Here is a 144,179-nt window from a genome sequence, read left to right as displayed (position 1 = left end):
TTTACAGTTTTATGTTTTATACTTAAGTCCACTGACTCATTCTGAGTAAATTTATGCATAAAGTATGACACTAAGTTTGAGTTATTTGGGGGTTTTTTCCACCTTATATACATCCAGCTATTCCACCACCATTTGTTGAAAACACTTTCTTCCATTGATTTCCTTTTGTTTACTCCTGTGTCAAAACTGGCATATTTTATTAGTCTATTTCTAGATTCTCTGTTTTGTTCCATTGAAATTTTCTATCTTGGGAGGAAAGTTTGTACTTTCCTACCTTTGAAAAAATCTGTGATTCATAAATAATTAATAACAAATTTATAAACAATTTTAAGAGTAAAAGTTATCAAATCAACTGAGGACAGATTAACCCTTTTAAAACCATTCCAGGACTGGGGTTGTGGCTCAGTGGCAGAGCACTCACCTAGTACATGCAGGCCCTGGGTTCGATCCTCAGCACTCCATAAAAATACAATAAATAAAATACAGGTATTGTGTCCAACAACAACAACAATAAAATTTTTAAAAAACCATTCCATAAAAAAAAATTATAAGTAAATAACATTCCATGACGCACTCAATACAAGACCTTAGTTTTTCTAATTATTTCTAAAGAAATGTCCCTATATTTGCCTATCAGATTTTCCTAGATTTGAGGCAGAAACAAGTAACATCCACAGCCATCTCTACAAATAAAACTGTTGAAATTTTGGATTTATGAAAATACTACTTCATTTTTATTTTCACAATCACTCAGATTCTAGCAATTAATATTTTTCTTGAAGGTCATAAATAAATAACATATTCTTTTTTAATGTTTTACATGCTAACTGTAAATAAGAAACTAGACCAAAAATCTTGGGGTTCAAAATGTGTATTTGGGGATAGAATTAAGTTGGATTGGTTTTAGCCAATTAATAATAGTTACTGACAGAAATTGAGCAAAGACAATCTTAACACCTATCTATCTATCTATCTATCTATCTATCTATCTATATAAACACATACATACATATTTTTTGTCAATGGACCTTTATTTTATTTATTTATATATGGTGCTGCATATCAAACCCAGTGCCTCACACATGCTAGGCAAGCACTCTACCACTGAGCCATAATGCTAGTCCATTAATGCCTATTTTTTTTTTTTTGAAGATTTTAAAAATATATTATGACCAAGCCAACAGGACATTTGTCATTGTTGATTTCATAAGCATAATAGTTATATAAATGTTATATCTTTAACATAACAATTATGTCAAAGACAGTGTTAAAATACAAAAGAAAAAAAATGTTTATTGCCTGTTGATTCATTGATTATTTTAAAGCACCAACTAATGTTTGCAAAAACTGTTCCTGAGTTTCAGTTCATGAATGGATCAGTGATGACCATCATCCCATTTATTTCACTTTGTTACTGACTGACAAATACCTGATTCAGTCCAATGAGGAATCCTGGGAAACTTGAGGATGCAGAAATATAACTTTCTCCAAAGTCACTTAATAATATATCAAATAATATATGAAAACATTGAAAATGTAATCATGTTTCCTATTATTTTTCCTTTGTTTAGCTCTTTTACAATATCCTTAGTGCCAAACTGGTTGCACATACCTGTCAAAACTGATACAAATCAGTAGTTCTTCATCTAAGAGAGAGCTTAGGCATATGGTAAACTCTCAGTACATATGAGTTTTTATTAATATTATATTATTAACATCCCTGGCATCAAAAAAATCAATAAATCTTTACAGAGCATACCCTGTGTGTTGGATCCTGTGTCATCTTTTATTCAATGACTATAAAACAGACTGAGATGGGACATGAAAAGGCAAGCACAGTATCCATGATTATTATGTCTCCTGTTAATAGGAATTGATATGAGAAACTCTTAACACTATGGAGGCTATAATTAAATTGGAACAAGGAAAAATAATACAATTTAACTTAGGCTTTGATATCATTGCCACACAAGGTTGGTCACACAACTCCAGTGCTGCATACGAGCAATCATAAACACTAAGGCAAAGAGTACTTTCTGTCCACCCATTCTTAGCATGCACAAGAAAATATGGATTATTTTTTTTCTTGATAGTAAGCTTCCATCATAAAAGTTAGAATTTTTCCCAAACAGAGTACCAACACAAAATTCTCATCTTGAGGTTTTCTACCAAATCCCTTAACAAAAGAATTTTGTTGGTCTTCAACTCAGGAATATAGCCTTGTACCATTGTCCTGTGAAGGTATGGGGTCTCAATAAGCAGTTCTTTTTTATTATACAGAAATTTAATAGTTTTCCAAAGACCATATCTTGACAAACACATTGATCTCTTGGCAAGAATTTTACTGTATTGGCAAGAAATATCTTAGAACTATTTCATAAAGTATTTTATGATTTTGACACTCTGATTAATTGTGAATATATAAATTTATTATATTCTATAATTGAAAGACTTCCTGTTATTATTATAGGGGTTGCTGAAAAAGATTGAGCTATTTTGATGTAACTGAAAAAGAATGAATCATGGAATTGTGTAAGTTTTCCAACCAAAGCAGAAGCAATGCTTCTGTAAGCTGAAATCAAGAATGAAAAATAGTGCAATTTTTCTGATGGATAATATTTTAAAGTAATAAGGATTGGCTTTGAATACCACTTCCTTCTAATAAACTTAAAATTAAAATATGAATTCACAATAATTTTCTGGCTGATAACATACAACAAAGATAATTCAGGCATTGCCAAATGCCACCTATTAATATGAAAGGAAATAATACAGACTGAAATGAACTGAAAGATTGTAGTAATAAATTTCAGCATTTTCAATTAAAATCACCTTTGAGGAATGCAGAAACTTAACTCTAGTTTCAATCAAGATCCTAAGTTTATATCTAGCTTCATGAGGATCCTAAAAATGCAAAACCCTAAATATATGCCAAATATTTTTTAACATCTTAAGTGAGACAGGGAAATTGAGAATTGTTGGGTATTTGAGATGAAGAGGAAAATTCAGTCAGATATTTGGAACAGCTTAATGTAAATTTGGAACCTGGGAAAAATGAACGATAGCTTAAGAAAGGAAAAAAGAGAATAATATAGACACAAGAAGATACAAGGGAAGAAAGTACTTCAGAGAGCAAGAAGCATGTGTCTTTCTTCTAAATCTTTCATAGCTTAATGCAAAACTTATCACAAAGTTAGTACTCAGTAAACATTTATGGATGTATTAGTTGATTAAATGTGTTTCCAAGAGATGTGAGACCTACTTGACTAGTTTTATTTATTTTTAGAAAAACTTAGAAGTAAACAAATAAAACATCAGCAAACAAACTATAGAAAGGTAGGAAGAAGAAAGCATGAACCAGGTATCCCTTCTTACCAAGCATAAATTTTTGCTGATGTTTTATTTGTCTCGTCTTTATGGATGACCACAATTGAAAAAAAAAAATTATGCAAACATAATTGAGGATTATCACCTTAAAAAGCCAGCTGATTTTCACATTGGTACCCCAGGTTGGCAGTATCCTCATGTAGTTATCATGTATAGGGATTTTCTTGCCGCAGTCTGGCTGGGCACACAATCACGAGCCACCACACAGCTTGTAGATTCAAACAGCAACTCTTTATTCCCGAACTCACACCAGCCGTCTACAAACACGTTCTGGGGAAATCCACGTTCTCTGCCCAAATCCACCTCCACTGGGCTTCTATCTCCAAAATATACTGTCTGAATCCCGTGAGAACTCAAGGGGAACTCAGGCAGCAGGATACGCCCTATTCCCAGCAGGAATAATCTTAAACCTTAAACCTGGAACCTAAACCAGGAACGCCCTAATCCGCCTTGGTCCTTGAACAAGGTCACCTACATTCAATGTCACTGCAACATGGGGTACGCTGGCAAGGAAATTGTCATACCTACTTGGCTAATGGCTCCCAGCATTTTCTTCTAAGGTAGGAAGGTTGAAAAATGTCAATGCATTTAAAGTTGAGAACCAAATCACATTAACCCATGTCAAAAGAGACACATGTATAGCACAAATAATAATTCTTATTTTTATGATATGTATAAATCTGAATTTCAGATACTAATTTTTTTTTAAATTTTTTATTGTTGGTTGTTCAAAACATTACAAATTTCTTGACATATCATATTCCACACTTTGATTCAAGTGGGTTATGAACTCCCACCTTCACCCCATACACAGATTGCAGAATCACATCAGTTACACATCCATTGATTTACATATTGCCATACTAGTGTCTGTTGTGCTCCGCTGCCTTTCCCATCCTCCACCCTCCCCCCTCAGATACTAATTTTTTTATCAGCAAATTAATTATGGTAGTCAGTTTTCTGTCACTCTAATGAAATACTTGAGATAATGAACCTATAAAAGACAAAGTGTGTTTTGGCTCACAGTTTTGGAGGTTCCGTGCATAATCAGTTGACCTCATTGCTTTGGGTCTAGAGTAAGGCAACATATTACGGTGAGAGAACATGATAGAGCAAAAATCCTCACCTCAATATCCTGGAAGCAAAGAGGAAATGAAAGGGACAGGGGCCAGGGTCCCACAATCCTCTTTAAGGGCACACCCCAGTGACCCGAGGACCTCGAAATTGTGAAATTGAAAAACTGCCTTTTTCAATTTCACAGCACCATCCAGGGGACAAAGCCTATAATATGTCAAATTTGGGGGCACATTGAACACCCAAACTATGACATCAAAATGTAAATGAAGTAGAATTTAAATTTGCATACTGCAAAGTATGTGTAAGTTAGGAATGGCTAGGAAACATTAATGCACATTAGGTTCCTCTCATGTTGGCTTATTACAAAGAAACTTTGAATCATAAGACTTGTAACATTTATTCTACCTTTTGATGGATTTTTGAGCCATTCTGGATTGAATTTGGAGGAAAGTTTAATCAGTGTCAGAAGATTTACATGCATAAAGAAGCTATTTGGTATTATTAAATGTGATGCACCTTCATTCCCTCCTCCTGGATATCCAACAAAATGAAAATAAAGCCATATCTTTCACCATGTACAAAACTCAATTCAAAGTGGGTCAAGGACCTAGTAATTAGACCAGAGATCCTGTGCTTAATAGAGGTGAAAGCAGGCCCAAATCTTCATCATCTTGGATTAGGCCCCGACTTCCTTAAGAAGACTCTTAAGGCTCAAGAAATAAAATCAAGAATTAATAAATTGGATGGACTCAAACTAAAAAGCTTCTTTTCAGCAAAAGAAACAATCAATGAGCTGAACAGCCAGCCTGCATTTTGGAAGCAAATTTTTGCCACACACATTTCAGATAAAGCACTAATCTCTAGGATGTATAAAGAACTTAAAAATTTTAACACCAAAAAACAAACAATCCAATCAAAAAATGAGCTAAGGAGCTGAACAGACACTTTTCATAAGAAGACATACAACTGATCAACAAATACATACAAATGTTCAACATCTCTAGTAATTAGATAACTGCAAATCAAAAATACTCTAAGATTTCATTCAATGCCAGTCAGAATGGCAGCTATCAAGAATACAGACAACAAAAAATAATGACGAGGATGTGGGGAAAAGGCACACTCATACATTGCTGGTGGGACTGCAAATTGGTGCAACCACTCTGGAGAGCAGTATGGAGATTCCTTAGAATACTTGGAATGAAACAGCCATTTGACCCACTCCTCAGTCTATACCCAAAGTACTTAAAATTAGCATACTACAAGGCAGACCTGCGACCAACGGGCAGAACAGGCCCAGCGGCCCGCCAGCGTGGTAGACACGTCACCCCAATTGGAGGAAGGGCAGAGACGCTGCCCGCGCCTGCAAGGTAAGCAGAACTGCGACTGACTAGCAGAACAGGCCCAGCGATCTATATACTGTGGGGTCGGGCTCCAAATTCCTCAATAGGACACCCATAGCACAAGAGTTAATAACTAGAATCAACAAATGGGACTTACTCAAACTAAAAAGTTTTTTCTCAGCAAAAGAAACAATAAGAGAGGTAAATAGGGAGCCTACATCCTGGGAACAAATCTTTACTCCTCACACTTCAGATAGAGCCCTAATATCCAGAGTATACAAAGAACTCAAAAAATTAAACAATAAGAAAACAAATAACCCAATCAACAAATGGGCCAAGGACCTGAACAGACACTTCTCAGAGGAGGACATACAATCAATCAACAAGTACATGAAAAAATGCTCACCATCTCTAGCAGTCAGAGAAATGCAAATCAAAACCACCCTAAGATACCATCTCACTCCAGTAAGATTGGCAGCCATTATGAAGTCAAACAACAACAAGTGCTGGCGAGGATGTGGGGAAAAGGGTATACTTGTGCATTGCTGGTGGGACTGCAAATTGGTGAGGCCAATTTGGAAAGCAGTATGGAGATTCCTTGGAAAGCTGGGAATGGAACCACCATTTGACCCAGCTATTCCCCTTCTCGGTCTATTCCCTAAAGACCTAAAAAGAGCACACTACAGGGACACTGCTACATCGATGTTCATAGCAGAACAATTCACAATAGCAAGACTGTGGAACCAACCTAGATGCCCTTCAATAGACGAATGGATAAAAAAAAAAAATGTGGCATTTATACACAATGGAGTATTACTCTGCATTAAAAAATGACAAAATCATAGAATTTACAGGGAAATGGATGGCATTAGAGCACATTATGCTAAGTGAAGCTAGTCAATCCCTAAAAAACAAATGCCAAATGTCTTCTTTGATCTAAGGATAGTAACTAAGAACAGAGTAGGGACGAAGAGCATGAGAAGAAGATTAACATTAAACAGGGATGAGAGGTGGGAGGGAAAGGGAAGAGAAGGGAAATTGCATGGAAATGGAAGGAGACCCTCAGGGTTATACAAAATTACATACAAGAGGAAGTGAGGGGAAAGGGAAAAAAAAAATGGGGGGGAGAAATGAATTACAGTAGATGGGGTAGAGGGAGAAGAGGGGAGGGGAGGGAAGGGGAGGGGGATAGTAGAGGATAGGAAAGGCAGCAGAATACAACAGACACTAGTATGGCAATATGTAAATCAGTGGATGTGTAACTGATGTGATTCTGCAATCTGTATACGGGTTAAAAATGGGAGTTCATAACCCACTTGAATCAAAATGTGAAATATGATATATCAAGAACTATGTAATGTTTTGAACAACCAACAATAAAAATTTAAAAAAAAATAGCATATTACAGTAATGCAGCCACATCAGTGTTTATAGCAACTTAATTCACAATAGCTAAACTGTGGAACCAACCTAGATGGCCTCAATAGATGAATGGATAAAGAAGCTGTGATATATATACACAATGGAATATTACTCAGCATTAAAAAAAATAAATTATACCATTTGCAGATAAATGGATGGAGTTGGTGAATATCATGCTAAGAGAAGTAAACCTATCCCCAAAACCCAAAGGCCAAATGTCTGTCTGATAAGTGGATACAGATACATAATGGGGGGCGGGGGGATGGGAAAATGGAGGAACTTTGATGGGGTAAAGATTTGTGCTTATTAAAATGAGCTATTCTAGTTGCAGAAATGTCAGTTAGCGAAACCTGTTGAAAGAGAGAAAACTGGAATAATTTGAAAGTGGTTGGATAAATGTCTGCCTTTCACACCCCTGACCCCCAGAATGGAATGGCCAATGCCAAATTTTAGAAGCTAAATTAAATTTTCTTAAATGAGAAACTGGCAATTATAAATTACTTGCTCTTTCAGGTTACTCCTTCTAGACGCTTACATTGAGCAATACCTTGCCTAAATAAAGATCTACAATCCATTGATCATACCAACTTTTGCTACCACTGGCCTATTTCATGCCTTAAATTCTGTCCTTCCTTGGTTTAAATAGGCTATAATTATAACCATGAATTGCATGCTCAGGTATTCTATTCCTTCATAATAGTATAAATGAAAAAAAAAAAAACCTACCTAATTAGCTCTGTACCTGCCCTGAGTCTATACCTGGGCAGCTCTCTTTTTTGGATAGTGATTGCTGTTCTATTCTCCCACCTTCTTGTCAATAATGTTGTTAAAATGATTATTTAAAGCACAAAACAGGTTAAGATTTTCTTCTCAAATTTCTTCAAACTCTTCCCATCTCACTCAGAGCCAAACCAAATGGGCTCGTGGATTTTATTTCTTCTGCTATAATCTTCATTCACCCAGCCCTGGGCACATCCTTGCTGTTGCTTGAACACATTAAGCACATATCCAATGTGGTACTTTTCCCACTGCCTGGACCATTTTCTTCCAGGTTACTATTTCCCTGTCTTCTTCAGGATTGATGTACCTGTCTACATGAAAACCTCCTAAAACCATATGGCATGCTGTTTTGAATTTCTTGGATAATAATAAGTAAATCTATATTAATAGTGCTCATGTTGCTGAAGCACAGTCATGGAAAGTTGCAGATATTTGGGAGTTCATTAGAGTGAGAATAAGGGAAATATCACTGATGCAAAATGTGAAAAATATGCCCTTAATGAATTAGGACAGTAATTGAAACCCTTTCAATGAATTTTTTGCTATTAAAGGAAATTAAATAATACAACTGAAGATCATGAACTGTAACATAACAGTGTTTTAAGGTACATATAGAATGTATATACATACATACATATGACATTGATTCATAACATATTTGTGTTTATAAAAAGATAGGAAAATGTCAATTGAAATTTTCTGCAAATATAAACATTTTTTCAATCACACTTCAGCTGTTTCTTCACAAAATCCTCACTCTTCTAGGGAGACAAGAGAGAGAGAGCACTTTGGATTTGGAGCAAATCTGATCTCATTCTGGAGTCTACCTGAGCAGCCTGTTTCAGATTTCACTCTTGAAAATAACACATTATTCTGTCTCTATTTTTAAAGGAGTCCTTGAACTTGCTACCCTAGATTAATGCTTTACAAAACTAAAGCATTGGTTATATAGGGTTTTTTTTTTTTTTTCAATATAAACCTGAAAACTAAATGGTCTTCATTCTCAAACTTGTCTATGCAATTGAACTGCTATTTTTGTTTTTAAGATTCAGCAGGGTCTTTAGTAGCATAAACTACACCTCTCTAACTATAAATATCAAACCTATTTTGTCATCTAAGGTCAAGTATTTAACTCTGTGATTCTTGTTATTTTTTTACGATGTTTAGTCATTATTTCTTACTGTTCATTAAATGTCCAGAGACAGCAAAAATATTAAAATATTACATATATGGTAAATTTGTTGCATGTATTTGGTCTTACTATCATTATTTCTGTGGCACTCAAGCATTCTATCCTACTAATGATCCAAAAGACTAGATTTAAGAGGTATATGGCATATTCTGAAATTTTGTAATCATATTGACATTACTCCCTTATGCCTGAGGTGAGTGAACAAAATCTGTAAATATATATCAGCTCCATTGTCCTTTAGTATGTTAGACTATGGTACTAGAAAAAAAATAAACATAAAACATTGTTAATGCATTCTAAAGAGATTAGGGTAAAGCAAAAACAAACTAAAAAGTCCCAAATGTAGTGTTGAAAAAATGCATAAATATTACCTTGGAAAATACAATAAGGATATATTACTGTAGATATCAGTACAATGGTGAGTTTTATTGGAATCTTTTTTGTGGTTCCATATGCAAGCAGGATAGGCATTCCTACCCAAAAGAATATGTGTGAAAGAGGAGGAGAAGCAGTCTTAAGGGAATCAGTAAGTGGAATTCCAATCTCCAACTTGTTTTGTAAATTTCTCTATGCCAGTTGGTTTTTTTTGCATTATCATTTCCTCATTTATAAAAACAGGACCAATACTGTGTGCATGCACTGATATGTAGAAATGAATTCCACTATTATGTATAACTATAATGTACCAAAAATTAATTTTAAAATTAATTAATGAGTTAATTAAATAGGGTCAATATTTCTTTACTTGTATAACAGGGCTGTTGTAAGTCTCCAAATAATTATGTTTGCAAAATTTACTTGAGAAAAATAGAAAATGCTGTAAAATGCTTACCAGTATTAGGAATTGGATACAGGGGCTTTTGTTGTGTGTAGATTGGGGAAATTATCTCAGTAAATATTAATCTTCAAATCTTGTAGAGCAAAGTTCATTTGTAATACAAATGTCAGGAAAGAGTCATCTTCTTTATCCACATATTTTTTCACCCAAATCTCATTTTTGTTAAAAAAAAAAGAAAAGAAAAGAAAGAAAGAAAAAGAAAAAAAAAAACTACCAAAGATGGAATTGATACCCCATATTGCTGAAAATATATCAGCTTCATGGAGGGTCTAGATCTGTTACAAGTGACTATGTCACCTTATGTTTTGACTCAGAGTACTTTCTATGGAAGAAAAAGACATCAGATATCTGTGTAAAAATGTGCTTATCTCAGAGATCAAGAACTAAGATAAAATAATTACATCCCTTAACCTGAAACATCTAACAAATAAACCTAGTTTTAGATCTTTACAAAGCATTGTTTCAACACTACATTTGGGGCTTTTTAGTTTGTATTTGCTTTACCCTAATCTCTTCAGAATGCATTAACAATGTTTTATGTTTGATTTTTTTTTTCTAGTACCATAGTCTAATATACTAAAGGACAATGGAGCTGATATATGTTTACAGATTTTGTCCACTCACCTCAGTTGGTAAAATACTTTTAGAAGTTTCGACAATAACATGCCTTTGTCTATTGATTTCTTTCTCTCCCATTTGGCAAATATTGATTTTTTTGTGCATTTACAACATGACTTCATTATCTTTAATTCCTTCTCTATAAATCAACATTGCTGACAATGGAAGTTGAAATATCCAGAACTTAAAGAAATGCCTTTGATTGAATAGTTGTTCTAGAGCCAAAGATGAGAATACAAAGAAACAGAATGGGATTTGTCATGAAATTCATACAGGTTATCTTTGTTTTGAAGACTAGAAATTGAAAAATTGTACATTAAGACTAACATGAGATCTTGGAGAAATGTTTATTTTACCAATAGTCATCAAGTGTTTGACTTGATCTTTTACTGGAGTTTCCAGTCATTGCCTGGAAAATATCCCTTGCCTTCTTAAGAAAATTGGCAGAGAAATTGGCAATCCTAAACCAGGAAACAATGCTTTGTAGTACTAATACTACAACTACTCTAAGCATTCTGTCTGGATACAGAGTGGACATCTGGGCTGGGCGCAGTGGCACATGCTGTAATCTTAGCATCTTGGGAGACTGAGGCAGGAGGACTGTGAGTTCAAAGCCAGTCTCAGCAATTTAGTAAGGCCCCAAACAACTCAGCAAGACTCTGTCTCTAAATAAAATACAAAAAAGGGCTGGAAATGTGGATCAGTGGTTAAGTGCCCCTGGGTTCAGTGCCTGGTGCAAATTAAAAAAAGAAAGAAGGAAAGAAAAAATAGAGTTGATACCTCATGTAAAAATAATGCAAACACTGAATGTTTTCACTTATATGTAGAAGTTGAAAAAGTTGATATGATAGAGGTAGATATTAGCATAGGGTTTACTAGAGCCTGGGAATGGTGGGAGATGGAAGGTGGGATAGAGAAAAAATAGTTAATGAATATAGTGGTGCAACAAGATAGGAAGACTAACTTCGAATGTTTATAGCACAGGGGGTGACTACCGTTGAAATTTAATTTTATATTTCAAAATATCTAGTAGAGAGGAATTATATGTCTTTTTTCTTTCTTTCTTTAAATTTAGAGACAGTGTCTCACTGAATTGCTTAGTGCCTCGCTAAATTGTTGAGACTGGCTTTGAACTCACAAACTTCCTGCCTCAGTACCTCCTGAGCCACTGGGATTATAGCCACATTATAGGCTGGGATTATAGGCATCTAGTAGATAAGAATTTGAATGTTCACATCCTACAAAAATAATAATATTTGAAATGATAGGTTATATGAATTCCTTTGATCTCACCATTATACATCACAGAAATGTATTAAAATATCATGTTGTACCCCATAAATAAGTAAAGTTATTATAAGTCAGTTAAAAATGAGAAATAATAAAAACAAATATATACTAAAAAATTCATAAGAAAAGTAGATGTTTTATTTTTATTAAACACAGGGGATCAAACATAGGGCCTCACACAGGAAAGGCACATGCTGTACCACTGTGTCAGAGCCTCAGACCAAGAAAATAGATTTTAAGTGTTCTCACCACAAAAAGTTGATATGTATGTGAGTAATGCACATGTTAAGTAATGTGTTAGCCATGCTACAGTGTATGCATATAGCAAAACATCACATATATTTTTAATTTTGTCAATTAAAAATATGAATAAAAAGTGGCTCATAATTAATGTTTAATCTCTGATTGTTTATGTCTTATGCACCCTTCTGTGTCAATAATGTGGCTCTGTTATTTTTTTAGGAAATATTTTTTAATGTAGTCTATCAAGGTCATGTAAACATAAGTATATTGTGTATAGCATAGAGTGTTATATTCTGTCTTCTTCCACTAATAGTTCAGTACCTAAATAATGGTGAAGCACATCTGACTTTCAGTAGTAATTAGATAATTATATGCCATAATTCTTAAAACCCTCTGCTGGAAGATACAAAATGATGAGAGTAGCAGAAGAGCAATAGTTGATTTAAAGAAAAACAACAACAAAAAATTATTTAGTGAGAACTGCTATTTTGCTGTGTCTTGCTGAATTTCCTTCCTGGGGCACAGCAACATGCCCCTTTCTAACCCAATAGTTCTTAACTTGGAGGCAATTTTAGTCCTCATAGGACATTTAGCAAAGTTTGCAAAGATTTTTACTGTTACAACTGAGAGTGTGCTCCTGGCATTTCGTAGGTAGAGACTGGGGATACCATTACCTACTGCAATACACTGGACAGTCCCTAACAACAAAGAATTTTTCCGACAAAATGTCAGTAATGCCAAGATTAGGATGGGCCAAGCTCATCTGTGACTACTTAGAGAGTTTGTAATATAGTACATGTGGCTTAAAAACACAGAGAAATGGTATCAGATTTATGCCTTAAAGAGCTAAAGTGACAGAGAAAAGTGGACAGGGAACGGGTATCTATTTGTTGTTGTTACTATTCAGGACTCTAAAGTTCATTGAGCAAGAGATATATAACTTTTTTACTGGTCCCCAAGTATGAACTATAGAAAAGAAGTATGAAGGGGTCCTTCTGAGTTTCCAGTAGAGATATCAAAGGAGCAAGAAGCTCTTAGATAAAAGAAAATAGAGATTGAAGATGCATCATCTGATGTCCAGGGCCTAAGAAGGTAGTTTCCAAAGTATCATCTATAATGATGATGTCTTCCACTGGTCAAGGTATCATCCAAGTATCTGTGAAAACTCTCTGGAAGAAAGTCCTATCAGCAGCTGGTGAGAAGTCAGAAAGAAGAGTCCTCTCTTCTCTCTTCCTTTCCCTCTACAGAACTCGAGTCTAAACCAAGCTCCGGCTACTGATGGACATTCTCATTATTGGATTGATACTATTCTCTCACAATATGTAAGTAGGCTGGGATTGTACTATGCACTCTAATATATGTAATCCGTTCCTTTTCACTATGAATGGATTTTTAAAATGGCTTCCAAATCCTTGCTATGGTAAAAAAAAAATGGTGTAATGAACATCACAGGATTTTTTTCCTTTTATTTTATCTTCTCTCTTCTCCTTTCCCCCTACTTCATTTATCTCCTATTTCCTTCTTTGTTTTAGAAATTTAAAATGAACCAAAACAAGAAAAACATCAATACAAACAGGAAAGTCATTAAGGGTGTGATACTATTATATTTAATAATTTATAAAGTGTTTAAAAAAAAAAGTCTTTACTTCATACCAGAAATCATGGAAATCCAACCTTTGCCTGTCTTGTTTGATTCCTTGATATGGGAAATGATTAAAGATAGGCTATCTTAAGACTGATACCTTATTTGCTTACTGAGTAATAATAGTAGAAACAAATAATCAGAGATAAAATTTATTAAGCTATTTTGTGCTAGATTAAATAGCATTAACTCCCCATTTTTCTTTAATGTTGAAAATAATTCCAGAAGGGTGATACTTTGAACTTTATTTTACAGAGGAAATAATTGAAGATCAAAGAATTTAATGGACTGGCTTGCCCAAGGTCTGCTCGCATATTATGGTGTCAGAAAGCCAAGCCAGATGCATCTTACTCCATACTGACTCCCTACATTTAGTTACTGTACTTCCTTTAATGGGTTTTAAGAGACTCAATTCAATACAAATTCAATACCCTAGGAATAATTATACTTACATATAGCTTCCCCACATAATAATCATGACAATTCTATTAAATAGGTTAAAGATATTATTCTCACTTTATAGATAGAAAATCAAGGAAATAGAATTTAAATAATTTATTAAAGGTTACAAAGCCAATGAATAGTAAAAAAAAAAAAAAAAATTGTATTGGACCTGGACAATGTGGTTTAATGTTTTTAACTGTCATGTCTACTGCCTCTTTATAGAGGAGAGTTTAAAATTTAGGCATATTGACTTGTTCAGTTCATTGCCCGTCTTATATTTATAGAGTTATTTTCTTACATAAACTTTAAAGAGGAATCTAGCTACTTCAGCTAAATATATTCCATTTGCATATGACATCACCTCATAACTATAATGATAAACCCAACTATAGTTGAACTCACAGATGGCTCAAACAGGTGAAGATGAGCTTGGGGGAGAAGAAAAACTAGAGCTGATTACATCCTAAGGATCAATCATTCTATTTTTCTGCAGACTCAGTGATTAATTAAAAAAGAATAATAAGAATAAGAAAAGTAATTAGAGTTAACAGCTGGATAAGCAGAATTATTTTCAACCAGGTGGTCAACAAAATTAAAATCTTGAGAAGTAAATGAATAATGAAAAAATCTTTTGACATTATACAAAGAACTTTTTTTTTTTAAAGCAACTAACGGAATCCTTATTACAAAATATCAGTTTAATTTTAGGGGAAATTTAATAAATAATCTGGAAAATTCTTCAGTGAGAAGATGTTTTGGGGAGATGGCAGTCCAAATATAAGTCAAATGACTTTTATTATTTTTAATCTAAAATTCCTCTTCTGAGTGAAAGATAGGTCCGTGTGTTAGAAGACCAGGTCTGAAAAGTGTGTTTTAACAGTCTGTCCAAGAGAAAAAGAATGGACCATGTGAATATTGTGCTTCCACAATGAAGAGTGACTATCGATAGGAAAACAAGTATCTGTATAGAAAGTTTACTGTTCAAGATTCTTGTACACAGAGGTAAAACATGCAATTATTGAATTTTTCTTATTTCGGAAGAGGTTTGGTGAAAGCAATTAAGTGGGCTGACTTTTTTGCCCATCCCTAAGATCCAAAAACTGTGAGCTAGAAGAATTCAGTGAGTAGAAAGACTTTTTTCCTTAGAGAAGAGACACAATGGAAATTGCACGTAAAGGATGTTAGAAACTGGAAGCCGTCGAATCTATCACAACCTGTAGAAGGTTGCTTGGAAGACTTTAAGAGCCTCACCCTGTACTCTGCAATATAGAGACATGGGCTGGACAAGGAATTAAAAATGCCCTTTGAAGACTCTAACAATCAGGATTAAAAAAAAAAAGTAGATTATCTTGAATGGTAAACTTCTACAGAAATCAAACCATGAGAAAAGATGGATCTCAATCTAAACAATTCAAAATATATCAAACTTTTTAAACTGAAATTTCATCATAAATCATGTATTTGGAAGTTAAAAATCATGATTTCAATGATGAAAACTTCAAAGTGTTATCATCAATGAGCTACACAAAAAGTCTAGAAAACTTTTTCTGAAAGAAGCAGAACAATTTTAAGTGGTACATTATTAGGCTGGGAACAGTGGTACAAGCCTGTAATCCCAATGGCTCAAGAGGCTGAGGCAAGAGGACAGCAAGTTCAACACCAGCCTCAGTAACTTAGCAAGGCCCTAAACAATCTAGCGAGCCCCTGTCTCAAAATAAAAAAAATAAAAATGGCTGGGAATGTGGCTCAGTATTGAGTATCCCTGGGTCCAATCCCTGGTACCAAAAATAAAATAAAGTGTGCTGCATTGAACTTTAAAAAAACATTTGAGCAGAGTTGCCAATGAACTTAAGAAAACTTTCATAAGCCAGAATTTGAACACAACCAAACAAAATAAATGCAGCAACATAAATAAGCCACAAAATTGCCATTTCCTCTACAGATACATTAAAAGAAGATGATAAATACAGTTGTTCAATTATTTAAACAAATAAAAATGGGTTATGAAATTATTTTAAAGTCCTATAAAAAGTTGAAAATAAAAAATAAGTTCAACTAGAAATTTAAAAAGTCATATATCAGAATAAATATGCTTAAAGAGAACATGATTCAATTGAAAGATAAATTTGAAGAAATGTCTTCAGAAAGGTAAAGAAATGGCAAACAAGAAGCTGAAACACTATAATGACTGAATATCTCTAAACACAACTTGGTCTATGAAAAGAAAGTTCTGGAGATTCATATAGTACAATGGAGAGAGGCAATATAAAAACATTTTGTATGAGAACAAACCAATCCTTAAAAGCAAGACATTCAATAAATTTCATTTATATACATTAAAAAAAGAATCCTTAACACATCAAAATAAAAATATAAAACATCAAATAAAACTGGGTTTAGTAGAATTAACAAGCCAATAACTAAAATTTATAAAGAAATTTGGTCCATGCTATCATTAAGAATAAGTCATGAAAATCTGTTTTCTTTTAAGATACCACAGATTTATCAAAACCAAGATAATATATACTATATGATAATAGTGCTAAATTAGAAAAACAGAAAAAAAGATGAAGTCCAAAAATAGATCCAGAGATATTAAGACTGATGTTTTCCTGTGTATCAATGGTAATCATGACATTTTTAAGTAATTTTTTTCTTGGGACTTTTCCTTATTCCTATGTGTTTTAGTTAGCATTTCTTCCCTGTGACCAAAATACTTAACAAGAACAATTTAGAAGAGGAAAAGTGAATTTGAGTTCGTGATTTCAGGATTCAGTTTATGGTCACGTGGCTCATTAGCTTTGGGCCCAAGATGAGGCAGAAACTGACTGCAGTAAACTGGATGCCAGAGGAAAGCAGCTCAAGACCTGGCAAGCCGGAGGCAGAGAGCTCCCCTCACCAGAGACCCAATATGTACCTCAAAGGCATGCTCCTGCAAGCAACTTCCTCAGCCATACCCTACATGCCTACAGTTATCACCCAGTTAATCCATGAGTGGATTAATCCACTGATCAGGTCAAAATTCTGATAATCTCATCATTTTAACTCTGAGCCTTCTTTCATTGTTTCACACATGAGTTGTGAAGGGACACCTCATACTTAAACCATAACACTATGGAATTAAAATGAAACTGAATTTCTAAGTAACATCATGCAAAAAAAAAAAAAAAAAAAAAAGATCAAAGTCACTGCTATCAAAAGTCAAACCATCATTGCAACTGGGAATGTCCAGAGAGAAAGAGCATTCATATACATTGTTTGGGGAATGTGAAATACTTATTTTGAGGAGTGGGGGATATTGGGGATTGAACTCAGGAGCACTTGGCCACTGAGCCACATTCCCTGCTCTATTTTGTGTTTTATTGAGATACAAGTTCTCACCGAGTTGCTTAGCACCTCCCGGAGGCTGGCTTTGAACTCAACAATGCTTCTATCTCAGCCTCCTGAGCTGCTGGGATTATAGGCATGTGTGCCAGGTGTGAAATACTTATTTTTAATGGAAATATTCTGACAGTGTCTATTTTTAAAATGTATATATCCTTCAACTCAGTCTCATTCCTGAGACTCTGCTCCACCCAATAAAACCATCTAATTCATTACCTAAGAATATTTGCAAATGTTGATTCTTGAAACAGTTTTGTAGTGAAAGAAGTGAAAATCAACAGTGGAATTTTAGAATAACTTGTATTTTCATAAAATCTCATCTAGCCATTATGAAGACATAGTTAAAACTATTCTAGTTGATTCAGAGGGATTCCTAATATATTTGTTAAATGAGAAACTCCAAAACACATTGAAGTATAAAAACTTGTGACCTTGATTCTGTAAAAGTAAATAAATAATCTAAAAATGTATGTTTGAAGTTTTAAATAATTAAATTCAGAAAGACACTACGAAAATTCTTAATATTTACCATTAAAAATGAATAGTGTGTAATTTTTTTAAATAAAGGAATATACAGAGATAGATGAAAAGCGTGAAAAATCATCTTAAAAATTGTGCTCACCTGTGTAATTATTGCCATTAATGGAAAGGGGTATATGTGCATATATCTACACATAGAAGGTGTTTTGCCAGATACCACCAAAATATGTTCATTTGATTTTCAGTGCCTAATTTCAGGCGATTTCCCTTAAACTATTTTATAACGTTGTTTTAGCCAAATTTTTCACTACTATGACTTACAGAACAATTATAGAGGAGGAAAAGTTTATTTGAGGGGCTCACAGTTTCAGAAATCTTAATTCATATATAGCAAGCTTCATTCCTCAGGGCTCCAGGGGAGGTAGGACATCATGGCAGAAGAGTGTGGTGGAGGGAAGAAGCTCACATGGTGACCAGAAAGCAGAGAGACTCTACTCACCAGATATAAAATGTGTACCCCAAAGTCAAGCCCCCAATTCCCACCTCCTCCAGCTATACCCTACCACTTCATTTACCACTCTGTTAATCCCTATCAGGGGATTAATTCATTGATTAGGTTAAGACTCTCACAACCCAATCATTTATCCTCTGAACATTCTTGCATTGTCTCTCCAGTAAACTCTTGGAGGACACCTCACATCTAAACCATAACAAATATTTTATTTCTTTATGAAAGTAAAGATGGTAAGGTAATTATAAAAAAGTAATTTTAATATTAGTTGGGGAGTAAGATTTATATTTTTAAAAGATTTATATGATACCAGAAAGATCAGAAGTATAAGTTTGAAATATCTAAGTGCACGCATTAAAGATGACTTGGCCCCAGATTCTAGTCTTGCCGAGCCATTAGCAAATCAAAGAGAAAACCATCTATGAATTAAATTTCCAGTGGGAGATTGCAAAATGAAGCTTTTTGCATTTAAAAGGTTTACATAGTATGATAGTGAATTGGTTTTATCTGAAGAAATTTCCAAAGGTAACTGGTACTGGTTTAAAATAATAAGAAAACTGGGAAGCAGGTTAGGTTGGAGACAATTTAGTGGACAACTAAACCTAGATTATGTTTCTGAAGGTTAGACAAGTTCTATTTCATATTTTGAAAAATTATGTATCACAATTAAGCCTTTTAAATATAAGAATTCAACTTATAAAATGGATTATAATCAAATTATTTTGCCTAATATTCTAAGGGCCTAATTTAATTTCAAGCCATGCTCTTGCAGGAATAATGCTTAGGAACATTCTACATTTCAAAGCACTCTTACATCTAACCTTCTTCCCATTCCAACTGGAAAAATCCCCACTGTACTGTAAATCAATTTTTATTCAAGAAGCTTGATAAGTCTATCAGCATATTAAGCAAATATTACTGTGAATTTCTCAAAGGAAAATTATATGCTGTCTGTTCTTCATTGGGACAATTTTTCATGATTGATTTAAAAATGCATTGTCCCTTTATTATATGGTGATTTAATTTTCTTGATTTCCATTTTACATCAGCCAATTTAGTTTTGTGAATATCATATAAGTAATATCTTTTCCAAAGAGGTAGTTATCATAGTTTGTTTTGGGAATTATCTACTCTGTTGTGCTTTGAGTTAATATTAAAAAAAAAAAAAAGCTGTCTTTCCCCAGTGTATACCTAAAGAATGATATCAGCTTTGCTGACAGTGTTTCATGGTAAGCATAGCTGTTGTCACTAAGAAATTTTCCTCTTTGGTACTCAGTTCTTTGTATCATTCTTGAAGATAAGTTGATAATGTTGGTGCTTGTGTTCATTTTGTGCTACTATTATGAAACACCTGAGGTAATTATTATAAAGAAATGGTTTACTTTGGCTCATGGGTTTGATATTTTCAGTTCAAGATTATGCAGACTCATTACTTTGGGCCTCTTATGGGGATGCCAAATGGCCATGGCAGGAAGTGTGTTGTGTAGCAAATTGCTCACCTCACAGTCAGGAAAGACAAGAAAGGGGAGAAGGTCAGAGTCCCATAATTCCTTTCAGATTTACACCCCCAGTGAATTAAGGACCTCCCACTTCCTTCTACAGGTTCTACTACCTCCCACTATCACCACCCTGCGGACCACCCCTGTTTACACAGGGGCCTCTGAGGATACTTATCCAAACTATAGCAGTTTTCTAAATTTATTTTTCCAATTAGATTGAAAAAAAAATTACCCTTTCACATTGGAATCCTGGTCTACTCTCCTTCACTTTTATTATTTTGTAATCATGGACAGAAAAAAGAAAATTTTTTTCCTTTGGAGAGAACTCTTCCATTATTTTGATACAATTTTACTGTTTTGATTTTCATTTTTGCTCCAAAAATGGTTAAAGAGGTGTTCTAGCAGCTGTGGCAATTTAGCTCAAATGGATCATTTAGATTGGCAAACATATGTACCATAAGCTATAAAGGCAGCAGCTTGTGAACCCATTAAATGGTGAAATTCTGCTTCAATATTTATTTGCTAAAGCTTCCGAGGCAGTAATTCTTTAAACTGAACATTGAAGGATGAATGAAAACTTTCAGGGTTAGGGGAGGAGGCACAGAATCATGCATTATAGCTAAAAAGAAAACACCATATCATAAAGACAATAATTATTCAGGTAGATACTTTGGGGGACATAACGTAGGCTTTGTTGACTATCTCTAAGCAAGAATGGAAGGAAAATTTGGGTGGTTCCATGTTTTTATTGTCTATGCCAATCTACGACCTCGGTTATATTGGGGAATACTTTTCAATTGCCCTGGAAAAGCGGCTTCTTAATGATTTGACTCTTTGAAATACTGATGGGTGAAAGGGTTCCAGTGTTGTTTGACTAGAAGAAAGGGCCACTTCTAATCCCAAATAGAATTTCACAAAGAAAGAGAAGTCTGTGCCTCTGAAGGATGCTAGCTGGGCCTCACTTTGGGTCCCAAGTTAGAAACTCTCTCTTACCTCCAATACCTTGGCATAGTGGAAATGTTGGAGGCCAGTGACTGAATTGTCAGTGGAAGAATTCCAAACTTGGGAACCCAAGCACTATGCAGCAATGAGAACTGTACAAGCTTGTGCACAACATAGAAGAACACACCCTCCTATGTGCAAAACAACACAGGATGCAGTCTCAAGAAATCATGGGCCCAACTTCCTTCATACCTTCTCTCTTTCTCACTTTAAAATTATCACTGGCATCTGAGAACTAGGTAAGTAAACCTTGAGGATTCATATACTACACTAAAGGAAAAGGGAGCAGCAGTTGAGACTAAAGAGGGAAATCTTTAATAAATTCATGGAATGTCTCAGTAATTAAGTTTTTATTTTTTAAGCCTTTATTTTATTTATTTTTATGTGGTGCTGAGGATCAAACCCAGCACCTTGCCCCAATAATTAAGTTTTTAAATGGAAAATAAAATACTATATGTGTTCCATTCTGATGAAGAATGCTTTATATTCTGTACATATATGCAAAACATATTTGGAAAAAGTTTTGTACAAGCAAGATTAAAAAAATAAAATCCAAAAATTACTTAAATTTTAGGTCACAATTATTTAAGAAATTGATTGATATATATTACAACTTTTCCTATAATGCCAGATGACTTCAATTTTATAGTATCTTATTAAAGTAAAAATTTTGAAACACCACACTTTCTTTAGCATGGCTATGTATACTATCAATAGTTGTCAAATAGATCCAACTTCCTGATGAAGCACTGGTGTGAAATCCAGGTTTAGTTCAGGTTACAAATTACAACACTGCATCTTACAGATTTATTTTTATAATGCTCTGAATATTATAGAGTTTCTACTAATGCCCTATCAAACATCAGAAGGTACTGGGGTAAGTGTGATTGGCCTTTTAATCAAATGAAGAGTAGAATTATTGGAGTATAATTTTAAAATATAGAACATAGGTTCTAGTATATAAATAAGATCACAGATCCATTTTTTAAAGTAAAAAATTAAAAAAGTTTCAGAGATAATGGCAAATAAGGGGCATCATGCTCCCATTTTCTCCTTGTGAGCAAACAACCACCACTAATTAATTAATTGACTGCATTGCCTTTTCTGCTGAGCCTCAGATTTATTTGTATAAGTCATCACTGACTTATACACACTCTCCCAATTTGTATTGAAGGTATAGATAAAAATAGCTCCCTATCTCTAGGTTAGTTAGATGAAAGAATTTGCATATGGGTTATTTAACAATAGTTTCTTGTCATAAACATATTATGTATTTTTGCAGCAATATTACAGAATTAAATCTTAAAAACTATAAAAATAAAGGTTATCAAAACATTTCAATGTTAAAACTGTTGATAGCATTACCTAAACATTCATAATTTAATTTTTTTGTGTATATAAAATGTGTTGAATAAAATTGAGAGAATACTGTTTTACCCATCCTTGTGTTTCTTTTTTTTTTTTCATTAAAAAAATAAAAAGCAGCTTTCTAAGTATCTCTCATCAAGTATTCTTCAAAATCATCATCTGCAATGGGTCCATACTTTCCATTGTATAGATAGGATATAGTTGGATTCCATTTCTCTCCTTCTCTCAGTTTTTTTATGATGCTGTCATTTGTCCCCTTTAATAACAATGAAAAATTCCTTCTGAATAAACCTAAGCTTTATTATAGCGAGATTTGGTGGTGATGCTGAGATAAAACACTATTATACTTTTATAAATTTGCTCTGACAAAGATTTGGACAGATATTTCAGAATTTGGTACAGAATGTGATAATAAAGACCCAGAGATAAAATAAACAGCAGACAAGTCCAGGCTGATGGCAGCATGAGGTGAACAGCTTTGACCCGTGACAACTAGAACCAGGAGCCACAGAACCGGCTGCCCTTTCCTAGGAAGGTCAGTGTGCAAACACAGCTCTGCGTCACCTCTGCCTCATTTGTCAGTGTGGAGTACCAGGCACAGAGGATGAGATCTATGTCAAGGCATTAATCTGTGACAATAACACTTCAGAAATATTTATTCCTTTTCATCATGAAAAATGGCCTTCTGTAGTATTTTGGTAGAATTCTTTTCTTTTCCTCTTTCACTCTATCTCTGTTTTTTTTCTCTCTCTCCCCATCATTCCCTGCAATTGTTTATGTACAGGAAAAAGGAAGAAAACACTGACTTGCTTTGGACTAGACCCTAGAGAAGGTACAATATGATTTTTAAAAGAGAGTATAAAGATCAAAAAAGAACACAGTGATGACTTTTCTGAGTGTAAGAATGGGAACTGTTTTAGAGATGATGTTAGGAAGACTGAACAGACTTCCCAAGAGTTGCCTAAAATACAATTTTAATTTGTAGGATAAATATTTCAAATAGATTGTGGAATTACTGATATACCAATTATTTGGGGGTGTTAAATTTACTTGCTTCTTTCATATATTTTGGTAGAAATAGAAGCTCTTTCCCATAAATTGTCTGGTGTCCTTCCAAATGCACAAGTATGTAAGAAGGAATTGTCCGTAGCTGAGAGACTCTAGAGAGACCTGTTTCCTTGAATAAAGAATTTTGTTTTCATCTTCCTTTGATCAGGATAATTGCTCATGATTTGGACATAATGTTGGCAAATTCCTTATGCAGTTATGAAACTAATACTAACCAGAAAAAAAAAATCTAAACAGGCTAAGAACTTATAATCCCTAGATATCCTAAGCAAAACGATGCTTTCCTTGGCTCACTGCCCTAGTTCTGGTTTGACTATTCAGCCTCCTAGACACAGTCCTCAACATCTACAAAATGCTAAATACTACCATTCATAATTCAGTTTTACTATAAAAGCATAACAAATTAAACACACATTTATCTGGCCTAAATTTCATGTTGTTGTCAAAAGAAGAATTTCAAATCAAAAATATATACTGTAAAAATATAAAAATATCACTAAGCTTAACATTTAATCAAAGTGTTAGAATGGTTTCAAAATGGGAGTAAGAACTCTGGATGGTTCCCAAGACTCTTCATTAAAAAATGGGAAGAAAAGGCTAGAAATTCTTTTTATCTTATTTTGTAAGTAATCCCTTCTGTGTTATATAGCAGGGCAAGCTTTATGATAATTACAATGCAAATAAAGTATACAATAGTGTAGTATACTATACAGTAAATACATAAATTAATATATCAAAATATACTTGTATATTTGATATATAAATTTATATAGTATATTTAGAAATAGTGTAAATATGCTATACAATAGTATATTTCTGTAAATAAAAATATGTACATCATTTAAAAAGTACAAGAAGATGTTAGGGTGTAGTTGAGTGGTATATGTGCTTAGTGTGTATGAGGTTCTGCATTTGACCCCCAGCACCTCAAGAGAAGACAAAGATGGAAGAGAAAATAATGGAAGCCTGTGCATAAAAAGCAAAACTTGGACATTCCTGATCTAAACTTGTATTAGTAATTATATTGTTGAAAATTTTACTATGTCTCAAGACAACATAGTCCATGTTTAAATAATCTTTTGGAAATTTCCTAGTATTTTTGTTGAAAAAAAAAATGACCCCCAGTAATGCTTCTGAATTGTTTTTTATTTTTACTACTTTACATGAAATAAAACAAACTATCCCTACTTTAATATCAGAGCCTATTACTGATATGCAACTATCAGATTTAATTCACTTCATTTAAATACCTAATGCCGCAGAGATACTAAGGATATAAGCTCCACCGAGGGAAACTATGGTGTATTTGTGAAGGCATGCAATTACAAGGGTTATTTTATTGAAGTTGGGTAAGATCAAGAAGGAGGAAGGCCAAAACAATTAATGCCCTAAGAAACACTAACCTGATCTTTTTTTTTTAGATTCTTTTTGTTTTTTATTGTTGGCTGTTCAAAACATTACATAATTCTTGATATATCATATTTCACAATTTGATTCAAGTGGGTTATGAGCTCCCATTTTTACCCCATATACAGATTGCAGAATCACATCAGTTACACATCCATTGATTTACATATTGCCATACTAGTGTCTGTTGTGTTCTGCTGCCTTTCCTATCCTCTACTATCCCCCCTCCCCTCCCCTCCCCTCCCCTCTTCTCTCTCTGCCCCCTCTACTGACATTCATTTGTCCCCCTTGTATTATTTTTCCCTTTCCCCTCACTTCCTCTTGTATGTACTTTTGTATAACTCTGAGGGTCTCCTTCCATTTCCATGCAATTTCCCTTCTCTCTCCCTTTCCCTCCCACCTTTCATCCCTGACTAACCTGATCTTTGAAGAGGACAGTACATTCCAGAAAATGAAGGCATTTACAAAATAAGTGTTCCAAGTAGGACCAGGGCAGAAAGGACAACCTTCAGGGGTAAATGCAAAAGAAGGTCCAAAAGCCAAAGAGAACAGAGCATGTTTTGAGAAGTACCAGCAATCGTTAAACCTCATGCAGAGCAGGTGATTAATGTTAATATCTGAATTCAAATTAAATCAAATGGGTCCCTGAATGTCATGGAAAATGTTAGAATTTTACATGAAGGACAATATATAAACAAACATTAAAGGACTTTAAACCAGGAGATGATATGGATCATACTGTTTTCTTTATTTTTATTTTTCTTTCTTTTTTTTCTTCCCTCCTGCACTGGGGATGAAACTCAGGGCCTCATGCCTGTTAGAGAGGTGCTGTGCACCAAAGCGTCACCCCAGCCCCATACATAGTGTTTTAAAGTTCTCTCTAGTTGCATAGTGAAAACAAAAAATGATTGGATGATTTTAGACCAAAAGGAAGTGAAAAAAAATCTATGATACAATATTTCCCTAGGCTAAATAGTGGTTGTACCACAAGGGCTGTCAATTTCATTTCCAGATTTTTTCTTGTTCTTACCTCTTAAGATTTGTAGTCTCCAGGAACATTTAAGGTAAGGAAATGGTAGTCCAGTGATGAAGATCAAGATATAGAAATGTTTACTTTACAGGTATTCCAAAGACACATTGGAATGCCTTGGAGAAATGAAACCAACAGAAAGGAGCCCAGAAACGTACAGGGTGAAGTATGAGTGAGTCTATAAAGGAAATTGATCTATTAGATGGACTAATCTTTTGCAAGGGAACCGCATTTCCAAAAGATATAAGATATGTTAGTAAAATGTAATCATCTCAAAATGTCTACCACCTAGTGTATGCAGCAATGCGAGACTTAACAGAAGGAGGAAGTGGTGGCCTATACTGACCCTTCTTCTGATTCTGTTGTATTCTAGTGGTTCAAGATAGCTATACGTTAAAAACAGAAGCAATTACAAATAGTGAGTAAGGCCAGAATCCTCTTAAAGAAGTCTTCTCTGCTCTAGGTCAAAAAACTTCAAATCCTATAACTCTTCTTTACAGCAACTGGTTTCAAATCCCTTCAAAACTTGCTTTTCTCAAAACATACTCCACTCCAGTTTGCCTGTAACTACAGAACAGTCAATAAAACTTAATTTTTTATCCATATCGACTGGTTGCAAAGGAATTTAAAATGACTAAAATAGGAAATATCAACATATATTGATGAGGAAAATAAGATAATATTAAAAGGGAACAGATAAAAAGAAACTTAATAGTAAAATTAAGTATATAAAAAAGCATGCTGTAAATTCTTATATAATTGCCAGAACCAGGCTACAGATTTGACTATACTATTTCTATAATAACATGGGTCTGTGCCTGAAGACCTACATGCATATGAGGTTCTGATTTAGAAAAAGAGAATAATGAGAAAGCCATAGTCGCCAGTGTTTTGTGACTGTGTTTGAGAATGGAATGGGAGTGTTTAAAGGCTTTAATGCCATGGCCTTTAGTGATGAATCTATCTTTTGTGATTTCTGTTCACAGTAGTTTTGCTGAAAAGCAGTCCAAGCAATTGATATATTAAGGTTGTCAAAGATCACAGCAATCACTCCAAAATCCATTTCCCAGAACCTAAACCTGTGAAGTTTATGGAGATTCAAGGGCCCCCTAGCTCTTCAATGTTCCTCTCTGCAAGTAATCATACTAAACTTTAATCTAAAATGACACTCCTAACCCCTCACCCAGGCCAAGTCCATCATTCTAAATTAAACCACTTCTGATCCTGTCTATGGAATAGCTGACCTCACAGGTGCTCCAGTTTGGAGTCCACATTCCTGGCTGACTTTATCACAGCTAGCTAGACTGCTAACATAAGAAGGCATCTCAGACAGCTCAAATCATTCAATAAGCCTGTGCTGGAGTCATAATACACTAAAGAAAGCAAATAAAACAAGTTGATCTTTAAAACAAAGAATATTGGTACATAGGTACACACCTGTAATCTCAGCAACTCGGGAGGCTGAGGCAGGAGGATCTCAAGTGTGAGACCAGCCTGGTCAACTTAGTAAGACCCTATCTCAATACAAAAATAAATAAATAAATAAAAATAAGAAAAGGTTGATAGTATAGCTCAGTGGTAGAGCAACTGGGTTCAATCCACATTACCATAAATAAATAAATAAATAGCATTATATTGGGACACAAGCATCAGTGTAAGCCACTAGAAAACATAAAAACAATTTTTAAAGAATTTGCAGCATGAATCTGTCTTTCTTTAGTAATTCCCTTACCTGTTTCTACACTATTTGCCCATGTCTTACGTATCCCCATCAGCTCAATCTTTTCTTCTTTTATTATTCATAGAAGGAAGTATGTGTAGTCACTAATGTCTATATTTAATTCTAGTTAATTATTATAAAACTCCTCTCTGGATAATGGTAAATTCAGATGATGATAATTTCAGATGCATATTTGAAAGAGATTGCTCATAACTGAGAGATATTAGGGAATAACAGACTATATCAAATTTTAATACTGATAGTGAGATTCACTGAGAGTCACTCTGTTGGATAGTTTCTTATTTTCCAAATCTAATGCTTTTAAACTTCGCAGCAGCTCTATGATGAAAGTCTTACCATGGTTCTCTTATAACCTATGAGAAAAACATAGTATGGGCAGGTGAAGTAATGTTTCCCTTCTAAGTACTTTCCTCCTAATAATTCCCCAGCCCTTCCACCTAGGGTTGTAAATCAGTCTAGCTTCAAAAACAGCACTTTTTTTTTTTTTTACCTCTATGCTATACAGAGCCTATATAAGAAGCATAAAAGAAAAACTATGTATGAAAAGCAAGATTAGAAAATAATAATTTTTCAACTATAAATATTTTTCAGGTAATTTAATTATTTATTTTTATTTGTCATTTTTAGTTATATATGACAGTAGAATGTATTTTGGCAAATTATACATACATGGAGTATAACTTATTCTAGTTAGGATCCTGTTCTTGTGGTTGTACACAATGCAGAGTTACCCTGGTCATGTATTTAAATACAAGGCTAGGAAAGTTATGTCTGGGTAATTCTACTGTCCTTCCCACTCCCTTCCACCCTCCCTTCTTTTCATTCCCCTTTGTCTAATTCAGTGGATTTCTATTCTTCCCCTTCCCTACCTCCCTTGCTTTTGGTTAGCATACACATTTCAGAGAGAACATTTGGCCTTTGTTTTTTTAGGGATTGGCTTATTTCCCTTGACATGATATACTCCAGTTTCATCCATTTACAGCAAATGCATTACTTCATTATTCTTTATGGCTAAGTAATATTCCATTGTGCATATATACCACATTTTTTTTTAATTCATTCATCTGTTGCAGGATATCTAGGTTGTTTCCATAGCTTGGCTATTGTGAGTGGAGCTGCTATTAACATTGATACGGCTGCATCACTATGGTATGCTGATTTGAAGTCCTTTGCATATAGACTGAGGAGTGGGATAAATCATCTAACAAAGTGGTGCTTAAAATATATATATTTTATATATATAAATTATATATATAATTTATATATATATATATAAATATGCACATTTTTAAAATAAGCTGATATAAAGAAATGTGTTCATTACAGATTAATTAAAATAAACAGATGTCTAAAGCAAATAAACTAAAAATAGCAAGCAATTTCAACAATCAGAGAAATTAACTGGTAAAATTTTGGTAGATTTCTTCCAATCATTTAACACTTCTACATGTAAGTACAGTGAACTTTCTGTACCCACAGTTTTCACATTTGTGGATTCAACCAATCATGGACTGAAAATGTTTTTAAATTGCATCCATACTCAACATGAACAGAATTTTTCCTGGTAATTATTTCCTAAGCAATATAGTGGAGCAACTATTTAATAGCATTTGAATTGTAATAGGCATTTTAAATAATAGGGAAAAGATTTAAATTATGCAGAGGTAGGTTGTGTGTAGGTTATATGCAAATAGTGTGCCATTTTACATAAGAATTTGAGCATCCATAGATTTCAGTATCCACAGGGGGGACTGGAACCCATTCCCCATGGATATGGAGGAATTTTTCTATTTATTTTACTTCTGTCAATTCAGACATTCTGATATTATTTTCACCTTATGATTGATATTTTGTCATTATACATTGGCCAAAATTTCTCAAAATTCATATCTTACTGTAAGATCTGCTCAAATGAGTAAGGAATGCTTTCTTGGCAGAGTGTTATAATTGACAGTGACCTATAGTCTTCTCTTTCTGTAGTCATTGCCTTATGAGAGACATTTCCCAAGCTTTTTCTTCCCCAAATGGTCAAGTTTTAGAAATGGATGTTGCATCTCCGTTCTTTAAATCCCACTTCATTCCAAAGCACAGTGACTTTTAGGGTCTAGGCCCTCAACTGGTGTGGGTTGAATTAAAACTAAAACAGTACAATGATGACTGAGGAAAAGTGGAACTTCAATGCTTTAAATAACATTTGACCAAACCGTAATTGAAGGTTTGAAAGTGCTTTGCTCTCAAACTGTATTTAGAATCAATTACAGTAGTGCTGGGAATGTAGCTTGATGGTATAGTACATGGCTGGCATGCCTATAGGGCTTGGGTTCCATCTCTAGCACTGCAAAAAAAAAAAAAAAAAAAAAAATCAAGTAGGATGGTACCATTTTTGCAAAGTCCTAGGCTGAGTCAGTGGAGCCTAGTTGAGAATATTAACATCATCTGCCTGTCTAGTGCATTTTTTAGTATGTGTGTCTGCTGATATTTACAGAGTATTCTTGGGTGAACTCCTTAAGCTTATAATAATAAAATCCATTTTTATTGCTTTTATGCCTCACTGAATGATATATATTTGAATTATTTTAAACTGTTTAATAACTTAATGGGAATATGGGATTTGGGATCTATTTTGTGTATCCCTAGATCCTAGAAGAGTTTTCCCCTGGTTGTTTTTGGAATCTGTGGAATACTATACCTTCTGCCTCATGTTACCTCAGAGAGTATTTCTCACTATTGTATGTATGTATGTATGTATTTATTTTTAACTTGCCCATTAAAAAGTAAATTCCCCAAGAGTTAGGTGCATTCTTTGTGAGGGCTGGGCATGTCTGAATTGGCATGCACACTGTCCTGGAATAATACCTGATCCAATTCATCATTGCTATGGAATCCCCTCTCTTTGCCAAAATTGATCCCAGGAAAGAAGGAGCTAAGCTAATGTAGTATTTTCCCCTTATGTCCTCAGATAGTTTATCTCAGGAACTACTTTTAAAACATTGAGAAACATAAATGCAGCAAATTTCTTCAATATAGACCCAGAAAACTCACTTGGGCATTTATAGTATTTTTTAAAAAGTAATTCTTAGAAAACTAATCTAATGTAGATTTATATTAAACAGGAAAAATTGTAGGAACTATAATATATTCTTCAAATTATTTACTATTTTATTGCTAACCATGAATCTCATAATGTTCATTTTGAGAGAAAAAGTTTGATAATAAATATAGTATTTAATTTAACTTAGTAATTTAATAGTGAAGATAATTTCTAATTCTGTTACTCTGCAAAACATTTTAAAGCACATTTTGGCATAAACGTCTCATATATTTTCAAGTGCCATTTAAAATATGTTGTAAACTGTCAGAAATTTCACCTTAATCTAATAAAAGAGCTACAAATACTTAGACCCCATAGTTTGAGATGAAGTATTTTAAAAACGATCTTCCTAGATACTGCATATTTAACTAGTAAAATGTCATTTTATTTTTTGACTTGGAAAATTTTTTATTCTCTATATAACACAAGAATTATAACTCATAAATAATAAAACTGGTGTGCTGTATTTTGTGATGTCATGAATTAACTTTCAGATTTACAAACAACAATTAGAGAAACCACAGAAACTTCAATACATTTGTTTCCAGTATTCTGTTCATTTTAAAGATCAAACTTTAAATGATTATTAAACACTTTAAAAAGTATTATCATGAAAATCCAAGGGAGATCAATAGAGTAGAGGAAACGGACCAGGGGGAAGGGAAAAGTGAAGAATATTGGCCAAGTTTTATTGCTATATTGTGTGAATGTACAAATATGTAACAACAAATCTCATCATAATTTATAACCATAAAACACTAATAAAAATATGGGAAAAATAAAAAATAAAGACCATAATAATAATAAATCAAAAATAAAATTATTATCAACATTTCTCCCTCCCCAATTGGAATAGTTAATATAAAGCAATGAAATACTACCCACTATTCAACCTGTACTCCTAAATCACACATCTGCAAATCTACCCAAAAGTTTCCTGTGATCCCCTCAGCCCCAGTATTCCTGAGTGAATGAATGTTATTTATGAAGAAAAAGACAAAAAGCCTTTTAAATTTTACCTCCTGATCTAGAGCTGGTGATGAGAGAGAAATATAGAGGTTCCACAACCCTTAAAAAGCTATAAACCATTGTGCCCGCTTTAGCATTTATCAATTTTTAACCACTGCTACAAGGCTTCCAGCAATCAATTATTCCCTGGCTCAGTGAGGGAATCAAAGCCATACCAGATAAACCAGAAATCAATTTTACTGCCTTGTGGCTGATTTCTAAATATGTTTCTTCTCACCACATTTAAAATAAACAAGGCTAGAATTTGACTGATGCTGAGACAATTATTTTTACACCACATATAAAAAAGGTAAACATTTTTAAATGGGAACAAAGGATGGTTTTAAATTCATTCACCCTACTTCTGTTTTCTTTTTTCTAAGTGAATGGGGAAGATTTTTTTTTCCTGTTTCTCCTTCACATGAAACTAGCTTAAAATTGATGGGAACACTTATTTCAGTAAACCACCATCATTCTCCACTGAGCTGCTGCCAAATACTACACCAAGGGATGGCTAGGTGGTAAGCACCACCATTTAGCATCTTCCCTTCTGCCATGACCACCAGGACCAGGCATGCGTCTTCTCAGACTGATAGAGCAACTCAAATACATTCATCCTAAATCTCTCCTTATTTTGTTCTTATATTTTTATCCCAATTTTAATTTTTTTTCTCACTTTCCTTTCTTGGCTTTTTTTATCTCCAATTTATAATGTTCTCACTCATTTCAATCACCAGAATACTTTTTTAAAAAATTTTCAGAACATCTTCAGCCAGGCCAAAGAAGTAAAGGACTTAAGTCAGGTATGGGAAGGGGATGAGGCTGAGAAGCTAAATTTTAAAAAGAAGAAAGAGGGGGAGAGAGAGAGAGAAGAGGGGGAAAGAAAAGGGAGAGAGGAGGGAGAGAAGAAAGAAGGAAAGCAGGTAAGAAGGAAGGTAGAGAGGAAGGAAGGGAAGAGGATTGCTTATTTCATACTTTAATGATTACTTTTGAAAGTATATGAATATAGCCTTATGCATTTTGAACATAGCTCTGTCAAATAGCAATTGTAAGTTTGGGGCTCTACATTAACCAAAGAAAGTGTATGAAATTATGATTTCTATATAGATGATTAATTTATTTTTCAAAAGAATGGTTTATTTAAAAAGTTAATAGTTGAAAACATTCGGCCTTTCTTTTTGGGGGAACTGGCTTATTTCACTTAGCATGATATTCTCCAGCTCCATTCATTTACCTGCTAAGGCAATAATTTGATTCTTCTTTAAGGTGAGATAAGTGAATGCTGATCCACAATGAAGAGGTGGGATGTAGGGGGAAGAATGGAGGAACTTTGGATTGGGCAAAGGGGAGTGAGGGGAGAGGAGCTGGTGTGGGAGTGGGAAGGATGGTGGAATTAGAAGACATTATTATCATAGAAACATGTATGATTGCACGACTGGTGTGACTCTGCATCATGTACAGCCAGAGGAATGAGAAGTTGTGCTTCATTTGTGTACAGCATGTCAAAATGCATTCTACTGTCATGTAAAACTAATTAGAACAAGTTTTAAAAATGTTATTAGTTGAATGTGAATGTTTGCTGATTTTAAAAATCATTGATGGTGTTGGGGAATTTCAGGAAGGAAATGTCACAGATGGTGACAAGGGAATCTAGCTGTGTTGGTAAAGGTATGAGGCAGCCTCACTAAGAAGAGGGTAAAGGGACAAGGTACTGATCTAAGTTACCTTGGAAATAAATGGGCTCATTAAAATCAAAGACAAAAGAAACACATATAAGCAAGGTACTCTGATAAATAAAGTGGTTTCCCACTGGAGTATAGGTTATTAGTTCTGATACCATTATATATGCACACTGGAATTGAACAATAAAACAAATGAATGGTAGAAGATGGGATCCAAGTTCCCACTCTATTAAAGCAAGAGGAGACAGATAAGCAAGGCAGGACAGAATGGTTATGAGGCAATGGATGAGATTAGGAGACACTAGTATAAACTTATGAACTTAAATGGTTAATACACAAATATTTATAAATGTATATATACATGTTATTCACACATATATTCGTTTGATTTTTCAACTAATAGAAACTAAGCAATAGCTGATTAGCAAATAAGCATACTTAGTACCATTTTTAATATTTTTTTTAATACAAGGAGTCAGAGCACCTTGAAGAAATATCTGATTCTAGGACGAGGACAGGAAATATACAAAATGAGGATGGAGCATCTTCTGGAATCAGAAGGTAAGAAAGTGCTCAAAAAAGAAGAAAACTACATTGATGGAATCTGTCAAAGGAGTATAGCAACCAAAGGGAGAGGCCTTAAGGCAAAATTTGGAACAACTTGAAGAACAAGAAAATGAATACTATTGAGATATAACTCACATAAAAACCTTCATGATCACGATATGACAGAGTGATTTCCCTATGGCTCTGATGGGCTCAGTAGGTAGTGACTTCTTTAATTTCTTAGAACTTAAATCAATATAATTATCAATGATAATTTTGGATACATATTTACTACTTAAATCAGAAGTCTCTGCCAGGCTATAAGTAATTTTTTAATGTCTATTATTTCATAAATTGCCTATTTTTATAGATATAATAACATTTAAGTATAACTTTATACATAAAAATGAAGAGATTTTGACATTAATGTCATCACTCAGTGATGACAATAAAATATGCTGAAGGTTTTTATCAAGTAATAGGTTAGCATACAGATTCAATTTATACTATAAAAACTCATAATTTTATATCTTAAAAAGAAATACAAGAAGTTTTTGAGTTACCAGTGGGGGAAAAAACTACATAATGCAACACTGGAAATCCAAAAACCCTTGATATCCAATTATTTCTTCAATTTATTATATAACCTTTCTAAATTCATATTTTAGAGAGCATAATTGTCAATGTGGCCTAAACTTTGAAGTGCAATGATGAAAATCCATCCAATCTTCATATTATTTATTTTTCACTAAAAAAGGCTAAGGTATATGTGGTATTTTAAAAAAGAGAACTGAAAATGAACAATTGGCAATAAGAAATTGCTAGAAATTATAACAAGATGTATTGAAACAGAACTTTCATATAAACCATTTCAATCTTTATAAATACTAGTTACCTTTGAAAGACACATCCATTGGTCAGCATTACATTGTCATTCAGATGCTACCCAATGAGAAAATCTGAGTCACGTTGGAATATATATATATATATATATGGAGATATATTTCTAGTTTGACAATAAATAACTTTAGAGCTTAAAACCAAATAGAAATCTAATAACTAAGGAATATAATACCTGAAAATCAAATACATTAGAAAGGATAAATAAAAACATAAAATGAACAAGGGAAAACTAGATTTGTGAGATGATTACCCTAATATAAAAACTAAGGAAAACAAACTAGAAGAAAAGATAAAGAGCAAATATCCTTTATGTATATCAAAGCCAATGATATACAAATAAGACAGTATGCTAAGATGAACTGAGATTCATCTCAATAATAAATGTTGGTATAACACTCAAAGTCAATATAATTTGAAATGTTCAAAGAATGAAAAAATAAAAAGCTCTCAGTATAGGTACAAAAATAAATGACCTCTATAACATCTGACCCTGTAAAAATCTTGGTAAATTAGAAACACAGGGCATTTCCAAAAGTCATAAAGAGAAACTAAGAAAAATGTAAGGCTTGCATCAGACTTAGTGGTAAATTAGTACTTTTTCCCCAAGGGCAGGGATATAGTTAGAACATCTATTCTCACCAATTCATAACATTGTAATTCTAGCTAGTATATTAAGGCAAGAAACAAAGAGCCCTGAAAATAGAAAGAGATTAGAAATAAAATTATGTTAATTCACGTTTATAATGATTTTATATGAAAAATTCTATAATTTGTTTAAATAAGCTATAAGAACAAGTAAGTGGGTTTAGCTATATTTAGGTCAGTATAAACAATCCACTCTAATTTATATACTAACCCAAAATAATCAAAGTTAAAATTCTTAAAATAATATTATATCAGTAGCATCTTTAAATATAAACTACCTAGAGATTAAAATGCAAAAACATGGTCATAAAAAGATAAAAAATATTTTAGTGAAAATTTTAAGATCTAAATAATGTGTCACAACTACTCATGGATCAGAAGACCCAGTGTTGTTAAAATGGCATTGATCTAGATAATGACCTAAGTGTAAATATAAACAAAGAGCACAAAACACATCCATAGGAATGTCTCGAACAAAACTACAATTGTTGGTGGCAATGTTTGTTAGTCAATACTCTCAACTTCTATTGGCAACACTGAAAAATATTTCACAGAAATCAGGCATAACTTCTAGCCCATCATTTCCACTCAAATGTATTTACCCAATACAATGCATGTCTTAAAAAAGACATATGATAAAATATTCATAACAGCATCATTTACAAGCCCCCAAATGGAATAACATACTTGTACATCAATAAACACTTGTCAAAAGGATAAACAAATGTTTTTTTTTAGAGAGAGAGAGAGAATTTTATATATATATATTTTAGTTTTCGTCAGACACAACATCTTTGTTTTTGTATGTGGTGCTGAGGACCGAACCCGGGCCGCAAGCATGCCAGGCGAGCGCGCTACTGCTTGAGCCACATGCCCAGCCCCAACAAATGGTTAAAACTTATAAAATAGAAAAGTATTACAGCAAAAAAATGAATGAACTATGGCATAAAATATGAATATTGCAAATATTTTTTGAATAGTCAAAGTCAGATACAATAATACATTTTGTAAACTTCTATTAATGCAAAAACTTATAAGAAGTAAAAGCAAATCTATGATGTTCAAAGTAAGCAAAATAATTACTTTTGTTTTAGAACATTGATTAGAAAGGTAAATGAAAGCACTTTTGTGTTTCTAATAGCACACAATTTTTTTTTTATTTGGGTGCTGGATATGTATATTCCTTACCTAAACCTTATTGGGTTATGTCATATTTATTAGGCTATATTCTTATGTTCTGTGCACTTTGTGAAAATATAATTCAACATTTTAATGGATAAGAAACCTGTCTGGAAGCAGTCGCTGCTGGCTAAGTTTGTGACAATTTGAACATTAAAATACTTAATTAGAGAATATAACAAATTGGGTAATGATAATGAAGCAATTGAGTGATACTAAAAGAAGTAGGGTGCTGTTCTTCATTATTAGATAATGCTGACTAAAAGTATAAAAGGAAGAGGAGAATTAGAAAGTTGCCATTTCATAACCAAACTGATTACAGATATAGACCAGATTTTCTGCACTGGATGTGAAAAAAAAGATGAGACAAATTTTGTTGTGAACAAGATATTCAAATAGTCTCAAATTGTATTCCACAGATTACTTACTAATTATAAAACAGAAAATGTAACTTTATAATTGAGTATTCTGGCAGATGCCATCTACGCCAAGGGATCAATACTGGGAAAAATAACTGACATTATGTGCCTTCTCATACAAGTAATTTCAAAACTATCATCTACTTTGAGATAAAATTATTTAGCAAGTATCTAATAATGAGGAAATGTATGGTTTATAAGATTCTAAAAAATAAGTGAATCTGACCCTTCAAATATATCATTGTTATGACTTTTGAAAGAAAAAGAAGAAAAGGTAGGAAAAAGGGGTAGGGGAGAAAGAGAGAGAAATCAGTGCAATGATGAACTTTGGGTTCCCCCCAAATCTGTCCACCTCAAATTACATAAAATGAGCAGTGTTGAGTAGTAATGTCACAACACAAGCTTTTTCCAAACCTACTGCCTGCATCTCACCTACTCAGAAGCCCTGTTTTCAGGTCCATTTTACTCAAAAATAGTGTAGGAACAAGTAGTATAAATTGAAGATAACATCCATAACAATATATTGGAACAGAGTATACAAAGGAATTGGAAATGATTACACAAATTAAGAGAATCAGCCATTACCTCATTTATAATAAATAGAAATACAAAAATTTAGGATAAAGAATCAAAAGTACAGCTAAAAGTTTTTACTAGAAGTTCATAATTTAAATGAATTCTCTCCATTTCAATGATTGGGGAAAATAGATTGTTTTAAATCGTAAATAAATCTCTATATATTCTTTAATAATTATAAGACAATAATCACATCACCTAATGCTTCATGACCATAAATAAATATTTGATCCTTAAACAAGACATGTTATAACAAGAACTTTGAACAAAATTCTATTGTTGTGAGTGCTGGATTTCTTTTCATCTACTTTTCACATATGAGAGAGGTAATCGATGGTCTGATGTTTCCTTGTGCATTGAAATCATAGTGTGAAGTGAATTGCATCCTTTTCTCGTTAGCATTTATATTGAGCCAGTCTCAGCCTGATCATTTGTATGCAATCATTTGCATGTTTTTCTTGTTCTTTCTTCCATCCCTGAAAGGTCAGCAAATATTACTGTCCTGCCTTGACAGTGGAGGTCAGCATAGGAAACTGAGACTAGGGAAGGCTTGCAAATCATTGGCAAAAGCTATTAGGGTCAGCACCTCCAACACAAGGAGCACAATTTGCATGTCCCCTGACTATATCTTTTGATACAGCCTCTTAATCCTTAGCCACCTCCCCTTTGACTATACTGAATATTCACTTAGTGCCAATATGTCCAACTTTTCTGAGTGACAGGAGTTGCTCAGTACATGGCACACAGACTTTCAGTTATCATATGGATTAAGGAATAAGTGAATAAATCAACCTGTACAGAATGGGATGAGTTATTTTCAAACGGACACTGAATCTATGGGAGGAGGAATATGAAAATTAATGAATATAAGCACTAAAGGTTCATGGAAGTAGACCTTTTTTTTTTTTTTTTTTTTTCTTTTAGATACCAGGGATTGAACTCAGGGGCACTTGACCACTGAGCTACGTTGCAGCCCTTTTGAGTTGCTTAGCACCTCGCCATTGCTGAGGTTGGCTTTGAACTCGCGATCCTCTTGCCTCAGCCTTCCAAGCTGCTGGGATAACAGGAGTGCACCACCATGCCTGGCTTGAAGTAGACATTTTTGTATGTATTTTTACCATCCATTTTATCTGTAGTTCCAGCATAATGTCTGGCACCTTTTACATCTCTGTAAGTACTTATCAAAAAAATAGTTGCTGTAAGATGGATATAGTGGCACATGCCTGTAATACCAGTGGTCAGGAGGCTGAGGCAAGAGGATTGCAAGTTCAAGGCCAGCTTCTACAATTTATCATGGCCCTAAGCAATTTAGCAAGACCCTGTCTCAAAATTATTTTTAAAAAATGTTATAAAAGTGAAAAAGGGCTGGGATGAGGTACAATGTAAAGTACCCCTGGGTTCAATCCCTGGTACAAAAAAAAAAAAATTGCTGTAAGCAAATATAGCAAAACAATATTGTTAGCCAAGCGCTGCTTAAATTCAGAACACAAATGTCATTAGACCTTCAGTTTGGAAACACTTGTAGAGCTTGGTCTTAAAGCAGGGGGAGAACATTCCTAAGTTTATATTATTAGTCTTGTAATACATATTGGATTAGTCTTCTATTTTTGCCCTTGCCTCAAGGCTATCTTCAAAACAGAATCTTTAAAAATATAAAGATTCTTTAAAAATATAAATTCTTTAAATATATATAAATTCTTTAAAAATATAAATCTGATTTATATTCTTTAAAAATATAATTCTTTAAAAATATATTCTTTAAAAATATAAATCTGATTGTGCTACTCTGCTAAAATCTGTTCTCATTTCACGTAGAATTTTAGGCTGAATTTCTCATGGTGATCTTCAAGTCCTCCATCTTCTCTCTATGGCAATTCTCCAGCCTCCTTTGTCAGTTAACATGCTTTGTTTGCTCAGTTGTTCACCCCTCCATGGGTCTTTTTTGAAGATGGCGGGCAAATGCCTGCATGGGTGCCCTTGAAATTGCCGGTGCCTGCCCCTGATGTCTGCAAAATTCCCTTCTCATTTCCTTCTCATTAAGCTACTTGTCACTGTCTCAGAGAGATCTTCCCTAGTTACTGTGTATAAAAATCAGAAATATCTTTCCTAGGCCAGTCCTCATTCTTTTCATCTTGCTTGTTTTTCTCCACAGCAATGGTTATCACTCATAAAAATTGTACTCCATTTAGTTCTTCTTTCTCTCTCTCCCGTGCTATGATGCCAGTTCCATCAAGGAAGACATTTGTCATTTTCTGTTTTAATGTTATATATTTAATATATCATATATTCCTGGGATATATTATAGGCTCAATAAACATGAAAATTAAATAGTAGAGATATACAAAAAAATAAAAACCAAAGCAGTCATGAAGGAGAGGTATATAGCATCATCCCAATATTTAGAATTACCAGATCATAAAATAAATAGGTAAAATAAACACAGTCAGCATGAAGAAAACAAACATACTGTGAAATCTTACAAAATGAGATAGGACTCATTTATAAATAAACACAGTGTCCAAATCATTTCCTCTGTATATGGCACTGGTTGGTTGACAAGGAAGAATCAACCCCTATCTTAAAAACCCTCCTCCTATCAAGGCACATACTATCTCTGATACTTAAAAAGATATTGGAAACTATGTTATTCTCTAAGCAGTAAGAAATAGAGAATGAAGCAGAAAAGATAAAACAAGAAACCATAGAAGTATTTGAGAAACCTTTGGAAATAGTGTCAGGGAAAGAAAATGAATGTGGTTATGTTAAATTTTAATATTTAAATTTTTACAGATTATACTACTTATCATTTCCTTTAAGATTTCCAAAAGTATAAGTAGGAATGCAACAATACATATTATTTTTAAATGAATCTTTGTAAATGAAATTCATGAACTGCCTTTCATGTATCACTACTGATTTATAACACCTTTAAAAAATCTGTCAAAAGGAGTTTCTGAATCTTCACTGTTAGCATTTGTAAATGGTTTCCATGAATTCATACTATTGCACTTCTCTGAAATTCTTTTAATTAAACGTGTGGTAGGAGATGCTATGGTACATGAGAAAAACGACATGGATACGGAGTTCAATAAAATTTAACTCATTCTGCAGCAGATTCCCTTTCCAAAATAACATTCACTAAACCACTGAACTTATCATAAAACTTTTCATAACAGCTTTTCAAGATGATTATTTCCCATAATGATACCAGGTTGCATTCATAATGGATGTAACATACTTGGACATTTGAAAATGTTAAGACATACAGGGCAAATCTTATTTCTATAGGTTTGCTCCATGCATCATAGCATCTAGCACCCCTGGCCTCCACTCACTAATTTGGCAAGCAAAAATATCAACATGGTACAATTTATCCCATCGTTGTGAATCACTTTTAGAGAATGAACTGGAAGACATGATATTTAAGGAAGTTATTAGTCCATTGCAATAATCCAGACAATAAAAATGGATCACTGTATTTAGACCGTAGTCATTAGAAGAAGAGGAGGGCATGGAAGGAATTCTAGGCCTCGGGATATTTACCATATACTTGTTTTGCAATGTAAAGGCTTTTGGTACCAACCTGATAGGATGTAAGATTCTTTGAGGACAAAGATATTATTGCAGAGGTCCTTGTCCTACCATGGTACCTATCTGCACAATGCCCTTCATGAGTCATGGGCTAAGTGATTTCCTCTGTCCTTTTATTATCTTATTTTCCAACCTAAATTTGCTGTTCTTTGCCTCGTTTGTTGATTATTTCCTTATGCCCAATAATCTGTCCTCTTCCCTTATGGTTCTAGTGCATCTTTTCTCTCCCTCAAATCAGCACTCAAATAGCACACACCTAGGTGTTTTCTCTGTTCTCATCTTCCTTAATCTGCACAGAATCTGACACTTTGACGTTTTTAATTGCTTCGTTTTTCTAAATTCTCCTCCCACCCCACCCAATATTTACTGTGACACTTCAACATGATACTACTCAGATTATTGAGATTTAAAAGATCTGGCTTTATTTCCTCTTTTTCATATCTACCAAAGTCATGTGTCATCCATGACAAAAAAGTAGAAGACATTCAGACTGTCTCTTCTCATCACTTCTGCAAATGCCCTCTCATTCCATTTCTCCTTCCCTCCTTTTCTATTCCAGGAATTTGTCTTCTTTGCCCTCCTTCCTTCCCTTCCCTCCCTGTCACTTGCCCTGTTTTTCTTCTGTTTTCTCTCTGTACTAAATTATTACCCTCATGTCCTTCCATCATCAGTTCTGTAGAGTTAAACAACCTAACACCTATCAAAGTATCTTAGCCCTAGTCCTACCCGGTATTTATATCTCCTTAATCATTGTCATATACAAGCCTAACAAAGGTTGAATGGATGTTGTCCCCCATAAACTTCCTTATGACCTACAGCCAATTCTTTTTAGCAGCAACAGTATTGCTCCATAATGGTTGAAGTGATCCCAAAATAAAGCAAGAGTCCTTCCTTTCCTCTGATGCAAATTGCACCTAAGAATTCTTGAATAATTCTGTGTTGGAAAGTTCCTTAATAAATTTCAGTGTATGGAGGCATAATAATTTTGAAATAAGCATTTTACTTCATCTGTGTTCCCATATTTTTTAATTTGGCCTGACCACCTCATTTTGTTAATGCTATGGTTTAAATATGCCTCATCCCCAACGGAACCCATGTTGGGGCTTAATTCCTCAGTGTGGTAGTGTTGGAAGTGGGGGTCTAATGGGAGATATTTATGTCATGGGAATGGAACCACAAGAATGGATAAATGCTTTTAAAACAGGAATGGGTTAACTATCATGGGTGTTTGACCCTCCGTCCTTTCTTCCTCTCTTTGCCCTTTCAGTTTCTTTCATGAGTTGAAGTTGCATAAGTCCCTTATCAAAAGTTGAGCAGATATTAGTGCCAGGTTTTTAGATTTTCTAACTTTCAGAACTGTAAGTCAAAATAACCCTCTTTTCTTTATAAATTACTTGGCCTCGGGTGCTCTGTTAACACAATAGAAAGTAGACTAAAACACTCAGTATATTATAATAAATTCTGAACTAATTTGCCCATTTCCAGAAATGCTTATTTCAAAATTATTTTGCCTCCAGACACTGAAATTGATTAAGGAACTTTCCAACACAGAATTATTCAAGGACTCTGCAAACAAATGAAAGGGGCATTCTTACTGTGATGCTTTAGTCATTTTTAAAAAGAAAAACATGTTATCAAATTCTGTGAAGTATTACCACATTTCCTTCATAATTCATTCTGTTTTAGAGCAGATAACTTGTTTACAGTATAGCCCACTGATGAGCATGGTCCAAACATATTCCTGGAATCTAGTCAATTATGGAGCTCTTGCTACAAATGGAGGCCAATTAAGAAGAGATAGAATGACAGAAGTAGGGAATTGTTTTATCTTTGTTGATGTTATTATTATTGTTTTTGTTGTTACTATTATTATTTTGCTTTCTCTTATATTAATTTTTCCAGACTTTTAATTATTCTTGATGAATCATGAGACAAAGAATTAAGCTTGTTTTAACTAGGCTTGGCTCTTCTTCTTGCGGGAGACCCTCTCTAAAATATTCCTCAGTACTTTGTCATTGAGCCTACATATCTATCTAATACTTATAAAATGGAAATCAATTTATTATTTTATTTGCTCTTTAGCATAACTATCAAAGGGTAAGATATTAAAATGGGAACCAAACAAAAAATATTTTATTAATCTTATATCTTAAGAAAAGTTGTACAAATAGATAATAGAAAAAGTAAGAGATTGGTTAATCTGTTTCTTTACTCGTGAAACAAATATAATGTCAGTAAAATAGAACATATTCTATTATCAATTTCCCACATTGAAATTAAAGTTACAAAACTAACATCTTCCTTTCCTAACACAAAAGTTAATTAACACAGAAATTAATTGCTCCAAATTTTTCTTAAGCTGCAGACTTCTTTCCATTATTCAAGTTATAAAAGTTTTCTGTCTTTCTTACACACCTAGAGCTTGGGTAATCCTTTATTGGAACAGAAATAATTCCTTCAGCATCTCCAAAGTTGTTTTGCATTTGTTGTATTATCTCATTCATGTACTATATTTGTCAAATTTCAAAAATGTCAAAATGCTGTATATAAAATCAAGTAAAAACAAAAAACTCCCAAATTATTCACTTATGATCACTATTCCAAGCCGAAAGAATATACTAGCATATAATATATATCAGAATCGAGATTCACTATTACCATTGCTTGGCAAAGAGAACAGCAGCAATGCATTGTTATTTTTGCAACACCTCTTATCTGGGATAATGTTATATCTAACAGACTAATTCAGGAGCTCTTGGACAAGAACTGGATTCAATATCTCTTATAAACTCCTAGGCTATGTCAGTGCTGCTGGCTTATGGAACACTCCTTAAGTAACAAAGCTCTATTGGAAGGCAGTGAAGTGGGGAAGAAGGCAAGGGATTGAAAGTAGGAAGGAATTTCAGTACTTTGTCATTGATCCTACATATCTATCTAATATTTAGGAAAAGAAAGTAAGAAATAATGAAAATGGGAAAAATCTTGGCCTCAGTTTCACCAGAATACTAGGTAATCTGTTCCAGCTGATTCATAATATTCAAGTATAAAATCAGTAAGAGAAATATTTCATTTAAAGATGAATAGTACTCTTGTATTTCTACTTGTTTTATAGACAGTAACCCTCCCCTTGCTTCCTTTACTAAAGAAAGTCATTTGTTATCCCATAGTCTTTTAATTTTCAGTGATGGTCTCTCCAATTTCTGTGTGAGTCTTAATATTCTCTCCTTTCTCCTTTGAGAAATATCCTGCATATTTAAATTTTCAATTATTCCTACTTTGACATCAGCATTTTTAGCACCACAATATTGAAGGGGAAATTGCACACAAAGAACAGTAACCTACTGGTGAGAAATACAAACTCAAGTCCTATTCTGCTATGATCTGAACTAGTATCCAAAAATCAAAATTCAGATTTCTGGTTAAATTGGTATCATTATGTGAGTAAGTATTGTCCACAACCACTTCTAACCTCAAACTCAAAATTCAAAGTCTTATATCTTGCTAGCATCAAGTATGCAGTTATATGAAAATCCTGGTTCCAAACTTTTTATGTGAGTACAGAAGAAATACTATAAACAGACTCTCAGAGGGGTTACTGCTCATATCACCCTGGAAGAGGATTCTAGAGAACGTGTAATCATGTTGTACAAGACCTTTTGTGACTGTGCACACAAGCAAAAGTTGCCTAATCAGTCTCCTAAAATCAGAAAATGATAAAAGAAAATTATCAAGACCAGTGAGGATTGTATAGAAGAGAAATAGAGAAGGAGAAGATTTCTGGATTAAAACTTTTTCCTCCCAAACTCTGGGTAATTTCACTAAAAGAAAACAGAAAGGATACCAACCAAAAGAGACTGAAGGATATTAATTTAGGCCCATGGAATCAGAATGGTTATGTCAATTCTCAGAATATTTGTTTACATTATCACATTACCATGTAAGTTAGAGATTATGGATAAATTCTGTGGTTTGTCAAAAGTAACCTGCTGCGGTGCAATTTTTTTGTGTTCGTATGGAAAGCATTTTTTTCCACATGATGTGGCATCACAATCAGGGAAGGAGCTGTTAACATAATAAATGAACATACACTGTGCCTGCTTCCCTCACTGTCATTGTAGTGACAATGGCCCACAGTTGTTCTGCTCATTGGATTGTCCAGCATTGTAGCATGAAGCAGGCAGACACAGTGGCCAAATATGACATCTGTATTTTGTTTGCAGTGAAGCCAATTTCATTTTAAGAAAGGCAATCGATGGTGAGGAATGAGACAAATAGAATTTGGTGGGGTGAGCAGAGGAGACATGTAATTTAGAACTAAATTCATGAAAAGCTAGAAACTTCTGGGGGTCATTCTTTTGAAATGGGGTCCAGTACATGAACAATGCTTCCAAGTGAATCAATAGTTTCAAGGTAACAATAGAGTAGAATGAATAGAGTAGGCTACAAAATATGTATAATTATGAGCCAATGGGTTCATTTATCATTTAATAAGTTCTTGTAACTAGTACTAACAATGTGCATTCTTTAACAGGTCATGAGATGAATCACAGTTGTTCAACACATTTTAATTTCATAATAAGTTTCTACAAGACAGAAAGAGAGTTGTTTGATAGGTATGCCATATTTGTATATCTGAGCAATTGAGATTGCAAGTAATTAAGATCAAATTTTCTGTTAATTCTAGAAGAATGATTATTCAACAATTATATAAGAAAATAATTTTCAGACTGAAATTGACATCAGGGTAAATGATTCTACAAGGTCATTTTAGAGATGAGAAAACTAAAAGCACACATATAAAGTAGTTTGAATGAAGTCATATATTTTTAAGTTAACATATTATGGCCTTGATTTCTAAACACTTTATTCAAAGTATTTCATTGTTCTTTTTTATTCACCAAACTAAAATAACATCAAAATCTGGTTCACATCTCATAGACTCCCGTGAGTCACAGTTTCTTTGTAAATCCTTCCCATTCACACAAACAAACTGACCATTAAGATGGCAGCCTGGAAATGAATCACTACTCACATTCAGGCTCTTCAGAATATGTGAGAGATTTGTACACACAGAATCATAAAGCCAGAATCAACCTTATGAATCTGATAAAAGAATAATCCATATAGAAAATTGTTCTGGAACATATGCCTCTCTGAAGTATTCTTCTTATCACCCTCCAATGGCTCTTAGACAAAACTGATATGAACTGGAACTCTGACCACCATTACATAAGACTGAGCTACCTGGGAAGCTAATGCCTTCTTTTCTCTCCCCTCTAAAGAATCTTAACTTGCATTTCCAGAGACAATGTTGCATCTAGACATGTCTGAAAGATGATTAAGCAAAAGAGAACAACTGGATTACCCAGATGGACAAAATAATCAATTTAAGATGAACTGAACACTCTTTGAAAAATGTATTTGTGAGTGTTAGGAGAGCTTTCCTGAGCAAGCATCAGAGTGGAATTGAATCCTTGAATAGTTCTGTCTTCCTTCACATGGATGCTCCCTTATTTATAAGCAGTGTTGATTTATTTTATGTGTAGTATTTATGTGTGTGTGTGTGTGTGTGTGTGTATTTCATATCTAATGCATGGCACAAAAAATTACATTGTCAGCATTGATCATCCAGCAGGACCCAGCTAGGTACAGACATTATTATCAGGCTAGACATCCTGAGGGCTTGAAAGTTACCTCCCACAAGCTAAACAGGGGCCTAACTTTTTTTTGTTTTTGTTTTTGACAAAAGTCAGTCTTTCTCGGTTCAACAAGGCCATATATTCAGAAAGAACAGGTTCTGCTTACCCTTATTTCTCTGGCTTTGTTTACACTACTTCTCTTTCCTAGAATCACTGACAACCTTACTTATACTTCAACCAAAAAGAAAAACTCATTTCTCTCTGTCCAAGATGTTTTTATATTTACTTGTTTGTTTTTCCGCATATGACATTTTCTTCCAATACCATACCTCCACAAAGGTTGAAATGATGATCAGCATGACCAAAACACCAATATTCAGTTTATAACAAATAACTTAGCATTAAGGGGAAATTTATTTTTAAAGGTTCATAAAAACAAACTGAATAATACTAAGTTTTTAACCAGAGGGAGCTGATGAACAAAAATATATTTGTAATATAGCAGAAACACATTTGAACATTTTAAAATACAAAATCAACAATGTTCTGAAATAGGTTTGGGTTGGAAGAGGTGCCTTTGGGGGCTTTTGCAGTTACTCTTTGCAAGAGAAAAACATGGGATAGAATGTCTCCCTGACCATTTCACATTCCAAACTTTGTGCTCTAATACTCTGGATAACAGCTCACTACTCAACTAACTTCAGATTATTCGACAAAAGTACATAAAGAGTAGGTACTTACTACTTGTAAGAAGTCACATGTTAAGAATAAAGGGTCCTAAATGTCCATGGAATTTCATGTAACTAATAGAAAAAGTCAAAACGTCCACAGGTTGTTATAAATTCAGAAGTTAAGCCGCAGGTATCTGAGAACATGTGACTTGATACTAGTGGTTTACAGGTCCCCATCAGGGAAAGTGGGACTTTTTTTTTTTTTTTTTTTTTTTTTGAGAACTTGTTGATCAAGAACTTTGGTTTTAATAAATGAACCAAACCTAAATCCTTCTCCAGCCAAGCCCCAGTATGCAGTTGCCTGAGTTTTTCTCATATGTTCTTTGCTTCCCTTCAAAAAATCCTGATAAAAATTACACCCTCAAGGAGATAAACCTCTAGAAACGATTGCTTATAGTGGCAGAAAAGCATACTGCTGCTTTCCCACTGACAGAAGCAGCATTAACTTAGGTCACAGTGGATTGGAAATAAACAAAACACACAGGTGTACAGAGAATCAAAGACAGACTGCACAAAATAGGGAAATTTCTTCTCTTCCTGTTTTCAGGGAAAAAAAAGGTCAGAGTGGTCACTTGAGACTGGGAGCTTTTGTGATTTTTCTGACTGATTAAACCTAAAGTGGTGTGTCACCGGGCCAAGGAGCTTAAGGGCAAATGAGAAATTCACTGTGCATTGTTACAGAACAGAGCTAAATCCCATCTCCAGGAGAGTGGTTTGGGAACTTGCTAATAGAAGAAGCTTGGTCCGCTGCAAATATCTCCTAAAACATAGAATAAACTCTTTTTTAAAAATGACAAAAGACTGGGTGGTTTTCAATTATTTTTCTATATATAAATGATATTTAGGTAAGAGAGCAAAAAATTAGGGAGACAAAATAAAATGAGAAGCAATTGTACTAAGAATCTTAGGGCTTCCCATGATCCCATAAAGGAATTGATTCTTCAAGGTAGCACCTGGTAGGGATGAGTGTTAACATATAAGGCAAACAATATTGAAAGAAAGAGAGAGAGAGAAGAATAAGGAAAGAGAGGGAAGGGAGAAGCAAGAAAGAGAGGAAAACAGAAAGGAAGGGGGGAATAAGGAAGGAAACTTCTCTTCTTTTCTGGTATCACCTGTTTTCATTCCTGTTGAAATTTAGATTCTAGGTAAATGGAATCATTTGTAGCTTAATAAGCTTCTCATGAGCTTTCTTCCTCTTGGCTCTTTGTCCAAGATTCTATCTCTGCCTAGGACATTCTTTTCTTCACTCTTTCCCCTGGATAGCTCATATTCCTCCTTCCAGTACGCAATTAGTTGTCTCTTGTCCTGAAGAAATCCTTCCTGGTGCGCCAAAGATTGGCTTATAGATCATGAAATGCAGTAACCAAAGACAAACCTTTAACATAGCACTCATTTTCACATATTTTATTTGTTTACTTTTGTGTTGTTACTCAGCTGACTGTGTAGGGGTGTTATCATGTGTTTATGAGGAGCTAACACAGTGCCTGGTGATCAATAATGACTTTGTTGATAATCTCCCTAATCGTACTCATCCTTCTCATGATCATAATCATCATGATGTAAGGAGGAATGACAAATTATGACAGGATCAGAGTAAATGCATTGCTAATAACAGAATAACTGGATGTATCTATGTATACCTTTGAAGATGGATCAGTAAAATTAGGTTTGTTCAAACATAAGTAAACTGTACATTAATTAAAGTATAAAAATATATAGCTGCAGGCATGATCCACATTATTTTTCAAATACAACGAGGCATGCTAATTGACAAAACAAGGTAGGCATTATATCTCCTTTAACTGAAGCAGCTCAATAAATCAATCAAACGTCCTCAGCTCCTTTTCCCAGTCCAGACCTTCCTTCTACTAGATGCACTTCCTCCCCAGCTCTGGAACTCCTATATCCCACTCATCAATGTGGTTTCAAGTTCAGCTCCTTGACCCTTAATCCTTCTCTCCTTCCTTACCATGGGCCTACCAAGATAGAACTGCCAGCCCATACTAAGTACACAGGATATAAACACATTTAAAAATAGAAGCTTTAATTACAATTTATCACAGAAGAGCATTCCACATGTCACATGCCCCACAATTATAAAAAGAAGCCCTTTAAAAAAATGGCATTCTTGGGAAGCAGAGTGCTCTTGCTTAAGAAGGTATCATGCATTTCATCTCATCCACATGTCAGGCACTGAGCTGTATGCTTAGAAAAACTCAGTCATTCTCAGGATTACTTGGTTAAAAGGACACTGTAAGTCCCTTTATGGTTTAGGTACAGGTTGCTGGGGGGAAAAATGCTAGTGTTTACATGGATACTGGTGGTATAGTGTTATTTATTCTCTCAACCATGAGTAATGCTAGAAGGTCAGCAAGGATATCAGCTCTCCTCATTCTTTCCTGAAGGGAAAAAAAGAATTTCTTAAGATATAACTAAATTTATCAGAGTAGATAGGCAGGTCTTCAGTGATGGACTTTTGAGAGGGATGGATGTTCTGCCATAAGGTGGAAAACAAATATGTCTCTGTTTTGAAACCCAGCCATGTTATGCTGAACAAATTTCAAAACAGCATGTTTCTGTTCTTTGAATTGTATGTAGTTGTCATTGTCAGTTATGTGTATGCACACACAGTGCATGTAAAATAGTGACATCACTGAGCACTGAAGAGCCATTTTTTTAAACCTGAAATCACCCGAAAATATAGTTCAGTGACTCTTTTTTCATGTGATTCACTAGCTAATCTATTACGTGAAAGTCTGTTTCCTGATATTAGATGTCATATTCCAATATTTCAACTGGTCTTCAATGGAATAAGAATGTGTAAAGTGTAATTAAAGCTTTAACTCATGCTGTTGTAGTCCTTTCTTAATGCCCCGAAGTTAACCGTGTCATCTCCAAGATAAAACCACTATTAGGGGCCTAACCAAAAATTAAATGGATAGAATGTCAAAAATATCCTTAGAGGCCCTAAGCAACTTAGCGAGACCCTGCCTCAAAATAAAAATAAAATAAAAAGGGGTTTGGGGATATGACTCAGTGGTTAAGTGGCACCTGGGTTCAATCCCTGGTACCAAAATTTAAAAAGAAATAAATAAAAAGAAATAAAAAGCTTAGAGTTGAATCTGGATTTTGATTTGTGAAACTCATTGCTAATTAACGGCTATACCCCTTATAGCGACTAGAGTCTCCTAAAAATAGACAATTTTCATATCAGTCTTAAAATTTCCTTTTGACAAAACCTTTAACCTCAACTGTTAAGTCTGATATTTCCATTAAGTTACAAAAGTTTGTATCTCCAAGTTTTGCCTAACCTTATAGTCCGAGATCAGTTCCATTTTACTTATATACTTTCATAGTCTTCTCCCTACACTGACTATTAGTACTAAGGAGTTTAAGAGCTGCCAATTGGTGATTTTTCATCATTACTATGGTTAAATTTCTCAGTCAAATTGATACTGATTTGTTTTTTTCTACTTCCAAATGGGCCATTTAGAATTAAATGCTGCATAAACCCCTGCACTTGAGAGTACACTTTTGGAGGAACTAAATCATAGAAATGAGACACCCTGCTCAGTTAATCAGTGCAACACATCCGGGTCTCCCTGGAGATGAAGCCAGCAAATGTCCATCAGCCACAGTGTACTGAGTTCCATTTGATTCCAGACCACCATGTATCTTTATCTGAGATATGTGCTCTTTGTAAATGGAATTTTTTTTATCCTCATGCAGTTCAGCTTTCATGGCTCACCTATTTCAAGTCTCCTTGAGTGCTTGTTGTATACTTTCTCATAGAGATAGCAGTAGTGAAATGGCTTCCAATTTTTATATGCTTCAGTGATTTTACCCACCTTCAACTGCAGTTTGCCTTTACTTAAAAGGCTGTATCAACTGTCTTCTCCCAACCTAACCATCTAATTCCCATCTAACCTATCTAATATTCCAGGCCAATCTCCAATCTCTTCTCATTCTCTTACAACCTCACCCACAACCATCTCACTTTAATCTGGAATTCCAAATGGTGTTTGTAGCTTCCTTGCATTTAAAACTGAATTCACTGCATTGTAATTTCTACTTATAGTACAGAATCTTCTGTTAACAAATTTTAATAAGAGCCAATTAATTTATAAATAGGAGTTAGCGGAAATAAATGTTGAACTAAAGTATTTCCTGCCTTAGTGTTTTCATTCCCATAACCATTTCAATACAATTCAACTAATATTGAATAAATGTATATCACATTAATTGTACCTCCTTAGGCATTTTGAGGATACAGAATTAGACACTATATGTGAATCCAACTTTTATCCCTTCTCTACTGACAAGGGAAGAAAAAACTTTACATAAGTCAAAAAAGTGTTACAGGATGTATATAGTAGGATTATAAGTAAATGACTTATATATATATATATATATATATATATATATATATATATATATATATATATATTAATCCCACAAGAAAGATTTTAATTCTAACTAGAGAAAAGTTTTTGGGGAAAAGATACTATTTATATAGACTAGCTTGAGAGGATGAGTAAAATATTTACAGAAATGCACAGGGTAAAGGTCTTCTAAATCAGATGGAAACTCTTGAACAAAGATGTTGCTGCTCTATTTCCAGAAAAATGAGTGGGAATTGCTATCTTCAGTGGTCATTGCTGTCAAGTGGTTATAAAAGCTTCCTAACCTTTGTCAAACGTATCACTCATCACCAATGGCAATGATGCAGAAACTGACTTCTGCTCCTCAGAATTAGCAAGACCATGATCTGCAGTCTTGGGAAGCAAAAAGAATAAGTCAAAAGCAAAAAACTTTCTGAAGAATAAAACATATATTTCTTATTTTGAAATAATATTTTTAAGAAAGATGCCTAAATACTAACACAGGAAAAGCTTTAAATGGAGACATTCCTAAAACATTTTTAAGCATAGAAATCATTAATAGTTAATAAATGACGTGACACATACATACATGTGCTTATTAAGTATTCTGTAAAGCAATGGATAATTTTTCGTTCTGAATATTTCAAGTTTTAATTCTATTTTTTTCAAGTTTTAATTCTAGATGTCTATTAATCTTTATTGATATTAGAAAACTGAAGTAATGAAAATGTAGCAACATTGTAGTATTGGATCTAAAAGTTGACCCATAATCATTGAATATCCCTGTTATTTATACATGAACAATGCTTTGCATCCACTGAAACATCTAATTGGGTTTCAACACAAAACACACATATTCATATACTTTTGATAGTATTTGATAGCATTAACAGTGGTAATTATTTTACAAAGTATAAAACTACTTTTAATTTTAATATTTAAATAAGTATATATAACGCTCTCTCAAACTGCTTTTTATCTGCTTTTACTAAAATTAACAGTGTATTTTCAAATAGAATCCTTTCAAATCATATGTGGAAATATTCTGAATCACTTGGGTCAATGATATTTTAAAAAATGTGAGTAAATTGGCCTGGACTCTAAGATATAATATCTGCATTTCAGTCCGATAGAATGCAGGGGTAAATGAGTTTGCCTAACAAGGCAACAACAACAATAATTAAAGCAGCAGGATTTATTGAACATTTTCTATGTGACATGCACTGTTCAAATGCACGCAGGCTCTGTAGTTATTACCATTTTAGAGATGGAAATCAAGGCACATTTCTCTTGATTAAATTCTCCAGGATCCCACAGCTGGTAAGAGCAGAGTAAAAAATTATCCATAGATGGTCTGGATTTAGAGACTAAACTATTTACCATGATGTTACAGTAGGATAGGAAGAAAAATTTCATGCAGCAAAGTAATGAGGTTGCGTGAGAAAATTTGATAAAATAATGCAGGAAAAATATAGAGCGTTCTTTTTAATACTGGGAAAATATTTAGCTAGATCTGAAGTTAAACCTATCTTGTGCTATGGTAGGACAATCAACTGCACACCACAGACTTATGCTTGAGTGAAAAGACAAGAGCAGCTCTGTCAATCACATTATTTAAAATTTAAATGATATGCATGAACCTGAAGCCTAAGTCTATACATTGTCACATGCCAACACTCTCCTCAAAATTTTCTGGACCTACTTCATAGGTCAAGTTCTAATATAAAATCAAGCAGAAAACATTCCCAGGATGGCATTTTAAAAAATAAATCTACAAGCAAATGTTTGTAGAGAACTTAGAATTATTTCTGGTTCCATATCAATAAGGATATTTCCTCCATGATATTTACAAAGTAGTAGTAGTAATAGTAGTAACAAAATGTTGGTTCCCATAAAATATAGAATGTACTCTATTGTTGATAAAGTCAGATGGAAACTGTGACATAGATTAACTGAACACCAGAAGGGATCCAAGTAATACAGACTCAATGTTAAAATGATTACTTTTTTCCACAACCCACCTCAATAAATGTGTTTTTATAACTTTACTCATTCAGGCACATATGTATTCTCTATATATTTGCCCAAATGATAAAATTATACCAGATGTTGGAAAGGCAGCTATCTGAAATAATTTTAAATAATTATGAATGATCTAGAAAATTTGTTTTTACATGAATCACTGAGGATTGATTTATAAAAACATATGTATACACATTCATATCTGAAGGCTTACTTATCAGTTATATAAAAGGTGTGTGAAAATAGTTTATAAATGTTATAAATATCAACATATTTAATGTTCACCACAAATATTAATTACATATTATATTTATACTTAATGGATAAGTAACTGGAGACTGAGAAAGATCCTTTATCATAGCCAAAGTCATACAATTACTAGAGAGTAGAGCCAGGATTTAACTACATCATAAATTAATTTGACTTACTTCATCTATTAATCTGGGATGCCAGACTAATATTCAATCTCCAAAATGCTATTCCTTGGGCACAAGGTGTACAGTTAAAAGAATATGGTTTGTTCTCATTTTTTCTAAACATTCTGATATCATAAGAATCATGAAGTGGCTCTCTTAAATTCCTAATTTTATTTTTGGAAGTAGTTTACTAATAAATGGGTTCATTTGAATGTCATCAAGTACATTCTTACACCAGCTTCGCTTCCACAATCTTAATATTTTTCTGTGCTATACATTCAGTTATTTCTCAACCTGAGCTAAGTTGAGTTGTTGTTTAACCACTATTACATAGAATATAATAAGCCAAAACTCAAGAGGAAATTAAACATCATGTGTTAAATGAATGTTTCTGTTAACTGCACAGTAAAATGAAGACTTAGAGTAATAATATAATGTGTGGACTTCCTTTAGTAAGGTTAACATGCAGAACTAAATTTCTAAAAAAAGGTCACTAGTATGTTATTATAACTTCAAAGTGTAAAATAGGAAAAGCTGGAGTTTAAATGTGGCTATTGAATTGACTTTGAAGGAAACCCCTGCATAGAATTGGGCATATTTGATTTTAATGTAGAATAATGTAAGATGAAGTGCCTTATAAATAGTGCCTAAAATCAAAATTTCATTTATTATGTTTAAAATGATACCTGCTGTACATTATACAAAATTATTGTACTTAACTTTAAATAACACCTTTCTTAGTGGCGTGGAAACTGAACAAGTGTATTGAAAATTTCTTCTTCAAAGGTCATTTTGTAAGTTGGTCTAAGAAGTCAATTTTTAGTCAATAGAAAAGAAACCCCCAAAATGAGCTCAATCAATTAAATCCACAGGAAATAATTGGGGCATTTCACATTTATCCATATTTAGCCTGCTCTGCCTTTTAATATCAGACTCTATTGTTCAGCACATTTGGAGAAACTTGTCTACTAGGAATTCTGTATAAAAGGAAAATATGCAAAATGCCCATCGAATTGTTCCCTAATTAGCTTTTCTTTTCTTAAAAGTACTGTTATTTATCCAACAACCTAAGGGGAAAAAAAAAAAAGCTAAGATTCAAGTGGAGTAATTGTGCAAATATAAATGTACCTATTCCTCTATTAAATGGTTTCTTTGCTAACTATTTTTTAAATGCAGTAGAAGGCTGAAACTTAGAGTTCTAATACACACCTCAACTTCAGGATTAAATGTAACAAATAAGAAAGAAGAAAAACAAAGATATGCCCAAATAATCTCATTCTGAATTTATTTATATTTTGAATTACAAATTTTCTTCAAAGACTTCTGAATTCCTGGGAGTTCTCATTCAAAGGTGAATTACCTATTCCAAATATACACAAATAGAATATGATGGGGCTACTAATGTAACAGTTCTTGAAAGAAAATCAACTAATCAACTGAATTTTCTTTTCTTTCTTTTTTTTTTTGGGGTGGGGGCAGGGATTGAACTCAGGGGCACTCAACCACTGAGCCACACCCCCAGCCCTGTTTTGTATTTTATTTAGAGACAGGGTCTCACTGAGTTGCTAAGTGTCTCCCCATTGCTGAGGCTGGCTTTGAACTCACAACCCTCCTATCTCAGCCTCCCAAACCACTGGGATTACAGGTGTGCACCACTGCGCCTGGCTGGATTCTCTTTCCTTGATTCCTGGTTTGAGTGAAATTATTTGTTCAACCAGTGCACTCAACATCCACAAACAGCAGTAGTGAAATGATGATGCAGAGGTAAGGAGACTGAGTTATTACAGTTTGTAGATAGAGCCTACCAGACTGAGTCCTATGCAGAGACCAAGGGGAGATCCAGATTTCATAGGGGTGAATACACCCTAGGAAACACACAAATAATGATTAGGAAGAAATGTATGCTGTCTAAAGATTAAAAATGTTTCAAATATAAGTTTTAGCAGCTGACTAATAGCTTGAGACATATTGACCTAAGAACCTATTGCCAAGGGTCCTCTCTAGATATGGAAAGGCTTTGAGCAAGTGGGAGGGGCCTGACGATTGAGGACAGGTTTCCATTGCATAGTCAATCTGTTTCTCTGAGTGATTGTCTTCTAATGGAGAGAGTTACTCTATGCAGTAGAGGAGATGCTAAGACTCCAACCTAACAGCACTGTTGGAATTTACATCATGTCAAAAAGAAAAATTCCCCATGGTTTGAAAACCAAATTTTATAGTACAGAAACTAGAGAGAGGATTGAGGATTCAGTAAATAGATTTCAGTAGCTTTTTAATGATTTAAATACATCTTCAAATGCCAAATTGCAATTCTTCAATTTTCATGAAAGACTAAAATGTTTCACACTGCTTCTTTTTGAAATGGTGTGCTCTGTGTGTGTGTGTGTGTGTGTGTGTGTGTTACTGCAAGGTTATACTCAACTCTATTTTCTTAATGTTTCTGCATAATGTATAAATCAAACAGCTGTACTTGATGCATATTTATGGAGAATCTTTTTTCATCCTCTGATCTCAAGATACATCACAAAAGGAAGCATCTATGTCTTTGAAATGCATTTCATGATGAGAAAGGTTAGGATGAGTCTGTGAGTAGAATCTGTGTTTTCTTTATAGTTTCACCAGTTAATAATTTTTATCATGCTAAGTCAACATCCTCCGGAGGTTCCAAAAAAATATGACTCAACAAAGCTGCAAGCAAGTAGATACACCTGCTTTGAGAGATTTTGTAAGTTATTTCACCTATTCAAAAATGAATTATAAAGTCATTCTCTATCAGCCATCAGAAATAAAGAATTGCTCATAAAAGACACTAAAGGAAAATTATGCATACAAAGACTGTTGGAATGATAGAAAACCTAGCAGGAAACAATTTGAGAACAATTATTAACAAATAATGTTAGCCTGTAAAAAATGATATAATATGATTTGTATGAAGAGATTCTGAAGGAACATTTCTGTAGAGGGAGAAATGCTTCAACAAAGATAAATATTATATACTGATGAAGTTAAAAACTAAAAATTATGCTTCTGTTATACTTAAGCTATTGACAGGTTCCAGCTATTTGTATTTTCTTAACTATCTCATTTTATACAAAAAAACCCCTTAGTTACTCCTAAATAATTTTTTTTGTTTTGCCTTTTGATTAGTTTTAAACCCAAACATCAAGCATTAAAAATCTTTTGAAAATGTTTTACCGATGCTTTAATGGAAATTACAATCCTAATACTAGTTCCCAATATTTATGGTCAATCTTTCAAAGTAAATAAATAAATAAAACTATTATGGCACAAACTAGAAACAAGCCAGAATGACTTCAGTCATAATTTACCCAGATTTTGTTTCTAATGGACATCTTGGACCTCCTGGGTGGCAGGTGGCAGAAACTATTTCCAAACTCTTTCATATCAACAGTCTAAAAGTCAAATGTTGTAAGATCTCATAAAATCTTCAGCACTGTTTTTCAGTTACTGTAAATAATGCAGTCACTGAGTTAATAAATAATAGCCAGTAGTGAAAGAATGCAAAAATGAAGCTACAACAAGTGAGGAAAATTTATTTTCAATGTCAGTTGTAAATGAGATAGTTAATCACAGAATCAAGGGATCAAACACAGGAATGGACTAGAATAGGAGACCCTTTGCCTCGGATTTTCCCCAAAGGAAGTTTTAACATTTCTGTTTCCAATGTGTCTCCAAAGCAAATATTTCGCCTTTACTCTGACATACAGAAATTTAAAAACACATGGGCAGATGTAAGCAAGCATTTCCTCAGATAGTGAGGGATATAAAACCATCCATCAGCTCTGATTAAAACATCTCATCATGCATTTATTCCTTGCTTAGCACTTGGCTAGGTTTATGGTAGATGGACAAAGAAGTAGAATTTAAATTTTGTGCCCTTGAGAAGTTTAAGGTCTCCTAAGGAGATTATGGTCAGCAAAGAAAAAGAAAAAGATTATGAAAATGTATACTATCATTGAGTCTGTTCTGAAGAAAAACGGTGGAGACATTGGAAGGAGATGAAATCCATGAAGGTCTTTCGTAATAACTCCTTTACCATTTGAACTTGAGAGCTACATGATTCAGTAAGAAGACAGTACACCAAAGACAGTTTCCGGTTTTATTTCTTTTGTATCATATTTTATTTCATAACGTTTTGGCATCAGTAATATCCTGTGTGTTTTCCTTGGTTCCCTAATTACACTGCCAACTCACTGGGAAGGAATCCACTCTTTTAACTTCAACATGATGCCAATCCCATGAATAATGCTGAGCACGACTTAAGAAATCAATAAGTGCATATTTTTTGACAAATTAACTAAAATGTCTTTCTGCAAAAGGAAGTTTTATTTTTAATTAAAAGCTAATGAAGTATGCCTCGTGGAGGAGAGGAGATGCCATTTTATACAAGAAGTATAGATTGGAAAAGGCTATAAATTATCCACAGAGTAATAAAACATTATGTAATGGTTTAATAGTATAATAGAAAAACTGTGATTTGAATGAATTCAAGGTTAATAACCAATGATCTGCCCGGATGCACCCTATCAGGCAGTAGGGAACTTGATCCCAAGCATTATGAAAAACATCAGAACAAAGAGGAAGAAGTCATTAAGGCCCTGTGGTGACTGAGGATACCTCGCCAGCAATGCCTGAGACGTACCCTTCCTATAGGATAACTGGTTGGAAAGCACCTTGGAAGAGGCTTAGGGCTTTCACATAGCAGAGGAAGGCTTGAAGCACACAGACTATTACTGTGTCACTTTATTTTGCATGACACTGTGGTCTGAAGCACAAAGGTTATAGTATTTTGTATGTTTTTCATTTTTGTTTTATTCCTACCTAATGTGTGCACACAGTGTGTGTGTGTGTAGTTTTGCACTATAGGAAACTGTCCCAGGAACAGGTTGGAGATTAGTTCATAGTCAAAGCAAGTATGTGCTGGGAGCCATTAGCCAAGTAGGTATGACAATTTCCTTGCCAGCGTACCCCATGTTGCTGACATGTTGCAGCGACATTGAATGTAGGTGACCTTGCTCAAGGACCAAGGCAGATTAGGGTGTTCCCGGTTTTAAGATAATCCTGTTTAGGGCGTTCCCAGTTTAGGTTCCAGGTTTAAGGTTTAAGATTATTCCTGCTGGGAATAGGGCGTATCCTGCTGCCTGAGTTCCCCTTGAGTTCTCACGGGATTCAGACAGTATATTTTGGAGATAGAAGCCCAGTGGAGGTGAATTTGGGCAGAGAACGTGGATTTCCCCAGAACGTGATTGTAGACGGCTGGTGTGAGTTCGGGAATAAAGAGTTGCTGTTTGAATCTACAAGCTGTGTGGTGGCTCGTGATTTTGTGCCCAGCCAGACTGCGGCATTTGTGCCCAGCCAGACTGTGGCAAGTATGAACTTTATGGATAACACATCAGGTTAGAAATGGACCTGGGCACTCTAGGTGCATGTATGACTGCACATGTGGTACGACTCTACATCGTGTACACCCAGAGAAATGAACTGTTGTGCTCCATTTGTGTACAAACAATCGAAATCCATTCAACTATCATGTATAACTAATTAAAACAAATAAAAAGATAATAATAATAATAATAATAATAATAATAATAATAATAATAATAATAGAAAAAAAAAAGAAATAGCCTGGGGACTGGAAGGTACCATAAATCACAGATGGGTCAGACAATGCTCACATTAGGAAGATACGTTGTACACAGAGAATCTTTCATTTGCTTTTTGTCTCTGTCCTGAGGCCTGTGGGGTCTCAGAGTGGTTTACTGGGGTATTAAAGGAGCATTTTAGACTTTCTAATTCTATTCATTACTATATTAAGCAAGAAATATCAGTGTTACTAATATTTAATATATGGATTCCCCTATTACCTATTCAGTTGATATACCAAGCATTATAAATTTTAAATGAAATATCAGAACACAGTGAAATTTCTACAAAGCAGAAATTAATGAAGTCATCTTTGCTTCACTGACTTTTAACATACTGTGGTACGCAACAGTTTGAATTTGCCACTTTAAATTGACTTGTGATTTATATTAAACAGTTTTAACTACTCTACTTTCCAGTAAAAGGAACAGTCATTTTAAAAGATTCTTACAAATCAAGGTCAGATTGAAAATAATACTAACAATACAAAGAAAAGCAAAAAGTGGGAAGCCAGCACTCTGCCATGATCCCAAGTCCTGGGGGCCAGATCATGAGGAGAAATGCAAGGATGTAGTCTGTATTCTTTAAAGGTAACAAAGGCTTTCAAGTGAGAGCTATACTATGTCTTGACATATTAACAATTTTATAGAAAATTTTGATCAGTAGTCCACAAATGAAAATTGAGAATGTAAACATGAACTTTAAAAGATTAGACACTGCCTCCCAAATCACAATCATTACAATGGTCTGTGGATTCTTAAAAATGTAAGGTCAGGAAAAAACAGAGACAGAGGAAACTACCATCAGTTTTACATTTCTTAAAAAACACAGGACATTCTTTTCATATATATTCAAAATCATGGAACACTATTTTCTATTTGATAATAAAGACCTAGAAGTGTGGCCCATGCCTGAAATCCCAGCAGCTCAGGAGGCAGAGGCAGGAGGATGGAAAGTTCAAAGCCATCCTAAGTAAGTTAGCAAGACCCTAACCAACTCTAAATTTTCTATTTTATTTCAGAGACACTGTCTCTGAAATAAAATAGAAAAAGGGTTGAGGATGTGGCTCATTAGTTACGCACCCCTGAGTTCAATCTTTAGTACCTAAAAAACAATAAAAAACAAAACATAAATGTAGAATTCTCTTTAGCTGTTTGTTTGTTTGTTTGTTTTTTAACCAGGGATGGAACTAGGAGGCGCTCACCACTGAGCCACATCCCCAGCCCTTTCTGTATATTTTATTTTAGAGACAAGGTCTCGCTGAGTTACTTAGTGCCTTGCTTTTGCTGAGACTGACTTTGTACTCTTGAACCTCCTGCCTCAGCCTCCCAAGCTGCTGGCATTACAGGTGTACACCATTGTACCCAGCCAGAAGTTTCTTTTTAAATAAAAGACAAAATCTTACATGTTATTGGTTATTGGTAATTGGTTATTTTCTATCCTAAATAATAATGAATGAAATTATTGACCATGGCATGAGTTACAATAATTTTGTTATTAAAGTAACACTAAAATATTATTAGAGATTGTTATAAAGCCATAGGGAATTAAAGATATTAATTTTATAGTACTTTGATAATTAAATAATAAATAAAATAAAACATTAACTATTTGTTTCTGATTCATAGAAATATATGTAATAAAAGATAAAAAAGAGTAGACTTAAAAGAGATTCAGAATAAGTGATGTAAAACTGTCAAACTTACAGACAAATCCATACTTATTAATTCAGCATTCTATGTCAAAATCTGATGCAAATGTCTTTAACAGCTTTATCCATAATCACTAAAAAACTAGAAACTACCAATGTCATTCATTAGCTGAATAATTAAACAGTCAAATTAATACAATGAAATAACAGTACTGAAATGAAAAGCACCTTGAGTCTCAAATGCATTTTCTTAACTAAAGAGGCCAGATCCAAAGAACTACAAAGTCTATCTGTAATTCCATTTACATGACACTTATATGGCATAAGACTTACAGAGCTATATCCATAGAACATGAAATTTTCTGTTTATCAATTTAAAAATAGATAGAAAAATTTTTTTGAATACAATAAATCTTAGAACTGAATGTGAAATAAATCCAATCTTTAGATACTGTCCATCTGCTCTACAATTTAGGGATGTTTCCCATTAATTACTTATTATGGATATTGAATTCTTTTGCAAAGTTTTCCCTACTTTAAACAGTGTCATTATGGGAATAATGTTTTCCTCCTCACATCATTAGAATGTGCGTGATAGTCAGCCAGCTGCGATGGTGCACACCCATAATCCCAGGAGCTCAGGAAGGTGAGACCAGAGGTTCATGTGTTGAAAGCCAGCCTCAGTAAAATCGAGCCATTCAGCAACTCAGTGACACTGTGTTTCTAGATAAAATACAAAATAGGGCTGGCTGGGGATGTGGCTTAATGGCTGAGTGTGCCTGAGTTCAATCCCTGATACCCTCCTCTCAAAAAAAGAATCCATATGATATCCATATTCAATATACAACTTTCACAAATACAGTACACATTTTCTAACAAAATGGATATTCTGAAAATGTACTGTTTTTGTTACTTCTTCAAAGCTAGCCTAGTGAAAACATAGAACTCCTAATAAAATTTTAGTTTGCATTTATTAAAATATTGGATATGAAGTAAGCATATTCCTGAGATCGATTTAAGATGTCTTCATGCTTTAATCTGAAAACTTAACGCTAATGCTAATATAGTTTCTCCAAAGACTTTGTTCTTTCCTAACCTTAAATTTAAAAAAAAATTAGGCAATTATAATTATTGTGATTTGGGAGACAATGTCTTACTGTTTATTAATACTTCTATTTCAGAAATACTTCTGTTTCTGATGTATATATAATCAAGTATATAGTATATACAATCAATATATAGTATGTTATTTACACTAACATACTAAGAATGCCTTTCTTTAAAACTACTTGTATTATTGAATTATCATTTTTAGATTGCTCATGATGATACATATTGGTTCATTGATTTTGAAATCTGCTTTATAATATTCAACAAATAATGCTGTACATTTTATTTATTCATTCATCCATGGATAGTTTTTGTATGTGGGATTCCAAATTTTATCATTTTAAATGATGTTACTTTTGCAAATATTTTCTATTTCTCTTAGGCATATTTACAAGTGCTCCTCTAGCTACCCACTTAGAATTTTAATTTCTGAATTACATCATATGTACATTTTAAAAGTACTCAAAATTCCTGATTTACTCTCCAATCTGGCTAAATATATTTAAATTGCTATAAAATGTTTATGAGATTTGGAGCCTTCCAAATGTTCATTAACACTGAGTATTTTTATTTGATTTGATTTTTGTCAATCTAATGGGTATAAAATAGTATAAACATAAACACAAAATGGAAGTGAATTTGGAAAACTATGGGTAGCCAGTTTTTGCTACAACATCTACAACATCCAGTTTTATTTATGTACTTTTGTATGTTTTGGTTTTATTTAAATCAGTCCTAAATAATGTGTAGCTTTTGTTCATATTCTGAATAACACTTTACCATTCTTTCATGAATTTTTGCTGGCTGTTTTCTAAATTAATATTATATGTTAATTTTTTTTTGAATTTTTTAATATTTATTTTTTTTTTTAGTTTTCGGTGGACACATCTTTGTTTTGTATGTGGTGCTGAGGATCGAACCCGGGCCGCACGCATGCCAGGCAAGCACGCTACCACTTGAGCCACATCCCCAGCCCTATTATATGTTAATTGATCAATTAATTATTTGTGGATTGAACTCAGAGTCCCTTTACCACTGACTTATATCACCAGTCCTTTTATTTTTTATTTTAAGACAGAGTCTTACTAAATTGCTTGGGGCCTTGCTAAGTTTTTGAGGCTAACCTCAAACTTGTGAGCCCCCTGCCTCAGCTTCCCAAGTCACTGGGATTACAGGTGTGTGCCATTGTAACCAGCTCAATGTTTTTTTAAAACTATTTTCAAAGCTTAACTTAATTCACAAAATTTACTTCAGTCTACAAAATCCATGTGTGTCTTGATAAATTTTTGAAAAACTTATGCATATTAATATGAAGATGTAGTATATGACTAGCTTACCCTTTGTCCCAGAATTTCATCATCACCCTATATTATTCTGCCTATGTTTGAACATGATAGAAATAGAATTGTACAATTATATTACATATAATTGTGTGTGTGTGTATTTAGAGATTTGCTTCTTTCATTCAATCAGATTTGCTTGTACTGTTGTTTGTAAAGTTTATTTATTTTCACTGTTTATAATATTTTATTTTTAAAATAAGATCATATTATCCATTTTGTTGTTGGAAAATAATGATCTTGTTTCCAATTTGGGGCTATTATGAATAAAGAGATTATCCATGAGATAGGTGGGCTCTCAAGAAGAAAGAAAAAGAGAACCTAACTGGATGTTGACCCGGATTCATGAACATGACCAGACATGCTTATTTGTTTAATTAGATGAACAAAACCTCCAGCATATGCTTGTACCGGATCAACTAGAAGAAAAAAAAATCAATTTAAATGTCACATGATTCAAAGACATACACAATGTGCCCACTACTGATGTATGGCTAGACTGCTTAACCAAAAAGAAACATTCTTAACCCCCAATATCACATGATTGACATAGGATTTGATTTTCACAAAAGCTTGCCTGAGGACACTTCCTCCCAGGGAAATTCTATATATCATCAGAGAGATAGAACTTGGGTGTGTCTCTCCTCTTCTGTGAGAGACAGGAGCTCTGCACCCTGCTTTTGGGGTGTGTATACCTTTGCTTTGATGTCCTTTTGTAAATCTTTGCTGTGCCTTGTTTTCCATGCATTCTAAAATTCTTTTCAGGGGTGGAAGTCAAGAACACCTGGTTGAGTTGAGGTCCCACTGCCCACTCTGAGGGACCTCCTTAGACACCTGTTCAGTAACACCAAGAACATTTTTATATGTCTTTATATCCAAGTGAATACACATTTCTTCTGGGAAATTGCTAAGAATGGAACTCCTAGGACAAAGGTTATGCATATTTTTAACCTTTAGTGAATTCTGCCTAGCCATTTTATATTCTGACCAATTATATTCTGACCAATCACGTGTAACACTTCCAGTTATTTTACAGATAGTGCTGTCTCTTTTTTTCAGTTACATAATTTTATGTTAATGTTATTTGGTGGTGCTATTATAATGTACATATTTATTTTACTTTCTAATTTTCACTAAGGTTTTTTACTAGCTTACTGAAAGATTTTTGTACATCATAAAATACATCTAAATTCTATCACATGCTTTTTACTAGTTTACTGAAATATTTTTATAGATCATAAAAGAGATCTAAATTCTACCACATGCTTTTTCTGCTTCTTTTTTTTTTATCTCTGCATTATCCTGTTAATGTTATAATTACATTGACAGATTTTGGATCTCAAATCATACATGCATTTGTGAAATAAACTCTGCTTGGTTATAATATCTAATCCTTTATGTTATCTAAGTGTTTTATACCTATATATATGAGACATTTATCCATAATTTTGCTATCTTATAATATCCTCGTCAGCTGTTTACATCAATGCTATGCTGATCTCACAAAAGTGTTAAGAAATATGGTATCACACACACACACACACACACACACACACACACACACACATACACAGCCCATACTAGAAGTATTTGAATATGATCAATATTTTTCTTTAATAAATATAGAACTAATTGGTTTTTCTGTTCTTTCTTGTATTCATTTAATAAATTATAGCTTTCAAGGAACTTGTCTATTTTACATAACTGTTCTTTTTTGGAGAAATTATAATCAATAATTGATGTATTCTTTTTTCATTGATATATTTTGTAATGGATTTTAATAATTTTAATCAAAGAATAATGTTTAACTATGTTGGGGTTTTTTGACGGGTTGGGGAGAGAGATACTGGGGATTGAATCCAGATGTGCTTAACCACTAAGCCACATCCCCAACCCTTCTTGGTTTTTATTTTGAGACAGGATCTTGCTAAATTGCTCAGGGTCTCACTAAGTTGGTGAGACTGACTTTTACCTTGCAATCTTCCTGCCTCAGCCTCCTAGTCACTGGGATTACAGGTTTGTGCCACTGCACCTGACACTATTTTGTTTTCCTTGAAAAATATATCTACTTTCTCATTATTTAATTTCTGCTCCTATTTTTTGCCATTTTCATTCTTCTGCTTAGTTAGTGAATTAATTTCTGTTCTTCCTTTCTAGTTTTTAGACTGAAATCTTATCATTGATTTTTCAGCCCTTTTTCTACTACATACTTTTCTGGTTCTAAATCATATTCTAAGCTCTACATTAAATTAACAAGATACAAGTTTTAATATCTTGTTATCACAAGGGCCAAATATATTCTAATTTTTGTTATTTCCTCTATGACTCACAGGTGAGTTAGGTGGTTGTTACATAATGTCAAAACATTTTAGATGTATTGGTTTTTATTGTCTTAGTTCTAGGCTAATTTCAATATGAACAGATAATTTACTCTGTATGGTTTCATTCTTTGAAATAGTTACGGTTTGATTAATGTATAAATGTTCCATGAGACATTGAAAATAATGTGACTGTTCAAGTGTTAGGTACTCCCTATATTTCAATTAGGTTAAGTTTTCAAAATGCACTTTTGCAATCAGTATCTCACTTCTTTCACATTTATATGTTCCACCAGATATTGAGAAAGCTATCTTAAAACCTGCAATAATTTGTGTTGGCCTATTTTTATCTGTAGATCTATCTTTTTTATTAGGCATATGGACATTTTGGATTGATATGTGTTCCCATTATATTGATTGTTTTATCATTACAAAATGTCCCTCTCATCTCTGATAATACATCTTGCTTTAAAGATTACCAGCTGTTTTTGATAAACATTTGTGTCATGTATCATTTCACATCCTTTTACTTTCATTCTTGTGTCACCCTAATATTGAAAATGTGGCTTCTGTTGCAGCATTCTCTTTTTGTTTTATTTTCAAGCCTCTTAGCATTTTTTTTTGAGAGAGAGAGATAATTTTTTAATATTTATTTTTTAGTTTTCAGTGGATACAATATCTTTATTTTATTATTTTTATGTGGTGCTGAGGATCGAACCCAGGGCCCCATGCATGCCAGGCAAGCGCGTTACCGCTTGAGCCAATCCCCAGCCCCAATATCTAGGGTTTTCTTACAATCCATCTAATAAAATTACTGATGAACTTGGGTTAAATCCAATGACTTGCTCTTCATTTTCTAAATGGGGCATTTGCTATTTAATCCTTTTCTTTCTCCTTTCCTGCCTTGCTTTCTATTACTTGGTCATTGTTACTGTTCATTCCTCTTTTAGAAACTCCTTGGTGCACAGTATCAGCACTCACACTCTATCTTTACTACTTTACATGGATTTAGTATGTATGATGTTATGTATTCCAATATTTCATGTATTTATTTTTATTTTTGGTAACAAGGATTGAATCCAAGTGTGCTTAACCACTGAGCAACACCCCTAGCCCTTTTATATTTTATTTAGAGATAGGGTCTTCCTAAGTTGCTTAGGGTCTTGCTAAATTGCTGAGGCTGGCTTTGAACTCACAGTCATCCTGCCTAGCATCCTAAACTGCTGGGATTACAGAAAAGCACCACCATGTCTGGTCCAATATTTCATATATTTAAAATTCATAAAGCTTTAGATCTATTCTCATTTTGCCCCTTTGTGTGTGTGTGTATGCGTGTGCACACAAGTATCTTACTACACGATTGTTTCTGTTTGTGAATATTTCTGTTCTGCTTGAATGCCCTCAAGTTTGTTTATTTTTGTTATTTGATTTGTTTTTCAGTACAGGGTTATTGCCTCTGAAATCAATGGTTTTGTTTGCATTGGAAATATCTCTATTCATCTTCATTTTGAAAGACAGTTTGGCTAATTATAAGATCGTATGTTCACAATTATTTCTTGCAACACTTTCAAAAAAGTAATGCCATGGCTTTTGGCTTATAAAATTTCTGAATTTTCAGTTTTAATAATTTCTCAGGGCTGGGGTTGTGGCTCAGTGGTAGAGTGCTTGCCTAGCACATGTGAGGCACTCGGTTCAATTCTCAGCATCACATAAAAATAAACAAAATAAAGGGATTATATGTCCCTCTACAACTAAAAAAAAATTTAAAATAATAATAATTTCTTAGCAAACATTCTACAAATGTTATTTTTATCCTGTTCTCTCTGCCTCTAATTTTATTCTAACTTGAATAAAATTTAAATTTATATACCTATTCCATATGTACACCTTCTATGACTATCGTTAATCCTAATGGATTATATATAGGCCTGAAATGTACTAAAAAAGTAGTTATCAAGTATTTTCACATGAAAAAAGTAATTAGGCAAGGTTAAAGATATCTTAGTTTGATTATGGTAATTTTTCATAATGAGTATATACATCAAAACATCACATTGTATGTCTTAAATATAAATATTTTCATTTATCAATTATACTTCAAGAGAGAGAAAGTCAATTGTAAAAAAAAAAAACAGTGTGTTTCTGAAGGATTTTTTTAAATTTTTTTTAATTGGTTTTAATTAGTTATACATGACAGTAGAATGCATTTATGCACTTTGATATATCAAACATAGATGGGATATAATTTCTCAGTTTTCTGAGTTTACATGTTGCAGAATCATATTGGTCATGTAGTCACATATATACATACAGCAATAATGTCTGTTTCATTCTACTATCCTTGCTATCCCCACATCCCCTCCTCTCCCATCACTTTAGTCTACCTAATCTAAGGTAACCCTATTCTTCCCTAGTGTCCCCCACCTTGTTATGAATTAGCATCTGCATATTAGAGAAAACATTCCACCTTTGGTTTTGTAGGATTGACTTATTTCACTTAGCATGATATTCTCCAATTCCAACCATTTACTAGCAAATGCCATAATTTTACTCTGTTTCTGAAGGATTTTGAAAAGATTAATGCTTATTATCTTTTTTATCGGATTTATTTTTTCATTATAGATAGCCATGTTCATTTTCAAAATTACAGAGTGTAATATTATCTTATGCATTTGCAAATATTCTGTATTAGGTGCTGTCTGTTTTGTGCTGCTGTGACAAAATATTACTAACTGGATAATTTCTGACTCACATTAATGAAGGATGTGAAATTGAAGACTGAGGACTAGCATCTGGTGCAGACTTCTTACTGCACCATCCCATGAAAGAAAGGCAAAGAGAGGATGAGAGGAGAGAGACAGACCAACACACACACACACACACTACACACAGAGAGAGAAAGGGGTAGGGGGACTATGCCTTTTATAAGAATCCACTCCCAGGATCACAGCATTAATCCAGTATGAATACAGACCTAATCGCCTCTTAAAGGTCCCACTTGCTAATATTGTTATAATGAAAATTCAATTTCAGCCTGAGTTTGGGAGGGGAGAAACATTCAAACCACAGCACGTGCTTTCCCTATTTAATTACATGCAAGTTAAAGTCTGCATTTTGTTTTATTTTTTTTCTTTATTGGCTTTTTCTAGGATGTAAGATGACTGAAAAGCAGCACTCAAAGGAGAACAAGTAAGGTGTCTGGCTGCATTTGGAGGAGAGTGACACTGGAAATAAATGAGACATAGACTGGTACCTTGTAAGATTCAGAGGCTTGGGACAACATCAAAATAAGAGACACAAAACACCTGGATATCCCTCCATGATTGAGAGAGTAAGGAGCCTTCATAGCTACTGGAAATTTTTGCTATCCTCTCGGGCTGGCAGCCAGTGTAGATAAGTAATCTGTAATCCGAAGAAGAGACTTGCTTTGGAAAAGGATCTCAAATCACCTCGCAAGTGAGCCCTTGGGTGCTATAGCCAGGGGCCATTTAGAGAGCTGAGTTATTTGAGTTTAGGTAGAAACCCCTGTATATTCCTATCAGTCTTTCCTAATAGTTTGGTTCTCAAATAGCCTGTTTGTGTCATTCCAATTTCTACTCCTTTATATTATTTTCTACATCTGTACCAAAATTTTCTTTTGATCTATATCATTGTAAGAAATATATTTTTAAATATCACTGTGATTTGGATTTATCATTTTTTGCTTAAAGTTCTCTCAAATTTTATTTCACAAATCTCAGCGTTACTTTATTGTTTACACATAAAGTCATGATTATTATGTATTTATGACTGATCATTAAGAGATGTCAATCCTTCCTTTATTATTCTCATTTTATATTCTAGTATTCAAATATTTAAAATATTACGTTAACTTTAATTTATTATAATTCATTTTTATAGATTCATTTTCAATGATTGCATTATTATATTTTAGCTGTGTCCCTAGCAAGAAACAAACAGATAGATATTTTGAGTTAAATTCTTTGGCCATGGATGCGAGAGTTTAATATATATAAATTTATTGGGATTTCTGACATGTTTGGGCTTAGTTATACAGCCTGATTTTGTAACTTTCATTTAACATAATTTCCCTTGGCTCTGCTACATTTCTTCCCCAGGTTGAACTTATTACGTTTTCTTTATTTAAATGTATCCTCTATTAGTGTGGATGCTGAGCAATCTATTTCTATTTAGTAAATATTTGTATACATGTACTTTATGGCTCACAAATATCCTCTGTGTACATATTTGTTTTCCCTTGTCATTATTTTGGAACCATCAGAAGCCAATAGCTGATGGGCAATGAGAAGTGACTGATTCAAGATGAAGCTATTAGGAGCCAGTGTGCCTCTTCTCCCTATAGCAAGAACCTTGCAGGGCATGTGTTTCACATAGCATAGATTCAAGATGGGAGAGAGCTGCCTGACTCCCATTAGATTTGCATGAGTTAGAAATAAATTCTTATTATTAAGCCATTTATATTGTTGTGTTTGTCTATAGCAGCACCTAACATAAGTAATTCTGACTAAAATAAATAACTATATTTTGCCAGCAATTTGTAAATATAATCATTTCCTCTGCCTTTCTTTTTTTTCCTATTCTCTGCAAAAACAACCTTGGCATTTGTCCTAAACTCTGTCTTACATATTCCAGGTTTTTATTATTATATGTCAATGTTTTATTTCTAACATATTATGATCCCTTACATTAGTGATTTCACTTAATATTGATGTGAAATAGTTATTTAAATTTTTCTGTAAGTTTTATAATCTTCCTTTCTTCATTCAGTCCTACCTGCTTTATTTTCCTTTTTGCCAATTAAATCTTTTAACAGTTCCTTCAGAAATATGTAATGAATTTTTAACTATTTAATCCTGTGTGTCTTAAAATATTTTTGAGGGTTAGAATAAATCAATGCAGACCTTCGCTTTCTTCATCATTTCTGTGATCCACATATTCCCTGAGTTATGGAGGTTTCTGTATAGGATAAGTTTTGTGCTTCCTTGGCCAGTGTGCCATACAATCCACTGAGTTCAGACCATTTTTTATGGATGTTCAACTAGGTTTCTTTTATTACATTAGTACTGCAAATATTTGGCCCAGCACGGGTTCATACCATTGTCTCAGGATTGTGATATCCAAAGGCAGAGTCTGTTCCACTCATAGGTCAGCACAACCTAATGCTTTTATAGTAAGTCATAAAGTAAGTCATAAAGTTTGAGCTGTTCTCACATCTTACTTATAGGCAAGGTGACAGTCCCAGGTACCTCTGAGCATGAGGCCTAAAGCCTCATGTTAGAACATGAGCTGTTAGAACACTAGCTGTTGCGATATTGATCTTTCTTCTGTGCATCACTCCATCTTTCTATTTTTCGTTTATAGCATCTGAAGATTTCCCTTGCAAGGACATTTGCTCCAACATTACAAGTTGATTGTCTTTTTTATTTTTCATTTTTTTTTTGTCTATCCATTTGATGTGTTTAAAATAGGAAGGGAAATTGTTCAAATGGAATTTAATTGCACTATAGTTACTAGCTCTAGTAACATATTTCAAATTCGAAAACAATAAATTGAACTAATTTCTTAAATTTTACTTCCAGAATTAGTAGCATATATATGTCTATATTGTTTCTTCTATTCTTGGTCTCTCTTGTGTCCTGAAATTGAGGAAACCCTTAATTATCTTTTTGATAATGATTCTGTGAGCATTTATTTCACTTCCATTCTCAGTATAAACAGTTAAATCAACAGTAATATTTCCAAATAAAATTCTATTAATGTACAAGTTACCAATTATAGGTCTGAATTTAAGAATTGCACTTGAGGTATGTAATAAACAAGACTGAAAACTTTTTTTAAAGCATGTTTGCCTTTTTTAAAAAATATATTTATTTTTTAGTTTTATGTGGACACAATATCTTTATTTTACATTTATGTGATGTTGAGGATTGAATCCAGAACACACATGTGGCTTTACTACTTTTTGTTGGTCCATTTAGTTTGTTACATCTTTCATATGTTCCAGGTTCCAAAAGAGACAAACAGAAAAGCTGTCAATGAGGCAACCAAGAAGCTTTAAGAGGTATTTTGGGGTTGGGAATGAAACTAATGATGGCCAGTTTTGTCCTCTTTCAGTTTTATTTTCATTGCTTACTATATATTCCTAAGGAACTGAAAAAAAAAAAAAGATAAAACAATCAAAGTTAATTTGAGCAATAGAAGAAAACTGGATCCCAGTCTCTCTGGGTGCCCTGACTTGAGAATAAAGGTATCCCCTACCCCTAGTAACAAAATGTCTTCTACTATCTGATTCTGTCTACCTACATTCTTCTCCCGGGTTAAGTAAAATGGGTATATAAAAAGGTAGATCAATAAATACACAGAGGTCTACATTATGAGAAGACACGTGTTGCACACTGTATTAATGATTCTAGATAAAATGTGAGGAAACTCAGTGTAATGATGAAAATTAATGATCTTCTAGTTCCAAGCCTTTGATAAAGACTTAAATAAATTCTACTACTCAGTTCCATCTTTACTAACAAATTCTCCATTCCACAGTCTTCCTTCAATTATTTTATCAGGTTCAGGGATGATACTAGTAACTAATAATGAGAACTCATAACTCCTAGGATGTGAAAATTTACCATTTTTTTCTCCTGTTACCTTAACTTTATAGGCCATAAAATTGCCTGTCACTTTATTTCTTCTTTATGTGTCTTTATATTCTTTCCTACATATTGTTACTCACATTCCTATTTCCCTTTCTTTTCCAGACAGAAATAGATACTCCAGAAAATAACCCCATGGGAGAGGCTGCAAAATCACTGAATTCCATATTACTTTAAAAGTTCAATAACTTTGTTAACTCCTCTGCTAGAGGCAGTTTGAAATAGGTAGACAAAAAATTTTAGTTTGCAATGAACAATGTGTCGTAGTGAGAAGTGAAAAGCCATTTTGTTTTAGGCAAAAGGAAGTTAGCTCTGAAATGTTGAAAGACTCACTTACCAGACTCTCAATTTCTAGCAAACAGCATGCTGCAGGTCTATATAAAACACTTAGAATTCAACGTTTCGTCTTCAAACATATGTGCTGCAGTTAAAGCCTACTGCTCTTCTCTAGTGTGGAATATTGTGGAGGAAAAGTAACTTTCCTTAGGCATGAAAAAAGAAATTTAGTTAGTGGAAAACTTTCCTAAGTAGAAATATTAAGAAAAAAATAATGTCAGAAGACAAAACAATTACGAATTTTATGTGGCATTTATCCACCTACCTCAATGTATATGTCTGGTTTAAACATCAGAATCTAGGATAGATGGATTTCAATGGTGTCACATGGCAATATCCATAGTGTGGCTCAAGTGCAGAACTATGTTGAAAGATGTCCTTTCTAAACCCCACTTGTATGAAAAATGGTTGGTTTATTTATATGCAGTGCTGAGGATCGAACTCAGATTCTCACACATGCCAGGCAAGTGCTCCACCACTAAGCCACAACCTCAGCCCCTGAAAACTGTTTTTTTCTAGACATGTTTTCAGCTCTTCCTGACTAGAGGATGGCTTTAGGCCTGAATCTAAGCAACTCCATTTTAAAAACTCCAGTTTGAAAGCTGCAGTCTCATCAGACATGTCTAACAGAGCCCTCCAGTATGGTCCTTAGGCACAAATAAGTCACTTCTCCCCTCCCTGATAAACTCAGAGTGAAGCCTCTGGCAGGCTGTCCTCCCCTGATAAGAGGGAAAGGCTAAAAGATCAGGGTGGGGACCACCAGACCAGAGGTTTTAACCCCAGGGTAAATGATGTCACTGAGAAATCCAGTGGTAGCTGATAAGGATTGAAAGGGGGGTCAAAAGCCCCCAAATCTAGTATAAATAATAGAACAAATGAACAGATATTCAACCAGCTGACACTGATGCACAGAAGCCTGAGAGCCTGAAGAGGACCTGGACTGACATCCAACTCTTCTCATCTGCCTGAACCTCTGCATTGTTCTCACCTGTCTCAAACTCTACAGCCACATCTTGACCCGGGTGAGAGCCACAACTTCTCCCTAGGATCTCCTCCTCAGCCAGCCATCAGCTCCATCCCAGGAGAAGCCTGCCTTGGTTGCTGATCTGATCACCACAGTCTGTGAATGAGTGTGCATCTGCCAGACTGAAAGCCTAAGGCTTGGGACTTCTGATCTGATGCCTGAACTTAGCACCTAGAGGGAATGTCTGTCATTAGCCTGTCATGATTAAATGTGTTTGCAGTGCTTAGGATTAATTAATCTAGAATTGTTTGCTGTGAAGTGATTATGTCTATTGCAGTGCCTAGCATTAAGGATTGTCGTTTCTTGATTAAAAATATATAGAGTGAAATTGTATTGAGTGATTTGAATGAATAAAGCATTGAAAAGGGCAGAAGCGCGTGGACATTCTTTATTTTTTCCCCCTCAACTGCATAAGTCGCACCTTTTGCCCATCGCAGCACTGACAGAGCTCATAATTTATTTATCATCATAATATTTTCGCCGATGTTTATTAGAGTTTGATATACTCTTTTAGTCAGCTTTTCAATGCTATGACCAAAATACTTGACAAGAACAACTTAGAGGAAGGAAAGTTTATTTTGGCTCATAGTTTCAGGGGTTTAGTGCATGGTGGTGAATTCATAGCTCTTGGCATGCAGTGAGGCAGAAATTCATGGCGGAAGGGCATGGCATAGGAAAGAGACTTAGTTCATGACAGCCATGAAATTAAAAGAGATCTCTGCTTCCCAGGGCAAAACATAAACCACAAAGGCATGGCCCCCGCAGTGACCTACTTTCTCCAGTTATGCCCTATCTGCCTACAGTCACCCTACCATAAATCCAATCACATTATTAAACCATCAAATGAGTTAACCAATTGACTAGGATGGGTTACCGCTTTCATAAAATAGTTGTTTCACCTCTGAACATTCTTGTATTGTCTCACACATGAGCTTTGGGGGACACCTCATATCCAAATCAATATAGATACAGATATATAGGTACAGATATCACACACACATACATCTAAGGTTGTGTTTGCAGAAAATTTTAAAAGCCAATAGTCTCTACACTTTCTAAACATTAAAAAAAAAATCTCTGTACTAACGCTACCATTCCATATTTTCATTTCTCAAGGTATCCACTTTTTCAGTTGTACCTTCTCAATATTTTTAAATAATATAATTATGTAGACATTTGTTCAACTTAATTTTCAAGTATTATTATTTTCTTTCTAAAAGGGAAAGCTAGAATTTAGTTACCACACCTCTAACACATTATACCCAAATGCTTTTATTTATGCTATTATTTAAATCTACTAAAGAAAAAGAAAGAAAGGAAGGAAGGAAGAAAAAAGAAAGAAAGGAAGGAAGGAAGAAAAAAAGAAAGAAAGAAAGAAAGAAAGAAAGAAAGAAAGAAAGAAAGAAAGAAAGAAAGAAAGAAAGAAAGAAAGAAATACTATTACTATGTTAGGATTTTGGTTATAACATTTATCAGCAATCTCAACATGTAAATTTTATCTATAATTGAATGATATTTTAATTACATTTCACTTCTTATATTTCATTTCTGCTTCTTATAAAAAGTATAAATCAAACTTTTTGTTCTATAAGCTTTTAAACAATATTGTTTTCAGGTATTACTCTCTCTTCATATATATTTTGTGTTTCAAATGCTTGAGCCTCTTTGGAGTTCCCATGTAGTCTTGCTTATGAGCTTTCTTTACTGATGAATAATTTCACTTTTCCTCTGACTTCTCAGTCTGGTGGTTTTTTTTTTGTTTGTTTGTTTGGTTTTTTTTTTTTTTTTTTTAGGATCTTATTTGCAAATTCCAAAACTGTTTTACTGGCATCTTATTTCTCAGTACATCTGCCCTTGTATATTTTTCCTTTTTACAGTTGTGATAAGATTATATCAAAAGAAATGACACATTTTGTCATTAAAAAACTAACTTTCGTATCCATTTTAATGTTTAACCAGTAAATCAATGAATTTATGTTAATTGGCTACTAAATATTTAGCACTTTGGATCCTAGCCTCAGGGAACTTATATTCTAGTTAGGGCCACACAGCTTATGCTTAAAAATTAAACATAGAGTAGTATGTTACATGCAAACTGGGAAGTTTTAAACTAATTGTAATTCAGAAAATAAATCAAGATGAGCTGCATCTTTAGAGAAGACAGGAGAAAATGTGAGCCTTTCACTGATTTTTATGAAATAAAACATTTTGTCTTTGATAGATTGAAAAATAAATCAATAATGATCATAAAGAATATTTAGAGAATGCTTATTCATAGCCCAGAAATATTGTTAAACTGTATAAACTCTCTCATCTACTCCTCAAAACAAATACATGAGCGTGTTATAATCATTTTCTCCACTTTTATAGGTGAGGAAACTGTAGCTTGGAGAGGTACTCGACTTGCCTAATGTCAGGCAGCTAACCAACAGCTGAACCCGGACTCAAGCCAAAAGTTTGACTTCAAAACTTTTGCTATAAAGAGCAAGTTATACTGATATCTGTATAGAATCAGCTTAAATTCAGCCATGTATTTTAATTCTACGTAAGCATTTTCAGGGTATTGTTTTATTAAGTCAAATATAATTTTAATTAAGACAGACCATGACAGAAAAATACAGGATAACCTATGGTGTATCCTAATTAAAGAAGACTTAACTTCTTTTGTTAAAAATCGATCTGTTGAGGGCTGGGGTTGTGGCTCAGTGATGGAGTGCTTGCCTCAAACGCATGAGGCACTGAGTTTGATCCTCAGCACCACATAAGGTAAATAAATAAAATTAAAATGTTGTGTCCATCTACAACAACAACAAAAAAAAATGTAAAAACAATGAGTCTGTTGAGTTTGGGGAAAATGTGCAGCTTTAAACAGAAAGTAAGTTAATAAAGCAATGGGTTGACTTGGGTAGCAGAAATTCAGACCTCTGTGCTAATGTGATCAACAAATCATGAAACTAAAATGCCATATAGAGCTTCTGATAGTATCCCAATAACAATGAAAATTTTCAATAAGAACTCAATTAATGTAACCAATAATGATAGCAAGAGAACACATATGTACAGACTTGAATCTGTATGCGGATTTTTATTTTTAACATGATGGTTCTCAAATATAAATATGTAAGATTTTAAGATGCAACTTATTATACTGTTTCTACTTTGTAATACAGCATGTAGGTGGATTTTTATTTTTAATAAAGTGGTTCTCAAATATAAATATGTAAGATTTTAAGACAAAACTTGTTGCATTGTTCCTACTTTGTAACATAGTAACTAAATATATGAGAAATCCTAAAAGTTAGTCAACAAGAAGACATCTAATAATGACTGCTTTCATTAATTATTGGATTTCATAGGACTATGTATCCTTCATTTATATTAACACACTAATTTCTAGTCATGTTTATGTGGTACAGCTCTATGTTGTTTTGCTATCCATTTATTGAATTTTTAGCATATAGATTTTTAGGTAGATAACAAGCTTTCTTTATAAAAAGGGGGATCTTGATGAAATGGAAAGAATAATATTGGATTCTGGAGTCCAAAGCTTACGTTCAGACTCTGCTAGCACCCTACGTGTAAACAGTTGACTTCTCTACTGTCCTAAGTTTTCTTGTCTGCTAAAGAAGAGGATCTAACTAAATGTGTAAGTTCTTTTCCAAGCTAAAGCTCTAAGCATAAGTCCATGAGAAGCTCTATATATTTAGTTCATTCAATTTATGAAAAATAGTTACTATCAAATCCATTTGACCTGGGGTTTCTTCCGGTCAAATGACAGCCAAATGAGTTTACTTTCTCTCAGCAAAAGTCTGATTTCATTACATTTGACATTTCATAGTGGCTTTCACATCAAAATAATCCTGATAATAGTAGTCCATGATATCTCACTTCTAAACTCAAATTCTGATACAGATGATGGATGAGAGAGAGAGAGAGAGAGAGAGAGAGAGAGAGAGAGATGAATGTATGGATGGGTCACATCAGTAGACAGGTTAATAGATACAGTACAGGCTGCTCTGTGGTGACCTTGTTATTGATTCTCATTTGTTACTTTTTTAGGTAAGGTCAGGTGTCTTTGCTGCCAATATACCCTTCCTCAAGATCTATGCACTTTTTCATTGTCCTTTTGGTTTGTGCCCAAGAATATGGATGGGGCCATAGATAGGACTCTGGAAGGTTAATTAGTTTGCCTTTCTTTAGCAACTTGAAGCAAAGACAATTGAGCAAAGTATAAGGATGGCAAAGAAGTATCAGAACCTTTGATAAATCTGAACTTCAGAACTCTCGATCCAATCAGTTTTAGACAGAAACACATTGGGAAGTCAAAGATCCGGAACACAGTTCTTATGATACTAACAGTGCCACATAGTCTCTGGAAAGTCTTTGTATTCTTCACGAGTAAGCACACCTGAGGTTGAAGACATCTGTTACAAAACGTGATTCATTCTTCATCCTAACAAAATTACTTTGCTTGTTGACAAGGTTAGGAATTACAGAGGGAAGATAAATAAAAGAGTTTATTCAAGAAGATTTTAATGCATCAACACAATGCCTTCAGTCTATCGGGCTAGGAGAAAGAGATGCTGTGTCTAGCGTGATGCAGTTCAGCTGAATTTGATTAATTTCTTGAAGGGAACTGTCAGCATCTCTGTGAAACTAATCTGAAATACCCCATTTCCTTAAATGTGTTTAATTGGGTTGGGGACTCTGGGCATATTTTTATCAGAATTCTAGGGCTTCATAGTTAATGCCCTGTCCTGATGTTTTCAAAAATCTGTCTTTACCATACTATTTGATCTTTTATGTCTCACAACAGCAGCTTAGAAATCATGTGCATGTAAAACTAGCAGCCACGAATTACACCAACGTTTCATTAAAGTCTGTATTGATTTAAATTATTATGGAAAGATTCATATTCAGAACTGTGTATATATGTGTGTGAGAGACAAAGAGAGAAAGATACTTGAGTGTTTTATTATATTTTCTTAATAAAAATAAAAGTCATCTTACTGCTTTATGGTTCCAAGGTTTTTGCAGTGATTTCTTGATACCTGATCTGTTTACCAACATGTTAATTTCCTTATTTTCCTTTTTCCCTCCTCTCTCTTTCATAAATTTATGGATAAAGACATGGAAGCATTATCATATCTCTATAAAACATACAAACAGCATTTCAGAACTATTAATGTATATTTTGAATAATAATAAAGATTGAGTTGCAATATTTGATGATTTAAACTAGGAATGTGCATGTTAAATCTGCTTTTAGAAAGCATTATATAATCCTATGAATACACTAGAATTAAAGGATATAAATTCATCACTAGTATGTATCAATTTAAGTATGGACTGATATGCCACTGGAAACTTAAAATCTTGAAAAAGTGAATGTCAATAGAGAATGTAGATTTAAAGCATAAATACTAACATGATTTTCAAGGTTCGATGATAAACTGGAGGCAGATGTACCTATACCTATATGTAAGGAGGCAACATAAAAAGAAGGGATTATACAAACATGGGCATGTGCCATATGTGCTGCCCTCAATCTGAAAACACGTGGATAGTGATGGTGAAGATTTTGAATTTCTATTTCCTTATAGAGCACAACACAATGTCTCATCCACATGTTCATTACAGATACACATTTTCAGTGCCTAGAATTGGAATGAATTTTTTTCTGAAATACAACATATAATTCACTGATTTATTCAAGCTCTGAATATCTAATCCTTCTTACTTAATCATTGACCTTGTCAATAATCCTCCCACTAAGCATGTTTTTGTTGTTATTTAATGGCATTTTAGTACAAAATTGAGATGTGTTATTATTTCTTTGAAAGAAGCCACTTTAATGGTCTGGATTGATTGATTGATTTTTGAGAAAAAAAATATCCCATGAGTCTTAACTAGTCAGAATGCTCACTGTGTTTATGTAAGACTTCAGAGTGCTAGGGGCATGAAGGATGGTCTGTCCCTACAATTAATGCACATGTCCTCTGAAAGTGTCACTGCATCTTGAAAAGTTCCTTCCTGCATTTGACTTGCAATTGTTTTTATCTAACAAGATTCCCTTTGAGTTCCTGTGCTAGTGTGGATGAAAAATATATTCAAACATCACATTTTGTTAGAAATATAACAAAAATTAAAAATATGTGGGTTTTTTTTTTTTTTGTTTGTTTGTTTGTTTGTTTTGTGTGCTGGGGATTGAATCCAGGGTCTTTTACATGTGAGGCAAGAACTCTACTGAGCTGTATCCCCAGCTCTGGCTTTTAAAAAAAAAATGCTATCTAGCATGTGTTATATTAATCTTTGGATAGAATAGATTTTCCTTATATAATTGCTATAGTCTGATGAATTTATATTACAAAGAATTCACATGCATATCTTACTCAGGTAAAGACCCACTCTTACCCATTCAGAAAGAGTAGAAGAAAAATGCTTTTTAAAATCATTTTTTAATTCATTATTTTAAAACTGTCCCTATGTTAACACTGCAACAAGTAGTAGGCACAAGATATGGCAGGTAGCTTACTGTCGTGATTATCTCCTTGGGTATGTATTTGTTCTATTTGTTTCTGTTCTATGAATGAACTACATGTAGTTAAAGCAGCCACAGGATTCTCTTTTCCTGCATGGAACTTCACTGCAGGCAGCAGAGGGTACACACCAGGTTACTTTCCTGCTTATTTGTAACTAAACCTGTGGAGGCACTGATGCCTCAGGATCCATGGGCATTGGGCAGGGGAGGTCAGCAACTACCCTTCTCTCAGTACAGTACTCAGGTGCAGTATAGTATTCTATTTTAGCACTAAATTCCCAAGCCTGCATAATAGCAGGCTACGTGGTGTGTTCCCTTAGATGGACTTCTAAATCTCTATTTATCCTCCTTTCAATGAAGACACTCATTCCATCTTTACCCTGCTTGTAAGTGAGCTCTTACTTTCTTTACTTCAGAAAAGTTACCAACTTCTATTTTGTAGATGAAAGATAGTGAAAGGTGGATATTCTTTTTCTCTTCATTCCAAGGGAATATTAAAAACCTTTTCTTAGGTCTAAAAATTACAATTAACTGAAAGATTAATTTCTCATTGTACATGATACCACATAATGCAAATTCAATTCTTCTTGCCTTCCTTAAGCTAATACCCTGACCAGGTAGATAATATCTAAATAAACAAGTAAACAAACAAATAAAAATTCATTGAGTAATCATGACAAATATGTGATGCTTTTGATTTTATACTTCTAAAATGAAATCTGATTACCACAAGATTAGTGTTACAAAAAATATTAAGAAGTCATATTCCTGAGAGTTTCTTGTGATTATATCAAAATAGTAAATCACTGCCTTATTTTTTGAAGAAATCATGAATATAACCAAAAGATTCTGAAAAGTTCAGTATTCTGAAAATGCTACAGGAATTACAGAATACAGAGAAGTTTGGGAAGAATGCTGAATTCACAGATAGGAAATTACTTTTTCTTACCTTACAATCATTTTCTTTTACAAAGATAAAATATAATGACTTTGTCTAGAACACTGAAGAGTGCAAGTACACCAAGGAAAGGAGGCAGTAAGCTAGTTTTTTTTTTTAATATAATTTTTTTAGTTGTAGTTGGACACAGTACCTTTATTTTATTTATTTATTTATTTTTCATGTGGTGCTGTGGATCAAACCCAGGGCCTCACATGTGCCTGATGAGTGCTCTATTGCTGAGCCACAACCCCAGCCCCCACCTCCCCCTGCCCCTGCTAGTTGGTTTCAGTGTTGCCCATAACTATTAGTAATTCTTATTGGAATGTCAGATAATTTTATACAGTCTGTGGTAAGGTTATTGGGAAAAAATACCAAATAAGCTTAAATGGTTAGTTGAAGTTTGGGGAAGGTCAATATATTTCATCTTATTGATAAGAAATCAGACAATGAAAAAATTATATCAACTGGCTATTCTTTGCCCTATCATTGCTAAAAACTGTAGTTAAACTTGACTTAAAAATGAAATGAAATTAGCAACATTCATGGATTATTTGGTCATTTATGATTAAAAACAATAAAAAAGTCATGTAGACTGAATTTTGTTTTTCTTGAGTTCTCAGATACACAATATAGTTTCAAATATCTAATTAAATTTTTACTTTTATTACTGATTATTTAAATTCACATCATTAAGATTTATTGACTCTACTCATGTTTCAAATTCTGTGAGCATTATTAAAAGGATAGATCAAAGTTTTAACATTGGTCCAGGGATATAGCCCAGTGGCAGAAAACTTACCCAGAAGAGAAAAAAAAAAAAAAAACTAAAATAAAAAAATTAATCTCAGTTTTGCTACCAGTCTTATGCTATATTAATTTATGTTGCTTAAATCCTCCAAAACTCTAAAATTCCTTAAACTCATTCAACATCTTCTTTTGAGCACTGTTGATGTAATATATCAGATATTACAGGAGTTCGTATGTTCTCTACTTCCATCTACTTTTTTGAAAACACAAGCCATTCTGAGGGTCCTGTTCTCTTTCCCTATATAGGCCCCTAATATTACACAGTGAATATGTAGTAGTTGGAGTAGAGAAATAATGGGAGTTGACAGAAACAGGAAATTATACAATATTAAGTTAAAACCAAATTAGTCTTTGTGTGTACCATGTCTTAGCATGACTCAACTTTAGTCTCCTGAGTTCTACCTTCAAAATAGTTCTCATAAAATAACAAAAATACAAAAATAAACAACAAAACAAAAAAATTACATATTTCATGATTTATGTATGTATGTATTAAGCGTGGGTCTCCGGAGAAACAGAGTATATGTGTTCGTGTCGGGGGGTGTGTGTGTGTGTGTGTGTGTGTGTGTGTGAGGTGGGGGGGAGGGGGAGAGAAAGAGAGAGGGTGTTGGGGGAAAGACTGAAGGGACATGGCTCATGATTGTGGAGCTTGGAAACATCAAAATCTATGGGGGATGCTGGAACTCAGGAAACTGAGTAACAGTTCATGTCTAAAGGCAGTCAGCTACAGAACCAAGGAGAGCCAAGGCTTCTGATGAAAGGCATTTGCTAGAGAATTTACTTAGGGGAGGTCAGTCTCTTTTTGTATTCAGGCCTTCAACAGATGGAAAAAAAAATAACATATTACAGAAGACTTCTTACTTTTAAATATAATTCACATCCAAAAAATTTCACAAAAACATCCAGAATAATGTTTGACCAAAATTAACCATCATAGTATATTCTCTAGGAATTTGTACTATTAATAGATTCATGCTTTCCCTTTGACTTTTTAACATAGTTATTTAAGTGTTTCCAGGATTCTGTTCCACTAAAATTAAATGTCAATCCAGTGCTACATACCATGAATCAAACAAACCTGCAAATAATACAATATAAGTAAAATGTAGATTGCTGAGTTCTAAAAAGGAAACTTCCCCCAGTCTATTAAAAAAAAAGGAAAAAAAAAACCTTGGGAAACTTTGTACAAGTACTAAAGATATGGTAGCACCAAACTTAGGCTTTCCCCTTGGTTAATTAAAATCAACTTCCATTAGGTTTAAAAAGGAAAAACTTCCAATAATGGTTAAGAGAGGAAGGTGGGTAATTCTTTTTTGCAGAAAGCAAATATAAAACTAGACAACATTGCCAAGAACAGCTTTTTAGAGGCAATGAATATCAACGAGAATCAGGCCAAAAGTTGAGAAATGTTTGGTCTTTAAAAATTCTATGTGGTTAGGAAAACCCAAGACTTATCTTGCCTAGATAAAAGTTCATATCACATATTTAATATATGGATAATTTTTCCCCAAACTTGGGCTTGCTTTTTTATCACAAATGTCTTAAGTGCAATAATTACCATTTCTTTTCCTTTTATAGATTATGCTTTTGATGTCACATCAAAAATAAAAAAAATAAAAACTTATTGTGAAACCCAAGATCATTATATTTTCTACTACTTTTACTAGAAATTATATAATTTTGCATTTTAAATTTAAGTCTATAATTCACTTTGAGTTAATTTAAAAATGTGTCAAAGTTCATATTTGCATGTGGAAGTACAATTATTCCAACACCATTTGTTGAAGAGACTATCAATTTTTAGTTGAATTTTACCAGCAGCTTTGACAAGTTAGTTGTCTATGTGTGGGAATCTGTTACTAGGCTCTGTTCTATTCCACTGATCAATGCATCTCTCTTAGGTATGTATTTCTATCTGGATTATTGTAGCTATTTAGTAAGACTTAAAATAGGCTATTACAATTTCTCCAAATTTGTATTATCTTTTTCATAAGTAAAATAATAACTTTCTTTCTCATACCTTGTAGATTAATTAGCTCTACCAACAATAAATTCTGACTTTTGTTTGTCTGAAAGTCTTAATTTCTCTTACTTTTTAAAAAATGAATATTTTATCATTCTGATTGACAGTTTATTTGCTTTTAGTATTGGGGATTGAACCCAGGGCCTTGTACATGCTAGGCAAGCTCTCTACATGTTCAATCCTTATTTATTTTCTGATCAGACTTCTGTAATTCGCATCCTGAGTTTCTTTGTAGGTAATGTTTTTTCTTCTGTCTTCAAGATTTTCTCTTTGTCTTCCATTTTCAGAAGTTGAAATATGATATGCATAAAAATGAGATGTCTGTTATTTTATTGTGTCCTGCTTGATGGTCCTGTAAGCTACTTTATGGTTTAGTGTCTGTCATTAATTTTAGAGATGTCTTAGCCATTACTTCTTTAAGCTTTTTCTATCACATTGTCTCCCTACCCTCTCTGAATTATAGTAATGCTTAGCGTTAAGTGTCAAGTGTTAAGATCACTTGATATTTTTATGTAGGTTTAGATGTTTTGCTCTGTTTTCAGTTTGGTTAATTGCTACTGACCTTTGGAATTTGACAGATGATGGAGGTGACTAAGGAACAAAGCACCAAGCAACCCAAAAGAAACACCAATAAGGCACTGATGGAACTGCCTTTCAATCAGCCGGGTCTCCTGGTCAATCCTGGATCTAAGCCAGCTCCCCCCCAACCCCCAACTCCAGTGGGACAAGGGACTCTAAAAACCCCATTTCCAGTCCCAAACCCTCCCTTCCTTACCTAAGCCCAATAAAAATTCCAGTCCAGTGGAGCCCAAGAGTGAAATCTCAATAAAGCCTCGTTCAGTGGCCTTTTTAAATCTGCCTCCCTTTGGTCGCTGCTACCTGACCTTACAGAATTCACCAATTCTTTCTTTGGTGATGTTGAGGCTACTGATCAGACATCAAAGCATTCATCATCTCTCTCACTGTTTACTTTTTTTCCCCTAGCATTTCCATTTGGTCATTTCTTATTGTTCTGATTTCTCTGCTGAAATTATCTATCTCATTTGAGCGTTATACACATTTTCTGTTAGAGCCATAAACACATTAAGTATAGTTATTTTAAATTTCCTGTGTTGACTCCAACATATGTGGCATTTCTGAATCTAGTTCTGATGTTATCTTTGTTTCTTCAAGTTGTGTTTTTTCTTGCTTTTTTGTAATGCCTTGTAACTTTTTATTTGAATGATGGACATGGTGTATAGGATAGCAGATATTAAGGTAAATATAGATATCCTTTTGCACTTAGACATGAGCATGTATTTCTTTCCCAAACAAAGACATGTTCATGCTTAATGTGGGTTTGTGTAATAATAAAATATTAATATAGCAATGTCAACATCAATGCCATTCAGCAATTGTGGGGTTGTGTGTTAATGAAACTGTGAATCAGAAACTTGAAGTCTGTTAATAGCAAGTTTTCTTTCTTCTTTTCTTTTCTTTTTTTTTAAAAAAATTATCACAGGCTTCATATTCCTCCACTGACAGTTTCAGTTAAGAGTGTGGGTTACCTTGCAGAGTTTTCCTCAATACCTACTTTCCTGAGAGAATTGGTGTGATGCAGTATCCTGGGCTGCATTCAACTGTTATTTTGACTTTAAACTTTTTGGCCTGGAAATGAGTGGAGTTGGAGGATAGCATTTTTTTTTTTTTTAATGTTCTAATTCAGACTGTCTTAGGAAGGTTCCATTCCCCTGTGTCTGAGGGTTTGGCTTTGAGGAATGTGCATGCCTTCCTCTAACTACACTGTCAAAACTAGCTTGCATCTCTGTCCCTCACCTGTGTAATACTGAACCTCCCACTCTTTTCTTCCATTCCTGTTCCTGCAGTAGATTTCCAACAGTGGCACAACAGTCATGTTTTTTGCTTTTCGTTTTGTAGACTGTCTTTTTCTCTATAATACAGCAGATATAGGTTGACTGAATTCTAGAAGTTCCTGTTGTAATTTTCTTCTCCAGTCAGCTCTGCAAGAATTTTTTTTCCCCCTCTGGATTCTATCCAATCTCTCCTGTGAGTTGCTTCAGGGGACACTAGTGAAAAAGCTCACAAAAGAGTCTGAACCTGCTGGTGTCTACACCCCCAGGCTGTCACACCATATTTTCTCAAACTCACACTTTAGCAATTCACTAAAAATGACTCCTATGGAATCCTATAGTGTCTTTCCCAGGTAAATAAATGCTTAGTCCTGTTTCTCCCTGCAGGCGTTGATATCCTTCCATATTTCAGGTTGATTGTCTGCTAATAATTTTTAAAATATTTTCAATAATTTAAATTTAAAATTCACCATAGTGTTGACTTTTTACATTTGAATTATAACTAAGTTTTTATAGCTTTTTCTGTTAATATTATCTTTTTGTGTGTAAAGATATCTAGGGTTGAGGGGATGAAGGGAAGACTGAAGGAGGAATGATAAAAAATACGTGAGTGTGAGAAAAAACTCTGAAAAAATAACTGATTACAAAATAGTGGGTTTTTTTTTTTTTTTCATCTTAGAGCAATCTAATTTGTATTCTGCTTAAAAATTTCCCAGCATTGACCTTAAATCTTTCACTTTTGTCCATAGTAAAGATATATATACTGTCTCCAAAGTGACAAGGAGCCAGTAAGAATTACTGCCAACTCTCTTTTTCCACTATTTCTGGAAAATACTTTTTCATCACAGTTTAAAAAAAAAAGTTAACATTCTTGCTAGCATTTAACTTTCTCCCAATAAAATCAGTTTGTCAGTGCATACTAGTGAGGGAAACAAAGACTAGTATGGAAGAATTTGGGGTAATTTGCATGAAAAAATTTTAAGCATCATTATACTGTTGTAAAATCATTTGAAAATTATTTAATATTTATATGTATAATTAGAAGTTTCTTTGGATAAGGAGTGCTGATTTCTGAAGAATCTGACTTTCTTTATTGTCAAGACTATGTCCTAAATTTTGCCTTGGACAGCAGAACCCCTGATTTTTCAGTCCTTGGATTCACAGAATTGCTTCAGTAGCCCTCTACCCATCAATTCCTCAAATTTAGGCCTCAGACTAAAAGTTACACCATCAGTTGTCCATCTCAGGCTTTTGGACTCTGACACTACAAACTTCCCTCATACTCCAGCTTGTAGAAGGCATATCAGAGGACTTCTTAGTCTCCATAATTGGGTAAGCCAATATTTATAATAAATCTCCCCTATGAATAAATATATACACAGAATATTGGTTCTATTTCTCTAGAGTTCCCTAATATATATTTCTTAAAACCAAGCTTTGTTATTTGCTCGGTTTCTACCTATAAAACCTACACTACTATATAGTTCTTCATATATTTTTTTTAAAATATTTTTTTCAGTTGTCAATGGACCTTTATTTATTTATTTTTATGTGGTGCTGAAAATCAAACCCAGTGCTCACACATGCCAGGCAAGTGTTCTACCACTGAGCCACAAACCCATCCCCATAGTTCTTGTATATTTTTAGACTCCTACAGGTAGTTATGCCAAAGTCTTCATAAAATTACTACTAAATTGTATGTTTATTTCCCTCAATTCCTCTCTATTCCATGTACCCAAAATATAATTGTTCATAATAGATTGCAAAAACAAAATAAAATGAACTGACCTAGTTTCTGAAACATAAATTAGTAAAGTTTAGATGAGTTTATGGTTTTTGAATCAGCCATTCACATCCCCTACAAATTCTTTTTTTTTTTTTTTGTAGAATAGTGACAACTCATTCTATTTGCTTGTAAAAACATTTAAAATGCCAATTTAAAAACATGACTCTCTCCAAGTAAATTGAAGCTTCTATTTCAATGCTAACAGAAAAGTTTCAGGAACGTTTGCCCATTATTACCCAAAACTTTTAGTCCACCTAGGCTAAAGTAAACATGGTTTCAGAAATCTTTATCTCATAACAAATTTTGTTTTACAGAATGGTTGATATTTTAGCTATAGATTAAGTGTAAGTGGGAGTGTCAAGATATAGAAGAGAAACTCGAAACCCATAAAAGCATATAGCACTTGCAATTAAAGCAATGGATGAATGAAGGAATTAACGGTCATAATTATGTACAAAATACTGAAATTTTACTGTAACTCGGGTTTGAATGCTTGTGTGTGTCTGGGGATGAAGCTGAGAGTGTGAGTTCAGTCCGGCAAACAAGGACCTTCTAAACCAGTCTAATAATTTCACTCTTTTGTATCAGGAAAAATGGAGAAGAAAATAGTTTGAATTGTCACAGTATAATTAAGTCTTTAGAAAGGAAATATTAGAAGCAAGAGAAATAAATATTACACCAAAATGCAGACACATAATAACAGGGCTTTCACAATGGTATTGGCAAGAGAGAACAGGAGCATTAGATAAAAATCAGTGTACAGGAGGAAGAAGAATCAGATTCAGAAATTAATTTTTAGATATAACTAATGAGATTTGGTTACTGATTAAATATAGAGCAATGGGCTTGGAAAATTAAGTTAACAACGAAATCTAAAGTTAACTAATATAAAGAAAGATGAACAAAGGTTGAAGAAATATTTTCTGAACTTTAAATTTATCTCTAGGTACAATCTGGTAGCTGTTACAGAAGATCACATTTTGCTTCAAAGATATTCCTTTTTAAATTTTTTCAAATCTTCTAAAGTTATGTTACTTTTGTTAGTGTTATTGTTTAGGCTGTCTCCCTTGTTTCCAAAAGCTATTTATGACTTACTGATTGAGCTCCTCCATACCATCCTATGCTTTGCTGATGTCTGTATAAACTATTCTCTTATCCTCTGGAGGATGCTAAATGTAGGTATCTATGAAGTTTCTTGTGCACCTGGCTTGTCTCTTTGGAATTCTTTTTTACTATTTATTTTATTCTTTCTCAAATAAGCTGTTTTTATCAAATGTCTACTAATTCTCAGCTTTATCATTGCATTTAAAATGAAACATTAGAATGTGATTAAATTTACTAGTTCATGGCATTTTGGGAAAACTTGCTGACTTCATTATAAAATAATATAAAATATTTGTATCTTTAAGGGTTCCACTAATTAGCAGAATTTAGATATACTCTCTCTGACTTAGTTTCCTTAACTTACTCTCTTTATACATGAATTCTCCAACTCAGAGCATGTCATAAGGGGCTATGTTTAGCAAGTAATTAGGTCTGGATTTGACTTGGTACTTCTATATAGTCATGCACTCAACCTCCAACTTTGTTATACTGGATAATCTTAAATTCTCAGACTCTTTAGAGATATTAAGAACAAACAAGCTTACTTTTTAATCACTGGTCCTAGTAGCAAGGGTTTTACATTTATTATTATTTAATTAATCATTTATCCCTCCTCTTCTTCTTCTATTTCCTAAGTTGTTTTTTATTATTATTTTGTTGTTGTTGTTGTTTTGTTTGGCTTTAACTTATTAATTTTTATTGTCTTCTCATTTATTACCAATAATCTTCATGGGTCTTTATATTTCCTATTAATTTTCTACTATGGTGAATGGAACCCAGCAAGAGAGGGACTGTAAATATATGGGGCTAACTCATGTTCACTTTGTCCAAAGATGACATTTAATTTAGAAAGTCATTTATTTTCCAATTAAAATTTTAATTCAGCCTTTAAAAACTGAGAATTAGATTCTTACTTACCTATCTCAGAGGCCTATTATGGCTATTAAAAGTATACAAATAAAGAGTCATTATTAGACATTCAAGTTAGCATTATGGTAGAATTAATCTAGAAACAAATCCTTCATATTTCAGTGGAAGTAACTTATGCTGCATTCTCAATTTGTGAACAAAAGTATAAATTGTATCAGCATGAGATGTTTACTGGTTTTCATAGAAGATGTGTGGCCTACATGGTGCCCAGAGAAAGTTTTCCAGTAGAGATATATTACCATGACTATCTCCAGAACTTATGCAATAAATTCCCTAAAGCCTTGCATATAGCAAGGTTAAAAACAAAAGGTGTCAATGATTTTATTACTTGGCTGTCACTATTCAGTTCTCTTATAATTCATGTTTAAATTTTCAAAAGAAAAAAAAAAAGTTTAGACCTAATTTCGTAAATAATTAAAGCAAGAAACACAGACACATAATAGGGAAGGAAAAAATCACTTCCTCTATCTATCTTAATTTCTCCAATTGGGACCATATAAATAAGACAAGCCAAATACAAATGAACAAGAGAGAAACAGAAGATTATTGATTTTTGCCTTGCACAAATAGCACACAGGAGTACCCAGAAATGAATGGATCAGAGTGGTGTTTAGAATTTAGTCTTATATAATATTTTAGGATGATGGAATGGGAGTTTTGGGATTCAAGGCATGTGAGGCACATTGTAAGAAAGGGACCAAGAAGAGGATGGTATGAGGGCTGCTGAGTAGGACTTGTTAATGCAGATCTAAGATGTTGCCATCTCCTTCCATGAGAGCTGTTAAATGTCATTCTCTTCTTGGTTCAAAAGGGGAGATATGTCCATAAATAAAAATTTTCTTTATAAATATGAATTTGCTATACAAAAGGAAAACTTGTGCCTTGTATTTAAAGCTTTTGCTGTGTCTTCTGATTCTTAATGGCCTTTATTTCAAAACAATCCATGTGCCAAAGAACAGGTATCCTGGTTCCCCTCAACACATATACATTACCTAATATTTATGCTGGGCTATCCATAAATCAGCTGAAATTATCTATGTTCTTGTCAGTCAGTGTACCTTACAGGGAAAAAAGGAAGGAAATACATCAATATTAAACAGCACTGTCTTTAAATATTAATTTTATAGGGTTCAGGACACTCTACTACAATATATGACACCTTGAAATTTAAGCGAAACACACGAGCAGGAAAGTTTCTCTGGCCTTTCCATGTCCTTCTCCCTTTTATCAGTTCATGAAATGTAGGAAGGATTCTCTGACTTTCTTTGAAGTAGGTCTCAATGAGATAGGAATTTGGGAATAAAGGACAAGATACTTAGTATCAAATAAGCAACCTTGACCCCTGCCTTTGATCCATGCCCTTGTCTGCAAAAGTAACCTGAGAGCACCCATAGGGAAAGCTGGTGTGAATTGTGTAACTCTGCCCCGACGCCCTCCCCTACCCAGTTCAGTCCGTAGTAACTGTCCCTCTGTAAATATTAATATCCCACACCAGCCAGGTACTGGAGATAGCTCATATTCTCCCTTAAAGCTCATATTCTCCCTTGACGGCTTATTGCTTGCTTTACCCCAACAATGTCTCTGTCTGCATATTGTCCTCATTTTCTATTAAATATGTATCTATTTTCCTAAATGTCTGTGACTGGTGCATGCATAAGTTCTTTTCCATAATAAGATACTCACTTGAGAGGTGCCTCCCTGTACTCAAAGGAATGAAACATCCTTCTCTCTGAAAATCTATAGCTGCAGAGAAGAGGCTGATAACAGGTCTTGCTAACAGTTTCCTTCCCCAGGATATTATCTTCAGGTTATACTTTTTATTCAGTCATACTTCTCTAGTCTCTATTCATCAAACTCTGTACAAAATGCACAAAAGTTTACCTGTTTGGGGGAGCATCTTCATTTTCATATGAAAGCTCTCATACCAGAAGTTACATTAAATAAATTTATAATATTTCTTTTGTTAATTTGACTTTTTTGTTAGCCACAAGGCAAGGCAGGCACTTTTAAGGGAAGACTTTCTTTTTTTAAACAGAGAAAAAGCTGTAACCTTTTAAAAATTGTTAACATCTTTTAAAAAAATAGTTTGTATTTTATTTTATTTTTATTTTTTGGTACTGGGGATTGAATCCAGGTACAGTGTACCACCAAGCCACATCCCCTATTTATTTATTTAGAGACAGCCTGAGTTACTCAGTCTGACCTTGAACCTGTGATTCTCCAATCTCTGTGCTTCAAGTGGCTGGGATGATTACCGGTGTGTACCACTGTTCTAGTTTCAAAATTGTTTTTCTTTATATTTAGATTCTTTGAAGAAACTTAAAAGGGCTAAGTACTGTGCTCAAGAATCTGCCTACCATCCTTCTTTTGAACGTATGGTTATGATCTAAAACTGTGATGCTTAGGTGTGTATCTATCTCTCAAGATGATGAAGAGTCTTCCTTATATGAATATGTATAAGCTTCCCCATTAAAATCCCCTTATTCTCTTTCTTTGGGAAGAATTCTGCTTTGCAAATTCACTCCAGTGCTCTATTTGCTGCAAATAATAAACCCTTCTCCACTCCTTTGTTTTCTGATTGTACTTATTGGCTTTGCACTTACCAAGAGGCAAACTAATGGGTTGGGGTCATGTTGTGTTATAGCAGCCTCAACCATGAACTAAAGATGGGAAGAAAAAATATTTCTTTTTGCCCAGCAGATTACTGTAAAGGTGATTTATATTTTTGTACTGTATACCTATTTGAATTCTTTGTTTTCTATAATGAGTATTTATTTATCATCATAAAATAATGTATTATTTATTTTTAAGCAAGACTTCATCTGACACAGGAATGCCCCAGAGGTGAAGAATTCTAGTTGTTTCTGTTTTAGGACACAATTTGACAAATTGTGAAAGATCCTCTCTTATAACTTACTCTGAATATTTAGTAAATCAATAATTTGTGCATAATATTTTATTTGGATTCAATTATGTAGAAACAACCTGGAAAAAAATCAAATATTCTTTTATTCCCAGAGCAAGTTACAAGATATACTTAATGATGATTTAAACAACTGGTTTCAGTCATTTTGGTACCCTGCCCTAACCTTATGCCACCCAGGTGACCTATCTCAATGTCTACCATGTCCTAATCTTGTTTATCTTTGAAAGCAGGATATCTCTAGACCATAATTCCTTCACATATAGACTAGCCAAAACCAGCTAGATCTAGGATGGCTGTCACAGTGACCTCCAGACGATCTCTGACCTCATTCCAATCCCATCTGCATCTAGGTGGCACACACTCCAGTGTCATGACAGTTGACAACTGCCATGATGATATCTGGGAAGAATCATAAAAGGAAGAGAGGGGGTGGCATTTGAACTCCTGGAAAATGTCTGCATACTCCCAGAAAATATATGAATATTCCTCCCCTTTATTAGCCTGTCCCTCTCACTCATTTCTTTTACCCTATATACAAAAAGTACCCAAGGGTAAAGAAGCTGACCTGAGAGTCTTCTCCCTGCTTCTCTTTTTCTTGGCACAGAATAAACCTTCCTTCATGGCTCAATTGGTGCTTAGTCTTGTTAATGATTTTGTAATTCTGAGAGAGAGAAAAAGGATCCAGTTTGGGGTCAAATTTGGTGACAATTTTACAGAAAATGCACAGTTCAACATGCAAGAAGGGTTAGAAATCACTTTTGATTGCTTTGGTTTGGCAGAGGACCTTAGGTTTGTAGGAATAGCACATAAACGTGATCTATTCAAATGTGGTGTGGGGAGTGAAGGCAGAGAAACTACTCACTACAATAAATAAAATGAAGAAAATGTCTTTACTTAAGCTTCTCTGCACCTTTAAATTATCTGTAGAAACAAACTATTTCTTCATATTGAATAAGAATAGATAATCATCAGGCAATCTGGGTTATGTGCCTCAATTTAGGTTTTGGTCCTATGTAAAGACCACAATTTGAAGCTACCCAATGGAAATATTAATAGGCCTCATCAAAGCCTTTTTCAAATGTAAAAAGACCTTTAGGCTTACTTGTGAAAATCCCAGCCAACTCCTTTGTCCTGGAGTGGCAGAGAAAATGGAAGATAGGGGTGAACAAGGATGGGAGCTACAGGAAGAATTAAAACTCAAAGTTTAAGGCCTGGTATTGTGATGCCTCCTGCTTCACTCTTCCTGCTAAGGATTGCTTTGGCTAATATGGGTCTCTTATTTTTTTCAAATGAATTTCATGATTGCTTTTTCTATTTCTATAAGGAATGATGTTGGGATTTTAATTGGGATCGCATTGAATCTGTATACTGCTTTGGATAAGCATGTATGGCCATGTTGACAATATTAATTTTGCCTATTCAAGAGCATGGAAGATCTTTCCATCTTCTAAGGTCTTCTTTAATTTCTTTCCTTAGTGTTCTGTAGTTTTCATTTTAGAGGTCTTTCACCTCTTTTGTTGATTCCCAAGTATTTTATTTTAATTTTTTTGAGGCTATTGTGAATGGGGTAGTTTTCCTAATTTCTCTTTCAGTGGATTCATCACTGATGTATAGGAATGCGTTTGAATTATGGGTGTTGATTTTATATCTTCCTTCTTTGCTGAATTCATTTAATTATTCTGGAAGTTTCCTGGTAGAGTTTTTTGGATCCTCTAAGTATAGAATCATGTGGTCAGCAAATAATGGTAGTTTGAGTTCTACTTTTCCTATTTCCTATTCATATTCCTTTAATTTCTTTTGGCTGTCAAATTTCTCTGGCTAGAGTTTCAAGGACTATGTTGAATAGAAGTGGTGAAAGAGGGCATCCCTGTCTTATTCCAGTTTTAGAGGGAATGCTGATTTTTTTTTTCCATTTATAATAATGTTTTTGACCTTGGATTTAGCATATAGCTTTTACAGTGTTGATGTATGTTCCCACTATGCTTCATTTTTCTAGTGTTTTGAACATGAAAGGGTGCTGAATTTTGTCAAATGCTTGAGCCAAAAACATACACTGGAGAAAAGATAGCCTCCTCAACAAATGGTGCTGGGAGAATTGGAAATCCATTGCAACAAAATGAAACTAAAACCCCTCTCACCATGAAAAAAACTCAACTCAAAGTGGATCAAGGACCTAGGAATTAGACCAGAGACTCTGAGAAAAAAGGGGAAAAAGTAGGCCCAAATCTTCATCACGTCAGATTAGGCCTTGACTTCCTTAACAAGACTCCTAAAGTGCAAGAAATAAAATCAAGAATGAATAAATGGGATGGACAAACTGAAAAGCTTCTTGTCAGCAAAAGAAACAATCCAATGAGCTGAACAGAAAACCTACATTTTGGGAGCAAATTTTTGCCACACACATGTCAGATAGAGCACTAATCTCCAGGATGTATAAAGAACTCAAAAAACTTAACACCCAAACCCACAAAACCCAATCAATAAATGAGTTAAGTAGCTGAACAAACACTTCTCAGAAAAAGATATTCATTCAATCAACAAATACATGACAAAATGTGCAACATTTCTAGCAATTAGAGAAATGCAAATTAAAACTACTCTAAGATTTCATTGAATGCCAGTCAAAATGGAAGTAATCAAGAATGTAGACAACAATTAATGTTGGCGAGGATGTGGGGGAAAAGGCACACTCATACATTGCTGGTGGGACTGCAAATTGGTGTAACCACTCTGGAAAAGCAGTATGGAGATTGCTTTAAAAACTTGGAATTGAAGCACCATTTGACCTAATTATCCCACTCCTCAGTCTGTACCCAAAGGACTTAAAATCAGCATACTATAGTAACTCAGCCACATTAATGTTTATAGCAGCTCAATTCACCAAAGCTAAAGTGTGGAAGCAACCTAGATGCTCTTCAAAAGATGAATGGATAAAGAAACTGTGGTATGTACATACATACATACAATGTAATATTACTCAGCATTAAAAGAGAATAAAATTATGGCATTTGCAGGTAAATGGATGGAGTTGGACAATATCATGCTAAGCAAAGTAGGCCAATCCCTCCAAAAAAAAACAAGGCTGAATGTTCTCTCTGATAAGTAGATGCTGATTGATAATGGGGGGTGGGCATGGGAAACATGGAGGAACTTTGGGCAAACGGGAGTGGGTATGGGGGAAGGAAAGATGGTGGAATGAGATGGACATCATTACCCTAGCTACATGTCTGACTGCATATAGGGTGCAACCAGAGAAATGAAAAGTTATGTTGTAATTGTGTACAATGATTCAAAATGCATTCTGATGTCATATATACCTAATTAAAATAAACAAATAAATAAATAATGCAAAGTTTAAAGGACACAATAACTTTTTTTTTTTTTTACACAATAACTTTTTCATGCCTGTTTAACATAGATTTTGATTAATGCTCAGACCCCACCAAAAAACATATAAGGCCCTAGGCTAGCACACCAAAATGAATTTTCCTGCCATCAAGTCTCCTTCCATATTACAGGAGTTCTATCTCATCTCATCTCTTCTCTTCTCACTTAAATAAATCCTACTCTGTTACTCTTCCCTTTCATTATTTTTCATAGATTTTATTTTTCAGTTCTGAGAGACAAGAACCCAGAAGAAAAATGGCAAAGCGGGGAATCTCATCTTGTCTCAAAAGTATGGTTTCAATATGAGATGTGGACTAAGAAAAATATAGAAAAACAGATTGCTGAGTAAGATTCATTATGCAGATTTGAATTGACGTCTGAGTCTCCATTGATAAGAATTGTTCAGTGTCTTCTCTGCTACAGAAGGGGAAGGGAGACATGCATTACTGAATGGTCTGTTAGCAGTACTCTTCTTTCAACATGTTGTTACATCAGGGGCAAGCATAATGATTCCATGCATTTGATATAGGAATTTGGGGATTCAGATACAGAAGGATAATGTCAGCTTTCAAGAGACAGCACCCATGGACTCTTGGAATGAAGAAAATGTATATGGACCTTTGGAAGGCAGGACATATCCTTGAACTATTAGAATGCAAAATAAGAAACTTGTGAACAATCCAGACCATATTCTTGGTCCAGATCTTTGCCTGCGCAAAGTAGTATGATTCAACCTCAATGTGGAAGCACTACAAAAAATTTGATGTGAAATTATAAAACTACACCCTGATTCTACCTCTCTCCAGTCCAGCCCATAGCTATATCCCAGACTAATGGGCTGCTTCTCACTCTTGAGGTAGCTCACATTCTCCCATGAATACGCCTCTGCTTTCCTAAATAAATGCCTATCTGTACCTTTAACTGATGCATCCTTAAATTCATTTCTGCAATGTTTGTCAAGAATCCTATTCACCCTGAGCTGGAATCCACTACTCTGGGAAATCCTCAGATCTCCAGTGACAAATCATTTGAAATATCCTTGGTGAACATTTAATTTCCAACAATTAAAAATATTAATAGTTATTATTTTCAAGATGGAAAACTCCTGCTCATGCGGAGGCAGCAGGTAACTGTTGCAGCTGTGGGCCAGCTGGATATAAAGGCTAGGAAAGTAATATTGAGGAATAAACACAAAAGATGAAGGAAAATATTTGAAGTGGGGCTTGACAGTGGAAGAGATCTGATGGGTCTGATCCTAACAAAAAGAAAAGCCCAAGAATGCTTTATTTATAACAAAACACATCAAATGGATTCAGGAGGAGCTTATTCAGAAAAACAGGATAAGAATTGGGAAAACAAGTTATTTGGGGCTTGGCAGGTTATGCCCATCTCCAACGGTGAGTTAAGGCAGGATGCCAGCATGATATGGGTTTTCTCCAACTTGGGTATTTCACCCCTGAGTTTCCAGAAAAGCACCTCCCTGCCTTATGACGGCTCAAACAAATCCATAGTTCATATACAGCTTCCAACAGAAAATCATGTATTTCTTCCTACTTTGAAATGTATTAGATCATAAAACTGGAAATAGAATGATAACATTTCCAGAATTAAAACCAGAATATTACCAAAGTTTCTTACTATAAAATTTCTGTAAGATTCCTTACAAATTTAAACAATTAGAAACATACGTATTTCCTGGAGAGTAGTCAATAAAGATTGTCTATATCCATTGGCTTTTATTGAAATCAGAGTTTGAGATGAGGCTAGATTTTTCATATCTGTTGATGGGTGGAGTCTTTTTAAGTTGCACATTCTACCAATATCTTTCTGGGTTCTCATCTCATAAGTTTTGAGAGATGAAATTCACAGATAATGAGAGCGGACAAGAGTGAAAGGAGTAGGATTTACTCAAGTGAGAAGAACAGAGAACTCCAGCAACGCCATGGGAAACACTTACATATACTACTCTAGAGACTTACATAGCTTCTAGAAAGCCTCACCAAGCAAAATCCATGCTAAATAGGTATTGGAAAAGTTTTAAGGCTACTGGTTAAAATCTAAGTCAAACAGGTATTGAAATAGTGCCTAGCTATCAGAGACCCGTTATATTTTAAAAAGTCTTACTAGAGAGTCATTAATCAACCTATTTCATTCATTTCACCACTGTCATTACTTCTAATTTGTTTGCTAAGTGATTTAGGTTTCTTTTTATCATATCTTAAAAACAAACAAACAAACAAAAAACTAAATGCCATTATTTCTGCCATAGTAAAAGTGAGACAGTGTGTAATAATCAGGATGGGGTTTATTCCCAGTTTCTAGGAACCTCTAATCCCTTGGAATTTTCCAAGTGGTAGGATTGTCTTTGTTACTCACAGTGGGCCCCTAAGAACATGCCTGATAAAATTTTGTTAACAAGGTGACTCAGGATGAGTGTGGTCACCCAGAAAGACCAACATATGATTACAAGTTTGTGGTTTTCAGATCTGTATCAGCCTAACTTCAAAGAAAGGGAAGGAGTCTAAAGATTCAGCTGAACTACTAATAATTTGATCAATCTTACCTACATTTTGAAACCTCAGTAAAATCCCTAGGGGAGAAAAAAGAAAAAAAAAATAAATAAAAGCTTGGTAAGACAACCTGGTTGACAATACTCTGCATACTGCCAACACATTTATGTGCCAACATGGAAGAATACCCTGAGAATCACAGAAACTTCATTTTAGGGTCCTTTCTAGATCTTGCCTTATGTGAGCCTCCAAATTTGCAGCTAGTTTGAGAGAGGTGAGAATGACCTGGGGACCTCTGAAAACTTGTAGTTAATGTCTCAATCAGAGAAAGCTTGCGGAAGACTGTCAGTTAGCTTTTCATTGCTGCAACCAAAAGCATGACACTAATAAGTTGAGGATAGGCTTAATTTCACTGATGGTTTCACAAGTCTCAGTCCAGGGTCAGCAGTTCTATTGCTCTGGGCCACCTGAGGTGAGGCAATACTTTATGGTGATTATGGTGGAGGGGCATGACAGACCCAATCTCCTATATCATGGTGGCTGGCTTGGAGGTGGGAAGGAAAGAGGAGGGGGTGGGGGAGAGAGAGAGAGAGAGAAGGAGAAGAAGAAGGAGGAGGAGGAGGAAGAGAGAAAGAGAGAGAGAAGAAAGAGGGAAGCGGGGAAGGAGGGAGAAAGGGGGTTAGGGAAAATATATAGTCCCCAAGAATACACCCACCCCAGTAACCTGCTTCCTTCAACCAGGCCCCACTTCTTACACTTCCCAATAATTCCTTCAAATTGTTAATCCACTGATGAGGTCAAAGCCCTAATCATGCAATCACATCCCAAAAGTCCCAACTTTGAACGCTGCTACATTGGGGACAGAGTCTTCGACACGTGAGTCTTTTGGAACAAACTTCCTATATAAACCATAGAAAGGACTATGTCCTTAACCTGGAAAATTTGATCTAACTCCTTGCAGTTGGTTTTAGAAATCATTGTAAATGAAATTCAACATCTGTTTGAGAAATCTGAAACTATTCTAAATGCTTCTCTTTTTTTGCAAAATTATTAAGACAATTCTAGGCTTTAAGTTCCCCTTTTGGGCATTAGTGGAATATTTGCTTTCTTTAGTAAATATATCAGATTGCCTGATCTGATTTACTAATGGCTATAACATTTATTATAAAGTAATCCTCAAAATAATTTAGAATAATGCATCATCATCTGATTTATTACTTTGTTGTCTAGATTGAAAAGAGTGTGCATTCCTTTTGTTTGTATCTCTGCTCCTTCATCTATTTTCAATCTATTACTTTGTTATTCTATTTGTATGGCATTTATTTTGGCATTTAAATCCAAGTATTATTTTCCTCTTTAAAATAATAGGTCAAAGAAGCTGCTGCCATGCCCAGAGGTGTCTTCACCTGGGCATAGTCTTGGCTACCTCAGATAATACTTCCGATGCTACCTCCGTGGTTGCTGCCACTGAACCAGAGGTCTCCTGTCAATCAGTTGCTGCCTGCACCATTACTTCCATCACTCCTGCCTCTGATTTGCTGCTGCCATCCCAAGGTTGCCTGGAGGTCTTTTTTGTGGGTGCCGCTGCCCTTGCAGCTGCAACCACCTGCTGCTGCCACCGAAGACACCACTGCCCTGGATACAACTGAACCTAAAACTGCTGCTGACCCCCGGAGATCACCTGGTGATGCTGCCCCCACAGCTACAGTTGCAGCTGCCACTGCAGCCACACTGCTGCTGACCCGCTGCCTGCTGCCAACCACCATCACCATTACCACTGCTACCACAGCCTAGAGAACTACCTTAGATTAGGTAGAGGGAAGTGAAGGAAGGGGAGGGGAGGATATGTGGGGATAGGAAGGATAGTAGAATGAAACAGACATTATTACTTTATGTATATATGTGACTGCATGACCAATGTGATTCTAAAAAATGTACACTCAAAAAAAAGAAATTATATCCCATCTATGTATATTAAAGTGCATAAATGCATTCTACTATCATATATAACTAATTAAAACAAATTTTAAAAAATAATTAAAAAAGTCAAAGAAAATGCAGAAGCTTGGTGGTGGTTATAAAGATCATCTCAAGAGTTACCAAAGTTATCTGCCAAAGAAGCTCTTGAATACCCACAAATTCATGCAAAAAAAAATATATATATATTGTTTGTATTAATATACATACTTGTATTAGTATATTACTGAAATAGAAGTATAGAATAAAGTATAAATGTAGCATATTATTCTATCATTCAGAATGGCAATCATCAAGAATACAATCAACAAAAATAAAACTTCAAATATATTAATGTGTCCATTAAGTTTGTTCTATTTGTCAGTTTCTACATGCATTTGATTTTGTTTTTCTTTTATTTTTGGTAGTGGGGATTGAATCCAGTGGCAGTCTTCCACTAAGCTATATCCTCTGCCTTTTCTATTTTGAGACAGAATCTCTTGCCAAGTTGCCAAAGCTGGCTTTTAATTTGCAATCCTCCTGCCTTAGTTTCCCAAGTACCTGGGGCACCTTGAATGTTTCAAACTTACATTAGTCTTCTCAGACTGATGTAATAAAACAACACACAAGGGAGTGAATTAATCAAAATTTCTTTCTGGAGGCTAGAAACCTCAGACCAAAGTGTTATGAGAATTAAACTCAGGGTTGAGTTCTGGGGAGGGCTTTCTTGTCTTTAGCATGGTTACCTTTTTACTGAGGTTTCTTATGCATATGTGTATAAAAGAAGGAGAGCTCTCAGATAGTATCTACTACTCCTCTTCTAATAAGGACACTAATCCAATTGGATTTAGGGACTACATTTATGACCTCATTTACCTCAATTGCCTTTCCAAACACAGTGTCTTCAGATACCAGCACCGTAGGGTAAGGGCTCAACTAACGAATTCTGAGGAGACACAATTCAGTCCACAATGCTGCATAATGAGTAGCTTACTAATTCCACATGTGTTCATAAAACATCTTGAAATAGAAATAACTAGCACTGAGTTTCTTGCTTGTAGAAAACTTTTGGAAAATAGAGTATTCAAAAGACATTTTTAAAATGTGTAATATTTTTAAAATGTATAAAAATAATATTAAATAATTTTTTATGCATAATAGACTTGAGTTTCTATTAAACTCATATCCCTATCAGAGAGGAAGTAAATACTACTTCTGTTTCTAACAGAGACTAAGTCATACCCACCATAATATTTATGGAACTTGAAAAATAATCACAAAACAAATAGAAATAAAGTCAGCATCTCAGTCACCTAACTTTGTCTTACTAAAACTATAAATGTGACACCAAGTTTTAGCAAGGAAGTTGTAGAATTTAATGAAATTAAACTTTATTGGGACAGTTAGAAGAAAAGGAAGATGTGACTCAGTGATCTTATTAACAAGTGTTAGTGTTGCTGAAAGTACTATTACCTCAAAGGTAAAATTTAGCCCTTCTAATTAAGAATTGTGAGACTTCAAGAACCTCTTTTCTCAGATTCATAATAAGAGAAAGTGTACACTGTAGATGGGAGGCAAAAAGATAGGAAAAAATGTGGTGCCCTGCTTTAATTATTTCTTAATAATACACAGATAAATGAATCTGATGGATTCCAAAGCAGAAGTCAACATTGACTAAATGAAAAAGAGCTATGTAAGCAAAATAAGGTGCCAATTTGAAAAATGTCCTTGACTTTATATTACCAGGCAAGAATATACTTAAGGTCACAGATGTTCATAAATGATTTAAAAATCACTTGAATTTTGCATAATAAAATATCAAACCTAGAGATAGAGTGATCTGGATTATATTTTTCCTCACAAGAGTCTTTTATAATAACCCAGAAATTTAGCATTTCCATGAAAATCCTTAGCAGAAAATATAACATGATGATTGGTTTACCATTTATTTTCAGCACAACCTAGAAGTTGAACAGATAGCAAACTTACCACCACTGTGAGTCTGATAGCTGCATTGACTTTCAGTAATTTAAGACAAGGGATAGCACAGTGTAAAGGAGGGTGCTTCTCATGCAGGAGATTTTGTGCAATACATGCATGGTTGTAAATATCTTGCAGGAAATGAAGACACGAAGCTACTAAAGTTCAACAATTCATTATTTGTAAATTCTTCTGATACATACAAAATGTTTGGCACATCAATGATATATTTAGCTTAGAAAATGGCAGATCAGGATTTAGACACTTAAATTTCATTCTGTGGTACCAAAGTCCACATTTAAACAAAGAAGACATATTGCTTTGAATTTTCATCTAATATTCTAAATTAGTAATCTGAATTATTAAGAAACTATCTCCAAATAATTATATTCTTTTGTCTACAATTTATATTGTGCAAGACACAGACTATCAATTTCCTTACCTTGGTACATCTAGAACTGATTTTATAACATATTTTACTGTACACTGTCTTGGAAGTAATCAAAACACCAATTAAAACATCAGTACCCTGAAATGCAGGGTCTCCTGAGATGCAGTCATTTTACATAGCTTGTTGTTTTAAATAGGATATTCAGTAATTTATGGTTTTCATTGTTTCTGAAATACAGGCATTATTAATCACTTAAACTCCTTATTATAGCATACTTTATATTTAGATAATTTTAAGATCAAAATAAAATTCTTGAATCTTTTGTATGAGGAAATCCACTTCTTTGGATCAGTTTATTTTATAGGCACCCTTCATATATTCTGAAGTAATTTTTTTCACAGTGATACCTAATGCAAGGACTGCTAATGAGCTTTTTCTAATGTATCATATAAATGTGGAGAACTCTTGTTAACACAACTATAATTAACTCTATGTAGGTGTCCATGCTCTGAAACATTAGGAAGGTTCTGATATAAGCTCTGTAATTACTCACTTGTTAGTGGTCTCTTTGTTTCAAACACTTGTATTTAGTTATATAAACTCATTTTGCTACCTAATTGACTAACCTACAAAAACAATGATTCCCAGAAAATTGTATGGCTTACAATAAAAATAGATTTCTAAAAAGGAGTATATTGGGATGTGCCATAGAATGTATAAGATAATATAACCATACACATATTAACTGATACTCCAAAGATTTATAGCTAAATAAATCATAGGATTTTTAGTCAAAATATCAGCTTGCTTATTGCCTTAGTGGTGGAAATGATGGGGAAATGATAACAAAATCTTAGAAAGATTTTAGTTATCTTTTCAACATTTTGATAAAACCACCTGCTCCTGAATAATCCATTGTTTACTTAGACCACTGTGTTCCATGGTGGTGAGTCCAAAGCTATAGTTACTTTGTTCTAAAGTGAATGATTTGCCCTGAGACAAGATGTAAAGGTTATCATTCACTGAATACATGTTTTGGTATTCCACAGGTCAGTGGAAAGTAATCCTGACAGAATGTCTGTGAGAGAAAAGGCAAGTCCCTAGGGAGGATTAGCATCTATACCAGTAAAAAAAAAAGAAAAAAAAAGTCCTTCCTGATTCGTGATTGAAGGAATCTTGATATAATAATCTGCCATCAAGTTTCTGGCCAGTGTCTAACTGAGAATGGGGACATATTGGGGTTTTATGGTGTTTTCTGTTGATGGTAGGTTGGACTTTTATTAGTGACAGGAAACAAATTTACCTCAAAAAGGGAAAGCCCCACTTGTTTAGCTCCTGCATAATTTCATCCTCACTGCCTGGGCATTTTGTAGATGAGTTCATTGAAAAATAACTTGGGTGTCTGAGAAATAGGTTAATTGATACCCACCGGATAGTTACCTCACCCACTGCCCTGCATGCCCCTCCTCAGTGGTGTGTGCCACCCAGAAATCAGTCACATGGGACACAGATTTTTCTATACTTTATATTCACCGTGGAAGACTGATTCATTTGCCTCTTCTCAGTCATTTTCTCATAATGTTCCTTCCACATTTTGACTACCTATCCAAACCCTGGACCATTACCTAAAATTTAATGTAGAGTTATCTCTCAAAGCAGGCAAGATAGATTAGATGAATATATGTCCACTTGAAGAATTTTCTTTTGTCATCTTCACTATCTTTCAGTGGCATCTCAGACTGCTCTGGTGATGATACAATAATGCCCTTCCATATCTGTCAGAATGTCATGCAGAATCATGTCGAAACTAGGCATAAGTATTTTCTTTCTCAGTGATATTGTAAAAAGGAATTCAATATGAAACCATAGGTGTCAGGTAAGAGTAATAAATCAATGCGTGTGTGTACGAGCACGTGCATTTTAAAAAATCCATTCTGCACATTTAAAAAAATCAATTTATCTTTCAATAAATTGTTTCATATATTGGTTACTTTGAATAATGTTGGGATGGATATGGGAGTACATATATCTCTTCAAGATACTAATTTCATATTCTTTGGATATATGTCCTTTGGAGATATATATATATATATATATATATATATATATATATATATATATATACACTTTGGATATACACCCAGAATTGAGAATGATGGGTCACAAGACACCTTTCTGTAATAATTTGAGGAAGCTTCACACTCTTTTACATAAAAGGCTATGCCAATCCAACAACAGTGTCCAAGGTTTCTCTTTTGCCCAAAACTTGACCCGCACTTGCTATTTTTTGACATTTTAATAAAAGTCATTCTAAAAGGTGGGAAAAATTGTCTCTTTGTGAATTAATACACATTTCCCTAATGATTAGGGATATTGGATAACTTTTCATACTTGGCCATTTTCAAGTCTTCTTTGGGAAAATGTCCATTCAATTCAGGTCTCTTGACTATCTTTAATTTGTTTAAATTTTATTTTTTTTCTTCCTTATACTTTTAAAATATTAACCTCTTATTAAATAAATGTTTTGCAAACATTTTCTCCCACTCTTTATGTTGCTCTTTCCATTGCTGATAGTTTTCTTTCCATTCAGGAGCTTTTGTTCGGTGTATTATCACTTGTTCATTTTTGCTTTTCTCACCTTTGTTTTCAGTGTCATATACAAAATGAGTATTGCTAAAACCAAGATCAAAATGCTTTTCCTCTTTGTTTTGCATTAGAGTTTTAGGGTTTCAGATCATATTATCATCTCAATAAATGCAGAAAAAACATTTGATGAAATTTAATATCCTTTCATGGTAACTATTCTCAACAAATCAGGTATAGAAAGAATATGCCTCTCCCTGAGAAAGGGCATTATCAAAATCCACAGCGAACATCATGCCTGACAGTGAATATTTGAAAGCTTTCACTATAAGATTAGGAACATGACAAGGAGGTGTACTCTTGCCATTTATATTCAACATAGCACCAGAAGATCTAGCCAGACATTTAAAGGTAGAAAGATAAATAAATGACATCCAAATTGGAAAAGGGAAAGTTAAATCATTTCTATTTGCAGATGAAATCATCTTATATATAGAAAACCCTAAAGACTCCACAAAATTTTTAAAAAAACTGTTCAAACTAATAAAACAAATTCAGTAAAGTTGCAAAATACAAAAACAACATAAAAATCAATATTACTTTTATATGCTAACAGTGAGCTATCTGAAAAAGGAATAATCTCATTTATAACAGCATCAAAACCAATAAAATACTTAGGAATGACTTTAACCAAGGAGGAGAAAGCTCTGTACATTGAAAACTATAAAACATTGATGAAAGAAATTAAAGAAGAATAAATGGAAACATATCCTGTGTTCATCGATTAAAGGAAATAGTGTTGTAAAAATGTCCATATTACTCAAAGCAATATGTGAATTCAGAGCAATTCCTATAAAATTTCAATGTCATTTTTCACAGAAATAGAAAAAATCCTAAAATTTGCATAGGACCAAGAGACTCTGAATATCCAAAGCAATCTTAAGAAAGAACAAAGGTGCAAACTATATTACAAAGTTATAATAACCAATAGAGCATGGTATTGACACAAAATTAGATACAAAGGCCAATAGAATGAAATAGAAAGCCCAGAAATACCACTCCGCCCCCCAACACACATAGTGTTAACTTTGACAAGGGATCAAAAATGCTCAATGGGGAGATAATAGTCTCTTCAATAAATAGTTTTGCAAAACCTGAATATCATTAGGCACAATAATGAAACTGGATCTTCATCTATATACAAAAATTAATTTCAAGTGAAAACTTAAATGTAAGAATTTTGATTATTTTCCCCAACACAACAGTCAATTGCAGCAATAGATTGTTTGCTCAAAGCTTTGTTTTCAAACGGTTACCCATCTCATGGAAAAAAAAAATCAGATCATAAATTCAATCCACTATACTTATATTATTGAATATACCAAAGTTTCCCATTTCCACTAGTAATGAAGTTATTGCCATATTTGAGCCAAATTGTTATAAAATTCATCCCAGATTGATATCTTTAAAGATCAATTCCTCTGGACTATTTTGTATGGTAAGTGTTTGATTAATCAGAGTTCACCTGAAAAAAAAAAATAGATCTCTAGCTATTTCAAACAGAGAAAGATTTAGTTTAGGGAACTGGCTATAAATATGCCAGTAATAATGGAAAGAATAAAAGGAAATGTAGTTGGTTCTTATAGAACAATTAAGAAGACAAATGAATCTTAGGGAAGAAGAGGTCACCTCAGTACCTAACCCAGAAGCAACAAGTCTGACCTAATTGCAGTATTGCTGAAGGCACTGCATGAGCTGTTACCAGAACAGCTAGAGAGGTGCTGGGCAGCGAGTGTCTGCATACTGAAATGGGTCTTCCATTTCTAGAAACAAAATGTTTTCTTCTTTCTTTCTAATAGTTCTCATCAGTGAACACACAAGTGAATGAGAGTCTGTAGGAGAATAAAGAATAGTATATATGATAAATGTGTAAATAGTCAAGTTGTCCAAGACGTAAGCAACACATATATGTTGAGTAGGTAAGTTTCTTGGAATGCCAGCAGGTTGTATTACATGTTCTTAGGCAAACAGAACACTGTGGAGATGGTGTGTGATACAGGGGATCAAGCTTCATGATAAGCCATATCCAATGACCTTGGTGTCTCCAAAAGAAAATTATCCAAAAATACTGAACTTAGGATAGAAATTTGGGTTAAAGAGCTCATAAAGTAAAAAGGGACCTCTCTGAAAAAAAAAATTTATGCATTCTTTGTTTTAAAACTTATAACAAGAAAATATCTTTGATTATAATTTTAAGTTTATTGAATTTGAATAAAGATAAACCTGTAAAAAGCCTCCTGCCAATTTATAATTTTGTTGCTATTGATCTCTAAGATGTGTGTGTAGGAGTGTGAAGGAAAGACAGAAATATCTCATAATGTCTTAATTAGATTACATCTGTTTGAATTAAGTTCTTCATGGTACATACTACCTGTAGGTGAACACAGCTGTCTCTCCCCATGAAAGAACATCTGTGATGATATTGTTAATTGTCTACACCATCAAATTCTCATAAAGAGGAAAAAGTATGGATAAAGATCATTTTAGCACAATGCAAAGGTGATGAGAAGGTTTTTAAAATAAGACAGTAATACTAAATTTCAACCTGTTCTCTAGGTGGGGATGGCATATGGAGCATCATCAACCTAAGCTGAGGTTTTATCCAATAAACCATTATATTTTAAAAGTTAATTCTAACTTGTTAAGCTCTCTTCTTGATAAATATTCATGAAAATAAATATCCCACCCAGCTCTACACTAGCCATCTTCTCTTTGCTACTTGGACACTTCTTTCCTTTAATTTCCATCTGGTTGTATCTTCTAGCCAGGTTGCTCTCTTGGTAAAACTCTGGGTAGGAACTCTTTACAGGGTGCAGTCAAATGATTGTAAATGGGTACTGAGTGAGCTACCCTTTGTACCATTACATAGTCTACCATAGAACTCTACTTCTATTGAGTTCTGAGATATTTGGTAAAATGCTAAACTTTTGAAAATTCAACATTAATTTGAATTACATTTTCACATGTTTATTTTTGTCAGTCTTTACAATTATAAGAATTCTAGAACTAAATTTCATGTCAAAAATTCTTTAAAACATGTTTATTAAGATCAGTGTGTATGCAGGAAGGCCATAATACCAAGAACTGAGATCAATTGGTTGCAATTTGAGTTATTTGAAAACCAAACATACCTTTTGCTTTTTTCATAGTTTTAAATGTATCTTGCCTTGAAGTTAAAAATACATAATTTAAAGTTCATTAGAAGATGGTCAATAAAGTTAAGGGGAAGGGAGATTTGCCCATGTAGACAATGCTATAAACTTCATTCATTCTTTACCGCTAGTTCTTCATAATTCTTGGCATCATTTTAATATGTTTGTATTTAACTAAAGGTCTTATTCAAATATGGCAATAAAAGTAATAATAAAAAGAACTACTAATATCTTAGTATATTAATTTTAGTCCTTAAGGGGGGAAAAAGATGCATGAAAGAGAAATTAAACAAGCTTAAATGACACTTATTTCCTTAAATCTGCTCAACTAAGCATTGTTTTCCAGCATTGCTTATAGGCAGTATAAAAACAACTACACAGAGGACATAAAGATACTATTTTTTTTCCAGGAAAAAATAATGGAAATGACTATGATCTGTCAAGGAACAGCAGCATAGCATTGTAGCAACAGGAAAGCATCAGTCAGGAGAACTGGTTTCTCCCACTCAACTTGAATAACTCATCTAAACTTTCTAGGTTTCAGTCTTCTCATATGTAAAAGGGCATGATCATATGCCCTTCATCTGCCTCATTGAGCATTCTGAGAACCAAATGATTACCCTAACAGCTATAAAAGTCATTGGGAAAGTTCTAAGTGGGATTATAAAAGTTAGGATGATATTGCATAGTCTGGATGTGACAGATCTGACATCAGAGACTCCCTGGTTCTGTTCAGTAGAGAGGACCATAGAAGTGCTGAATCATATCTAGGCATGCACAATAATATCTGATGAAAAGTCCTTCAAAATTAACCCTCTTTCCAAGTCCAGTAATATATTTTGTGTTAGCAATGAAACCTGACAAATAAAGTTGGAGGTAGTTAATCAGTGTCTGTTCCTCACTCCACATGTAGAACCGAATGAACAATAATAGCACTGTGTGGACTAATTACTAAGAATATTAAAGAGGTAAGAATGGCTTGGCTCACAGCCTAACAAAAATTTAGTCAAGGAATTTGAAGAAAAATATTCCCTCAATACCCATTTACAATCATTTGACTAAAAGCAAGGAGGTAAATATCTGTTCATTGTGATTTGGAAGACAGAGAAAAGTCACAAAATAACCTTGATCCAAGAGTACATAAAATTTAAATTGCAATATAACTTCTAATTCAATGACCTTTCATAAGGGAGTCATCTTTAAGCCTCAAGACATCCAAATATTTATGAAAATTTCTATGAAATCATAGCAAGCTGACCAATAACTATGGACTTTAATCTGAGTAAAATTTTTTTTTTTTTAAAAAAGCAATTGCTCTATTTTCTAGCTTATATTGTAGGGTTGCTCACTGGAGAGTTTCTTAGGTTCCTTAAATATAAGGCTGAAATTTTATATTAGACATTTAATTCGATTCAACAGGTATTTTCTGAGTGGCAAATTTATGCAAAACACCTGGAAAGGTACTACAAAGGTATCATTAATTGGCTTTCTGTCACCATTACAAATACTTGAAATAATCCACTTTGAAGGAGGGAAATATTCTGGTTCAGGTTCAGTGGTTTACTTTGGACCTGTTGTGGCACAACAACTCATGGCAAGAACACTTGGCAGAGGAACAGCTTATCTCATGGAAGCCAGAAGCAAAAGAGAAAACAAGGGGGAAGATACAGAATTCTAGTATCTCTTTCTAGGTCACACCCCCAATGACCTAACTTCCTTCCACTAGGCTTCACCACCCAGAGATTCCACTACCTCCTGACAACTTGGTGATCGAGCCTTTAGCAAATGAGCTTTGGGGGAACATTTAAATTCTAACCAGAACTGGAACAAAAATAAAAGGGCAAATGGGAAAATGCCTTCTTTCAGAAGACTCTCCAGAAAGCATGATATGTGTATGTGTGTGTGTGTGTGTGTGTGTGTGTGTGTGTGTGGTGTGTGTGATGTACAGACTATAGTAAAAGAATACCAGAGAAAGGTATGTTATATTGTTAGTTAGAACATTCAGTGTAGCAGTATAAAGATCTTGGAAAGTTTTTTTTTTTCTAAATAAATGGTGTTTGTAACTGAATAAATAATAGAAATAATTTATCAAAAGATAAGTTAGCAAGATAACTCATTACAACTTCATTCAATAGAAGTTTTATGTGATATGGTAGCCTTCAGAAGAAATACTCAGAGAAAAGTCCAGTTTTATGCTTAGATTTGATATAAAAAATGACCAGTTGTGTAGAAATGGTATTGGACACAAAAGGGTATCTGATGGTAACACAGTAGGACAGGAAATGCAGCAAGGCCTCTCTGTTCATATTTTTCTTGCCCTCTCTCTGTGACATCCAGTCCTCCCAGGTAGAGGGCCAGGCTCCTTCTGGAATGAGGGTCTTATGATCTACTATCAAATAAAGTAGGTCAGAGATTTTCTTTATGAGCAGCTCTAACACAGAAAGGCAGGGGAGGTTATAGTAATCTTTACAGGTTTTGTGTCTGGCTGTGGTGGAGAGGGGGTTCTCTTTTCTATGACCCACCTTTGGGAAAAGAGAATTCTATTTTGTATTGTCTGCCTTAGGGGAGAAAATGGAGCAGGAGAAAGGGAGAAATATTCGTTTTGGTGCCCTTCCAATATCCTTCAGTTCAAAGTACTAAGCATATCAAACTGTCCACTTTGGGGTATTGTTCAGCAATAGCTGAAAGGGATGTTTGGGTACATGCAGATACATACAAAATATTTGAGAAATGGCCAACAGTTTTATTCTTTTGTTTGTTTGTTTTTGCTTAATCAAATTTGGGTAATATTACATCGTGATTAAAAATTAAGAGAGAAATTTGCTTTTGAAGCATTAGGTAGAGAAAGGTCTAGAAACAGAACTTTTAGCTAGGAAACTACTATGATGGATATGTTCAGAGGAGATGAGAAATTTAAAGGGAGTGATGGTGTTGAGAAATGGGGTCCTGATAATTTAATGACCATTAATTTTTAAAAATAAAGGAAGATAATAAAAATGTATTCAGTCTGGTATCGTTGATAGAAATGGAAAACATAGAAACAGATTTGAGATAAAAAAATATTGAGAACATGTTGACATTGAACTCATGGCATTCCATGGTTTGATAACTTCATACATGTATTATAAAGTGTATTCAGACAAAACTTTGAAACAATTTATACATTGATGACAGTTATTTAAATTCTGCATTTATGATTTCAGTTTCTTTATTAAAAAAAGAAGGAGCCTAAGTAAATAATCTCAACATCACTTCACATATAACAACATATGGTGTGGGTAGCAGTGAAAATGAGTAAAAAATTCAAAAATTCTGTCCATAAAAACAACAAATAAACCAGGAGGAAAAATGCTTGAGTCAGCTGTTTTGGAACCATACAAACTAAAGTTTACAGCAACCAGAAAAATGCCTAAGAAAGACTCAAAAAAATCAATCTATAAATCATTCAAGAAAATCTCTATGAGAACAAAAAGTTCTGTTGTATTTAGCAAATCTTGATCCCACTCCCCACTTCCCATCTCAGTGGATACCTTAAAGATTACAATAACTTTCCTGCCTAAATCGAATGTTTCAGAACTCTAGAAATCAAAGTTTATAGCAACCAGAATAATGCTGACCTAAGAAGAACTCAACATATTGATTTATAAATCATTCAGGAAAATCTCCATGAGAACAAATATTTCTGTTGTATTTAGCCAATCTTGATCACAGTGCTAAAACAGAATGAATGTCATTTGCCAAGAACGGTATTTCTGTGTTTTGACCCATGTATTTTTCCACAGGGTATGTCCAAAGGTCCAGGTTTTGGCCTACCTCAGAACACTTCCAGTGCTGTGGCAGCTGTTCAAGGGACATTTGTCTAAAACTTTGTAAGACAAATGTATTAGTCATTATTGCCTCAGGCAATGGACAATGTTTGGAAAAAAACAATGACCAGAAAGTTTAGAAGGAAAGCTGGAGAATGAGGTATTGGGGGAAAAATGATTTTGAAAAGGCCCAAAATGTTGCTGGAAGTATAGAAAGCCATGTCACATGTAAATATCGACCTGCTCAGAAAAGGTCCTAAGGTATTAACTCTGGCTGGCATTTAAGTTTTGTGGCCTCAGGAAATAGAAGTGAAGAAAGAATTGTGAACTACCTTGCTGTGTCTTGAAGACATGTCTAAACATACACATCTTTAAAAACTAGAAGACTTTATTTTATTTTTTTTGGGGGGGCAGGTATTTAAGGAAGTTTCTGTCCAAACACTAAGTAATCACTTAGCTAAGAGAATAGAGACTGCAGTGACCAAATATGACAAAGCATACAGACATTACAAAACTAGTTCAAAAAATTACTAAACAGACAACAATATCTACAAGAAACATCAATAAAGAAGCCCTGCAGAGGACAGGGAGAATCTGTTTTCCAACTTGCAACAATATGTCAAGTGTACAACTTTCAGAAAAAAAAAAATATGAGAAATTTTTAAAAAATGAAGCATAGTTTCTACATAGGAAATAATAGAAACTTCCTGAGGAATGTTAGACATTGAACTTACTAATGGACTGAGACTGTAAATCAACTTATTAAATATATTCAAAAGGAAAACCTGTGCAAAGAACCAAAAGAAACATGAAAAAATTATCTCACTAAATAAAAAATAAAAGAATGAAGTTATAAAAAGAAATCAAACAAATTCAGGAGGTAAAAATTACAACTAAATGAAAGAAATTACTGACGGGTTTTAATGATAGATTCAAGTAAGCAGAGAAAGAATGAAGCAGACCTAAAGATGGGTCAGTTAAGACTATTTGATCTGAGAATTTGAAAGACAATAAATGAAACAAAATGAACAGAGACTGACTCCTGTGGGACACCATCAAATATAACAACATTTGCATAATGGAGTTCCCATAGAAGAGCAAAGAGAGAAAGGGACACAAAGAATATCTAAATATATACTGCCAAAACCTTCCTAAATCTGATGAAAAACATCCAAAAGCCTCAATGAACTAGAAGTAGATATATGTGAGATATAATCAAAATGTTAAAAAATAATCAATCTTAAAGGCATTAAGAGAGAATCAATGTGTTATGTGTAAGAGATTCTTTAAAAGAACAATCGATTTATTTTTGGCATACCTAAATTGTCAGTATCACTACTTTTGTAATTTGGAGTCATTTTAGATAAAATAAAGATTTCTACACAGGAAATAATAGAAGCATACAAGCAAAATGACGACAAGATAGTTGATCTCATAAACAAGATGGCTACTAAGGGACTAATGAGTGGGTGGTATATAGAGCAAGGGTACATTGTTCAAAGGGATGATTCAAACCCAAGGCAGCACAGAGTAGGACAACAACATGAGGTTTCTTCATGAGGCAGTAGCAGGGGAATGCAAGAGGGACTAAGAGAAGCAAGTGTAAACCTGAGCTAGGAAAAGAAAGAGAGAACGACCCCACATGCTTTAAAACATCAGAAGAGCTGAGCACAGTGGCACACAACTGTAATCCTATTGACTCGGGAGGCTGAGGCAGAAGGACTATGAATTCAAAGCCAGCCTCAGCAACTTAACAAGGTCCCAAGTAATTCAGCAAGACCCTATATCTAAATAAAATGTTAAAGAAAGGGCTGGGGATGTGACTCAGTGGTTAAGTGGCCCTGGGTTCAATGCCCAGTACCTAAATAAATAACAAAATAAAACATTTGAAGAAATATAGTCAAATGAGTTGGACGTATACTATCAAATAATAGGGGACTAAATCTATTCACAAAGTACATGTATGAAGACACAATTTGGTGTGAATATACTTTGTATATAACCAGAGATATGAAAAATTGTGCTCTATATGTGTAATATGAATTGTAATGCATTCTGTCATATATGTGTGTGTGTGTATATATATATACACACACACATGTATATATATATGTATATATATGCCAGCCTCATCAAAAGTGAGGTGCTAAGCAACTCAGTGAGTCCCTGTCTCAAATTAAATAAAAATAGGGCAGGGGATGTGGTTCAGTGGTCAAGTGCCCCTGAGTTCGATCCCTGTATACTCCCCGCCCCCAAATTTTAATAAAATAAAATATATATCCTAAAAAAATTTAAAAAAAACTGACAGTAGAGACATTTATAATAATCCATGCTGAGGTGGAGACATTTGTTTTTGAGTCTTCCTGGTTTGAAATCATTAGGATTTGGGAACTTTAGAAGTAGCTGATCAGCCTTCAGCTTAACCTCTATGCTTCCATGGATATGGAGGTAGTGATCACACCAGCTCACCTCTAATGCAATTCTGGAGAACCCCTCTGATCTTTGGTGTGTCTAGGTACCTACTAGCTTTCTATTAGGTCAGAGAAGCTGGTCTCTATTTGCTTGTGACTTAGCAGCCTAGTTATTCCCTGTTAGGAAGTGTTCTCTCCTGTGCCCTACAGAAGAAAAACTCTACATCCAGTGCTTTCAAATCCAATGTGGGTTACTCCACGTATATTTCAGAGCACGTAGTACACAATTTAAAACTTAAAAGTTGTTTATTTCTGAAATTTTTGTTTAAATATTAAGGGAAAGTGGCAATTTTTTGTTAAAGCTCAGTTCATCATGATAAGTTGATTTTATACAACATACCTTTAAAGAAAGAAGTTTTATCAATTTACTTCCCTTAAAGTGACTTCTGCTTTGAGAACTTTGTTGTCCTTTATTCTTATAAGATTCATTAAACTTCAAAACAATCAACAGAAAATTTTGACTATTCCAAAATGAAGGTAAAAATCCTGTAACCCCTATCATTTCCCTATCATACTTTCCTAGAATAGCCACAAGTAAATGTTCAGTACATAGCTAGCAGTTACATTCTATGCAAATAAAGATAAATAAAATTATACATGTGATACCCACTCAGTCCCTTTTCTTTAGTTATGACTCAGACTATGTATGTGTTTGCAATTTTTAAACTTTTTACAAATATTGAAATCTTTCCAAAAATTATAAAATTAGATACTAACCAATATTACACAATATTGTTTATTTCTCTATATACTTATTGTTGTACTGGTTTCTTCCAATCCAATAAAAACAAACAAACAAACAAACAAAACCTCCCATAAAATTAGAGAAAATACTACTATTTTGGATTAATTTGGATACTTAAATTGAAGATATCGCTTTATCAACATTCTAATGTTATAAATGAGAAAATAAGATCATAGAGCTTAGTGTTACAGGTGAGACTAAGATATTTCGCTAAATATTTCAAGAACTACAATGTCATTTATGAACTGAGTTTGTCTGTTTTTATATTTTTATCCTTATGATTTTAGATCCTCTCTCCAAATCAGAATTTTACAGAAGATGAGTCATGCAACATTTTCCCCTTTGCTATCTAAAACAACCCAGGTAGCCACATTATGATCTGTTACCTAAGAAATCAACTCATTATCTTGAATTAACTCTGCTTTTTTAATCTTTTTTCTTTTCTTTCTTTCTTTTTCTTTTTCTTAGGAGTGCTTTAATTCTGGCCTAGAACCCCCACCCTCATTTATTTCATTTTGAGACGTGGTCTTGCTACCTTGCCCAAGCTGGCCTTGAACTTGTGATACTCTTACCTCCAGAGTAGCTAGGATTACATGTGTGTGCCTGCCACCACACCAGCACCCTTAACAACCTCTTGTTTTGGTTACTCTATTCATTGCTACCTTATGAACCTTGAAGTTATCTCTGCTTAAAGGTCTTTGCTGTGCTTTATACCTATAAAAACATTAAAACTATTTTTGACAGAAAACTTTAAAAGTAACGTCTTTCCTTAATGAATGTTCTTATGTGTAGTATCTCTGGCAGCTCTGTGGGAGAGGAAATAGCATGAAGTACTATTAGTCAGGGTAAGAATCCAAACTGAATTAACATCTGGCTTGATGAAACATTGATTTTAAAGGCTAGTGTATCCAAATCCAGTTCTGACAAGAACTCATTATGTTACTTGCAAAAGTGGCACAGACGTTTCTGAGTCAAAAACTTCCGAATATTTATGATGGAGTTGGTGGATCCTTAATGGCTAGAAGAGAGTCGCTGCAATATGTATGTTTCAAGGGATTTTGAGAAGTTAAAAAGAGCCAGGCATGGTTGTGCACACATACAATTCCAGTGGCTCAGGAGGCTGAGGTGGGTGGATCACAAGTTTGAGGCCAACCTCAGTAATTTAATGAGGGCTTAAGCAAATTAGCAAGACCCTAACTCAAAATAAAAAAAATAAATGAATAGGGGCTGGAGATATTGCTCAGTGGTTAAGCTTTCCTGGGTTCAATCCCTATTATTCAAAACAACCAACCAAGAAGCTGAGTTTTTGTTAACCTAAGGAATCATGAATTCATGAATACATTCAAAATAGAATTGTTTCTCTACATGGAAAGTCCTGTCTGTGATGGTGAATATAGGTGCAGCTACTTAGAGTTTTTTTCTCAAAGCACATCCTTCCTTTTTGACTCAAAGCAGAACCACTCACATGAGGAATACTTTAATTGATTTTCTGATTCATCCTATTACAAGTATTTTGCTAATCAATTATAAATGCTGTCTTGGATAATTCTGAAAGGATCCTATGAGATCAGTGGTATTTATTCATTCACATTTTTACAGGCAGGGAAACTGTACCATAGTGAGGGAAAAAAAAAGTCAAAATTCCATAGCGAGAGTCCAATATGTGATAGAAGAATGTACAGTAAAATATTAACAGCAACACTTGGGTGAGGGGTGTATGGATGTTGGCTGTAAATTCTCTGCTTCAATACTTTTATTTTAAAAAAATGTTGGGAGAATATTGCTAACAATTATGAGATGGAATTTCTAACAGACCTGACTGCTTCTGAAAATAACTGTCCTATACCATCAGTGCCACTATTTTTCAGGAGAATCACTACAGCATAAAAAGCATAAATAGAAAGAGTATGCACTTGGGGAGCAGAAGATCTAAGTCCAAGTCTCAGTTTTTCTCACTATTTATCTGTTTTAATCATGATCATTAATGAAGAAAGCCAAACGTACAACACTCCTGACATTGTCTCTAATAGCATTAGTGAATCAGTGTGATTCAGTCAAGTGTAATCATATTCAGGAACTGTAAATATCAAGTTTTAGGACAAAAAAAATGCTGAGAAATAGTTTTCCCATCTAATTACTATTTTCAAAGCACTAGAGTATCTGAGTGCATAAACAACAATTCTTTCTGGTAAGAGCTATAGGCCTGCTTTTGGAATAGTGAAAAAGATTTTGTAACTTAAAGAAGTTCTCCAGGAACAAAGTCTCAATAAATAGACTTGGCAAACCAGGGAAAGAAAAGGACTCTGGATGATCAGGGATGAGGAAAGAGAAAGTTGTGACATCTATGCTATTTTGAAAAATTGGTTTGTGGGTAATGTGATCTCAACAAACTGCTTGAATTAAGTAGCCATTGAGAAAAGCACAAAAAAACAAAAACAAAAACAAAAAAACAAGTAGCCAAGAAGAAAGGAGGACAAGGGAAGGTCCTATGGACTCAAAGCACAAATATATATAAAATATATATATAATATTGTAAAAAATATATATTTCCAATATATATTTCAATATATTCTGTATAATCATATAGAAAGAACGTAGATACATATTGAATATATACGTATATATAGAAAGAAATATTACCAAACTAAAGACATTTATAAATAGCTACAGATAGTGAATATAAAAGTTGTTTTAATGGATATTCCAAACAAAAGGTAACAGCAAAATATTTTCACCATAATTAGCTGTATATTACCAAATCATGTAATAATGTTCAAACAGAATATGTGGGGATACTATATTACCCCATTTTATGGTTAAGTAAACTGTCTTACTAAGGAAAAAGATTGTTTTTTGTACCAGTACAGCCAATGACATATATTCTGTTACCAAACTGAAAAAAAAAAACAAAGTTATAAAAGTGCAAATGAACATAATATAAGGTTCCCTTCCACTGTTACTGAATACTAAAGAGAATTTATTTCAATTTCTGTACTTTAGATTTCACTAAGATGGTCTTAATGTTCCGCCTCAGCTCTGAGGAAACTGGACAGATTTCTTCCTTATTACAGACACTGATCTCCTTTTTCTTAGAAACCTAGTTTTAGAAATGTTTCCATTGTAAATTCTTTCTCTGCCCTTTTGAGATGTAAATATTTCTTCAGCCTTCTGCTAGATTTACTATCATGAGCTTCTTTCTCAAGGACATGCAAGACATCCTTTCAGACATCATCATCCTGTGCAGGCCAAGGCCTTGGGTTCCATTCCCAGTATGCAAAAGAAACATGCAAAACAAGGAGGGTGTCCTTATCTCCCAGTGTCTGTGGGAGAGCTGGAGCCTTAGTTCTTCAGCATCTATTAGGAGACACAGATGGCCTAATCCTATCAACCAACATGGTCTCCCAACTAACTCACGACAGTACTTAAAAACATTTTTGTTTCAGCAGGGTTCAGTTTAATCTCTGTCTAAAGTTTTGGAAAAAAAAAAAAATCTCTGCCTGTTTACCTTGTCTGGTGGAATTTTTCTTTGACCCAACATACCAAGACCTTGGATTTGAATAAGACCCTTCAATGTGTTAATAATTTAATAAACTCAAGGGCAATACTGATCTCCATTTTCTGATTATTTATTTACCTTTCCACTAGAATTTGAACCCAAACTTCCAATTTAATCCTACTTGACACATTCAAGACACATTCAAGCAAGCTTTGAAAGGAAATATTGACATCAAAGTTTTTATAAAATGTGTCTTCTCAAGATTCCTGCTGCTTTACAGAAGCTACATGTTATCACAAGAGTTAAGATAGTTTATTTAGGAGAATTTAATCCTTTCAGGTTCTTCTTGGTTAGTGTAGGTCATCATTGGTTATCCATTTCAGTTATCCATTGCTTTCTTACAAGTAATTATTATTTCATCATTTTCTTGTACATCACAGCTGTATTTGTACAATGCCAACTATGTAGTGAAAAACTAAGATCCATTGCATGGATTTTTCTAAATATCCAACTGATGCATGCCACAAAAACAACCATCTTTATTTTCAACTTAGTCTATCACTTCTAATCCAGTTATTTTGGTCTGGTAAAAATGTCTTGACCATTTTATTGGTGAAGAGAAAATGAAGATTCTGTGTTCCAGAAATACTGAACGAGAGTGGAGAAAAATTACACCACCAAATGTAAGGTACACGTTTCCAATTTACACTGAAATGGAAGAAACTTAGTTTTGTCGTCCAAATTCTTTCATACCACTCATGCTGCTGCCAGTACAAAGCCTCTTATTTCAAGCTGAATATTTTGTCTATGCCATCGATATAGTGCAATGTGCTCACGGATAATGCTAGGTGGCTGCATTCCCAGGGAACTTGCTAGAAAAACAAAATATCTCTCCCTTGAGATTATTTCATGAAGATGTCTTAAGACAAAACTTAAAATCAATAAAAAATGTCCAGATTTTCCGAGTCTCTATTGGATTGTACACAATCTGAATTAGTTTACTGAATGCCTGTTGACTTATTTTAAATCTAGCTAGGCCAACTGGCCATATTATTCCACTAAAAACAAGTTTACTAACTTTTCAACTATTTTAACATATTAGTCAAGAGCCAATCTATCCTGTACTTATTTTATGTCCTCTTTTTAATCAAAAGAATGTGGCATCTTCTATCATGGTACAAATATTGCCTCATCATCTACTTAGCATCAAAATTTTAATTATACACAAAAATCTCTCCTGGGGGACTTTTTGTTCCTGTTTTCACAGATGTTCAGACTGCTTGTGAAGGCAGGTTTGGATATGGGAAGTTGGCAGAGCAGGAGCTGAGATAAAGAGATGATGACTTCGAAATGGTAGTGCAACTTAGGGAAATGGGAAACTAATGCTTTTGCATTCCGTAATTTTGCTTATAATTGAACCGTATTATTTTCCAGGTGAATATCGTTCTATCGTTCGTTGCCTTAGGTTGCAGGGAATCTGCATACAATGATTATTACTGTGTCTAGAGAATGGCAACTTGTTAAGATGACTCTCTTCTGGCAGTCTTACCTCATAAGGCGTTTCTTCTTGTCATTCAGCAGACTGCAAAAGGAAATAATTTTTTGGTGGGATTTATTCATGTAAAGTATTAATAAAATGAAAGATTCACATTGAAATATCTTGTTTACAAGAAGACACTGGAAATGGTATATAAGAAATACATATTAAAATATGAGGAAGAACAGAATTTACAAAATAGCAGCATTGAAGCACAGGAGCAAGTAATAACAGACATGCAAATTAATATAGAGCAGCAAAGCATGAATAAGAATTAAGATTTAGGATACATTCAGATTTGTGGCTGAAACCTTTATTAAAGACATATTTTTTTCTGTTTTGAACATCTGTTATGACATGATTGAACCACAGGTAGAATCAATTTTAACATTTGTTATAACTTTGTGATTTATAGCAGTATTTCCAGTTATATTTACAATAATAAAGAAAAAGAAATAAATGTGAATATGTTTTAAAAGTACAGATGACTAACATTTTAACATTGGCAATGAGGTCATGTACAGCAGAGGACTATACAGTCCTTCAGTACAGAACTTTATAGCTTTATGTCTTCCTGAAAAGGAATTTCTAGAACATCATCATGTACTTAAACTGTAGCATAGATATCCTAAGTAGACACATTCTCTGTCTCTCTCTTTCTCTCTCTCCTTTCTGAGAATAGAAATTAATATTTCCTATCCATAATTGGGGAGAAGTCAGAGCTAATTCATAACGTTGTAAGTTTAAAATAATGTAACTACAGATTCAAAATTCTCATAGTACTTTTCTGTTCAAAACACTACCTAATTCAATTGTTCCCTTTGTGATTTAGAAAATTCTGTAAGTATCAAAATCTATTATCCATGTGCATACTTCAGTTAAATTTCCAATAGTTGTCTATTTGAGACTTTGAATGGCACTAGAAATTATGCTAGTTCATATTTTGAAATGTTAGCTATTAATCAAGAAATGAAACTCCTAATGAATGTCTTATCAAATCTCAGAACTTTCATTTCCAACAGTGTTCACATATCCTAAAGAGAACCCTAAAGAGCATGTTGTCTTCAATCGTGTCCTAGTTATTTTTACTCTCTTCAGCAAAATTTCCTCAGGGAGTAGTGTATGGCCACACTCTCCACTTCCTAAATCCATTCCACTGGCATTTCCTCCACTCAACAAAGTTCTTGCTCTAAATAGAGGTCACCATGATGGTTGGTTTATTGCCTCCCTCACCCCAAGACTCACTCCACCACAATGTAAGTCTCTCAAGGGAAGATATCTTTGTTTTCTGTCTTACAACTGTTGACTAATTGCTAACTTACAAATATTGTCTAATTGCTTGCTGGCAAGCAAACAACAAATAGTTGCTCAAGGAATAAAGTGTGAAAAAAAGAACCTAATTTTAATAAAACCGTACTTAACTCAGGACTTAAAGAGATCTTTGTACAGTGATATATTTCTAAGTGAAGTTGCTTTCTGATGAATATTAACCTCTCTCAGAAGACTCCACATATCTCTCTCTCAAGGCTTCTTGACATCTTTCTGGATGCTCAATGCACCTCTATCTTTGGCAGTGACATTTGGACCTGTGAAAAACAGAATTCCCAGACCCTGGCTAAGGCTTCTTAAGCAGTTAAATATTGTCTTCCATCACCCCTTTTTACCATGGACTTCATCATGTTCAAGCAGATTAATTAACTCAGACAAATATATATCCATTACCAATTTTTTAAAGTAGCCCTGTTTTACCAGTTATCTTTCCTTAAATATCTCTGATAATTTTCCATTATTTCCATTATTTATCGTACTAAAATCTGAGAGCCTTTCCTTGGCAACTAAAATCATCTATAAATTTTCTCAATTTAATTTTACTTCTGCCTATAAAAAAAGTCAAAGTATGTTTGTAAGGAATTAGCAAGCCTTCCAGGTAAATACCAGCCAAAAAAAACCCATATTTTCATAATTTAAAAAATAACTAAATCAGAATTCAAAATGATTTTTGACTATGTAAACAATTACATTAAGGGAAAAAGATCAATTAATTCAATCTATACAGTAACCTATGGTTTATCATGATTGATTATTGAATTAAGTCAATGCCTTGGCAAGCTAACTAATTCAACCCATCAATTCCTTGTGATGCACTGACCTTCTGTTGCAACCAAAGAAAATCTCAGATGAAATGCATCATGATTCATTCAAAGGGCACAAAAGAAACTCATCAGTTGGTACTTGATTGCAGTCCCTACATTTTGCACTTCAAATGATTCTTTTAATTGTAGTCTGAGCAGTTGGAATAGACAGAAGAGCAATCTTAGCCAAATTCATCTATTAAACAGTAATTAATGGCCAGACTCTAAATGAGAAAATATGATCTGAAGCTGTTTGCTAACAAAATTATAAAGTAAGCACTGTTCTACCAATCACAAGAAGGATTTCTCTTAGAACTAATTGAAATATTACCATAAATAAGCAATGACAGAATCATGACCATCTTTTGCAACCATAATTCTTCCCCTTGAAAGAAAACTCCTTAAAATATCAAGTTCAAACAAGCAACTCTGAAATGCGCCTAGGGACTTGTTTCCTTTTCCATATGTGCAGAAGTGCAGAAAGAGATCTAAGCCAACAGTTCACATTGACCAAATGGAATTAAACCAAGAAGAAAATAAATTGACAGAAGTGTCCATCTATGACTCATGGTGCTGGTATAGGTGCTTTTAGGAAAAAGAACTATCAGATTTTCCTAAGAAAATATAACACTAGAGGGTAATTTAAGATGATAGTATTTAGCAAGCTTTATAGAAACTTCCTACACCTGTCTTACTGGGAAGTATGAAGAATCCAGATCCTGGAATGATCTTTCTCATATTAAGCAACAATTTTCTATATATTTTATGAAGAAATAATGTTTGCTCTCATATACAAAAACATCATATAATCCAAGAGTTGTTAGATGACTGTTTAATATACAAATAATTTATCTAAGATTTGCCTAAAGTAAGAAATAGTATTTTATAACTTTATTGCAAGTACCTGTACACTGTTATAGACACCAACACACAAAAGAATGGAATAATGAAATAGATGCACATCCAACAAGTTGTCATATCACTACTATAAAGTCAAAGAAGATAGGTTCTAATGGATTTGAAAAGTTATTCTCCAACCTTCATACCTGCTTATAACACATGACATTGTCAAAGCAATGAAAATAGGAAAATAATTTCTTATTTGTTAGTAACCAAAGCAAAGTCACCTTACAACATGTCTTTCTTGAAATGCATTTAAAGTGCTTTCTCATATTTCAAGAGTTTCAACAGCATTATTGTCTATTACACTCAACAACAACACTGGAGGGCAGGGTATAAAATATTGTTATTCTTATTTTATAAATTAGGCAACCAGAAGTGATATGAATTTTTCAACATTCACATTTAGTTGATAGCAGACCTGGAGTTGCTACACTTTGGTGTGTTTAGGGAAGAACTTTTTCACTAGGAAGATGGAATTAAAGAGTTGAAACAAAAATAAGACCTAACTGAGATGAAATCTTAGAGTGGTTTTGATTTGCATTTCTCTGATTGCTAGTGATGATGAACATTTTATCGTATATTTGTTGATTGATTGTATATCCTCTTCTGAGAAGTGTCTGCTCAGGTCCTTGGCCCATTTATTGATTGGGTTATTTGTTTTTTGGGTGCTTAGCTTTTTGAGTTCTTTATATACCCTAGAGATTAGAGCTCTATCTGATATGTGAGGGGTAAAGATTTGCTCCCGAGATGCAGGCTCTCTATTCATTTTACAGATTGTTTCTTTTGCTGAGAAGGAACTTTTCAGTTTGAGTCCATCCCATTTATTGATTCTTGATTTTAATTCTTGTGCCACGGACTAAGATTTCATCTCACTCCAGTCACAATGGCAGCTCTTATGAAGATAAACAATAATAAGTGTTGGTGAGGATGTGAGGAAAAAGGTATACTCATACACTGTTGGTGGGACTGCAAATTGGTGTAGTCAATATGGAAAGCAGTATGGAGATTGCTTTGAAAACTGGGAATGGAACCACCATTTGACCCAGCTATCCCACACCTCGGTTTATATTTAAAAACAGCATACTACAAGGACACAGCCACATTAATGTTTATAGCAGCACAATTCACAACAGCTAAAATGTGGAACCAACCTAAATGCTCTTCAATAGATGAATGAATTTTTAAAAATGTGGCATATATATACAATGGAATATTACTAAGCAATAAAAGAGAATAAAATCATGGCATTTGCAGGTAAATAGATAGAATGAGAGAAGATAATGCGAAGTGAAGTTAGCCAATTTCAAATAAGCAAATGTTGAATGTTTTCTTTGATATAAGGAGGCTGATTCATAGTGGGATAGGGAGAGGAAGCACAGGAGGAATGGTCGAACTCTAGATAGGGCAGAGGTGTTAGAGGGGAAGGGAGGGGGCATGGTGTTATAAATGATGGTGGAATGTGATGATCATTATTATCCAAAGTACATGTATAAAGGCACAAATTAGTGTGAATATACTTTGTATACAACTAGAGATATGAAAAATTGTGCTCTATATGTGTAATAAGAATTGTAATGCAATCACTGTCATATAAAAATAAAAATAAATTAAAACAATAAGATGTAAGGATTCTACCAAGAAGTGAAGGTAGTTTACACAAAAAATAAATGATTCACTGATCAACAAGCCTTAACAACAACCTAATTAGATATTATCGCATATTGTTTCTAAAATACAAAATACATGGGTTGGGGTTGTGGCTCAGAGGTAGAGCACTCACCTACCATGCGTGAAGCACTGGGTTTGACCCTCAGATCCACATAAAAATAAAATGAAGATATTGTGTTTGCCTATAACCAAAAAATAAATATTTTTAAAAAGGCATAATAATGGGTTGATAATCCTGTGTTATTTTCTAGTGTCATTGAGGGATAAACATTTTTAATCATAGTCAATAATTATATTCATATTGTAATCACAAAAAGTCCTGTTCCACTGTCACCAGATGAAGCCAAATATTCAAGATGAATTATAAAAGAAAATTATAATTATGAGGAGCCTTTTATTTAGGTACTTGCTGATAAGATGTGAAGGTAAGAAGTACTCATTAAACATGTGAATAAGTAAAATGTTTTAAATATACATGGTTATTTATGGAAAATATTAGGCACACTACATTAAACTCAGAAGTCACAAAAATTAGGAATGAACAGTTCTTAAAAGATTAGATAAAGGGAGAAAAGAAAGGGGCTTGGGTAGACTTATTTTTTTTTTAGTACCAGGTACTCAAGATCACTTGACCACTGAGCCACATCCCCAGGCCTATTTTGTATTTTATTTAGAGACAGGGTCTCGCTGAGTTGCTTAGTGTCTCCCTGTTGCTGAGGCTGGCTTTGAACCTGCAATTCTCTTGCCTCATTCTCCTGAGCCGCTGGGATTACAGGCATGCATGATGGCATCTGGCTAGATTTTTTTTCTATATTGTTTGCTGCAGCTGCTCTAACAAATACCACAAAATTTGGACATCTTAGATTTACTGTCTCATAGTTCTGGACACTGGAAGTTATAATATGTAAGGGAAAACACACATGCATGTACACACACATATGTATTCACATACACACACATGCACACACACACACACACACACACACACACACCTAGCACTTCCAATTGTGACATGCAGGCTGGAAATTCCAATGGAAGTTTGTATTATTGGCTTGAGTCAATTGCAGCCTAGAGGATGGGTTCCTTCTTCTTCAAAGGAACTCAGAGTTTTCTTTTAAGGCCATTAACCAATAATATGAAACACACCTACATATTGGAGGGTAAATTGCTTCCCTCAAATTCTACTAATTTAAATGTGGTCACATCTAACAAAAGTTCCTCCACAGTAACAGTAGGACTGGGATTATACCAAACAACAGGGCACTGTAGCCTAGCCAGGTTTACACATTCAATTAACCATCACCCCTGAGAACAGCAAAACTGAGGGAGTAGGCAGAAGATGATTGGGTGAAAAAGACAGAGAAATATGGCTCTTATTAATGGAAAATAATGAGAATCATGTGGTGGAAGCCCAAGGAGCTGAGATTTAAGGAATTTTTCAATCAAATGTATTAAAGATAACAAATGAGTACCAGATTAGAATGTGTCCATTATCTAAAGAATGTACTAGTGCTCTTGGGAGCTTCATAATGATGGGTGCAAGACTTAGACAGAAAGAGATCAAGAAAAAAGTGTTCTTTCCTGAAATATGACCAAAAAGATAAGTGGAACAAACCTCCTTACTAAAAATAACTGATAATGCTGAATAAAATATATTAAAACAAATCATTCTAAGTACTTTGCTGAGCTGGAAATAAATTCTAAAATCAATATTCAGAGGCCTCAAAACAAAGTAAAAGCAGAAATTCACAGAGAGTAGCTTGCCCCAAGATCAGCTGTTGCCCTGGGGTTTTCTTTCAAACTCCAGTGACAATGAACTTCTTATTGATGATGGCATAGTAGAGAGAGACAAGTCCGAGGGTATAATCTAACTGAAGATGCTGCATAAGGCTGGGGTTTCAAAAGGTGAGCTAGAAATAAACTAAATACATAGGGAAGATAATGCACATTTTGACCTTGGCTCTAGGTGAAAAGGAAAAAATATCCATGAAATTCGAATGCATAATTTGAATCCATGAGGAGGTTTGCCTAAATTTGTTCTATTATGTCATTCAAAAATCCTTAAGGTAAAGATGGGATCTGAAAGTTTTAGTACTCTTAAGGATTTGGCAGATTCAAATATAAACCTCTGGAGAAAATCAACTTTAACCCAGTCACTAAAGAACTATAACATAAAGGTTCAACAAATTTGTTACCACAATAAATAATCATGTAATACCTAGGTACACAAGGCAGAGTGCACAAAAGCCACTAGCAGTAGTAGCTGAAAAAAAAAAAAAAAAAAAAAAAACCACATACTTTGGAAATTGTAATATTCACAAAAGACAAACTAATCATGTTTAATGTGTGTGTGGTTTTTAAATGCAGTTTATAAAAATTAAGAAATCTGAAAAACATTCTGAAAGCAAAAGAAGAAGATCCTGTTCTATCAAATGTCAATAAAATACCAACAGTGGATTCTAGTTGACAGGTGATTAATATCTTCAACGACCTGAGAAAATATAACTGTCAGTCTTCAATTATTTTTTCATTAAAAAAATCTTTAAAAAATAAGGCCAAAATAAAAGCATTTTCAAAGATATAGTAACTGACAGATTTAAATCCAACAACACTTTAACTAGAGAGATTGTTAATGGGTGAACTTTAGAAAGAAAAACAGTAACTCCATAATTTATATGCAAGATGTGTTGACAAATACAGAATTTATTAGCTATATGAACCAATTTTAGACAATTATTGATTGTTTAATCACACTTGTGACATAAAATTTGTGGAACAAAGTAAAGAAAAACATGTAAATTTAAAATATTGAATAAAAATATTGGGTACAGGGAGATATAAATTAAGGTGCTCTAGCATCTTTATATTGTTTGTTAACTAAGATAATGGTTAACTTTGGATTGAACTAAATTACATACATTTACATTAAATTTTTTTTAGAAAAGCAATAAAATGTCATAGACTATATATACAGCAAAAATATAACATGGAAACCTCAATAAGTCTATAGAAAATTGCAGTACACCAGAAAGAAAGCAAATGAAAAAAAAAAAAAAAACTTCTTTTCAAGAAGTGTGATCTTGAAGAGACAGATATTGTTAAGTTGCCAGATTTTTATTTTTGATGGAAGATAATATATTTTGAAATGTAGCAAATAAGATTATATTACTATCTGGTCTCATTCACCAGCCATTCCACAACTGTTCAATGCATTCTAAATGTAGGCTTGATTGCCAGACACCCAGCTGGACACTGGAGATTCAACAGTGTTTGAGACATTTGCAAAGGCAGTGTTTCATTAAGGCCAGTCTGCCTTTGTGAAGAGTGTGGACATTATCCTTGAAAGAAGTAGGTATGTGGCAAAGCAAGAAAAAGATATAATCAAACTTGTGTTTCAGCAACTCATTCTGAATTAAAGACAGAGAATGTGTAGCAGATTCCCAAGATTTGGGAAAACTTTGTACTCACCTAAGAAAGAAACTCTGATTGTGTGAACAAATAACAGCAGTGGAGTTGGAAAAAAAATGGGTAACTTTGAATTTGAATTTGGGGATACTTAAGATTTTTTAATATGAATTAAAAAAAATGTGCCATTCTCCTTTGAGTGGACCCTGGAATTATATAAGCAAGGACCCCCACTGATGGTGGACTTCATCATTATATATAAAATTATGAATTTATGTGAGTTGAGAACATTTGAACCCAGAAGTAAAATGTGCTTGTAAGCTTTAATATTTAATAAATTCAAACAGGTTAACCATGATAGGGATAGTAAATTCCCCAAGAGGTTTTTTTTTTTTTTAATGAAATTTTGCCCAGTGGAAGACTTAACTTATGAAACAATTATTAAGAAGAGTACTTGTGGGAAAGATGTTCTGTGAATAGACAAACATTTTCTTAAAAGTCAGAGTTCACTTTTGATTTTGAACTTTCGAATAATGATGGGAAAAGTTAAAAGTTTCAAGGTTTCAGAGTGTTGTAAGTTTTCTGCTTTAGAACTTTCTTTTGAAATGCTTTATCTGAAGCTGCAGCTAATGATGTCCTCAGCTCTGCAAATTAAACCAATGCTCATACATCGATGAAAAAAGGCATTGAGAGAGGGAGAGGGAGAGAGAAAAAAAATGTGGAGATACTGAATCTCAAGAGCTATAAACCCTTCTCCCCCCCCCCTCAATGTTTCATCTCTAGAGTTTCCAAAATTTAAAAGGACAGATGAAGGGGAAATTGCCTGCGTGACTCAATATTGTGGCAATCAATTCCTTTTATCATAGAGATTCCCTGAAACTGGGAAGTCAGTCTCCTTTTTGGGGGGAGTTTGGCCAAATGATGTAGTTAAAAGTACACAGGCAAACCAATATGGGTAATGATGTGTTCATAATAAGAAAAAGAACCAAAAAATAGAGCAAAATATTTGATACTTGTCTAAATTAATAATAGTTTGTAATGCTAACAGTCATTTCCATTCATTTTGAAATAGGAAATCAGAGCTATGTTTAAAGAAATTAAAGCCTATGTGTTTACTTAAATATTCATTTCCAAAATTTTCTTTCCTCCATCCCATTTTTGACAGGGAAAATTATATTTCTCTATTTAGTTTGTGTGTCAATTCATTGCTGGTAATCTTAAACCTGCTTCCCCCCCCCCCCCCCCCTTAGCTGGTCAGATAAAAGACTCAGCTCTTGTGAAGGTTTCCCTGTTTAGGCTTTCACAGGCTATCACTGAGCAAAATGTGGAAAAGGGATGCCATTCTGATTATTGTAAAATACTGCTCAAGTTAAATTTAAATCAAGAAAGAGTATTCTACTATGGAAGAAAAAATATAAATGTATCAGAGACTTAGATCCAAAACAAAAGCTCTAAGATACTGCTTTTATCAGTCATGGAGAAGTCCAGGTTCTACCTTCTCTGTCGGCACAGATTGCTCTATTTAGTGAGGCTTTAAATTAATAATTCTCTCACTTATAGAAGATAATAATTTTGACAAAACCTTCAATAATCCATCTTTCCTTTTCTAACCTTACTAATGACATTGGGAGGAAAATGTTCCCTTATTTAACTCTACTTATCCGGAAATCTCACTTTATAAAATCTCACAATCCCCAAATTAATCATTTGTTGAACAGTCTTGTTAAAATCTGGAGTTATTATGGATTTCATTGTTTTCCAGTCTTTAAAACTGAGGCTAGTTTTTGAAGGTTCCTTCATGATTTATGCCCTTGTTTCTTATATATTGTTGAGCACTTAGGATGTGAAAAGCTTTCTCCCAGGCACCATGAGGACCCTAAATGGGAAGCACAAGTGGACAGGACAATCAGGAATTTCAGAGAGATTCAAATGAAAGAATGGAGGAGTTAATGTTTGAGTTCTTAATTTGGAAAGAAGGTAGAACATTCAAATAAAATGAAAAATAAAGTAGGATGAAGATGAATTAAAAACAGGAGAGATCTATGCAAAAAAAAAAAAAAAGGAAAGGATAAGAGAGAGGATAAGAGGCAGGAGAAATGAGGAAAATAAACTTGAGTTTAGGGAAGAAAAACATTTTGGAGAGATATGAATACTAGCCTATAGTCACAGACCAGTGGTTGAAACTCTTTAAGCAGGGAAGTGACAGCACTGAATATATGCAAAAGAAAGATAAAATTAGGGGCAGTGTTTTGGAAGGGTTAGGGGTGGAGAAAGGAAACTGGACATATTGCCTTCTGTGATGGTAATTCTGAAATTTCAAGTTGTATCTGACAAGCAGAGAAAGGCTTAATTTCAACAAATGCTGTCCTCTTTGACAGGCTCTAGGGACACTCAGTTTTCTGATGTCAGGAATACTTTGAAATATTTAACCATGTTTAACTACAGCAATGAATTAGTTTATGGGGCTTACAGCATGCCAATCCAGCTTTTCACTAGAGTTGGCAGTGATCCTCAAATTCACACAAGAAAAGAGAAATGGACTATGAACATTTACTTTCCATCTTTACTATAGTTATTAACCACTTTTATTGTTTGCTATAAGAAGATACACCTTGAAAGAAAAAGCTGCATCTTAAACTAGTATTGAGGATATTTCTAGCTTTGCGACTGTCTCTGAATAACTCAGGAAGTCAGAAAGTCAAACAGAAGTGAATTTAACCATGAATATTTAAGAAAATGATTTTTTTTTCATTTAAGAAAAAGTCAATTTTATCACCAGATTGAGCAACCTAAAACAGAATACAGCATCAGAGGAAAGAAATCTCATGCGAAAAGAACAGTTGATTAATTAAATATCGCATTCATTTATGGAGTGCTTACTAAAGAATTACAAATAAGTATTTCAAAACATGAAAAGTTCAGAGAAAGGAAGGTACTATGTTGTAAATCAAAAAGGGAACCTATCCTAGGATAGCAAGTTAGGTAAGAGTTTCTGAAAGAGAGTAGAGTTTACCCATATGTTCACAGAGCAGTGGTTAGGGTTGAATGAAAAATTATTAAATTATTGAAAACACATGTTGTCCAGAGGAAGATGGTGCATTAGAAGAAGGACACAGTTATTAACAGCTCCTTGGCATCAGAGTTACTAAGCAGGAAGACTGCTTCTCAGTGAGGCAGATAACTAAAGGAAACTTAATATTGAACAGGAAAAAAAATCATCTATATAGACAAGAAAGTCAGAATCTTGAACATAAGTAATGATACGTTACACAAGCATCGGCTTGGTTGCCTGTGACAGTAGGGAAGAGGAGGGGCAGTGCAGATAGAGGAGATGGTGTGGCCAGAGGGTAAAGAAATGTAAAAATTAAAAAAAAAAAAATGACTTGGGGAAACCTGTGGATTAGAGAGTGAGGCTGAATTTAATGGACACAGAGTTGTAGGAGAAGTGGCACAATGAAAGCAAACCCCAAAATAGCTCCTCCAGGATGGGAAATGTCCCAGCTCCTGAAAATGCTCCAGGACAGGGAAAGTGGCTGCCAGGCTCCCAGGGAAAGCAGCCACCACAGGACTTCCAGCAGGGAAAGCAATCGCTGCCACTGGGCACAACTGAGAGCAAAAACAGGAGATGGGGAATTTCCTAGAGAAATTCCCAAAAGGTGCCCTGACTCAAGAGACTGAAATAGGCACAAAGAAAATTTTGCCTGGCCCATTCAGGCTCTGGATCCCAAGGGAGGAAGCTCCCCTTATTTCTGGGGCTCTAGTGGCCACACAGGAGCACTGCACCCCAGACCAGGTATCCAGTTGTTTAGGTTCACAGCTGTGAAAGTGAAACCTATGGAGGTTGTGTCCTTGTGCCCTAAAAGTGAATTTTACCAGAGAGTCTAAAGATCCAGACATCCTGCAGAGATGAGCATCTCCCCAGGAAGAGCGGATGTGGATCAATTCTCAAACATCCACCCACAGAATTCCAAAGTTCAGTTGAACTAAACCCCAATTACTGGAATCTTTAGTTAGGACTCAGCACCACCCCCTCCACAAAAATACACAATTCATCAACACCCGACTGTATACCAGGGCACTGAGATCTATTACAACCAGCTGTGCCTCTTAGCCAGAAAGGCAGGTAACTAAGTGAGGAACACAAAGGCATTGAGCTTAATAGCCCTGACCCAAGGGTTACAAAGCCAAAAACAAATGTGAAGAATTAAAATCCATCCCTGCCAATAGTTTAACCACCTCAGTAGAAAGAAGCCTTTTGTCTCCTGGCAAGATTTTTTTCTCTCTCTTATTTTTCTCATTTATTTATTTTTGTTGTTGTTGTTTGTTTTGTTTTCACTATACTTTCATTTTAAAGTCTATTTTTTTAGTTTTTTAAATGTTAAATTTTAAATTATTTTTTTCTTCAAACATCATGTTATCATATTGCATTACTTTTCACTTTATTCCTTTATGCATGATTTTGTGTGCATATATGTGGGTGTTTGTGTTGCTGTGTGTATGCACTGAATGGATGTGTTCAAAAAACATAGGTATATGCATATGATTCTACTTTCATATTAATTTCTTCTTTCTTTGCTTGTTTATTATTTAGCCTTAATTTGTCTTAGGTGGAGTTCAATTAATGTAGGTTCTAGTAATTCTGATCTTATAGTTGCTTGTTGGTTCATAGTTTGGTTCTTGTCCCTCTTATCTCTCCTTCTTCACTGTCTCCCCCCATGAACTATACATGTGTTGCTAACTTTACTACTATTCTTGGCTGTCCCCTTTCTCTAAGAGGAGCTGGAACGTGATTGGGACACTTCAAAATCACAAAGTAGAAATCTTGCTAAGAAAATTTTCCTGTTCCAACTTCCTCTTTCTTTATTGTATTACTTTCAATTAATCTTTTATTCCTTCTTCTTTAGAGCTGATGTCTGCCACCCACCTCCTCCTTTCTCTCTTCTGATCACGTTTTCTAGATATTTCCAACTTTGTCTCATCTTCCAACATTATTTCTCCCTACTTCAGAAACTGTAATCTTACCAAACAATAGAATTATATAACTTATATATTTCATATCCCATTGATGATGTGATTATTAATACAGTGGACAACATAATAGACACCTGATGTGGAATGCCTCATCTACTTACACTTTTGTATTGCTGGTACCGATGTTAAAGGCTGACTCCCACTATTCACATATTGGGCAATTAATATTACAAAGTAGACACCAGACATTTATCTTAAAACCATACATCTGTTGCTAACTTTAGTACTATTCCTGGCTCTTCCCTCTCTCTAAGAAGAGCTAGAAAGTGATTGGGACACTTCAGAATCACAGAATAGAGATCCTGCTAAGAAATACAAATCAGCCAAGCAACAGTAAATCTCACTCCTCACTTGATCTAGCCTCCACCTGAACCTACACATCACTTTAACTCTTTTGTGGAGGGGCAAAAACCCAAACCAAAAATCAGGACTCAGGAGGAACAACCAGAGGGGAACTTCAAGTTCTCTTCCCCAACATTCAACATCTACTCATATATCAAAAGCAGAGGAAAATTCTGGAATAAAAAAGAACTATACAGGTAAGGGCATGTGTATAAAAGAGGAAGGAAAGTCCACCTCAATCAGTGTGTAAGTCCAGAACCTCATGAGGAACAGGCAAACAAGTGAGGAAAACATGAAGAATAGGCAAATAAATCTCCCCCAAAGATTCACAATCTTCAAGCAAAGGATACCATACATGTGGAAGTAGATCAAACTCTAGAGAAAAAGGATAAAAAACAGATCATTAACAAGTTCAATGAATATTTTTGGTGCCTTTGTGTAGTATGAGATAACTGTATTTATTTGTGTTTGTCTTTGTGTCATCTATTCTGTACCATTTGTCTACGTGTCTGTTTTGGTGCTAATACCATGCCATTTTTGTTACTTTGGTCAGTAGTATAGTTTAAGATCTGGTATTGTGATGCTTCCTGCTTCACTCTTCTTGCTAAGAATTGCTTTCGCTATTCTGGGTCTCTTATTCTCCCAAATAAATTTCATGATTGCTTTTTTTATTTCTATGAAGAATGTCATTGGGATTTTAATAGAAATGGCATTAAAGCTGTGTAATGTTTTTGGTAGTATAGCCATTTTGACAATTTTAATTCTGCCTATCCAGGAGCATCAGAGGTCTTTCTATATTCTAAGGTCTTCTTCAATTTTTTCTTTAGTGTTCTGTAGTTTTCATTGTAGAGGTCTTTCACCTCTTTATTAGACTGAAATCTTTTCCAAAATAGACCATACTCTAAGTCACAATATAAGTCTTAGCAAATACAAAAGAAAAAAAATCAATACAATCCTAAGCATCCTACTGGACCATAATGGAATGAAATGTTAAGAATCAACAGCAAGAAAATAATAGAAACCACATAAATGCATAGAAATTAAACAATACAGTCTGGGGATGTGGCTCAAGCGGTAGTGTGCTCGCCTGGCATGCTTAGGGCTCTGGGTTCGATCCTCAGCACCACATAAAAATAAAGATGTTGTGTCCATCAAAAACTAAAAAATAAATATTAAAAAAATCTCTCTTTCTCTCTCTCTCTCTTAAAAAAAAGAAATTAAACAATACTCTCTCAAATGAAGAATGGATCAAAAAAGAAAAAAGAGAAGGAATCAAGAAAATCTCAGAAACAAATGAAAACAAAGATAAAACATATCAAAATTTCTGGGACTATATGAAAGCAATGCTGATATGGTTTAGATAGATGTGAGATTTCCCCCAAAAGCTCATGTGTGAGAGACAATGCAAGAGGGTTTAGAGATGAAGTAATTGGGTCCTGAGAACCTTAACCCAATCAATGAATTAATCCCTAGATGAATCCCCAGATTAACTGGGCTATCATTACAGGAAGGTAGATGTGGCTTGAAGAATTATGTCATTGTTAGCATGCTGTTGTAGTTTATATTGAGTCCTTGTTGAACAGAGTAGTCTCTCTCTCTCTCTCTCTCTCTGCTGCTGCTGCTGCTAGATGCAATGTCTCCTGCTGCTTTGCTGCTTTCCTCTGCCACACACCTCTACCATGATGTTCTGCTTCATCTCAAGCCCAGAGGAATGGAGCCAGCTGTCTACAGACTGAGACCTTTGAACAATGAGCCCCCAATAAACTTTCCTCCTATAATTGCTCTTGTCAGGTATTTTTGTCACAGCAATGAAACAGCTGACTAAAACAAGTACTCAGAGAAAAATATGTTAATTTTAAAATTAAAAAAATATATATTGTATAGAGATCCCAAATAAATAAGCTTTCCACCTTAAGACCTTAGACAAAGAACAAATGAATCCCCAAATCAGGAGAACACAGGAAATAATAAATATCAGATTCAAAATTAATAGAATTGAGAATTAAAAAACACAAGCAGGATCAACACAAGAAAGAGTTGGATCTTTGAAAAGATAATTAAGATAGATAAACTTGGGCTGGGGATGTGGCTCAGGTGGTAGCATGCTCGCCTGGCATGTGCGAGGTGCTGGGTTCGATCCTCAGCACCGCATAAAAATAAAAAAAAATAAAGACGTTGTGTCCACCGAAAACTAAAAAATAAATATTAAAAAAATTCACTCTCTCTCTCTCTTAAAAAGAACTCTTAGCCAAACTAACTAAAAGAAAGAGGGAAAAGACTAAAACCTACAAATTTAAGATGAAAAATGAGATATCACTATAGACACTTCTCAAATTCAGAATCAGAAGATCATTAGAAACTATGAAAATTTATACTCCATTAAACTGCAAAATCTAGAAGACAGGGACAAATTAATAACACAAATGATATGCCCAAATTGAAACAGGAAGATATAGATAACCTAAACAGACCAACATCAAGTAGTAAAATTGAAACAATAATTAAAGACCTACCAAGAAAGAAAATCACAGACCAGATGACTTCTCAGCTGAGCTCTACCAGAAAGTTAAAAAAGAACTAACATCAGTCTTTCTCAAATTATTCCATGAAATTGGAAGCGAGGAAAGACTCCTGAATACATTCTATTAAACAAGTGTAATTCTGGTACTAAAGTTAGACAAACACACAAAGAAAGAAAACTATAGACCAATATTTCTGAGGAACACAGATGCAAAATCTTTAATAAATATTAGCAAACTACATTCAAAACATAATCAAGTGGGCTTCATCCCAGGAATTCAAGGTTGGTTCAACATACACAAATCAATAAATGTAATTCATCACTTAAATAGAATTAAGAACAAGAATCATATAATCACCTTAATAGATGCAGAAAGGGCTTTTGATAAAATATAGCAATAATTCATGTTTAAAACCTGGAGACACTAGGGATAGAGGGAATGTACTTCAACATTATAAAGTTCATACACAACAAACCCAAAGCCAAGATCATACTGAACAGAGATAAACTGAAAGCTTTTCCTCTGAAATCAGGAAAAAGACATGTATCCCCATTCCTACCACTTCTATCAAATATAGTTTTCAAACTGTAGCCAGAGCAATTAGTCTATATAAGGAAATTAAAGGGATGGAAATAAGAAAAGAAAAATTCAAAGTATCACTGTTCGCTGATAACATGATCCTATATTTAGAAGACCCAAAATATTCCATTGGAAGACTTCTCAAGTTGATAAATGAATTTAGCAAAATAACAGGATATAAGATCAGCACTAATAAATTAATAGCTTCTCTATGTTCTGACAATGATTCTGCTGAGAAAGAAATCAGGAAAATGTTCCCTTTCACAAAATAGATAGATAGATAGATAGATAGATAGATAGATTAATTCCCATGTGTTTTGTTCTAACTAATTAATTAGGTGAAAGATTTCTACAATGAAAACTATGGAATACTGAAGGAACAAATTGAAGAACTCAGAATATGTCAAGATCACACATGTTCACAGGCAGGCAGAATTAATATTGCCAAAATGGCCATCTACCAAAAGCATTATACAGATACAATGTCATCCCCATCAAAATGCCAATGATGTTTTTCACACAACTAGAAAACACAGTTCTTAAATTTATTTGGAATAATAGGAGACAGAATATCCAAAATAATTCTGTACAAGAAAAGTTGTCAGGAAGCATCACAATACCCAATCTCAAATAAATACTACAGAGCTGTAGTAGAAAAAAAAAAGCATGATATTGGCATCAAAATAGATATGTAGACCAATGGAATAGATAGAAAACAAAGAAACAAACCCACATACTTATAGCCATCTGATACTTGACATAGGTACCAAAAATATATATTGAAGAAAAGATAGCCTTTTAAACAAATGGTGCTGGGGAAACTTATTCTTATGGAGAAGATTGAAATTTGATCCCTATCTTTCACACTCACAAAAGTCAGATCAAAATGAATCAAAGACTTGGAAAATCAATGAAAAACTGCAAATTCTAGGAGAAAACACAGGGTCAATACTTCACCATATAGGTGCAGACATCAATTTTCTCAACAAGACCTCTAAAGCTCAAAAAATAAAGCAAAGAATCAATAAGGGGGATGCCATCAAATTAAAAAAAAAAAAAAAAAAACTTCTACACAGGAAAGGAAATGATTAAGAGAGTGAAGAGAGAACCTATAGAATGAGAAAAATCTTTACCAAGTATTCCCCTGACCAGGGATTAATATCCAGAATATATAAAGAACTCAAAAAACTCAATGCGAAAACAAAATAACTCAATCAATAAATGAGCAAAAGAACTAAACAGAAATTTCTCAAAAGAAATGCAAATGGCCAACTAATATATGAAAAAATGTTCATCATCTCTAACAATCAGGGAAATGCAAATAAAAACTACACTAAGATTTCATCTAACTCTAGTCAGAATGATAATTATCAGGAACATGAACAATTATAAATGCTCTTGAGAATGTATATTCTTATATTGTTGGTGGGACTGAAAATTAATTCAACCACTCTGGAAAGCAGTGTAGAGTTTCCTCAACAAACAAACATACAAACAAACAAATAAAACACAACAAAACAAAAAACTAGGAATGGAAGTATCATATTACCCAGCTAACCAACTCCTTGGTATTTATCCAAAGATCTCAAATCAGCACATTATAGTGATACAGTCACTTCAATGTTTATAGCAGTCCAACTCACAATAGGCAAATTATGGAGTCAATCCAGATGCCCATCAATAGATGAGTAGATCCAGCAAATGTGGTATATATTATACATGTTAGAGTTTTATTCAGCCATAAAAAAGTGAAATAATGGCATTCGCTAGTAAATGGATGGAGATGGAGAAAATGCTAAGTGAAATATGATTTTAAAATAACTCTAAACTCTTACTTGCCGGTGTCATTATTCTTTTTCTTTTGTTTACAATGTCTGTATCTTTAAAATGAGACATGTGAATGATCCATAACATCCTGCCCAGTTGTTTGATCCCATGCATCTATAAAATATTTTTAAAAAAAGATGTTATTTTGCTTTTCAGTATGTGCTCTTTATTATCAGTTGCTTTACAAACTGTCAATGAGCTTGATTAAAAATGACCTCCTTGTATAACAGGAATAGAAGAATGGGGTAACATCTTATTTTTAGAAATCATTCCAAGAGCATTTAGTGCTTAGGATTGACCAGATTATGTTGCAGTAAATACTCTAACATATGGGTGGCCTATGATAACAAAGATTTGTTTCTCATTTGCACATGTACAACATGATGCAGTAGTTGACCTGTGTTACATTTTGACACTAAGACACCTAGACCAATTGAGGGTGTATTATCTGAGACTGTGGAGGTGTGGTACTATCTCCTTGACCACATGCAAGTCAGAGCACTCATGGTGTTTTCACCTCTTTTGTTGTCTGTCTAGAAGTGACTGACCCCTGTCATCCCCAATGGGAGTCCATTGTTACATGACCTTACAGAATTAGTCACATGATCTTGGCTAACAACAAGGAACTGGGAAGACAAAAAGAGCCAAATTAGGTGAACATTGTTAGCTGTGCCTCTCACAATACCATGTTGTCACTGAGTAGTCTTAGAAGTAAAAGTTGTCTCATATCACTTTAAGTCCAACAGGTTCCTTCCTGTAAGGGAGCAGGGTGACCTAGAGAGATGAAATGACCTCACTAGCCACACTGTCAGATAGAGGTAAAGATGGAACACACAGAATGTAAGGGTCCTTGCTTCTTTTTTATTTCAAAAATTCAAGGTTTTTATCTTAATGACTAAGAAAATGTTTCATGAGACCAAAACAGATGTGGACAATTTTAGATCCTGTTTATCCAATTTTATGTCTTGGAGGATTGAATTTGTAGTCTAGAAACTCCTCAGGTGCGTTTTAATTCTTTCCTATGTGGGTATAGCATTTAATTTCTGGGTCATTGCCCAAAGCCAGGCAGATAGCTGAGGCCAGCATAATCTAGATAAGATGGGCAAAGATTTAATTTCTTTACTACCTTTTATATATTAGAGAGATAGCAGAGTTATCTTTTTAAACACAAGTCCATTACTCATTTTCAGTGGTAAATGCCTAAGTTCACTACAGACATTTAAGTGCTGTCCAAGTAGCAATAGCTGCAGTTTCTCTTGAATGTCATCATTTGAAAAGACTATTGCATTTTCTAACGTGCTACATCACCACTGTGCTCTCAAAACATTATTGATAAATGCTTCAAGACATAGAAGACATTCTCCTACTTGTCCTTTTTCTCTTCTTTTCTGAACAGAGATGATAAAGGAAACAACATCAGCATACTAAAAATTCTGTCATTTTTTTTTCTGTTTGTGAATCAAATCCTAACACATCTCTTCTACTGCAATTCTAGTTTTTGTCTCTTTAATTTTTTCAATTCCAAGTACATAACTACCCTTTGATCTAGAAATCTTAGGCAGGAATGCTCAAAGGGTTGGATCTCTTATGTTTTGTCTAGCGCTATTGGATTTTGCCATCTGTTTATAGTCTTAGCCACTAATATCACTAATAATTATGAAATATAACTTTGCATTTCATCTTTCTATGCTTAACTACCCTGTCTAAAGTTTTCTTCATAGATTCTGTGCCTTATAGCTCCAATGTTTGACTTATATTGTCCTCTATTTTGCCAAAATATTTCACCATGGGCATCCTAAATGAAAGCGACAAGAGGGCGGGTCTATTATCCATTTATAATCCACTTCTCCTATCCCATCTCCCATTCTAATTGGGCCGGGTAACCAACTGTTTATCTAATAAACTAGCCCTCACTGGATTGCATCTGCTGATGGCTAAAGTTAGAATAATGCTTGATTTGCCAAACAGCTTTTTGCATTTTAGCATAGACTTCACTCTTAATCCAGAGTGGTGAAAGTTAAACATTTTTAACATTTCATCTTGTCAATGAGGGACAATTCTAAATTAGCTTTTAGTTTGTACTTCAATGGTTTCCTATTGGAAGTACCTGATCTGCACAAGTCCTGTCCCTTTATCCTCCCTCTGAAGGGAGGCCAGTAACAGTACCTCTCAATGCACAGGTGCCAGGCCTGTCACTATGCATCCTGTCACCAGCAACTTGCAGCAACTACAGGGTCAGGAAGGGCATAGCCCAGAGCTTAAGAGCTGGCTCTCCCTTGAGAATGGTAGAGGGCATTTTTTATTTCATCTAAGAAAGGGGAAAATCTTGAAAGAAACGAGAAACTTAAAATAGGGGCTTACTATCTTGGACCTGAATTTTTGAGAAATTGAAAACTTTTAAAGGATAATTTAGAAATAAATTCATAAAGATTTCATCTTGTTTCACCACCAACAGCTGGGTATGGGAAGCTTTTTAAGGCCAGACCAGGCAGAACCTGAAAGACATTATTTTTTTAAGCGAAGTGATCAATTTATGTATTCAAGTTCAGTGTTCATTTCTCTTCTGTTAGATATGAGTCTTTAGAAAAATTTTGTATAAGTGATCCATTTTAATACATCTCAGCTGCAGGGTTTTATTTATTTATTTTTTGGGGGTAGGGGAATGGCCAAGTAATCACTTAGGGATGCACATTAAAGGGGCCTCTGATGGCCTGGGTAGTGGCACCAGCATTAATGATAAAATTAAATATTCTGATCATTGTTCTAAGTTCTACCCTCTTTCACTTTCCCAATGATGCTAATTGATAGTATTATTAATAAACCATTAATAGATGAGCATCTAGCAGCAAAGAAACTTAAGTAACTTGTTCAAGGTCACATAGTAATCAGTAGAGGTCAGAATCTCAAAGGTGAGTGAAATTTATTTGGCAATGCTAGACTCAACCCTCCTTTTCTATATGATGATTCTCTTTCCTTTACCTACCTTGAGTGTTATGCTTGATTTTATCAAGGAAGACAGCAGGTGTCAACACATCAAAAGCATTTAGTTTACTGAGCTTGGTTTTATGGTGCCTGCATTGGCATTTAATGCCAATACCATATTTTCTTTATCTCCTCTCAGTGACCACATAATTAGGATAAATTACAGAGATATCACTATGAAAGTTGAAATCTGCTTAGTTACATTGGTGTTAGTTCCATGAATGCCTTACCTTTTCTAATTGTGTTTTCTGTCAAACATCTCAGGCTAATGGAAAAACTTTTCTACTTTTATTTAATCATCTAACTAGCTCTCCCTCTTTTTGTGCAAAGATGTCCCCTTTACACTAATGAAAAATATTTGCTAGGCTTGCACAGGTAATTACTTTCAAAGATCCTCAAGAAAACTATAAAGTAAATTAATAAATCCTAACATTTTCTATCATAGTTCACTTAGTCTATGGAATAGAAAAAAAGTAATAGTGTCATTTATGTAATACACAAATGATTTATCAGACATAAAGCTAATTAATGCATATCTAAAAAGTTTTCTTTTTCTCCCCTTCTTAAGTCTACTCAATAGTCCACTAGCTATCTAATACCCTCCCAATCTGTTAAAAGCACAAGGATTTTTTTCCCATCCCTACACTGTTGACAGATGGCAGGCAATAAAAAGAGAAACAATTCCATGATTGAAAAAGAAACCTTCAGGCATTATTCTAGAAGTGGTGATAAGTCAAGAAATAGGAACAAGGGTATCTTGTCTTTGTCATTCAACTTATTTGAACAGTGCATTAAAAAGAGGTGAAGGAAAAAGAAATGGCAAGTGAAAGCACTGATTGCTTTCTAGGGTTTCCATGTAGAAGTCCCAAAGAAATCTCCATCTTCAAATGAGCATCTGTAAGGCATCAAGCAAATAAATAGTAATACTACAGAGGAAGCAGAGCCTGTTAACACCCATTAGATCCCTTAAAAAAACCTTTGTGACCTATAAAATACTTTGTGGATAATTACTAAGAGTACAACTTGAACATTTATTGTACCTCATCATTACTGCTGAGTTTGCATGATTTGTGGATGAAGACATGCCAGTTTATTGG

Source organism: Marmota flaviventris, chromosome 14, assembly GCF_047511675.1.
Source record: "Marmota flaviventris isolate mMarFla1 chromosome 14, mMarFla1.hap1, whole genome shotgun sequence".
In the NCBI taxonomy this organism is placed as follows: Eukaryota; Metazoa; Chordata; class Mammalia; order Rodentia; family Sciuridae; genus Marmota; species Marmota flaviventris.
The sequence above is the reverse complement of the archived record's forward strand: the minus strand, read 5'-3'. Positions refer to the sequence as shown.